Here is a 129,351-nt window from a genome sequence, read left to right on the forward strand (position 1 = left end):
CTTTATCTCTTTGTTAAATATTATCTTGACCCATTTGATTCAAAGATCTCTTTAGATTTTCTAAATATGAACTTTCGGTTTTAGTATATATTGTAAAAAAGCACAGTAGTGATCGATGTAATATTTTCTCTAAACATCCTCCTCCTTCTTCTTCTTCCTATTTCAGATCTCTTTCATTGTATTTATTGTTTTGTTTTGTTCTGTTGGGTCTGGAATCCGAGGAAGAAAATACCCAAAAAGCTTCAACAGAAATTTCTTACCGGTGAAGAATGAACATCTGGAATCCTTATTTTCCCACGATGTTTGCACCGGCTTCCTTCGTCCATTTCGGCTTTCCCCAACAATACACAGAACCCCCTGTTCGTATACCAATTGAGCGACGACATTGGTAGCGGTGGTAGTTTCACCGCACCACTGGTTGATAAGCCTCGAGTACCAACCAAAGGGGAAAAAGTCATGTGACAAGTCTTTTAGTTGAGGGCAATTTTACCCCCAGAAAATTAAAAATCTTTTCTATTCACCATTTTTGACATTATTTTAAAAATATAACTGATTTTGTCAAATGACTAAACCTAGTCATTTGTTTTGTGTGCTACACTTATTAATCATATATTAGTTACTTGAATTAACATTAGAATTCTAACTTAAATATATTACTATTATTTAAGTGAGTTCTATTTTTGTATTAACTAATTTTAAAATTTTAATATAAACACTTCTTTAATGCATCTAACCAAGCATCTAATACATCTACCAAAACATTACCTGTACTGTCTCACCGACTAATCCAAAATTACAATTGTAATAAATCTAATCAAACCTGATCAGTTATATATTTCAAGTAAAACGGCATATATTCACCGAAACCTAAACCAATTTAAGGTATAACCATAAATTACAAATGATTGACATTTAAATATTTGTGAATTGGTTCAAAACCGGCTATTGATTGAATATGATCAAATTAAACTAGCAGAAGATTTTAATCCAATTTAAAAAATTCTATTTTAAACCAGAAAATAACATGGAGCATACCAAATGAAAAGCTAGATTGACAACTCGACGCATGTGTTTGCAAATGATTATTGTAATTGATACACAAATAGGAAGCAGACGCATAGGTGGCTGGACTAGTTGAATGTGAGAATGGGGTGGGGCCCTTGTTTTGAAGTCTGAGAAATTGAAATAATTGTTGTAATTAAGTAGGAATGACAATGGGTGGGTTTAGGGCAAGGATCATATTCTCTATTTTCAACTATGAACTCTGTTGAGATAAAAGTTATCTTTCATTCCTGATCCTCGATAGAAACGGGTTCCCCAGAAAGACCCGAATCTCTAAAATTTTTTAATTAACAGTATTGTTTAAAAAATAAATTTACTTAAAATAAAAAATAAAGAAATATAATTAATATTTTAAATATATCTTGATATATATAATAAGGCTTGGGGTGGGGCGGGGACTTCATTCCCCATTCCCCCCAAACCCCAATCGGGGATCTCTATCTCTATTAAGCCCCATCTCAGTCCCCACCCCGCTAAAGTAATCTCTATCAAACTTGATCTATGCAAAACCGAAATAAAAACAAAAAAAAAACAAAAAAAAAAAGAAAACAAAATCAATGAAGGAACGTTAAATGATAGGTTGAGAATGAGAATGGGGCAGGGTCCCTGTTTCAACGTATAAAATGAAGAAGCAAATAGTGATTGTACTTGAGCTCAATCTCTGTTACAAAACCATGATTGAGTCTATTGTGAAACTTGTTCTCTGGAAAACCTAAATTTAAAAATCACTGAATTGGTTGAGAGAATGGGGCAGAGCCCCTATTTTGATGTTCAAAACAAAAACTTCAAACACTAATAGAAGGAAAGAAGACAAAACCCATGTTGAGAGCGATAGGAGGAAAATATAAGAGGGAGGAATAGAGGTTTCCATAATGAACTGATTTTTTTTGAATAGTTTCCATCTCTATTATGATTGCGAATCGTCATAGAGCCTTATTGTAGGTTGAGTTGGGATTGCAGAAGGGAGGCGAAAAGCTCTGTTGAGGTAGTAAGTTGAGAGAGCTAGAAATGGTATAAGGAGGAAAGAGAGGTAGGCATTAGGGTGTCCACGGTTCGGTTAATCGAACCATGGCCCCTTTTTGTAAACCGAATCGATAGTATCGATTTTTTCATTTTGTCAAACCGAAATCAAACCAGTACCACTGGTTAATCGGTTCATCGATTTCGGTTTTTGACTGGTTCGATTCTTCGGTTTTTCGGTTTTTTATATTTATAATAAATATATGTATAATATTATATTATAAATGATAAATTATATATTATATTATAAATATTTTAAAAATATATAATATATTTATAAATAGATCATTATAAATATAATATAAGTATATATTTATATATAATGAATATATATTTATATAAAATGCATAGAAAATATGTGACATATATTAAAGATATTTATAAAATATACATATAAATATATATATTGGTTGGTTCGGTTAACCGTCAGTTTTTTTATAGGTTAACCGAAAACCGAACTGGTCTTTCGGTTTTTCAAAAATTCCAAACCGAAACCAAACTGACCAATTCGGTTAACTGCATTTCGCAGTTCGGTTTTTTGGTTTTTCATGGACACCCCTATAGGCAACAAAGGAAAAATCTATGATACGGGAAAGACATGGTATCGAAAGAGTTTTGACAATCAAAATCCATCCATACATTTTGATAAATAACACTTAATTGACTACCACATTTATCTTTCTAGTTGATTGTTCAAACATTTTTCGGATATCATAATTTTTCTATATCATAGAACCCTTAACATCATATGATGTTAATGATTTTTTTTAACAGCAACATAAAAATTATTAAAAGAAAATGAAGACAAAGAGAAAAGAAGGTTACAAACAGGCCCAGCCCAACATCACTGGCCCAAGATTAGATCAACGTCCCACAGCCAACGACTTACAAAAAGTAGTTGATTAAATATTTTAATTTTTAAAATCAATGACTTAATGCATTTAAAGAAGTGCAATAAAAAAATCAAAATTTAAATGTCTCTAAATCTCTTTATCTTTTTACCCTTTTATTTTTACTTGCACATATACATGGAAACGTGCCCTTCCATCAATATTTATTAATTCATTGCCTTGGGCGGCTCCATTTGTTTGCATTGCGGATTTTATTTGCACTAATATAAATGTAGGGGAGTGCAAATTCTGATAATTTTGCACCAGCTAGAAGTGCAAATGATAGTAAAACTGAAATAAGTGCCAAATTTGTTTGTTTCTCCGAATGTAAAATCTTTTTCATACTGAAATACTTTAACTATTGTTTTCCACAATTTTTAAATGGAAAAATATACAGATAAATATTTCAGTCTGGAAACCCTTACTTCCATTTTATGTTGAAACAAACACAGCCTTAAGACAAAAGCTATTCGATTTTCTCATCCGTCAATAATCGCATTATGACAATAAAACAAGCTGCTCTTTAGAGGCTGCTTGCTGCACCTCCACGTTGTCAAATTCACAATTGGTTAAAATTTCTTTTGTACCTTTTGATCATTTACTTAATATTCCATAAGTGACAACAGTATGACATCAGAGAACAAGAGAAAACAAAACTACTTACTGCTATTCTCTTTAACTTTGTGAATGATCACCAAAATTCCCCCATTACTTCCTACATTTTAATATTTCTAATATGATTGAGAAAATTAAGTAATTTTTAACTTGAATTCGTATTTCATACTAGCACAGTGTCTCAATTGTTTGAGAGAAATATGTGTGAAAATAGTGGTAGACACAATAAGAAAAATAGTATACCCAAAACTAGGGGCACGAATCCAAAAGGCCCATAGACAAGAGGATGAGCCTATGATTTTTTTATTGTAACAATTGATATGAATATTTCAAAACAACAAACTTGACAACTGGACTATGGGGATTTAGAAGTTAGAACCAAACCTTGGTTCTAGTTGCTCTGATAATTGAGCTAAGCATTACAAAAATCACTGTAAACCGCATCATTTGTTAGAAAACTGTGGGACCATATGTTGATTGTGAAAGAAAATTAAATGATTTTTTCTTTCTTTCATTTACTTTTTCATCATCATCATCATGCAAGCCTTATCCCAAATATATGGGCCGCGCGGTTGCATGATTTTATAACATTTTCATACTTTGTTTTTATATTTTACGCATTCTGAAAAAAAAAAAAACAAGTTAACAAGGAAAGAATTTTGTGTATCATCTCATATATTAAAACAATAAAACAACTTAGGTGGAGGGAAATGGAAATTTAGGTTAAGAGAGGAGGATGTGACAGGGAGGACAAGCTGTGTCACTACATATCCATAATTTTCTTCTTCTCTTTGTTAATTTATCTCCCCTCTTTTTCTTGTAAATATTTTTTCTACTGAGATGAACACAATTAATACCCTTTCTTCACGTGGGAGTTCGTTTTTGAACCCCATTAATAGCATATATTGGCTCTTCAGGGGATCGGAATGGTGATATTGGATATATGCCAGTCGATCACATTGGAGTAATTGCCACTTTCATGAACAAAAACAAAGTAACGATATATGTGTGTAGGTAATAGTTGGGCTCAGTTTGAAAGAGTACGAATATAAATATGTACAGTATAAATGCATATAAAATAAGACAAAATATAAGATTTTATGTTTTATATAATTATTTGTGTACTTCTTCCAATACAAATACAAATATGTATAGTATAAAACTTGTATTTTGTATGTATTTGCATTGTTGTATTTGAATTAGGCTCAGTTTGGAAGGAGTACAAATACAAATATGGTACAGTACCAATATATAAAAAATAATACAAAATACAAGGTTTTGCTCTCTCTATATATTTACATTTGTATTCCTTCCAAACTGAGCTTTAGGCTGTATTTGATTGCAATGCAAATAAATTTGTGCTGATACAAAACTATGACAGTGCAAATGATTCAAGTGTAAATTCTGACCTATTTTTGTTTCAAAATTTAGTTTATTTTGTTTGATTGCAATATAAATAAAATAAATTAAGACAAGAATCAGAATAAAGTAAAATCCAAAACAAAATTAAAAAAGAGTTTGCATTTTTTACATTTGTACTCCCATGCATTTATACTAATACAAATAAAATTGCACTTCAACCAAACACAGCGACCTTACTTGCAAATATGCATAATACCTGCTCCTGCACTAGTAATCTTAAGGATACTAAGAAAAAGAAAGACAACAACAATAACAATAATGAAATGATCAAAATAAAAGAATATAGTTAATACAGAACTCAAGTGTAAATATGATTAAATGAATTTTGTCTTAAAAAGGTAAGATATGGAATTAATTTGGATAAAGGTCCATACTTCTATATGGGCACAAATTTTATGGTATTAGATTTATATCCTCGGAATCAAGACATTTTTTTTGCTGAGCTTGGAAATTTAACAAGATACAATTATCACCTCATAATTATGTTCATTTCTATCAAGCTCGTATATTAATATAGGCACCAAATTGACATTTCAGTAGAAATATCAATGGTACTAATCATTATAGCCACAATTGGTACATCATATCTGCAACAAGTTAAAGTATACGAAAGATGTGTCATTAATATGACTACTGATCCTTTGGCTCAGTTTTTCTGCAAAACAAATTTTATTTGCATTGGTGTAAATGCATGCGATGCGATGCAAATAGATTGAATGTAAATTTGGATTTACTTTTGCTTTATATTTGACTTTATCTTTATTAATTAATTTGTTTATGAGGAGTAAAATAATGTAATCTTCACTTTATATGAAAGAAAATAAAAGTAACTAGGAAGAGGATTATTTACTTGAAAGTGAGGTAAGAAGCAAAATGATGTAAGAAGGTGAAATAAATTTTGCATCAGTTTTTAAGAGCAAATGAAACAAAAAGTACAAATTTTATATTAAATAAAAATGTAAATCATAATTACAAATAAACAGATGTACAATTAAACCGCATGCAAAACTTTCATGAAGGCAATTTGATTGCCATGAAGAATAGAAAGCAACAACAATAAATCCTGCATAGCCCTAATGACCAGAAACTTTTTTTTTTTTCTGAGCAAATCATCAGAAAGCAACCGTAAAGTAGTTCAAACAGAGAATATTAAATGTGGGAGTATGTTCTTGTTCATCCACAAAATCCATAGTTCCATACAAAACCTAAACAAATTTTTATCAGAACCTCCTGTAAAAGTACAAGTTCGTTCAATTTATGTGTGCAGGATGGACCCGTAGAAGGCACTTCCAAAAAAAAAGAAAGGCGCACTCTTTTCTTTGAGTGGAGAATGGGAGCTAGACATCACAACGGCAAAGAATCAAATTTTAAAAAGGTGACGACTCAGTAAAGGGACATTTCCATGGTTGAAATTATTATTTAATGGAATAGAAATCTATTATGGGGTTAACTTTTTCTCTTGTTCCATGTATCCAGTCGCACGATTTGGGGATGCAATGACACTTAGTTGGAGACATGAACCCGTTTGTATTTTAATCCAATACCTTGAAATGGGGTTTCTTCTTGGTAACTCTAGCGCCAAAGGTGCAACTGGGGTCGTGCCAATCGGCACCCAATCCAAGAAAAAAATATAAGATTTGTGGTTAAGGATTGGAAATTTTCCAATCACATAAAGGGCTTAGGTTGGACTAGGCTTAATGGTTTGAAATTGGATTTAGTCTTCACAAGACCATGTTACAGTCTCTTACAATTTTGCATTAGAAATATTTTTTTATGAAAAAAGTATACAATTATACAGATGTTCTTAATGCAGTAAATGAATACAAGGACGGTGGAAACACGGTCCTGAGAAGACTGAATTCCATCTCTGATGGTTTAGCAATTTGACCCAACCCTAACCTGATGTATTACGTATTTTAATATGTATTGACTTTATGTACATAAATATGTATTTGAGAGGGAGAGGAGAGGGGATGACAAATGATGTTTTTTAGTAAATTATTATTATAATATGATGTTTATATTATTTTATTTATAATATTTGTATTTCAAATCAAACCCAAATTTCCTACAAACAAAAACTCTGTTCACGTAACATCTACTGTATATTGAGAATATCTTTTGTATATATGTATATTAAGTTCATGACGTGGACACACTGATGATTGTTAGTTAAATTGAAAAGAAGATTATTCAGTATCTTAAGTTTAAAACCATCAGCCTTGTTTTATTGGAGGGTCACAAGAAAATGTTAGTCTGGGGTTGCAGCAGCAGTAGTGTATATCCGATCCAACCATTCCAGTTTCGTGCCAGTTTGAGTGTGCTGAAGATCAACGATTTCTGGCTTTTTGAGGTAAGCCCCACATAGATAGTCTATAAGTTTCATTTAGGCTCAGTTTGGAAGAAGTATAAATGTATTTATGTAGAGTGTAAAATCTTGTATTTTATCTTAATTTGTATGTATTTAGACTGTATATATTTGTATATATACTCTTAAACTGAGTCTTAAACTATATTTGATTTGAAGGAAAAAATAGGTAAAGGAAGGGAAAGATAAAGAAACCTTTACAAATCTTGTATAGATTTCTTTACCTTTTTCTTTTCCTTTCCTTGCCATTTCCTTCAAACCAAACATAGCCTTAGTGAAAATTCTCAACAGCCTAAATCAACTGTCGATCAACATTTGAAGGGCTATTCATTTCAGTATTTTTAACTAACTTATTATTAGGAGCGCTTCAAAGCAACCAGTTGAGCTGAATCCATTCATGACTTGGGCTGGAGTATGGTCAAGAATAGAATAATAAATAATGATGATCAAGTATTGAGTTAGGGTCAGGGTTTTAATAGATTGGATTGAATTTAGGGTTGATCTGCCCGAGCCAGTCCTGCCCGAGTAGTGTTTGTTGATTTTCAGGTTAAAAGATCGTTGAACGAATCTATTCACGTGGCTTTGGCCAATGGAAACCCGAGCTTACAAACAGTCACCAAAACCCATGCAAAGATACCGGTGTCTACCAAAACACAAAGTTTCCAAAGTTTAAGGCAAATTCACAGGGAACGCTTGATAAAATAATCCACTGTTCCCCAAGTGATAAGAGAAAACAATGCCCAGATGTTTAGATATAGTAATCGGTGCCTTCGAGGTGGCTTACTCCTTTTGGCCATTGTAAGACTGACACGCTTTGGTTCACTATTCGTACGGCTGCTTCTTCCCTTTAGCAGAGGTTGATGAATGAGCGCCATTTTTATGCCCTCGATTGGCGGATGATGTTGGTATCTTCACATGCGTGTCGGGCGTCTGAGTATCGCAACGTTCCCTTTAGATTCGCACGCGAAAAGGGCAAATGCTCTCCGGAGTTTGAATTCAATTCCATGTCAAAGGCTCCAAACGAGTAACTTCTAGTCGATATTTATCGAAGCGGAAAAGGGAGAAGTTTCAGAGGTTCAATTGAGGTTAAATTTGAGATCCAACCGGCATATATATATATATTATGGGTTTTATTAATATTATATATAATATATTTTATAACTTATATGTTATTTAAATATGATGGATGGATAGTAAATTTTGATCATTGTTCAAGTCTCCTAATTCATATTTTCATTAAAATACGTATTTAATAAAATAATTTATTTAATAATTAAAGAATCAATAATGAACATAAATAAAAAAGTGGATTACTGATAATTAAGTAATACTTGAAAATAAGAGGTCATGGGTTTAAGTCTTATTACATATGTTTTCAAATTTTAATAAAGAGACTGTTTTCACAAGATTTTTAACAATTCTAATTCTTGGGGTGTGACCAAACTAAAGCTACTCATTCAACCAGATTATCAAAAATCCATATGTAAGACTCCAATTTGCAGGTTGAATCCATCTCTAACGCCCATAATTAGGGGTGACCACGAGCCGAGCCCTTCACGAGCTATTCGAGCTCGGTTCATGAAAAACTTGATTTGGCTCGGTTTCAGACTAGCTTCGAGCTGAGCTTGAACCTAATTTATAGGCTCGTTTATTAATGGAGTCGAGCTCTAGTCTAATAAAACTCGACTCATGAGACTCACGGGCTAACTCAAATAGTTACATACATACATACATAAATATATAATAATAATAATAATAATAATAACAACAATAATAAAAAAATTATAGAAAATAATATATAATATTTTTATTTTTATATATATATAATAACTAATTATTTCTTAGTTTTTTAAATATCAAGTAAAAAGTATTATATATATATATATATATATATATATATATATTTTTATAAAATATTTTTTTTTTCAAATCGAACTCAAACTCGAGCCTTGTACTATCTTGACGAGCCCTCGAATCCACCCCTACCCATAATATATAGGCCATTAGGTCCTATTGGTGACGCCTTTTGCATTTGCACTTGGGGCAAGTTGTGTTGAGTTAAATATGGTGGTTGAGTACCTATGTTCCAGATAAACTACCTAGAGTAGTTTTATATTATAGTTGTATTTTTTGCCTCTAAAATGCCAATATTGACTTTTTTGATTTTCACTAAACACAACTTCTTCAATTTTTGTATGAAGCCCAACTTAGAAAGTCAAAAATGGCATTTTGAAAGTCCTCCCAAATGGCCACATATTTTGGAATTGAATGATTGATACTTAAGCCATATGGTAACAACTGAAGATACTGAACTAAAAAACTTACTTCTTTTATCCTTTAGTGAATATGATATTAAGTTGTGTGCTTCTCAATGGCTGGAAGTGAAATTGGGTAGAGCACTACTCTCTTGAAAATTTTATTATTTAATAATTATTTTAACAACTTAAAACAATAAATTGTTTATGGTCAGTCGTACTTTATCATTTCCCATGCTGAATCAGAAAAGTACAAATGCTTACACACAAAACAATAACAACTCATCTATCCAAGGTTGATGATTCCCGTTTCCATCTTCTTGGGTTTACTTAAAATGGAAGGATAAATAACAATCTATGTGAGAAACGTCTGGCGAGTGGAACTGGTGGTGTTCCAGTTTCAACTCTAATTGACGTTTGACCTACTGTGGGCGATTCCTTCATCAAATTATAAGTTACGTCGTTTAGGAAGTAAAGCCCTAATTAAAATTAATAGTTAATGCTTTTATTACTTTATTTGAATAGTAATTTCGTGACAGATTCACTAAATAATTGCTCAAGTTCATCACCTTAATTGTTCTTGTAATAATCGTCTACTAACTATTGCACTATTTTATAATTTAGTCAATATAGGGTTGTTGGGCCATATAAATAATTAATTTCTTATCATGGATAGAATACTATAATATAATATATAATCCATTGAATTACCTAAACCTAATTTGATAATAAGTTAATAGTATAGCTTTGTTAAGTGGGTGTACTTTGTTTTAGTTATTCCAGGTCCTAGGTTAGAAATGCAGAAAATCTTTGACATAAAAGACCAAATCTCCCAAATTCATGAAAGGGCTTTTCAGACTTGTACCCAAGAGAATCAAAAGAATAATCTGTGTTTAACAAGGGGGTGAGAGAGAGAGATATGTATGACCCATGAACTGTTCCTACCTTAAGTGTGCAAGGGGTTATTTTCTTCAATGTTTTATTGATTAATTAGGCATTTGAAGTGGACAACTTGTCAATATTTTACTGGTTTGAATTGAATCTTCTTTGTAGAGCTTATTAGATAGCATTTGTTGACCTAGAAAGTCATCAAGCCCTTCAGTTCTTGAAGTTTAATAACCAACACAGGAATTTCATAACTTGTCTTTAAAATGGGGCAAAATTATTTCCTGCTTTGAGTGGAATACCCATTTTAGTTTTGATTGCTTGTCTATGAGTGTACCACACCTAAGCCATGTTATTGTTATTTGTAAAAACACATAGTAACAATAAAAGCATCTTATTTATCTGATGTATTAATTAAATGATTTTCCTCGCAAGTTTGTTTTACAATTTAAGTTACCCTCAAAATAAATATGACATTGAAATTCTTAAACCCACCCTTCTTTACGGCTTAATTTGTTAATGCTTTATTTTATGAATTTCTATTAAAAAAATGATAAGATTTGATCTTTTACGAGTTATGAAAATCATTTTCAAATTTTATAAATCTAGAATTGCAAATAAGGGGATGTTTGGAACCATGGCCATTTTTCTGAAAAATGGTGCCACGTTGGATCCACATAGGCGTTTCAACAAACACCCACATATATGACTGTTCGGTTCACTCGTTTTTTGAAAAAATGCTTGAACAATGGGCATGCCTCGTAAATTGGGACCCCATCGATGCATAAAACGTTAAATTTGGCATTTCATGCATCATTGAACCGTTGCCCCCAATGGTTGACTGATTGGCGATTACATGTATCCTATGCGATGCTTACCTGTCAGCACATACATAAAAAACAGAGATGAAAATCACCTTACCAAACAGCATAATATTGTTCACTGTCTACCTACGTGACAGAAATACTTCCAAACAAAATCAATACATTTTTTTTTAATAAAAAACAGGTCTTGAAAGCGTTTTTTCTTAAAAATCAGTCCCAAAAAACACACAGTTAAAAATGATAATGATCAAATGGATTCATAGACTTAATTTTAATCCATCCAGCCCTCTTCCTCTTACCGATTCATATGGTAATAAGATAAAATATAGAACCCTATTATATAAATAATATAATGTATCTGAAGTCCAACTCAAATTGTACCCACCTTCCACGGCATAAGTTATGGGTCTCAGGATGACTCCAGCAGGTGGTGGGCCCCGGTTCAGTTCGATCTTGGGCAAAAGGTATCAAGGAGCATGGTTGGATTTTACAATATTGCCAGGGAAATCCAAAGAGGATACAATTTTGTGACTCTTGTCTAACTAGTTGTGCAAACAATGTCCAAAAGAGAGATTACTTTACTCTTAGCATGTAACTTTTATGTAGTTGCATCTGTATGCTTTCAAAAGAGAGTTCCTTGATAATGGAAATCTACCAAATTAAGTATAGATTATTTGGGCCTCTCTTTTTGGATATTATATTATTTGGCTTGGTGGAATGGATATTTGAGGTAATGCTTCCAAAGTCTTGTTGGCCCCCTTTTCAAAACTTTATTCTTTTCATGATCAAAGGAACTAAAAAAGGAATAGTTAAATAAAATCATCATCAAAGTTAACCATGGTTTATGGATTAACCCTTGGTTTCTAATTTTTCAATTTGTCTTGAACATGAACAGCTCAATTCGGCAGAAGTTTATGCGAGTCAGCTAGCTTTCCGGTCCTTTATAACTGGTTTGACTCAATACTGAGCGATTCAACTCAACTAAAGGTTCGTTTGATAATAGCTGAAAATGTTGAACTGAAAAATTTATTGTTTTGTCTTTTAATAATTGAGTTTTTAAGAGAGTTATGTTTCTTTAACAGCTAAAACTGAAGTTGGATAGATCACCATACCCTTAAGAAATTCATTATTTAATTATTTTAACAATTAAAAGATAAAGCAATTAGTCATTCAACTCAGCCACTTCATCCGTTATCAAATGGCTCCTTATTCTGATACAAAGATCAATAAGGTGATCACAGATCTGAATTTAAAATTACTAGGACTATTTTTCGAGTTTGATAAATATAAAAAATAAATATGTGGGTCGAAAAAGAAAAAAAACAGTGAGCGACCAGGTAGACAATTTGTCAATTTCTTTCGTGGTAATTAAAAATATTATATATGGACAACTGCATATTCTTATTATGGTGGAAAAAATCTAGTTTATGGAATCCTATTATTGTTCAAAAGTATGATGACACCGATTGCACCAAATGTTTGTTGATGATAATATAAAAAGAAGCAGAAAGAATTAAAGGCACAAGAAAGAGAAATTTGGAAAAATAAACAAAGCCCACTTGTATATATCTTATAGCTAGAAATTTTCTTTCTATTTTTGATGCCGAATTGTCAGCTCCAAGAAGAGTGGATGATGATATTTAATAAGAATCTCATCTAAGAGTAGAAATACTTGAGAGGGGAGGAACCGGAGAGGAAGTCAATACAGGAATTTTTACATGGGTTGATGAGGGTTGGCAGTTTCGAGCAACTTGTTAGAAGCGAGAAAAAAACGGGGATGACCTTTTGCGTTCGGATTTGCATGCAGGATCGACTCTTGCCTTATTTGGAAAACCTCAAAGGTTGAGGTTGGTCTCTCAGCTGTTAGAAATAGAAACGGGATCGGTGGTTCTCTTCCTTTTCTTTGGTGTCACTATTCTCTCTCTCTCTCTCACTGTTTTATTAAACCTCGTTTTCTAATGACAAGTGGCACATTCCTTATTGTTTTGACGTGTACTCGCCCCCGCGAACCCGTGCCTTCGGTCTCTCAGCGAGTTAACGAACCCGAAAACCTGGGAACACACGAAAAGCCAAGCCAAGGCTGCCCTTCCCCTCATATTCACTGCCGATCCTACCCTCACTCTTTTGTATGAATTACCACCATATCCCCAGTTTTATAAGATATAAGATCTAATCAGCATAAAAGGTATTATATCAGAAAATTTTGAACCAATCACAACCCTTTATGAATTTGATACTAACCGATTGGTGACCACTTTTATGATTGGTAGATTGGATTTTATTATGGAATTATCAAAAAATATGAAAATTCATGATCATTTATTTGCCAAAATGGCATCATTGATCTACAATGGCATGTAAAAGTTTCTCATATTGTGATCCATTCACCATGCCAACTATTTGTAGAAAGAGTTGCATGGTGATTCAATATTTTTTTTAAATTGAATAAGAGATAGTCGATGTATTTATTAGCTTTAACATTTAATTAAATTGAATTGATTTTTTTTTGTCTTAAAATTATTTTATGTGTGAATTTAATAATGGTTTGATAGAAAATTAAAGAGAAAAAGAAAGCTAAGGGGAAGTTTTTTAAGAATTTACGAATTGATAGTGCCTCATTTGATAAGTTAAAGCCAATAATTGACTGTAGTGAAGACGGGTTCAAATCTCAAATTCCAATGCTACCAAGTATAAATACAAATATGTTTAATGCAAAACCTTATATTTGTATACTTGTAAATCCTATATTGTATTTGCATTCCTTCCAAACAAGATCGTACGAATTTTTCTTAATTTATGGCAAACCAAACACAGCCTAATATTCTTTTTTCCTTTTTTTTTAACACAGCCTAATAGTCTGAATGACCAGCGATTGCGTGCCCAATTAATAAATAGGTGAAACATTTAACAATTAATTCCCGGTAGATAATGTACAATAGAAGAAAAATGTTTGAGGTACAGCCGTTAGGGACACGATCGCCATTTTGCAAAGATTTAAGGATAACTTTATCCCGAAACAAGCGGTACGGCGAAGGTGACTTTTTCACACGTGTCGGTGATCGCAAATGTAGACGGCGCATAAAAAAAAGTACAGAAATATAAAATTCCCGCAGCCCCTGATTCGGCCTCGAACCAAGTGCACTTTTGTTGCCTTCCTTTTGAGGTTTGAACAGTAAAAACCACTAGTTGTTTCAGAGCACAAAACCATCTGATTTTTCCTAGAAAAGTGGTTTCAATTTTCTAAAACCGCTTTTTGATTGCAGCGTCCCCTTATATAGCAGTACATTACAGACATCTCACATCCATTTCAGTTCTCCTCTCGTGTAAAGTCGCTTGTGGTGTCCGCCGTCAGAAGCTCACTAACTAAAGGTTTTCTTCAAATCTTCTCTTTTTCTTCTTCCGATCTCTCACTTCTGATCTTCGTAGATTCAAATATTCCTCCATTCTTCGTTCATATGGTTCGATTTCTTTGTTTTTTTCTTCTTTTTTAACATACCTCAGATCTCAAAACTTTGAGCTCTAGTTCTCTTCTCTATCTCACTTTCTTTCTGTCTTCCGCAAATTTAGAAGAGAAGCCAGAGGAGAAACCCTGACATCTGAAACAGTAAGAATGGGGAGAGGCAAGATCGTGATCCGAAGGATCGACAATTCGACCAGCAGGCAAGTCACTTTCTCAAAACGAAGAAACGGATTACTGAAGAAGGCGAGGGAGTTGGCGATCCTGTGCGACGCAGAAGTAGGTTTGATTATCTTCTCCAGCACCGGGAAGCTCTATGATTTTGCAAGTACCAGGTTGGACAAAATTCCTTTCTTATATTCTCACTCTATTTCTCTATTTTAGTACTTCTGTATGTATTACCTATAAAAAAATCTGAGTAGCTGGAGCTTATATTCTCAGTAATCGTAGCTTTAATTTGTAGCTTAGAATCTTTATCTGGAGTTATGTTGTTTAATATAGTTCTATTACATTTTCTCTTTGCTTCCCCTAAAATACGATATTGTCGTTCATGAAATATGACAAACTGAGTGTTGTATGACTGTGTACTAATTGCTAAAAGTTTAGAACGACTTCAAGGCTTACTATGAAATCGATTAACGCACATTGCATGAGCTGACATAGGCTACACTTTCTTCAACTTTGATACGACCTTATTTCCCTTCACTCTGTGTTCATAGCTTGCTCTTTGATCGTTCATCTACTTATCTGCTTGTGATTTCATCCCTATTGATAATACTCTTGAAGTGTTTGAAGCTTCCACCTGTAGGATACGGAATTGATGTACAACTGTTTGCTTGGTTTGAATTGAAGGCATGCTTAAGGTGTTCGATAGTCTTGATTTTTTTTTTTTTTTGGGGTTTGAAAGGTGTCGATAATCGATAGTCTTGATTCTAGAGATGTACAGGTCGCAGTGTTAGGTTCCTCCGTGAAAAATAATAGCACACTCTTCAAAAATGAATTTATTTGGCTTTAGGATATGTTAGAAGATTAACGCTGAGTCTTCAATAAGAATTCGAGAATAGAGTACGTATGTATTTAATAGTACACATCTCCTTTTGTATTAAAGTTTCTTTTTCTTCCTGATATGCCTTTTACCAATTCGTAGTACCATAGATTTCCATTACAGACTTGGAGAAGCTCTGAGCGTCAAGGTCTTGAGCTTGCTTTCCTCCTAGGATACTTAGATGAGAGATCCAACTTTTCATGATCTAGAGAGAGAGAGAGAACCGTTTTAGAATTACATTTCATGTAGATAAATCAGAAATACTGCAAAGGCCAAACATATAGATTGAGTCGCGCTGGAGAAAGAAGGCTTTATGCTCCAAGTAAGAGTACGTGCATAGCAATGCCGTATCTCGTAAGCGTGAGCTGAGTATGTGCACAGTCGTAAGATTATTTAGTTTTCCATTTCTAAGTGAGATGGAAGTAAATGGCACGAAAACCATGACCTGAAGAACGTTGATGATGTTGAGTGTAATTTGAGAAAGCTACCCTTCGTTAAGAGCTCAATTCTGTGTTGAGATATTATCAAACTTGGAATGATGAATTTCATTGGGGTAAATTATTGTCACATGGAAATAGATAATCAAGCTAACGGAGCCGGAAGCTGTTTGCTCCGAGTACAGATTGGATAAATGGAAAGTACAGTTGTGTCCTTACTTGCCAGAGAGGATGTATGGTCATCATGATACAAGTGCACGTGCACATACGATGCAAAATTGGGAATCGGGTACTAACCGTTATTGTCGGTGACAAAAGAGAGATGCTGTGGCGACCTCAGGCAAAATGTGCAAATTGAATGCTAGGCCAAGCTGAAGATGTTGGGCTTGGATTCACAATTCACATTAGGGAATACTCTCTTTTTTGAACACAGAAGATAGTGGGTGTTCGCCAATATTTATGATTTTGTTTTCAAAAATAAAAGCGACTGCTACATCAGCAAAAAAAAACATTTATTTATTTTTTTTCTGTTATGGCGGCTATATATTTTGGTTTTGAAAAGAAAATCGGGCATATTGGCAATCACCCCATAATTTTATGCTCGGTCAACATATCGTACTCTAAATGTTATCCAGTTTGGTTTTCTGTGGTTTCTATATAACAAATTAAATGAAAATGGAAAGATCACTTGACCTCTCTCAGCTTAGATGAAGAAAATGGCCACTTCAATAAGAAAATGAGAAAATTATCTATCAAAAATTGTGATGATAGCTTCAATATAATAGATATTGAGGCATCCCCTCAACCCTCTTACTGTAATAAATGCTAGGATGTTTGAACATTCTGCTGAAGAGGTGATACATGCCAATATAATACGTGCATATGGGTTGGCATGGGATTAGATGGAACCTTTAACCTGCCGGTTGTCTGCAGCTTTCTCCATGTGCGGCAATAACAAAAGGGGTTGATGGATGGCTCAAATACAAGCAATGATTCCTGAATCTTACCCAATTTAATTTTTCCTTCAAAATTATAGAATTGAAGTGGATGTGCTGAGCCAGCACTTTCAATATAGTGGTGCGCCCTGCATGTTCCTCCTATCCTATGCTATAGACTATTGGTTGGGATTGACACAAGACAACTTTACCTTTAGTTTATACAAGAAAACTACTCTAAATTATTTGTAGAAGAAATGGCTTCGGAAGTGAACTGGATTACTGTAAGTTGACTGATAACTCCATATGCTGAAATGCAATCAATTGAGATCATATTGGTTTATCGGTTTTCTTTTTCTTTTCTTTTTTTTTTTAAAGTGGCTGCATTGATTTCCAGCAGGCTCTTGTTTGATATGCCAGTTGATATGCTATCACACAAAGCTTGCTATTATCATTAATAGTCAGTTTCAATTTTTATAGGAGCGGGCCAATAATTAATTAATTATTTACTTTATCCTAGTTTTATTTTTAATTTGTTGAAAATGTAATCAGGTAACTTTTCTTCGTGATCTAATCACAGTTATTATACCAAGAAATCTATTTTAGCACACTATAACAAAGTTAAGATTCAGGTGCAATTTTTATAATGCCATTTCTTTAATAAAAATGATTAACGTGACACAACGATAATAAAAGTGTAAGACGCAGCAAGTTCAACAAAATAAGTTTAAAACAAACTATATATAATTGCCTTACACGAAAGTAGTTCAACCCAGATATTTGGAGAACAATTCTGAGTACCCAAAATAGTAGAGTCATTATTAGGTTTCCTCATCAATTTTGCCTTTTAAGTAAAGGGTACATTAGATGCTAATTTACTAGTATAATAATTATATGTTTTATATACCTAAAACATAGTTGTTGTTCTTCTCAGCATCCCCTCTCCCTCATCCTTTTTAGATCTTTTTTTTTTTTTTAAATGCCAACCTTGATTTTAAAGGATGTTTCTATGTGGGCTCCTCTCCCCTTTCTATTTATTCAGTTTTCTATGAATAAGTTCTATGTCATTTGGTCATAATAGCTTAATTAATTTAGTAAAATAATAACTTAAAATCAACTTTATTAATTTTAAATTAATTTTTATTAATTTAGATCCAATTTTAAAATAAAAATGAATCTTTAACTTAAATTTCAACTAAAAACAATAAAAATGCAAATTTCTTTAGCAATAACTAATAAAAATTAAGTTATCAATGAAGTTAACAAGTGATAATAATTAGTTAATTAAAAATCCACTTAAGTTTTGTCTAAAATAATATAGAATATTAAAAAAAATAATAGAAAGCTATTATTTTTAAATTCCATTTTTAGCATCCACTAAAAAGTAATAAAATTTTATCATTTTAAAAAATAATATTTCATTTAAAATCCATGTAAAAATGTAAATTTATCTAAAATACACAACCCAAAATATAATACTTGGGTTCAATTTGGATTGACTCTCCCCAAATTCAAATGTCTTTCCTTCTACTTTATCTCTACTTAAAACAAAAATCACACATTTTAATAAATATTTAACAAAAACAAAATTATTAATAAAAATTAAAATCCATTTAAATTTAATTTAAAAATAATAATAATTAATACCAATTTATCAGACAATACGTAAACCCAAAAATAATGCTTAGGGTGGACTCATTCTCACTTGGTCCAATTAGGAATGTCTTAATACTCCTTTTGGCTTCTGCCTTAATTTCATTTAACAAAGTCCCTGCATTGCACATCTCCCAACTAATTAATTCTTAAGATAAATTCATTTTCACTCTCAAAGTCAATAGTATATTAAAAGTTAATAAATTGAATATTTTTCTCACCTTTCATCTCTTACAATTTTTTTACGTATTTCAAATGAACCTATCATTTAAATCACAAATTTTCAAAAAAAATAATAAATAAATAAATGAAAAGATTACAAGGCCCTGCACATGAAGGGCTCAATTAATGCTTGATAAAATAAGTAGAGATAGACAATTATATGCATCCTGATCTCTATAAGTCAGTTTTGCTCATAACAATCGGTAGTATCTTGCTTGGTCGTGATCTTAAATTAAACAGTTTTGTCCTCTGCATAAATAGTGGATTAAATACCTTACAATCATACTTATTAATATTGTAATTAACTTCAAGTTATGCTACCATTCCGTTCATGGTATTTGTAACCGGTTCACTCGCTGCATTTTGTTTTATAACCTTGCGCTCAAAATAAATTGCATATTTAATAGCTTTGTAAATAATGTTTTTCCATCTCCTATTTCTTCACAATTGGTTAGTCCACTTTTTCATTACTGGATGACTTTGATTAGGTGAACAATTTCTCCACAAAAATAGATAATGAGGCCTTCCATGCTTCTATGTGGGAGGGCTAATTATATTACTAAGAAAAATGGCAACAATAATACTTTAATGCATCACACCTCAAGTAATTGCAAAATGAGCTAGAACAGAAATTTTTTAGCTCAAGAACCAAATGTAGGTTAATGCATATAAAATAGGATCAGGATCATCCATTCGGTGGATCCGAGGTAAGAAATTCCTTGTGCCAAAAACTGTCATCCTTAAATTGTTTTTGATCATCTGATTTGTGACTCTCTTACAGATCTAGTACGTTTTTTTTTTTTTCATTATCTAAAGGAATTCTTACAATCATTTGATTATGTTTTATTTTACCATTGTTATTTGAGGGTAGTTGGACTGGTGACTTGGTCAAAAACCTAGCTTGGATCATCCTCTAACCTGCCATATTATAAAAAAAAAACCGTTGATCCAATCAATGATCCACCTACCTAGACGGTTGTACAATTGATCCATCTGATTCATTCAACATGTTACTGGGTTTTTATTTTTTTTCTTTTTAATTTTTTATATTGGTTGGCCCATTAACCCAGATGATTCAACCGCCGATCCATTGACACGGAGAGAAAACAAGCTCAACTTCTGGGCCAGATTTTAGAACACTGATCCCATTACTCATATTTATATTAATCTATGGTTTAAGACTAAAGTTCACTCATCTTTTCTCAGGTTTTTTGCAATATCACCCTAACATTATCAATATAAGGATTATCTTCATATCAAAACTATTTACAAATTTTAGTTAAGAATTCTAAAATTGAAAACGATGAATCATTTATAGTTGCATACAAATAATACATAAAAATATATCTTACAACCACAACAAACTCCATAATTTTACAATCTTTTCAATAATTTAAGATGCAGAATTTTATTAACAAAATCTAATAAATCAATGACATTATTAAAATATATCATTAAAATATGATTCACAATTTATTGAAATATTAGTAGTTTTAAATATTTAGACCATAATTAATGTCCAAGGAACCAATGCAAATCGAAGCTAGGCGAATGAAGTGGAGACTTGTTTCTTGATGTATTGTAGGAAGGTATTTTGCATGATTGAAATAATATGAGCCATATTTCATGTGGAACAAAATGTCGGATGGTTGAGGCATGGGTGACTGTATAATGAATGTAGCCGTGGCCCGTGGAGAGTTGAATCAACATGACGCTCTAATAATGTGTAATGTAAATTGATAATTGCTCTATGCAAGTTGGAGGCATAAAAGAATCTTCTTAACTTTAAATCATTTAACAAGATGAAACAAATAGTCAAGATAAGAGTAAAATGCCCCTTCGAAGCCAACGAAAAAATAAAGATATTGGTTTCCCCATTTTTTGAGCGTAAAGGAAGATGCATAAAAGAACAAGAATGTATTGACAACATTTGAAATAGACCATATGAATCTCTTCAATTTTCACTCATAAATTCCTCATTTGGTTCCTTTACTCCCAGTATAGGTATTGGGCCAACCCTATGACCCAAACATGTGTGACAGCTAAGAAAGATCAACATGTGTATTCCAGTGACTTCTGGAAAATTACTTGAATTGAGTAATTGCTTCAAGTCATTCCTTCCACTCTTACCAGTGATTAGACAGAGGATTCATACTTTAAATAACAACCACCAATAGAAATAAAAACAGAGTAATTGCTTCTAGTCATTCCTTTTCACACTGGGCTGGGTATCTATCATGAGTGAACACTGAACACAGGCGTGTTCACTCATGATATGTAGCCCAGCCCGGTCTGCAGGATTTTGTTTCCAGCCAATCCGATCTCCTATTATAAAGCCCTAAAGCTCCATCTCTTCTCTTAAATCCATCATTCAGAGCGGAGAGAAAGCAAGACAGGATTAAATGATAAAATTTTTATGTCAAAAGGTATTTATCCCAAATGTTTAATAACGAAGGAAAATAAATAAAACAAATAAAAATAAAAATTGATAAAACAAATCATTTTTTTTAGGAGTGTGTACTCCAATGTTTAATTGTTTTTCTTGTTTCCAGTTCCAAAAACAAATCAAAACCATCTAGTCAGAAACAGACTGTTTTATATAACAAAAGCATGGAAAGCTTTGTTAATTGTCTATGTATTTTTTATTGTTTTCAAAAGTTTGAAGAGAAAATTTGTTTGCATTTTAAATAACATGATTTTTATAGTTTAAGAAAAAATTATGAAAAAACAACATAGGTTGTGTCTAGTACCATTGCCACTTCTTGCAACATTATAGGTTGGTCAATACAAATTTTATGAGAACATATATATATATATATATATATATATATATATATATATATATATATATATTATTTTACCACAAATGCTTTGAGTTATCAATACAATATTTGGTACCATTGCTAGAAACATCAGTCTTTCTACTATAAATGCCAACACCCAATCCAATACCTATATTTTTTTAGTGGAAGTGCCAAAGTGGTTATCTAGTGTGATGTGATAAAACAATTTATCAAAATTTCACATTGACCAACCTAAAATGTTGCAAGTGACAATGGTGCCAATCACAACCATAATTAGAGAACATGCTTTTGTTTTTTTACTGATATAGCAATTCTAAAAACAAATGAAAACAAAAATATGGATAATAAACAAAGATTTTATTGATATTTGGGTGCCATACACATTTTAAGATCTATACTATTATAAAGTAGATATTATTACCTAGATTTTGGTACAAGTCATAAAAGTTAAATTAAAATTTATAATCAACTTGTATCTCCACCCTTTACTTGCACCTAAACCTGTTCATGGGCCGGGTAGTCCGATGGCCTGGCTCGGCCCGGCCCGCACCCCGGTCAGGTTTGGTCATGTAATTAGGCCCGCGAGCTGAAACTCAAACCTAACACAGTAAGCCCGACTGTGTTACGGACCGGGCTCGGGATTTGTCAAAAAAACCCAACCCGACCCAACTCAGCATTATATATTTTATAAAATACATAAATATGTATTTTATATATTATATAAAATATATAAATAATATAATATTTATTGAAATATATATTTATAATTTAATATATACATTTTTTTATATTTTTTTCCTTTATAATCTCTCTCTCTCTCTCTATCTATTCAGCCACTTCAGCAGTAGGCCCGATGGTCGGGCCCAAGTTTTAAGTCCGATAGTCAGGCCGGGCTCAGGCTCGGGCCTTAGAAAAATCTATTAATACAGAGTGAAAGCCCGGCCTGGCCCATGAACAGGTGCAAGTTGCACCTGTCCTTACACTAGTATTAATAATGAAAAAAAGCTACACGTATCTACCTTTGCTTCAATATTAAATTATTAATAGTTCCATAACACTCGCCTTTGTATTTACAAAGGTAAATATCCCCTTTATAACTTTTGAGTTCATAAACCGGAAAAATATGCCTTGACAACATCGAAAGCTAATTTGCTTGCTCTTGAGAACAACATAATCTATTATATTGCCAGACATGATCTCTGATTTTCTTACAGCTAGTTTGTACTCATGCCAACGTGTCCAAACTTGTAATTTTGTAAAAGCGTATCTTTGTGTATACCTCGCCATTTAATGGTATGATATTTGGTGCCCAAGAAACATGGTTATGTAAGTTAGGTTATTTGATGTGGAAGAAACATATCATGTTGTAGGATTTCCTTCCACAGAATCATAGAAAATTATATATTGAAACCTTCATTTGGTTCAACTGCTGCACTTAGAAGTTTGAACCACCTTCCACCATCACAAAATCCATGCCCTCGTTGAACTATAACGTGTTAGTTACCAAAAGAGCCTTAAGATGGAGGCTTACAACAAACAAAGAGAGCAACAAGCTTCAACGAATTCTTTGCTCAAAGTGAAAATTTAATGATACTTGGGTACAAGTGTACAACAATTGTAATGAATTCCAATAAAAACCCAATTGGATTTTTTTTTATTCAAAGGTTGCATTTGCTTGCACATAACACAAAATCAATTCACCTTCCTAATTATGCCGGCGTTTGTGTTAATTTGGAAAAAAGTTGAATGGTGGAGAAATATGTGGATGTTTTTGAATAGATGGGGCCAATTCTTCATTGCAAAGCTGATTGAAATTTTGGAGAAATGTCATTTTAATAAAACAACTACTCACTTTAGGAAAATATTTGTTTGCATGTTGATTCTTTTCTTGGTATAATGAGAAACAATTTTAACAGTCTGAATCTGAACCTCCAGGTAAAAATTTCATCCCCCTATCCACTTTGATTCAATTTTCCGGTCTTGTTTTCTTGTACGGCTTCCCATGTTGATTAGGTGTTGTTTGGCAAAACTGAATTCTTATATCTGAAAAGCAAAAAAGATCTGAAACCTCTCAGCTTCTCTGTATCTCTAAATGTAATTGATCTGAGAAAAAATTTATGCTGCCAGAAAGACATGATACTAGGATAAATTTGACCAATCAACTCCACCGCCCATGAATTATGATAAATAAGACCTGATTGGTTACAACTTTTTATGATACCGTTTGATTGCTACGAAACCTTTCCGGTATCATAGTCAAACCTATTTGAATATCTGAATGACATAACATCTAAAGTTACCCTTCAGCCTTCTAAAATTAAAGAAGAGAAAAGGGTAATTAGTTCACACTACTTTGTATGATGTTGTCATTAGCTCTCCAAATGCAAGGAGAAAGTTGCTGAAAAGAGAAAGGTTTTGGGTTTTATATAGGCAGACAAAAACAGTTGCATTTTTTTCTCAGAGGTTGCACCAAACAAATGAGAATTGAGCAACTCTGATGACCATAAACAAGCCAGCTGTTTGATATTCCGATGCTATGAGAAAAGACTTGATTCCATCTTAAAAATTCAGGATTGCATATTTGTGGTCAAGCTACATCAAACTGCGGGAAGATGTTGGCGATTTTGCATTTAAATGTAACATACCTTCATATTAGAACAGAAGAATGACCCATAACCAAAGATAACCAATAGAAGACCCTTGGTAGATCAGAAGAAATTAGATAGTGCCATCAAAAGAAGGATAACTTTAGTACTACCAAACCTTGAGTGAAATAACTATAATTTCCATTAACAATCTGTTGATAAGCCCAAACAGCCCATGAGGAAGTTAGCTCGAGTTCAGTAGCTGGTGCAGGCCACCCTCCCATCACTCATCACTTCACTAGAAGACGAAGGGGCTAGCATGCCACGTCTGCAGATCCTCTATCAGAGTTAGTTACAATGCCACGTGAAGATATTCTCTCCATGATTGTATTGGAAGGCCAGCTATATAAGGCCCCAATTGTGTAAGTGGAATGAGTGAATGACTACCTTTCTCCCTCCTCTTATCTTCTTCCTCACCCCTGCTCTTCCATCACCTAACCATTTCAGGAGGTTAAGCCGCCCTCTAAGGGGCTTCTGCGGTGAGCGGTTCTCTCATCAGAATCTATATTCATTTTTAAATCTGACATTTGTAAGACATCTGAAAATACAATTTAGAAGACCAGTATAAAGGATTCAGTTTGGTAAGCATCACATCCTCAGAGTTTGCATGACAAAATGGCACATAGAAATTAGAACGTGTGAAGGGTTTAGGATTATACAATGGACAGATTCACACCATGAAGGTTGAGATTCATCCATTCACCAAGAAACCATACTACACAGAAGTCCAATAGTATCTTAGTTCAGAGCTGCATAAGACAGGTGACTCTGAACTAAGTCCAATAGTATTGAAAAAATGTCACCTATATTACTCTTGGGCAGATGACAACATTTGGTCAGAGATTAAGACAGACAAATTCCTAAAGGTTTGACAGCACCAAAAGGGAAAGGGAGTTTTCCAACCAATGCTTGCTAAGATGCAACTCAGGCAATAACTTTATCCAATCAGATGTCGAAGTGAACCACTTTTGGCATGTGACAGAGACAGTTCAATAGACAGTTTGATGGTTGCATCAGGGAGTTTGGATGTCCACAGTTTCCCATGAAGACAGTCTTACATACATTAGCAATGTCTAAAAGTTTCAAGAGGGACCAACCATTGATATATTCTGGAAAAGTGCAAGTAATTGAATGGTAACTACCCTGTTGTACCATGTAAAGGAGCTCAATGAACAGTTTGATAATTCAATTAGATGGTTATCTTGGCCAGCTCCCCAAGATTCAGTTTGACTCTTAGATGTTTGCAATTCAACACATTTAGAATATGTTCCAGAATAGTATGTTTCAGAGAATAAAAACCGACTTGGAGACCTCACCTAACAGCTTAAGCTTATAGGTTGGACTGTTTCATGAGAGCATGAAAGTTGGCTAAGGCTACAGTGTAGCCGTGTAATAAAAGACTTTTACAGGAATATAAAAAGTTTCAGTGTGTCAATGTGATTAATAGCATTTTGGTCCATATACCTTGATGTAGGACTAACTGCTCAAATGCCAAATGATGTAGGATGAGCATGACTCAGGGTTATGGTAAAGGGAAAACTAAGTCTAGGAATGGAATCTAAAGCTGAAACTAAAGTCCAGAGAAAACTAAGGCTGCGCTTGGTAGAAGTGTTTACCCCGGTTCAATTTTGCAAGCATTTGGTAAACATGTAATTTTACACCAAAAATCGGTGTAAAATTACATGTTACCGTTGAATTACATCGATAATCGATGTAATAAATACATCAAAATTTTCAATGTATTTATTACATCTCTCTCTCTCTCTCTCTCTCTCTCTCTCTCTCTCTCTCTTCTCCTTCTCTTTTCTTCTTCTTCTTCTCCTCTCTCCCTGTTCTTCTTCCTCCTGGTTTCATTCTCGTCTATTTGTACCTACCATCGGTCTTCAACTTTCCCCCTTCTCCCCTTCTCTGATCAGTCTTCAACCTCGGTGCTCTGCTCAGCCTCCATGCCTCAAGTTTCTTCACTAGCGTAAGAATCGGTGTTGCAGATTTGTATCTCCTTCACCCAGGTTGGTACCAAACAACAACGAATCAGAGGGATTTGAGGTGTTGCAGATCTACTCAGCCTCCATCGCTCGCTCCTTCATCCAGAGCAACACGTAGGTGCTGCTTGGAAAACTTTCCAGTACATCATCATGTTCTCGTCCAGGAAAGGAAGGAATCCGGCAAGCAACACGTAGAGAATGACCCCACAAGACCAGAGATCCACTTTCGATCCGTTGTACCCTTTTTTCCTTAGAATCTCGGGGGCCACATAGGCCGACGTCCCACAGTGTGTGTGTAGGAGTCCGTCGTTGAGGAGCTGCTTTGGTAGAGCAAATAACCCGAAATCAAAGATTTTGAGATTTCCATTCTCATCAAAGAGGAGATTCTCGGGTTTCAGATCATGGTGAGAGATGCCCCTACTGCAGCAGAAATCAACAGCGCTGATCAATTGCTGGAAATACTTTCGAGCAACGTCCTCCTTGAGCTTCCCTCTGTAGACCTTAGCGAAGAGATCACCACCTCCAACGTACTCCATAATAAAGAAGATCTTCGATTTTGTCGCCATGACTTCCTTGAGCTCAACAACGTTGGGATGGTGGACCAGACGCATGACGGAGATCTCCCGCGCGATCTGCTCCATTAATTCTTCCTTCTTGACCTGGTCCTTGCTGATCACTTTGATGGAAACGCTCTCGCCCGTATTGAGTTCCTACCATCGAGACCCAGTTTGAAAATTTACACCATAGGAAACCAAATGTGACCAATGTAAATTTTCAAAATCATCCGGTCCTAATTTCCATCCATCACTAAACCGGTACACATTTTTCCCTGGTGTAAAATTTGAATTTACACCTCAAACAAATGCAGCCTAAGGTATTTAGAACAACACTGTAAAGGGAAAATTTATTGTGAAGAGTTTTTTTTATAAGATTCAGAACAAAAGAACAAAAAATATGTTGTAAAAAAATAGGGATAAATTTTGGTAACTAGGTTTAAGCTTGTCAGGAACTGTTTCCCAGGCTTTTTTTTAATTGTTAACAGTAAATATTAATTAAATGTTAAAATAATTATGTACAACATTTTGTATCCATGCACATCAATAAATAGCCCTGACTCAGCTGCCTGTGTCTGTCAATAATTTTCAAACTAATCGAGTTCTATCAAGTATGAACCCTTAATGCGTTCATGTGGTCCACAAGCCAATACTTTCACCCCTTACTTCCTTAGCCAACCCACCACCACCCTTGTATCCCCTTCTACCAATAAATTCCTAAATTCACAGATTGTGGCCACATTTAGGCCTTAAACGCTGCTAACACTTCTGCTCTAGTGAATTCCCCCATCCTGTAGGGCCTGATTCATGCATGAATATACCAAGCTGTCCTTAAATACTCCTCCAAATCCAGACATTCCAGGGTTACACTGGTGAAAATACAGGTTGCAGAAGGTGATGCCACCCGCTGCTGACCCATTAGTACATAATCTGTTGAGAAGGGAGCAAACTCCTCTCATATTTTGACCCAGCGTACCACTTTAATTGAAATATTCACTATGATCTCTTCTTCGTTCCACGTAGGGATGGAAAGTCTGACCGAACTCATTTTACCCACCCATTTGAACAGAGGATCATGGGTTGAGTAACCGATTTGGGTCAGGGGAAAAGGGTCAGGGTCAGTTGGGTCAAGGGTAGCCATTGGGTCATAACATGTTCATTTCTAACTTCACCACACCACTACTGGATCTGAAACTGAAACGGGAACCAGTCGCTGCCGCTACCTTTCATTTTTTATCTCTCTCACATTCACCTATCTTCTACCATTCGAGCCCTAATAGAATCCACAGTTCTGGTTATTTGAGCAGAGACAGAAACAGAGGTCATTGTTAGTCTGAAACATGAGCTGGGTTTGATTGAACGGGAAAACCCAGGACAGATGAAGCACAGCTGGGGTGACTGAATGCAGAAGAGATGACCCACAGCTGAAGCTGGGAGTAGACTGGGTGATGATTTGACTAGCATTGCAAGGAGCTACCTGCTCTATCAGCCTAACTACGTACTTAACTTTGTAGATCTAGAATACAAAGATTGGATGGAAAGAGTCAGTCATTGCCCATAAGAGTTTTGATGATCACATTCAAGAGGATACCAGTCTGCAACTTTCAAAATCTTTGGCTACTTGACTGATTCGTGTGCAGTGGACAAGGGGAGAAATAGGTTGGAGATCGGAGTAGTGGAGAGAATAGGAATAGAATAAGGAGAAAAATAATATAAAGGGGAGAAAGAGAGAGAGGGGATGGGATAGAGGATGGTCTGCACAGGTTCAGTAGAAATGGTGGAAAGGAGAATGGAGGAGAGGAATGAAGAAGAGAAGAGAAAGGAAGGACAATAAGAAAAAGAAGAAAGAGAAAGATAGAGAGAGAGAGAGAGAGGAGGTGGGATGGAGGAATTCCACCACTGTGAGTTCAGTCTTTGAATTAAGAAAACAATGAACAGTGCCTGGAATTAAGTTAAATTAGAAAGCTTATGGATTATATATACGAAGAGCAATTTTGTAAATATATAGTAAGTTTAGTGGGTCATATGGGTGGATTAGGGTGGGTCAGGGTCAAGGTGGGCTGTGACCCACTAACCTACTTAAATATGGGCGGCAAATACATTATGGGTAAATATGGGTGGGTTGGTACTCAACCCGCACCCAATCCAACCCAACCCACCCATTTGCCACTCTTAGTTCCATGTATTGCCATGAAAGCTCCTTGCAAAACTGTTTCCAAGGCTTGTTGATGTGGCTAAAAGATGGCAGACAGATGGACTAGGTTAAGTTTTCAGTGAAACTATAAGTGACAATGAAAGAAAAGAGTTCCCCTCAGTAGAAAAATTAGTGAATGGCTAAGGGTTTGAACATTTAACTACAAGAACTGATCTGCATTGATTCATGCACTTAAAATTTCTGATTGAACATGTTTGCTCTAGAAATTGATGATTCATGGTGGTTGCAAAGGATATTAGAGAGGAGAAAAAGATCGATGAGAAAGAAAACCTGGAATAGCACGATGAGCCCTAGACTGACACTAGGTCACAGGAATCACTCACTAACTTGAATGGGTTACTATCTGATTCCTCCATAATGGCATAATCTTATATAGACCACATAGGCCAACTAAACTCCTAAAAAACTAATAATTCAGAAAACAGAAACTCCTTAGGTCAGTTCCATGGATTTATAACAACTATGAATCTGAAGGCTAAATTCTAGGTCAGTTCCCTGGACTTGTATATCAAACAACATGCATATAAATTGAAGAAACAATAATGGTTTTTACTATCACACTGAATTTCATTCCAATACATGGAAAATCATCATATCTAAAAGAAATCTTTTTTAAATATGCAATGAAATTCATTTATTCATTAGAACTAGACATAATTTACAAAGGAAAAAAGAAATAAGCATTTTAAATCTATTACTTTCAGTAATTAGAACACAATATTATATATAATTGGTATTTAAAAGAAAAGTTGCAGGTCAAAATATCATTAGCAGCTAAGGCTCAGTGTGGAAAGAGTGCAAATACAAATATGTAGAGTGCAAAACCTTGTATTTTGTATTATTTTTTACATTTTTGTATTTGTACTCTCTCCAAACTGAACCTAAGGCTCAGTTTGGAAGGAGTACAAATACAAATATGTAGAGTACAAAACCTTGTATTTTGTATGCATTTGCCCTGTACATATTTCTATTTGTACTCCTTCTAAACTGAGCCTAAAGAACAAAATAATTTATATTGATAAAATATTCAAGAGAAAGATTAATTTCAGTAAAAATAAGAAAATTATTTTCCCCTTTCTCAAAACCCTTAAATCAGGAAACAATGTGTTCAAAAAATGAATGTATTAAGAGGACTTGGGAACAGCTCCAATTATTGACAAGATAAGGGAGAGAAACCAAAATTGTTTCTGTCCAGTGTATTGATGATCAATGACTGCATCATTGAAGAATCAATTGGCCAAGTAAAGGACCTAAAAGAGCAAGGGAAAAATCGAACTTTGTTTGAAGTGGTAGAAAATGACCTGAAAACTTATAATTTGACAGAAAACTGGCTCTTGGTAGAGAATAATGAGGAGACAGAATTAATGTAGCCAACCCCAAATAATTTGGGTTAAGGTTCATTTGATTTGAGTAAAGCCTTAAAATAAAATATAAGCAATATATGATAAGATAAACAAATACACATACTAATAAGGTGCAGCCAATATTGATAATATTACAATGAGCCATTCATTTTCGTTTTTTTTTTTTTTTTTTTTTTTTTGTTGCCTAGGTAGGCATCTAGTTGCCTAGACAGCACCTTTCTGATTCAAATCATGGCATTCAGCCTAGGCACCTTGTCACCTAGGTGACACATTTACTACCACAGCTGGACCTAAAAGAAGTTATGTAAAAGGACAAAAAATTCCCTACTGTCTAAAAAAACATAAAATTAAAAGGAAAAACATATCTAAGCACTTGGCTCCAACATCATTCCTTGAAGAAATACCCCCATACAAAAGCATAAATCCAAGACCCAAGCCACTCACTAGATTGATTACATAGAAAACAACAAAAGAAATATATACAGGGAACTCATAGCTTACATAGAAACACATATGGTTAAATCAGAAAAAAATGACAATGTGGAGAGCTTTATCCACATTTTTAAGGCCTATAATGCATTTGGAGATCAATCTTGAGGATATGGAACAGATATTGCGTTCAAGTTCAGCAGCAATTTCAAAAAAATATTAAATCATCAAAGATCCATGAGAATATTGAAATGTAAGACATACATGGACCATTAAAACATGATTTCAACAATCATATAGGCTTTACTACTAGCAATTAATTGTGTCATAAAACAACACGCTGTACCTGTAGAAATGCCTCATTACCCCCCCACCCCCCCAATACCAAAATTGAAAGAAATCAACTCAATAAAGAAGAAATCCCAAGATGATTTTATCAGGCAATTCTTAAGTGCTATTACTTTATGGAATCTGCCTCTTTGGCAAATTCATTTGCACTAATATAAGTTCTATTACATTCATACTAGGAGTCTTAGTTAATTAGGAGGAAGTTATGAATCTATAAATATTCATTAGTCCATTAATATAAGAACGGAGTTTATTATTACAAGTTAATGTGTATGTTTTATGTGCTGTTACTCTCTTGAGAGCGGACAACAAGGGTTTTTTTCTGAAATTTGTTCTTCAAACCATTTAATTGATTATTACAGAAAAAAAAAATAGTGTCATCACAAAGACCTGTGATTCTGATGGGTGAACTTTTCCTATTTTACACAATCTCCAAGACTCCAACCCTAAAGTGATCCTGTGAAACCTCTAATTTATGTCAATCAAGTACTGTTTTATTTAAGTATCAGCACATCCTGCATAGAGAACTTATGCTGTAATGTTTGAATGGAAAATAATTAAAGTTATTTGAAGTTAAAGGAAATAGCTATGATTTACCTTTCTTTATCAAGAAAGGTAATTGTCCCCTTGCATGAAGAAACATGTATCATGAAACTAATTTTGTAGACCAGTGTTCCTCAGATGGGAGTTGAAAAAAATAAATTAATTAAGTGTAGAATATTTGAATAGAAAGAACTTAACAAAGGTATTACATTACCATGGTTTAATATCTTTTCTTTACATTTGTCTTCTTCATTGCGATGTCATTACCTGTTATCATAAATCATTAAGCTCATGGAGTTGTTACCTCCACTGTTATCAGCATGAAATCAGTGATTGAACGATACAACAAAACAAAGGAGGAGCATCATCAACTACTGAATCCAACCTCAGAAATCAAGGTACTCATTCAACAATCATTTTCCATTTTCTGTTCTTCTGGCAGTTCCTGCAATGATAGAAGTATACAAAAGAAATGACTTTACCCAATTGGAGGACTAAAAGGTTGCCAATGGACCTGTAAAATGGGCAATTCTAAAATCCAGGCATATGAACCATAACTATGAGCTTAGGATTGGAGATTATATGAAATGCAAATTTAATAATAATAGGAGTGAAAATGAGGATACACTTTGGATTGGAGATCAAGAGAACGTAATGTGACCTTTTCTGGTACCTTGGTTCTTTACCATGTATAATTTAGATCATCATCATCATCATCTAAGCCTTCTCCCAACTATATGGGATCAGCCACATGCATCCTGTTTCTCCATTCTGTTCTGTTAAGTGCCATATCCGTCATCAAATTATGGGTGCTTAAATTCTTTCTTATTACTTCCACTGAAGTCCTTTTTGGTCTGCCCCTCACTCTTCTAGCCCTCTTCAACTGTAACATATCACTTTTCCTAACATGATAAATAACATATTTCATGTATAATTTAGATCCTGAACTATTTTTCTTCTTGAGCTTTTTTACCTTTAAATTTTTGGACAGGTAATCCTAACTTTAGTTGGGTCGTTTACTCAAATTTTAAATTTCTTGTCTAGCAAGGCTTGACACCAGATTTTTAACAGTTAAAATTCCAAAAACCTAGCTGCCATCATTCAGCAACTAGCAACTTGATAACAAAATATGACATTAAAACATTGGATGCTATCCTTTAGTTCCTAGAATTGCTGCATTCCCTGCACAACTGAAGTGAAATATGCCACACTAAGAGAGAAAACCTCTTACGCATCCCCCCCATCATAATTACAAGTGAATGCTCTGGTATTTGCTAGGAGTACTTGTCCGTGTTATATTATTGTGCTTCAATTACAGATAGAAAGCTATATAGATGGGCTTACATATTCAACCTATCCTACCCAATTCCCTAGTCCCAACAACTATCAATAGCAGTGTTATTAATACGGTAAAGCAATGAGTAGTTGTTTAGGCCTCTCTAGCTGATGCAATGACTAACAGGTGCCTAGGCGCTGACCAATGTTTTAATAAGTTTCCTAGATTGACCCGTTGAGATAGTTAACCCTATTTCTCAGATACTTGACAAACTAGAAAAATGACACTTAAAAGTTCAAATTGACCAGCAATGAAAACACTCAAAGATTAAAAGAAAATGCCATTGGTGTAGGTATCAGAAAGAAAAATGGTTTCTTTATCCATGGGTTCTTTCCTTGTTTCCTTGTTTGTATTGAAGGCAACCCAGAAAATATTTCTTGTTACTGACCTTATTATGGAGAATATGCTAGTAGGAAGATCCCTCTCTTTTACGCAAAAGACCAGGCATGCAACAGATTACTACTAAGACGGTATCAGTTATTAACCAAACTATCAAAGAGGACTGGCAAGTAGATACTGGTAGAGTGAGATCAGGCCAGTACTTGATAAGACCCAAGTCCAAAGCCAAAAAAAAATGTAATTTATAAGTATTTTGGATCATTTCTGGTTATTCTTGCCCTTAACAGGCATAATTTAGAGCATGGAGTCTGCCAAACAAACTGCAATTGAGCCATCTAGCTGAGCTGCATTTAGGCAATGTAATGTCACTTCAGTGAAGTTGCAGCAACAAAGATGTAGTTCCTTAGACAATCTAATGTTCTAGGCTGAAAAGTAGATTAGAAGAAAGGAGAAGCCTTTCAATGTCAGGACTCCAGCATTGCTCAGTTAAAAAGAAAAAAGAAAAAAAACCCAGCAGGAAAGTAGACAATCACCATTTATTTCTCCAAGCCAGATATAGAAGACTAATGCAAGTAATGTAATGGCAGATCTTTGTTAAGAGCTCAGTTCTGATGATAACGGTCATATGAGTTCAACACAACTGGCAACAATTAAGGGCCATCTAGGGGCAACAGGATTTATGGAAGCCTGGTTCTTGAAAGAACTTATTTATAAGATCCAGAAGAACAATATAACTTGACAAGACATATGGCTCTTTTTCTCACAATCCTCATCCTCAACCAATATTGATGTAATAATTGGGAAAATCTAACAAGATCACCTAGTATACAATGACAGATTCAGACACACTCATCCCAATGACCCAGTGGTTGGGATGGTCACTTGGCATCCCTCCTAAAGTGGAGGCCCTGGATCAAACCCACATAACTGCAGGCTCTCCATGGTGAGATCAGTGGACCTCCTGTGCACCCTGCTCTGCCCCTACCCCATGAGTCCCCCAGTAATGTGCTATGTGATACCAAAATGTAAAAATGGAACACACTCTTCTTCACTACAAGTTTAACTCTGGTATGAAGTCATCGTATGTTTCAGTAACAGATATAACACAACCTCCGAACTGTCCAACAAACTTGTCATACCTTTCACTTACAAGATGGTTCTTGACTCTGTTCTGCAGGTTTCTTCCACCAATGGATTGAGAATTGCTAGTTATCCTTGGATCATTGATCTAGATTCGAAGCTTTCATCGTCAGTTCTTGAATTTAAATTTAACAGCCACAACCTCCTGCTACCTAGACACTTCACTCAACCACGTTGTCCTTCAATTAGGTTTGTGGTGTGTCTTGGTGACACTAGCAAGTGCACTAGCCGCTCAAGTAATAGAGTAGTGAGTAGAGTATCGTTCCCACAAGGAATTAGGAAACAATTACTAATACTAATTTGGTCAATTCTTATCTGATCAACAACAAATCAAAACTTTATTCAAAAGCTAAAGATCATAAACTAAAATCTATCTAAATTATTGGCCCAATTGCCTTCAATTCAGATTAGAAGGGTAAGCAATTAAAATCAATCTTCAGATTCAGCAATCAATCAAATTGAATCATTCGAATAGATCATGATTGAGCCTTGGTTTGGTGAAACCCCAAGGTCATGAACAACCTCTTTCAAGTGCATGTTCATCCTATGCATGATTGATGATCCCCACATCTCTATCAATGATCTAATCATTCATGCATGCATTTCTTCAAACACTTCTAAGGTATCAATTCAAATCCGAATTGATCACCAACTGAATTGTGCAAGTTATCTCTAACCTTGCATCCAATTCAGTTCTTGAATAGTAGATCTGAATTCCTGGAGTCTTTCTCAACACTCTAAGAATTCCAAGCTTTAGATCAAATCGGCCAATCTGAAAATTGCGGATCTGAATTCTCTTTCAAGCAATTCAGATCTTGCAATCTCAGATCTGAGAATTCAGATCTGAGTTTTGAAAGATTAATTGGCTGATCTGATCTACAATTAACCTCTATTCAATAAACTTCAAGAAAAATCACATCCATTCGAATGAACAAAAAGAAATTGATTGCTTGATCTGAAATTTTACAAACTTAAGTACATCAAGAAAGAATGGAAGAGGGAGAGAGAGAAATTTACATCAAAGGAAGCTGAATTCGAATCAAAGAAAAATTGAAACTAAAAAAGAATTAATTACATTAGATCTCTGAATCAAAATCCCCAATTTCGAACTCACATTCTCTTCTTGCTAGCTTGAACTCCTTCAGCCCTTCTCCTTCTCCTTCTTGCGCCTAGCCCTTCTCCTTCTCCTCTTCTCTTCAAGATGTTCGAACCCCAAGGAGTGGGAGAGCCTTGATCTCAAGCAATTGAACACCTCTCCCCCCTCTAGAGGCCTCCTTATATAGATTTTCAAGGGAGTTCTTGCCCCTTCTTGAAGCCTCTAGAATGGGGTGTATTACACCCCCCTCTTGAACTTTCTAGAGTGCTCTCTTAAGAGCCTTCTAAGGGTTGCCACCCCTAGCTCTTTGGGCTGCTATTTGGGCTGCAATTAGGCTCCCTCTTAGAACATGTTAGCTACACTCTAGGCTGCACTTTTGGGCTGAGAATGGGCCTCCTCTTGCTGGGCCGAAATTTACTCCTTGCTAGGCTTCTTCTCTTGGGTTTTTTTTCAAAGAATTAACTTGTACTTCTTGGGCCGAAGTGTGCTCTCTTGCTTCCATAACTGGGCTGGGCTGAATTTGGTCCTTTTTGGTCCATCTTTTCTTACCTTTTGCCTTCTTTTTCTTGGATTGATTACCCCTGAAATCTTTTCTTAGTATTAAGCTAAATTAGAGCAAAATTAAATAAAAACGGCATAAGAATCCATGCAAAGACCTCATAAATTATAGATAAATTGTATGTTCATCAGTTTGTGTCTCCTCACTTGTGGCTTCTTTAAACCTTCACAAGAAAATCCTTTCTTCTACTCATCCCTTAATCAAAGCATTGACCCTCTAGGTAGTGCCCATAATATCTTCTGAAAAAGCTACGAATGAAGCAAGATGAAATTTTCTCATATATATCCTTATTAACAAAACAAGGAATATGCATTGACTGCTAGAAATGATCAAGGAGAGGAGGTGGGGCAGTTCAATTGACTCAATTCAACTGATTTATTTGATAGAATGACATCAATTAGCAGGCTAAGTACTATTTTCAAGGCCTAGAGGAAACATCAATTAGCAAAAGACCTCAACCCTGAAATAAATTGATTGATGGATCCTCAAACTTAGTACTATTTTCTTAAGCAAATGGGACTTTGATCCTATCCTGGCATTTTGTTCTATCAAGATCCAATTTTTATCAAATCATACAATGCAATCACACTTTTCGATAAAAGTATATTCTGTCAAATTACAAGTCCTTAAATCAACTTTTACTACTTTAGACCATATTTCCTATAGGCTTCCTCTTGCTCTTCTAGAGCCTTCTTGGACTGAGTAACTCTTTATTGGGACGACCGTTGGTCTTCTAGTGCATAACCAGACCATCTCAATCAACTTTACATCATCTTGTCATTAATTACAACTACTCCTAACTCCTTAATAATGTTCTCAAGTCTAATTCAGTCCTTTCTAGTTTTGCCACTCATTCATCTCAACTATGCTCATTTTTTGAACATGTTTCTTGATTGCTCAACACTTTGTGTCATATAGCAATGCTAGCACTATAATTGTCTTTTATAGAATTTTCCATTTAGCCTTATTGGTATATTTTAGTCACACCACACACCAGATGCACTTCTCCTCTTTAACTACCTTACTCTAATTCTATGGGCAATTGGGCACATCATCTTTAATTACTTCCTCATTATGAACAATTGATCCAAGGTACTAGACCCATATTTTCACAAACATAACAAGATAACCATCTTCCATATCCTGAAAAAATTATCTGAACAGAAACGTTCTAAGTGGTTAACTCTTGTAATGGAAACTAATATCACCAGGGGAAAGGAGGAAAACTAATACAGAAAATCCAGGATTGATTGAAGATGTAAGAATATTTCTTGATCAAATGCCTATTGTAGTGTTAAAATTTTATACAAAGTTCAATAAATACTAGATGCCAAAGAGGCTATATATCTCAAAACATAGTTGGCAGGGTAAAGGCTTTAATGAACTTATTATCATCCTCCATTTCTATTTTAATGAATGTTTTTTAATTATAAAAGAGGGAATTCCTTATCAAGCAATTAATATGAGCAAGAAAGTTTTTTAAAAAATAAGAAGCACATACCCCTTGTACATAAAACACATAATAAACTAAGACTTTATTAAGGAATACCCTAAAATATTCCAGAGCAAGGAGCCAAGTGAACAAGAAGTTAGAAGCCACTGATAAGGACTCCCTTGATTCAATGATTAAATCTCCAAGTGGTGGATCACCTAGTGGTTTTTTTAAAGGTAATGGATCGCCTGGTGGTATCACCTCTTTTTAAGTTAACTAATTTGATGGAATGTAATATATCCATTTATGTTATTCTAGAAACCCAGGTATTTGTAAGATGGTGTCTAATGAGTGCTAAGAAAGGCTTTAATCCTATTTGTAGGCGGTCCAAGGTCTATTTTTATTCTCTCTTTTGTATAAATCAAGCTTCATTATACCAAAAAAATATGTAAATGTAATATTTGGCTCATTGACTGTGGTCTGTGGATGAAGTATTGATGCAGTTGGCCACATAATTGAAACACAAATTAAAAACCTTGAAATTCACCCGCGAAAGTGGAGCCCTGAAAAATAATTAGATCGATTTCAAGATACTTAAACATCCTGCAAGGACAAAAATATGCATAAAATGATAGCATCAAATTAAGAAAACCAACACAACTCATTAGAGATGATCATAGACAATAAACATACACGAAAAAAATATGTGATGTCATAAGTTAACAAATATAGATAATCTAATACATGTTCTATCCAAGGTTCAAAATTTTGACATGATACACCCCATATCAGGAGGTGTATCATATCATCGGCAGGTGACTGATACATCTTTTTTAAGGCTCTTCCCAAGACTGTTGGTTTTAAACATTAAATAACGTTTAAACCTACCCCCTGCCCTCTTTTTGAGGAAAGAAAAAAGCAATACACTCCTTCTGCCATATTGGGGTGTATCAAATATCAATACTTTGAACCTTGGTTCTATCATCTATTTGTTATTGCATTGAGTAGCTTTAGGATAAGGATGCTAAATGGGTAAACTCATTCTTGCATCAACAAAAAACACAAAAGAATTGCCAGTTTCTGAAGATTTTTACATAATTCTTAACATACAATTTTTTACCATAGTCTTTTAATGGTATCTAGTGTCACATATGTTCATGGAATGTCTAGATTAATAACTATTTTTTTCTCTATTTGACCATGGTGAATATATCTTAAGTTTCATAGACATGATGTTTTCTTTTTGATATGTTAGTTCTGGCAAAGGGAGGCAGCAACCTTGAGGCAACAACTGCAAAACTTGCAAGAAAGCCATCGGTACAATCATTTCCCTCAAACTTTGAATTGAATGCATTTCAACTATGCAAAATATATCCCTAAGTAGTTAGTTGATAAACACAAAATATAGAAATAAGATTTTGCATTCAATTTATGTCCACAAGTAATCCCCAAAAAAAATGTCAGCAAAACATCTATCAAATATAAGAATGTATAATAAACAATAGAAAAATAGATAAAAAAGTAAGAAAACATTGTGAAATTTTAGGAAACATTGGAAAAGTTATGAAAACAACATGAATATAGAAAAGCTAAAATAAACATGAAAATGCGGTGATAATATGTGAAAATGGAAAGACAAGCACCAAAATGATTTTGTGTATTCCCACATGAAAATGATGCTACCAGAGGCTTCTAGAGATGAGGTAAAAGCAAAACTCTATCTTTTGTTGTCAAAATTATACAAGTAAACATAATTTGACCAACAAACAAATGTTAAAAAATATGATTGATTACAAGGACACATCACCTTATTATTTTTTGTTTGATAACAAATGTTATATTGTTTTTACATATAATATAATATAATACAATACAATACATGTTCACCAACTGTGAGTTTATTGCAATGACCCTATCACCAATTGTAAATCTCCTTCAAAAATCATTTTGTTCACATTCATACCCCCTTCTCTTTGCACATCCTCCATTGCAGCCATTATCTCAACCTTCAACGAATATCCAAAACCAATTAAATCCAAGAATAATGAAACAATTGACCTGCCTCATTCCTAAGAATACCTCCCATTGCTAGGAGCCCCAAATGATGACAAAGTGATAAAAGAAACTTGGTGGAATGAAGATCTTCAAAATATAATCAAAGTAAAATGACCATGCTATCATGATTGGATAAAAACTAAAAATGTAGAAAATTTATAAAAATAAAACCATAAGTGAAGAAGTTAAAAAGAAAATGAGTAAAATTAAATTTAAGACATATGATGAGCTATATCATAAATTAGGTACTAAAGAGGGAAACAATAGAATTTATAAACTGAGAAAAATGAAAGAAAAGTAAAGATTTAAAACAAGTTAGATGCATTAAAGAGGAAGATCAAAAGGCTTGATAAAAAATCAGAAAGTTAATGAACGATGGAAAATTTATTAAATGAAAAACATGTAGAATGGTGTTAGTGGGGGGATTAATAACTCCAATAATATTAAAAGCAACATATACCTTTATAAAATTATAAATACTAAAGTGAAGGAGACATTAAACAAAATGAAGAGGGAAAAGGCATTGGGACCTGATGGTATCCAAATAAAAGTGTAAAAAGGAGACATTAAACAAAATGAGAGGTAGGCTTATTATTGATAGCTAAACTATTTAATAAGATAATGAAAACAGAAAAAAAAAATGTCAAATGAATGGAAAAAGAGCATCATATGAGCTGACGTACAAAGTTGTAATAATTATAGTGAATTAAGCTCATGAGGTTGTCTTAGACTGCTGGTCCCAAGCCCAAATAAAGGAGAGGGGTTGCATCAGATTGGCAGCCAACACTAAAACTTTTTCCGGGCCTTCATAAATACAGATCCCGATTTGTCTTTTCATGCTCAAGCTAGGTCGTTGTCCAAAATTGATGCACTACACCTTAACCCAAGTGTAGTGTTAAGTGGAAAAAAATTTGCTAGGATGACCCCCGTAAGTGACCCACCACAGCAACACTCAGTTGTGGTGTCAAGTAGGCAAAGGGCTCCCACATCCTTCTAGATAGGGGTGGGTAAAGCTAGTCCAAGAAACAAGACTCCGTCCACTTGGAAGGAACATTAACAAGAAAAACTATGGAATTAGTAAAGATTATGAAGAGAAGGCTTAATATTGCACACCTACAAGAAACTAAATAGAAGGGTTAAAAGGCTAATGAAATTGATGGCTACAAATTATGGCATACAACAAAGGTAAATAATAGAAAATGTGTAGTGGTAATAGTAGATAAGGATTTAAAAAGTGAAATTGGAAATGCTAAAAAAAATTGGGATAGAATAATTTTAATTAGACTTGTTTTAGATAAGGAAATCATTAATATAATTAGTGTTTATGCACCTAAAGTGGATTTAAAATAAAACTTTAAAAGACAATTTTGGAAAAACTTAGAAAGATCAAATCCAAGAGATTACAAACATAAAAGACAATTATGAACCTACTTAAGGATATGTGCAAGGAGGCAACAACCAATATTAGAAGAGCAGTTGGAGAGACTTTAGATTTTACAATCATGAGGGGTTTTCACCAAGGTTCAGCACTTAGCCCTTATCTATTTGCACTGATCATAAATGAATTGACTAAACTTGTGTAGGAGGAAGTTCCATTGTGCATGTTGTTTGTGGATGACATTGTTTTAACTGATGAAACTAATGAAGGATTAAATGCAAAATTAAGATTACGGACAAGTTCCTTAGAAACAAGAGGTTTAAAATATGTAGATATAAAATAGAGTATATGAAAAGTAAATTCAATAATAATAGGAGTCTAAATGAGGATACACTTAGGATTGCAGACAAGATAGCTCAATGTAATCATTTTCGATACATTGGTTCAATAATTCATAATAAGGCAGAGATCAAGGAAGATGTCACCCAAAGAATTAAGTGGCTAACCCTGGCATGGAAGTGAGATTGTAGTGGGTCAAAAGGAGGTGCACTAACTCCTGTGGCCTTGGGCCCATGTGGGGGAAGTTGGGTTGGTTCCCCAGAGACATCTCCAAATTGGTCTAGAAGTCCCTATAGAGCCTCTTGGTGGGTTGGGTTAAACGAGGCTATGCTTGGGTTATCAAGGATTGGGGAGGTGGGCTGCAAGCCTAGGTACATAAATATAGGTTGGACCGAGGACTTCGGGGCCCAAACTAGGGTGTGTAAAGGTCTCATTGCACCCCCAGTATAACATCAACTCTAGAAAATTCCAAGGGGTGTAGTCTACCCAAAATTTATTGCCTAGTATTGTTATGTATTTCTTTTTGCACACATTGTCACGTCATTTTATGTCCATTTGCTACATGAAATGAAAATGGAGAAGTTTGTTGAAGTGGCATACCAAGTTTTTTGGCCAAGATGCAAGTAATAAAATTCAATGTCAACCCACAACCAATGAGAATGGCTATGGGTCTTCCCAGCAACTTTCCCTTGACTCACATAGTTTGCCATAGTTGTCAAGGTATCACCTAGGTGACATGGTGCCTTGCCCAAACGCCTTGACTTTTAGCAACTAGGTGACAAGGCGCCCGCCTAGGCAACAAAAAAGACAAGGTAGGCACCTTTTATAATGTCATTTATATTGTTGTATTTAATGTATGTGTTAAAAGATCTTATAATATGCTATATATATATATATAATTATTCTTTGTTTTAATGTTTTACTATTGAAATTTAAAAGATCAAAGGGTTCTGAGAAGAGAAAAAGAAAGAAATCTCCTGGTGATGTGACTGGGGATTCAACCTCCTGATTCTTATGATGTGACTGGGGATTCAATCTCCTGGTGGCCCCTTTTTAGACGAAATCTTTTTGATTGGGAGATGAACCAGCTGATGGAGTGGAGATGGTGTTTTTACTATTAAATTTTTGGCTTCAAAGTTGAGTATAGCAAATAATTCTGATTTTCCAAGCAAGCAGGTGTGGAATTTTGTCAGTCCACCTAAGCATAATTTTTTGGTTTGGGCGATGACTCTAAATAAGTGCCTGTTGAGAGCTAACTTGGTTAGGAGAGGGGCTCAGCTTTCAGACCTTAGCTGTGGCTTATGTGGACTCTTGCCAGAGACAGCTGATCGCCTTGGTATCCACTGTCCGATCTCTATAAGAGTTTGGGAGCACTTTCTTAAAGCAGCTAGGGTCTGCTGGGTTATGCCTGGTTCAATTAAGGATCTCTTATGCTGCTGGAATTTACCGGGCCTGAAGAAAAAGGGTAATCTGATTTGGAGAACCATTCCTGTGGCTATTTTAGAAACTTTATGGACTGAAAGAAAAACAGGATTTTTTGCAACAAAGTGAGTAGTCTGGAGGAATTATGTTATGAGCACCCGCACCACACGGCAGCAGTTGAGGCAGCAGCGCGCACACGACCGGCACCGCACGGCAGCGGCACCATGAGCCGCGCGCGCGCCGCGCAAACGCACTGCGCGGCAGCGGCACCGCACGCACACATGGCGCGGTAGCAGCACCGCGCGGCGGCAGCACCATGAGCCGCGTGTACGCACCCGGCAGCAGCAGCAGAGCGGGGCCCATGCGACAGTTCATAGGGTAGGCCCACCCTTATCTAGACACGTCAAGAGAACGCGCCTTATCCCTTACCCCATTCTCCCTTATCTTGTCCCCTATTCTTAGAAGGAATTGTAGTACCATTAAAAGTAAGTAGTCTAATTAGAAGTAGGAGTTTGAATCCGTTTAGGACTAACCTAGCCGAATCCAACAAGGAACCCTCCTCTTGTAATCTCCTATTTAAGGAGACGCCATTATTGAATGAATATATCGAATATTTAGTCAAGAAAGAGAGTAAAGGAGAGTTAGGTGATCTCTTGGACAAATCACCCGCGAGTTAGTCAAAATAGGGCCTGTACGCAAGGCCAAGGGCAAGAAAAGGTCTGAGGTTCCTGCGGTGGAGCGACCCGTGACGCGATCCTACGCTCGGGCCCATAACATCTTGGTATCAGAGCCTACCGTCATGGGGGAACAGGAGCCGTTGTCTTTCAGAGTCCATGAACTGGAGCATAGGCTCGCAAAGACCAGTATGGAGGTCCGAGAAGTCAAAGATGACGTTCAGGAGTTGCGTCGCCTGCTAGAAGTGTTCCTCTCCAACAAAGAAAAGAATTCTGAGGGATTAGCCTCTACCAGCAATCGCCGCACGGACGGGACAGAATCAGCCAACGAACATCAAGCCACTGCACCGACGACTACAATTGTCCCCAAGTACAGCCGGCTTGAATTTCCATCTTACGACGGCACCGGAGACCCATTAGGTTGGTTGTACCGCTGCAAGCAGTTCTTCCGCAACCAGCGCACGGATGACAGAGACAAGGTCAATCTGGTAGCCTTCCACCTTACGGAAGAGGCACAGCTCTGGTTCTATCGCGTGGAGCAAGAAGAACCCGGGCTCAGTTGGGAGCAGTTCAGGTCCTATTGCCTCCTCAGGTTTGGACCCCCGAGGACGAGCAACCCGCTGGGTGAACTAATCAATCTCAAGCAAACGGGAACCGTGGCTGAATATCAACGCCAATTCCAAACCTTGCTTGCCAGAGCGGCCACGGTTAGGCCAGATCAGCAAGTGGACATGTTCACAGCAAGGCTGATAGAACTCTTAAGGGTAGACGTAGAGATGCAGCACCCCCCAAATCTGGTTACGACATTGAACCTCGCCCGCGCCTTTGAACGAAAGATGCAGCTTACTCACGGACCCTTCAGCATTGGACGGCCAGCCACGACTTGGGCACCGTCAAGGCCAGCGGGAGTGTCTACCTCTGCTCCCTGTGCAGAAGACCCACACTGGTAACCCCTCCAGATCAGTATCACAGACAGGGAGCAGCAGGGTGTCACCCCCCATCCGGCGTCTGTCCCAAGCCGAGATGGCAGAACGGCGCGCAAAGGGGCAGTGCTTCAATTGCGATGATCTATACTCCGCAGGGCATAGATGCAAGAAACTATTTTGCCTTCTAGTAGACGAGACTGAAGAGGATGAGGAAGAGCCATCACCAACTGAACCCGAGATCTCACTCCACGCAATCACAGGGATCAGAACCTCCCAGACAATGCAACTAAGGGCGCTAGTGACGGGGAAACCCGTGCGCATCCTGGTAGACTCCGGAAGCACCCACAATTTCATCAGCAATCAGGCGGCCCGCAAGTTGGAGTTGCCCATGGAAGTCAGGCCACAACTACAGGTAGCCGTGGCAAATGGGGAAAGAGTTCACAGCCTCGGTATCTGCAAGAACACCAGAATTCAGGTTGAAAAAGAATCCTTCCGAGCAGATTTATTTGTACTATCCTTGGACGAATTTGACATCATCCTAGGCGTCAAATGGCTGATCACGCTAGGCCCAATCCTGTGGGATTTCGCTGCCCTAACCATGACCTTCCACTTAGATGGCAAACCGGTTACTTGGCAGGGAACCCGGACAAGGACCAAGACACAACTACATGCACTCCAGGGGGAGAATTCACGCACAACTAATGTGGAGAGGCTTCTCACCGATTACTCAACCGTTTTCCAAGAACCCAAGGGCCTCCCACCTCCTAGAGCCTGCGACCACCGGATCCCTCTAATAGTAGGGTCAGACCCGGTCGTGGTTCGGCCCTATCGCTACCCCCACCGACAGAAAGATGAGTTAGAGAAGCAATGCGCAGATATGCTACAGCAGGGGATCATTCGGCCCAGCCACTCCCCTTTTTCCTCCCCAGTTCTGTTGGTACCCAAATAGGATGGGACTTGGAGATTCTGTGTGGACTACAGGGAACTCAATAGCCGAACCGTCAAAGATAAATTCCCGATCCCCATCGTAGACGAATTATTGGACAAACTCCATGGCGCACAATTCTTCTCCAAATTAGACCTCAGGTCAGGCTATTTCCATGTCAGGATGTCTTCCGCAGATGTAGAAAAGACAGCCTTCAGGACGCATCACGGCCATTTCGAGTTCCTAGTTATGCCATTCGGCCTCTGCAACGCCCCTTCCACATTCCAAGCCCTGATGAATGAAGTCTTCCACTCCCACCTCCGTAAATATGTACTGGTCTTCTTCGAAGACATCTTGGTCTATAGCAAGACGTGGGTGGAACACATTCAGCATCTGCAGGTCGTGCTCGAGCTCCTAAAGCAGCACCGACTCTTCCTTAAAAGATCCAAGTGTTCCTTTGGGAAACACCAAGTCCTTTACCTTGGACATGTAATCAGCGGGCAAGGTGTAACTGTGGACAGCTCCAAAATTCAGGCCATCAAGGACTGGCCCCGGCCACAGACCGCCAAGGCCCTCCGTGGGTTCCTTGGGCTAACAGGGTACTACCAAAAGTTTGTACAGAATTACGGCCTGTTAGCAGCCCTGCTTACCAACCTGCTCAAGAAAAATGCCTTCCACTGGGATAGCACAGCCGATGCAGCCTTCGTAAGCCTAAGGGAAGCCCTCTCTTCCACACCAGTCCTCCAGCTACCGAACTTTGATCTCGAGTTCACAGTCGAGTGTGATGCTTCCGGCACAGGCATAGGGGCCATCCTTCAGCAGCAAGGGCACCCGATAGCCTTCTTCAGCTGCAAGCTAGCTGACCGCCATGTCAAACTACCCGCCTATGAACGCGAGCTCATTGGCCTAGCCAAGGCAGTACAACACTGGAGGCCATACTTGTGGAGCAGACCCTCCGTCGTCAAAACAGACCACTACAGCCTCAAATACTTGCTGGAACAACGACTGACCACCTCCCCACAGCAACATTGGGTCAGCAAGCTTCTAGGTTTCGATTTCCGGGTGGACTACAAGGCAGGGTCCCTGAACTGTGCAGCAGATGCCCTGTCCCGACGAGAAGAAGATAGTATGCTCCTCCATGCGATCTCCCAACCATGAGCCACCCTGCTAGAAGACATTCGGAACACACTGCCACAGTCATCAGAATGGAACGACCTGGTCCAACAAATACAGTTTGGGTCTGCTAACCCGAACTGGTCTCTCCACGATGGGCTGGTGCTCTACAAAAAGAAGATCTACCTTCCCGCCGATTGCCCCCTAATCCCCTCCATCATCGCCAGCATACACCACTCGACACACGAGGGTATCCAAAAAACGCTGCATCATATTCACACTGACTTCCACTGGCAAGCTATGAGGGCCTCGGTGCGGGACTTTATCCAGAACTGCGCAGTTTGCCAACAACAAAAATGGGAAAATCTGCACCCCGCAGGCCTGCTCCAACCTCTCTCCCTCCCAACGCAGATCTGGGCCGATATTGCCATGGATTTCATCGAAGGGCTGCCCAAAGTCGGGGGGAAGTCAGTCTTGTTCGTGGTAGTGGACCAGTTCTCCAAATATGCTCACTTCCTCTCTTTATCTCATCCTTACACCGCAGTCTCGGTCGCCCATACCTTCTTCACCCACATTTTTCGCCTACATGGACTCCCCGAGTCCATCGTCAGTGACCGGGACCCGATCTTCACAAGCACATTCTGGAAGGAACTCTTTAGATTACAGGGCACGGCCCTCGCCTTCTCCTCAGCCTACCATCCACAGTCAGACGACCAAACAGAGGTGGTGAACCGGACAATTGAGATGTACCTTCGCTGCTTCGTGGGTGACCAGCCACGGCACTGGGTGGAGTACCTCCCATGGGCTGAATATTGCTACAGTACATCTTATCACTCCTCCCTTGGAATGACTCCCTTCAAAGTGGTGTACGGTCGAGATCCTCCACGCCTTCTGTCCTACGAGCCGGGCTCAACGCGGTTGGAAGAAGTGGACCACAGCCTCCAAGCTCGCGATGCCCTCCTGGCCGAAGTCTCCTTGCGCTTACAGCAGGCGCAGGCGCGTATGAAACACGCTTACGATCAGCAGCACTGCGAAGTCACCTTCGAACCGGGGCAGTACATTTGGCTGAAACTCCAACCATACAGGCAGTTGTCTCTCAAGCGCCGGGGGCCCCCTAAGCTGGCCCCTAAATTCTACGGGCCCTTCAAGATTCTAAGGAAGATAGGAAAGGTAGCTTATCAACTCGAGCTCCCGAAGCACAGCAGGATCCACGACACCTTCCATGTGTCCCTCTTAAAGCTTTATGTTGGCACTCCTCCCGACCATGTGCCTCCCCTACCCCCTTTGCAGGACGGCAGACCTATCCTCCAGCCCCGCGCCCTCATCCGGTCCCGCATCCATCAAGGCACCTTCGAGGTTTTAGTCGAATGGGAGGGACTACCCCCAGCAGAGGCCACCTGGATCCCCTGGACCGATCTCCACAACGCCTATCCAGACCTCGAGCTTGAGGACAAGCTCGTAGTCCAGGAGGGGAGTGATGTTATGAGCACCTGCACCACACGGCAGCGGCACCTTGAGCCGCGCGCGCGCCGCACAGACGCACTGCACGGCAGCAGCACCGCACGCACGCACGGCGCAGCAGCAGCACCGCGTGCACGCACCGCACGACAGTGGCACCGCGCGCACACCGCACGGCGGCAGCACCATGAGCCACGCGCACACACCTAGCAGCAGTAGCAAAGCGGGGCCCACACGACAGCTCATAGGGTAGGCCCACCCTTATCTGGACACGTCAAGAGAACGCACCTTATCCCTTACCCCATTCTCCCTTATCTTGTCCCCTATTCTTAGAAGGAATTGTAGTACCATTAAAAGTAAGTAGTCTAATTAGAAGTAGGAGTTTGAGTCCATTTAGGACTAACCTAGCCGAATCCAACAAGGAACCCTCCTCTTGTAATCTCCTATTTAAGGAGACGCCATTATTGAATGAAGATATCGAATATTCAGTCAAGAAAGAGAGTAAAGGAGAGTTAGGTGATCTCTTGGACAAATCACCCGCAAGTTAGTCAAAATAGGGCCTGTATGCAAGGCCAAGGGCAAGGAAAGGTCTGAGGTTCCTGCGGTGGAGCGACCCGTGACGCGATCCTACGCTCGGGCCCATAACAAATTAACTCAGGCTGCAGTATCTAAGCTTGCTTCATGGCTGTCAGTTAACTCAGGCTGCAGTGTCTAAGCTTTCTGGGTGTGAGATGCCCGGAAGTTGTTGTATCTTTTTCATCCTTCTTCAATAAAATTTTTACCTTCTCAAAAAAACAAAAAAATTCTCTATCTAATTAAATAAAACAGAAGCTTCATCTTAGGTTCCCTAGCGTCGCCCAAAATTGCCTAGACACCTTGAAAACCATGTAGTCTACATAGAATCTAGGCCCATTAAAGCATGGAGGGAGATCTCGGCATCTTCATGGTCCAGTCTGCCAGCTTCGTCCTCAGAAGGTAGGGATGGGTCCATGTTAGCTACCTTGTCATCCAATTGAAGAAGGTAACCCTGTTGGGCCTTGCACTTGTGACCCGGCCCAAACTTGTCTACACAATTTTTTTTTTTTTTTGATAAATGATTGATACTTTATTCATAGTACTTGTCTACACAATTATACCATAATACTTTTTCACACCAAGCCTACATCTCAGCCAAAGATGGGCATTTAAAAGGAACTATTGGTCAGGTTTAGGATTGGGCTGAGGGAGCGGTTGGTCCGCCACAGGTGGTCTAGCCGTTCTTTCAATCTGGCTATACCCACCGCTGCCATGACCATAGCAAGTTGTAATGCCTTGACCTCCAAGCATATATCATTCCTCAAACCACCTATGAAACAGCCCATCAAGGCTTTTTCTAGCCATCCAAAAACTTGGGAGAACAGCTGCTTGAACTCAAGTCTGGTGGGACACTCTCTGACTATTTCTAGCCACCGCCGCACACTTCCTGACTATTTCAACCTGGAGAGCTGCTCATCATAGTCTTCAAATCTGGTGGGACCAAATCTGATGCATAGGGCCTCTGTGAATTCCAACCAAGTCACCTTATGGGTGTGAGCAGCGACATCACTGAAACTAGAGGATTGCATTGTCGTCCAAGTGGATGGATGCAACGGACACTCACTGGTGAGATGGAGTCTCATGGTATTCAAAAATACCACTTGGCTTTGAAGATCCAAGGAATGGAATCACTACCGGAGTAATTTGGGAAATTGATCATGGTTACTCGCTACTTTACCGACATAGGGTGTGTCGGTCCTTCCACCACTGTAGATAGAGCCTTCCATTTCACCATCTCTACGGCTGAACTCCCCAGACTGCTACTAGGAGGCAATGGCAGACACAATGGCCCTGAGTTCCTTCAGTTCTGTGACCACCTGGTGAAGACCTATTTCAATCTGATTGACCTTGCCAATCATAGCCAACTGCGTTTGAGGCATTGCAAGAAGGGATGATGCTTTGATACCAACTGGTAGGAACCGCCTACCTCAGTAGCCTCTTTGAGGAAACTCACCTCCTGAAATGGAATAACAAAGAAAGAAGAATAGAGGGGAAGAAGAAGGAATCAATTCACTACATCTTTATTACATAATCAGGAGCCATATATATTGGGCTCGTCATGAGGATCAGATATTTTCATGTATGCTTGTAACTAACTTTGGTGTCAGATCTGTTGTCATGGCCACTGGTCCATTTTGCCTCCTAACAAATAGCTCTGCTATGGGGGGCCTCTCAATCTGCCTTGAGTGGACTCTTGGGCTTGGGCCCGAGCTAGTGTGGGTTAGAGTTATCACAACAGGTTATGACTCAACTAATTCATTGCGCCAACTAGTCAACCCACTCAAAGAAAAATGCAAAATAAAAGTTCAAAAAATACTAAAAGCTTATAACTGATGTTTTACACCTATCTTATGTGAACACGACTATGTGACAATAAGTACATGTCAAAAGTTTGCAGATGCAGAACTTTTTAACCATTAGATTTGTTATTCATGAAGGTTTAACCATGCCAAAAGTTTGCAGAATAATCATTTCAAACCTCAACTTTGGGACAGGATTTCAAATCAACAGGTCCTATCACCTGGTTCAATCTTAAAAAGCTTTATTCCTACTAAAAATACCAAAGATGTATTCCTTAACTTCCTATGAAACCATGTAACATAAAAAAACCAAAAGAAGATTTAGTTATCAAAGAATCGACCTTCAATGCTTCATAGACACAATTTTATTAAATGTTATCCATGTAAAAAAATATACCAAAAGCATAGATGGTGCATCCTAGATTTCCGTTGTCATAAGTGCAGGCAATTGATGGGAGAAGAACTTTCTGGATTGACTGTCAAAGATCTACAAAATTTGGAGAACCAATTGGAAATGAGTTTGCGTTGTGTCCGTATGAGAAAGGTCAACTAGCCCTAAACTTCATCCAATGCTTACCCTATGATCCTTTTATATCCCCACTTGAAGCGCATGAATGAAAAGTAACACGGATTTTGTCTTCCACAGGACCAGATTTTAACTGATGAGATACAAGAACTAAACCGAAAGGTCTTCCTATAAACACCATGTATCAGATTTTTTATCTTATGGATTGTTTCACTTCAAGTAACTAACTTCATTGAACTCATTGTAGGGGAACCTCATTCACCAAGAAAACATGGAACTTTACAAGAAGGTAAACCTCATTCGTCAAGAAAACATAGAATTGTATAAGAAGGTATGTGTTCAAATAACTTCAAATAAACCTAAGAAAGTACAGATATACATACCAAAACTTTTGATTTTTATATTTTTTTCTACCATTAAATCCTATGGTAGAAAGTAAATTTTGTAACTAGTTGTGCCTAAGAATTTGGATATCAGGTGTATGGAACAAGGGATATCAATGGAGCAGAAAAAAATGCCATTATTCCAAGTGGTTTTAGAATTGGAGAGGACCTGCATGTGCCCATCCATCTCCAGCTAAGCCAGCCACAGCAACAAAACTATGAGACATTGGCAAAACCTACAAAATTGGGGTAAGCTCTTCTCTTTGTTACTCTTGCAATAACTTTAATTTTCATCTTGATCCCAATTACATTTCTCAAATGTTGCAGCAGATTAGAACTGCATTAGAGAAGTGGAATGATGAACTCTGGAATGGTGTCAGAGCAATTCCCATCAATTGAATGCCTTACAATTACAAAGTCATGCTTCTTGCAGAGAAATGTGGTACATGAGCTAGAAAATATATATGTTTGCAAGGAAAATTTTCAGATCTGGCGTGACATTATCAAATAACCAACTTGGTATTTAGTTTGACATGATCAAAAAAAAACATCTGTAAAGTTACATATTAATAAAAATTCCTTGTGTGTGTTTGGTGTTTTTCATTGTTATCTTCATGTTCTTAACTATACATAAAATGGATTGTTTTCAATAGCGTATACTTGCATTTCGTATGAGAAATACAAAATATATATTAAATGGTTATTATACTCACATGAACCATAACAACCAACAATCCAGCAGAGATAAAGCTAACAGAGTACAATCCACCACAAAATGTGTAAAACACCATACCAAAGTACATATTCAGATGTCATCAATTAAAACCTGCCTACAAAAAGAGTGAAAACCCACATCAAGGTTTTCAGTTTATTAATAAGAAAAATAAGAATGCACGTTATTCTGATATAAAGTACACCCTAAAAGAAATTCAACTAACATATTAAAATAATTATAAACATAATATCTACCTTAATATCCTACCTAGTTCTTCATTCATTCATGTTCAACATAATGTCTCGATGTGAACAATCATGTAGACAGCATCATTTCACAGCCTTTCTGTTATAAATAAATGAAACAAAAGTTGTATCAAAAACTATAGTTAATGAATGGAAGACTTTATTTAAAAAGAAGCCACTTGTGTGCTTTTTTGATAAAATTTATATAGTTCGTATACCTTATGAATGTAATACTTTAATAGATTCCATAGGTAAAAAGATGACCATGCCTTGTGTTGTAAGTTGTATAATGCAGATCCCGATTAAAGAATAAAATGGTTTCACATCTGGCAATCGTTTAAACACCAAGACTATTGACCAAGGGCACAGGTTGCCCCAAATTAGAAATCATGCATACGAAATAATTCAAACATTTCCTAGCCACTTACATATAACATAAAAATGGCTTCAGTTAGAAGCACCAAGAGTTCATAAGGCAAATGGTACATAGTGCTTGCCACCAAAACCGGGAAAGGTGGACAACTATCAAGAATTCATAGAGATATACAAAGTTTGTCTGCAGTTGAAGTGGACTTGTATTAGCAACATGAGTTTAAAGGGTGCTATAGTGGTATCTACTATGGGGGGGGGGGGTGAGCATAATCAACCAATGTTTCCTCATATATATCAGCATGAGCGAACACAACTTAAAAAAGGCCCGATTATTCATGGCATCAAAAGTGTTGACACCAGAACTCTTGTTTGTAATAGTTTATAGCTATAGTCCCAAAATTTTCATTTACAGCAACATCGACATATTATAATCAATAATCAAGATGTAGTGGGGAAAATCCTGTACAACATGTATCTGAAGAACGATAATTAGTCAAGCAAATTTAAAGACAGAAAAATAAAGTATTAGGCATCAATAAACTACAATAATTTTACATGTGGAATGGCATCATAAGGTTTTCTGTAAGTATAACTAACGCACTTAGCCTATAAGCAAGCCACAACACCATAAAGGGTTGGATTATTCAATGGCTCAACAGTCATTATTAATTGCATATTGAAGTCCAACTTTCCTGCTAGGTTGTGCTCGGAGCATGGATAGAGGTTATGTGCATTAGTTACATATAGCCTTGGCAGTTCCAAATTTACATAAGTTCCTGTAAGTTCTGCATATCAGTCTATTAGCAACGATGACACAATAACCTGTGGAAAAATATAACAGAGAACTCCATCTTCAGACATCACAGGTCAACCACCACCAGTAACAAGCATAGCTGGTGAATAGCACCAAAAATTTGTTATTAGAAAGTGAAAAGGATAAAGTTTTTAACAGCACCTAGGTAGCCTTTTTTTTTCAGAAAATGAAAACAGAAGATATAGAAAGCTGGTGTGCAATGATGAAGCCAGACGTTCTGTGATTCAGGACCAAAATTAGGGCAGAGAAATGTTTTGCTGCTATGCTAAAACTAAAGCATTTTTAAGTACTCTTCCCAAAATATCATGTGATACACATACCACAAAACAACTTCTATACCACTTGATTTCATAACCATTGATATGCATTTTTTGGTTGTTTGACAATGCAATCAAGCAGCTACAACCATTAGAACAAAGATAAACACAAAAACACATCCAAGCCTATCCCTTAAAACAACTTTGACACCAAAAAAATATCAATTACATTATGTCAAGGATGATTTTCAACACTATATTACTGGAGATACAGGAGTAAACAACTCCCCATGCATTAAGAAAATTGGAGGAAGAAAGGAATAGATATTCCAATCACCAATAATTTAAGAATCTTTTAGGCAAAATGCTAACCAAAACAAAAGTTAGTCAAAGAAAAGAATTTTGCACAGGATCTTTCAGAAGATGCTAAAAATTCTCAGAAGAGCACAAAGACTAAAGATAAATCTCCACTCGCTAAGTTGAAAATAATATTGCAATTTTCTGATAAAAATAATTTGTAGGCAAGGGTAAAAATTTTGATACAACACACCCGTATCGGGTGTATCATATTGTATCGGGAGCTGCCCAAAACCCCAAATAAGGGGTGTTTCAGACTTTGACTATTTTAAGGGGGTAGGCATGCTTAAAACTGACCCCCTTGAAGCAATTTTGGAAAAAACTTAAAATAACGAAGTTATAAAGTAGCGAAAAGACCCGATACACCTGTTTGTGCATATCGGGTGTACGATACTTTAAACCATATTTGTAGGAGAAATAAAAACCCTACTACACAATCCAACCTAAGGGTGAACAAACTTGGTCCCAGCTCTTAACTGCCAACCTAAAAGCATAAAATTACTATTCAGTATCACCAGCATAAGCCAACATCATGTCACCACTACAGCATGCAAACTTCTATCTCATTTGAAGGCTCAAAACAATACCTCCTGCCAAATGATAGTTTTGTAAATTCTGAAAAATAAAAATCCTCGTGCTTATGGCATTTCTTGATTTGTCAATTGAGTGAAACACTAGGCACTTTCAAAGCTTAGTGCTTTGTACAAGCTGCAGAATATCTAAGTGAACAATATGCTTTTCTATGTATTGCATTGTCATTCTCCAATGCACCCCATTAATCATCAGTTCATGAATCCAGTAACGATATGAGATGAGGATAATATCACCTCAAAGAATCAATTAAGGGTAAGTTTATAAGTACCAAGGTCCTCAGTTGAAGGATATCCTGAAGAAACAGCAACAAGGTAACCAGTTGAAATGTTAGCCTTCCTGGCAATGACGGTATATGTTGGATCTTCCTAGCAAATCATTAGATGATAAAAATACCATCATCATCCAAACCTTTTTCCCAACTGTTAGAATGTTAGAGTGATGTTCAGCTGATAAGAGTTCTTATTAGCCCATTCTTATGTCTAACTTATCTTGTAACTGGGCTTGTGTTAATGGGCCTAATCCTGTTTAATGATTTAAGTCATCTGGGTGTCCCATCACTAATCAGGGGCATCCCAGTAATTTCTTGTACCTTGTACTATATTCATCTATAAATAAAGGACTGGTCGACTGGCTAGTACAGTTCGACATTCTCTTCAGTTCTGTGGTTCTCTTCTCTTACTTGCTACTTCGAGTATAGCTCTTCAGATTACATGGTATCAGAGCATTAGCTCCTTCCTGGTTTCAGCAGGCGCACTCTCTTCTCTTGCTGTCTTTTCATCTTCTCTCTTCCTTTTCTGGGTTGCTGCAGTGAAGACCTAGGAGTGTAAGAGAGTAAAGCAAGTTCGAACCTAGGGTTTCTCTTGGTTGTAGGATTCAAGGGAAGTAAGACCCAGAAGTAGATGTCCTACTAGATTATCTCCAGCAAATAGTAGCTATTGGGCTACTAAGAGAGGTCTGTATAGGACAGACCTAGTTGAGGACTGATTTCAGCAGTCCTAGCACTAGCCGAAAGGGGGAGAGCTTCCTCTACAGTTGCAGCTTCGTGCTCCAGCAAGACTTGCGCAGAACAAGTGGTAAAGACTTAGCCTTCTCTACAGTTGCAGCTTCGTGCCCCAGCAAGACTTGGGCAGAACTGTGGTAACTTCAGTTACAGATTTTCTTCAGGTCGGTTATCAGTCCTACTTTGTGAACTTCAGTTACTGCACTGCATAGTTACTTCAGGTTGCAGAACAAGCCCTAACTGAAGTAACTTCAGTTACTAGCACTGTGAACTGGTTCAGTTACAGCCCTGCACTTGCTACTTCGGCCAGTCCTAAACAGCACTGCACAGTACCCGAACTGTGAACACTTCTACCAGCACTGTGAACACTGTGACCACTTCGGCCAGTCCTAAACAGAACCACCTACAGCATTGTGAACAACTCTTGGACTGAAGTCAGGATGTCCTCACTATCCGGTGAAGTTTCTTCTAGAGATAACAGACCTGTTACAAGGTCCTCAAACCTGGAAAACCCTAATCTGCACAGCTTGCAGATTACAAGTGTGCTGCTAGATGAGTATAACTTCAGAGAGTGGTCTGTCTCAGTAATGCTGTTCATTACCTCTTGTGAGCTCACAGGCTATTTGGATGGAGACAAGAAACAACCAGAAATTGGCAGTCCTGAATACACCGTGTGGCGCAAGGAAAATGCCACAGTCATGTCTTGGTTGCTGGCCTCTATGACTCCTAGGGTGGCCAGAACTGTTCATCACTTCCGCACAGCTACTAAAATTTGGGAGAAAGTATCTAAGACGTATGGCCAGAAAAAGAACAATGCTAGAATCTACAGGCTGAACCAAGACATTGCAGCCCTAAGGCAAGGAGACATGTCCGTGGCAACCTACTTTGCAACACTGGAAGGCCTCTGGGAAGAGCTTGACCACCATTTGATTTTGGATTGGGAAAATGCTAATGATAAGGGGAGGCATGATAAGCAGATTGAGGAGGGCAGAGCCTTCAAGTTTCTAGCGGGTCTTGACCCTGTATATGAAAGTATAAGGTCACAGATTCTAGGGAGAGATGAATTACCTGAGCTTCACCATGTCTACTACCTGGTGAGGAATGAAGAAGTAAGGAGAAAGGAGATGCAAGTTGACTCCCAGACACAGTCAACAGAACTACCTGGAGAACATTCAGCCTTAGTCTCCACTAAGGGGAATAGATTTTCAGACAAGAAGTCCCTCAAGTGTACGCATTGTGGTGGTGAGAAACACAAAGGAGAAATGTTGGGTCTTGTACCCTCATCTGAAGCCATCTGCTCTGAGAAAGGACAAAAGGCAACATAAGGGCCACACAGCAAGTGGGAATCTTGCCACCAACAACAGTGGTGACAACTCATAGAGTATTCAGACAGTGTCATCTTCCACCGCAAGGCAGGCTGCTGACTCCTCTAGACCAAGTACTTTGGGCTTCACAGCTAGTGAGGTAGAGGTTCTCAGTCGGGCATTAGCCCGTCTGAAGAACAATTCTTTCGCTTCCACCTCTCTTGCCAAATCAGGTAGAGCCCCTGCATTTAGTGCATCTAGTTCCATTAATTCTACCTCTTGGGTGATTGATTCCGGAGCCACTGACCATATGACACATATGTCCTCCTTATTCTCCACATATCATTTGTTGTCTGGCCAGGATAAGATGAGAGTAGCTGATGGGTCCCTCTCCACCATCTCTAGAAAGGGGGTGGTTGACCTAAGCAAGGATCTCTCTCTTAAATCAGTCCTACATGTTCCTAGTCTTACCTCAAATCTGTTGTCTGTTTCAAAGCTTACGAAAAACTTGAACTGTAGTATAACTTTCTTTCCTTCTCATTGTGTCTTCCAGGACAGATTGACGAGGAGAACGATTGGGAGTGGTCATGAGTATGGGGGCCTCTACTATTTTGATGAAGATGTCAGCTCAACCTTGCAAGCTTCTACTACTAGTCCGGAAAGTGTGGAGTCAATAGCTAGGCTACACTTGTGGCATGCTAGGCTAGGTCATTTGTCCTTTTCTTCCTTAGCAATGTTGTTTCCCGAATTATGTAAGGGCATTCCGAGTCAGAGTTTAATTTGTGATGTGTGTCAAATGTCAAAACAATGTAGATCAATGTATCCAATTTCTAGTAATGAAATTCAAGTCCCTTTTGATTTGGTTCATTCTGATGTTTGAGGTCCTTCACCCATTGTTTCCATTGATGGCTTCCGTCACTTTATCAGTTTTATTGACCATTATTCTCGGTGCACTTGGATTTATCTGTTGAAAGGACGTGAAGAAGTTCCCCGGATAACTATGATGTTTTGCAAGATGGTTGAAACACAATTTGATAAAAAGATCAAGCAATTCCGTTCAGACAATGCAGCTGAATACTTTGAAAGATCCCTGAACTCATTCATGGAAGATGCAGGCATGTTACATCAATCATCATGTGCTTACACCCCTCAGCAAAATGGGGTCGTTGAGCACAAGAACAGGCATCTATTGGAGACAGCTCGAGCCCTTCTTTTCCAGCACAATGTGCCCAAGCAATATTGGTCTCAAGCTGTTCTCACTGCATCATACCTGATAAATCGGATGCCATCTAAGGTCCTAGGTATGAAGACCCCTTTCTCTGTTTTGTGTCCCACTCTTCCAGAATTTCCTCTTCCCCCGCGGGTTTTTGGTTGTACATGCTTCATACATGTGAAAGATCCAAAGAAGACCAAATTGAATCCTAAGGCTACAAAGGGAATATTTTTGGGGTACTCTCCTACGCAGAAGGGGTATAAGTGTTATGATCTTGTCTCCAAGAAAAAATATGTCACCAGGGATGTAGTCTTTTTTGAGTCTCAACCCTATTTCCAGTCTTCTCAGAATCCTCTTCAGGGGAGAGTAGTGGGTTGGAAGAGGATTCTCATTCTCCCTTCTTTTTTGTTCCCATTTCATCACCTTCCACTACTACTAGCTGTAACATTCCGGGTCAACCTAGTGAGACTTCCACTGTGCCAGTTGCTTCTCCAGATTCGGTTGATGCTTCTGAAGGTTCCAGTAAAAAAGAGAAAGAGATACTTACATACAGTAGAAGGAAGAAGGCCCCTCAACTTCATGATTGCAACCAGTTGAACTCAGATCAATCTGTCTCTGCAATCCAAGGTAATTCTGATTCACTCAATTCAGATTTGGATCTTCCTATTGCTCTTCGTAAGCCTGTTCGTTCTTGTACCACTCGGCATCCCATAGCCGATTATGTTTCTTACTCACACTTATCCTCTGCCTATCATTCCTTTGTGTCTGCTCTTTCCTCTGTATGTGTCCCTTCCAAGTATTCAGAGGCGGCATCTGATCCAAGGTGGAAAGAAGCCATGAATGAGGAGATGAAAGCCCTAATGAAAGCAAGGACATGGGAATTGGTGGACCTGCTAGAAGGGAAAGGCACTGTTGGATGCAAGTGGGTATTCACAGTAAAGCACAGGGAAGATGGGTCAATTGAGAGATACAAGGCCAGACTTGTGGCAAAGGGATTTACACAAAAGGAAGGAATTGACTACAAGGAAACCTTTGCCCCAGTAGCAAAGCTCAACACAATCAGGGTTCTACTGTCACTAGCAGCAAAATTCTCTTGGGAACTTCATCAGCTGGATGTGAAGAATGCCTTCCTAAATGGTGATCTTCATGAAGAGGTATTCATGGAACCCCCACCTAGATATGATGTTGGAAAAAAGGTATGTAAACTAAGGAAAGCATTATATGGTTTGAAGCAATCTCCCCGGGCATGGTTTGAGAGACTTTGTTTGGCCATGAAGAAAGTAGGGTACACTCAGAGCAGTGCAGATCATACATTGTTTACAAGGAGACAGGATGACAAACTTACAGCACTCATTGTATATGTGGATGATATGGTGATTATTGGAAATGATGTGAAAGAGATGAAGAGGCTGAAGGAGTTCTTAGCTTCAGAATTTGAGATTAAAGACCTGGGAAATCTGAGATACTTTCTTGGAATTGAAGTTGCTAGATCAAGAGAAGGAATCTACATATGTCAAAGAAAGTATGTGCTAGATCTCCTAGAGGAAACAGGCATGATGGGGTGCAGGCCAGCAGACACTCCAATAAAACCAAGCCATGGATTACAAGAATCAATGGGTGAGGAATACTGTGATAAGGAAAGGTACCAAAAGTTGGTAGGAAAACTGATATACTTATCTCTTACTCGGCCAGACATTGCCTATGCAGTGCATGTTGTCAGTCAATTCATGCACTCACCAAAGACCCCTCATATGAGAGCAGTGGAAAGAATCCTCAGATACTTGAAGACTTGCCCAGGGAAAGAAATTCTATTCAGAAAAAACAGCAGACTTGAAATTGAAGCCTACACTGATGCTAATTGGGCTGGGTCTGTTGGAGACAGAAAATCAACATCAGGTTACTGTACATTCTTGGGAGGAAACCTAGTCACATGGCGTAGTAAGAAGCAGAATGTTGTGGCTAGATCAAGTGCAGAAGCAGAATACCGGGCTATGGCACACAGGGTTGCTGAACTCTTATGGCTCAGGACTCTCCTTAATGAGCTTGGTATCAAGACTGAGGGTCCTCTCAAGTTGTATTGTGATAATAAAGCTGCTATCAACATTGCCAACAATCCTGTGCAGCATGACAGGACAAAACATATTGAAATTGATCGACACTTTGTCAGAGAGAGAATTATTTCAGGAGAACTCTGTGTGCCTTATACTCCACCAGAGATGCAGATTGCAAATGTATTAACTAAAGGGCTGGCATCAACGAAGTTCAGGGACATACTTGGCAAGCTAAACATGATTGATATCCATGCTTAGCTTGAGGGGGTGTTAGAATGTTAGAGTGATGTTCGACTGATAAGAGTTCTTATTAGCCCATTCTTATGTTTAACTTATCTTGTAACTGGGGTTGTGTTAATGAGCCTAATCCTGTTTAATGATTTAAGTCATCTGGGTGTCCCATCACTAATCAGGGGCATCCCAGTAATTTCTTGTACCTTGTACTATATTCATCTATAAATAAAGGACTGGTCGACTGGCTAGTACAGTTCGACATTCTCTTCAGTTATGTGGTTCTCTTCTCTTCCTTGCTACTTCGAGTATAGCTCTTCAGATTACACCAACTATATGGGATCGGCAACATGCATGTATTAGATTACATAACCACTTCGATTTTTGTATACATCATGCATGTCATGGGCCTAAACAACCGCATTATGTATTCCTTCCTATTCCCAGTGCCCTGTGCAAGGGGATAATAATACATTTAAGTTATCTATAAAAATAGATTTTCCCACAATGGTCATTCAGGACCATACATTTGCACATCAATCATCATAAGTAAAAAAAAAATGGCATTTCACAAAATAACACAATATTTGGTAAGTATGAGTCAAAGTTGGCCATTATGGTCCACATTTAATCTTGCCAAAGAACCAGAATCAAAGAACAAAGAGAGACGAGTAATGCATATGCAGACCCTACGTTAGAATACTTTAAAATAAAAAGTGTTAGGTTGAAGGGTTTTATGTATTGATGGTTCAGCTGCTAAGTGTCCTTATTAATCTGTATTTGTGTTTTAGTTGTTATGTACTGGGCCTGTGTTAATGGGCCTAAGTTTATTTGTTGTTTTAAGTAGTCTGGGTGTCTCATCACTAATCAGGGGCATTCCAGACATTTCCTGTAACATTGTATTGTAATGTACTATAAATAACAGTACTGTCGACTGGGTAGTTTAGTTCAACATTCTCAACATCTCTTGCTCTTCTTCTCTCTTCTGCTACTTCGGCTACAGCATTTCAGCTTTCATGGTATCAGAGCATTGAGCATCTTCCTGGTTACAGCCGACGCCATCTCCTCTCTCTTGCTGTCTTTCTTCTTTTTTTTATCTGGGTTGCTGTTGTGAAACCCTAGGGTTGCAGGAGAACAACACAAGGTTCGAACCTAGGGTTTCCCTTGGTAGTAGGGCGCAAGGGAAGTAAGACCCAGAAGCTGATGTCCTACTAGACTGTTTCTAGTAGTTAGCAGCTATTCAGCTGCTAAGAGAGGTCTGTATAGGACACACCTAGTTGAGGACTGATTTCAGCAGTCCCAGTATTGGCCGTAAGGAGGGGAACTTCTTTACAGTCGTAGTACTCGAAGCTCAAGTGGAGTTTGCATAGCACAGTAGTGGAAAACCCTCAGTTTCAGGTCGGTTACCAGCCCAGAACACCTCATTTGCTGTTGTAACTGAACTGCTTCAGAACTGTGACAGTCTTGGCAAGTCTGAAACTGTGTTGCAAGCTGTCAGAACCTGCTGTGATCACTTCGGCTAGTCAGAACCTACTTCAGAACCTGCTGTGATCACTTCGGCTAGTCAGAACCTGCTTCAAAACTGCTTCAGAACTGCTTCGGCTAGTCTTAATCAGTGTCATCAACACAGAGGCTGCAATCAAGATGTCTTCAATATCCGGAGAGGTTTCTTCTAGGGATAACAGACCTGCTGCAAGGTCTTCAAATCTGGAAAACCCTAATCTGCACAGCTTGCAGATTATAAGTGTGCTGCTGGATGAATATAACTTCAGGGAGTGGTCCGTCTCCGCAATGCTTTTTATTACTTCCCATGATCTCACAGGCTACCTAGATGGGAGCAAGAAGGAACCTGACGTTGGCAGTGCAGAGTATGCTGTGTGGCGCAAGGAGAATGCCACAGTTATGTCCTGGTTGCTTGCCTCTACGACTCCTCGGGTTGCCAGGACTGTTCATCACTTTCCTACAGCAACCAAGATTTGGGAAAAGGTGTCTAAGACCTATGGACAGAAGAAAAACAATGCTAGAATCTACAGATTGAATCAAGACATTGCTGCCTTAAGGCAAGGTGATATGACAGTTGCAACATACTTTGCAACTCTTGAAGGTCTTTGGGAAGAACTTGACCATCACTTGATATTGGATTGGGAAAATGCCAGGGACAAGGAGAGACATGATAAGCAGATTGAAGAGAGCAGAGCCTTCAAGTTCTTGGCTGGTCTGAACCCAGTGTATGAGGGTATAAGGTCTCAAATTCTGGGGAGAGATGAATTGCCCAAGTGACACCATGTTCATTATCTGGTGAGGAATGAAGAAGTCAAGAGAAAGGAGATGCAAGTTGACTCTAAGACTCAACCAACTGAACAATTTGGAGAACATTCAGCCCTAGTTTCTACTAAGGGAAACAGACATCCAGACAAGAAGCACCTCAAGTGTACTCATTGTGGTGGTGAGAAACATGTAAAAGAAAAGTGTTGGGTCCTGTATCCTCACCTGAAGCCAGCTGCATTGAGAAAGGACAAGAAACAACAGAAGGGTCATGCGGCAAGTGGGAATCTTGTCACCAGAAACAATGGTGACAACTCACAGAATATACCAACAGTGTCTTCTTCTCCTATGGGGCAGGTTGCAGATTCCTCTGGAGCCGGTGCCTTGGGCTTCATTGCTAGTGAGGTAGAGGTCCTTAGCTGGGCTTTAGCCCGTCTAAGGAGTAATTCTTTTGCTTCTTCCTCCCTTGCCAGATCAGGTACAGTCTCTGCCTTTAGTGCAACTAGTTCTATTGACTCTACTTCTTGGGTTATTGATTCTGGTGCAACTGACCACATGACACATATGTCCTCCTTATTCTCTTCATATCAACTGTTGTCTGGTCAGGATAAGATGAGAGTTACCGACGGGTCTTTCTCCACCATCTCTGGAAAAGGGGTGGTTGACCTAAGCAAGGACCTCTCTCTTAAATCAGTCCTACATGTTCCCAGTCTCACCTCAAATCTTTTGTCTGTTTCAAAACTTACCAAAAATTTGAACTGTAGTATAACATTTTTTCCTACTCATTGTGTCTTTCAGGCCAGATTGACGAGGAGAACGATTGGGAGCGGTCATGAGTATGGGGGTCTCTACTATTTTGATGCAGACATCCGTTCAGCCTTACAAGCATCTGTTGCTTGTAGTCCGGAGAGTGTGGAGTCAATAGCTAGGTTGCATCTGTGGCATGCTAGGCTAGGTCATTTGCCTTTCTCTTCATTAGAAATGTTGTTTCCATAATTGTTTAAGGGAATTTCAAGTCAGAGTTTAGTCTGTGAAGTATGTCAAATGTCAAAACAATGTAGAAATGTTTATCCAATTTCCAGTAATGAAATTCGAGCTCCTTTTGATTTGGTTCATTCTGATGTTTGGGGCCCTTCACCTATTGTTTCTATTGATGGCTTTCGTTACTTTATCAGTTTTATTGACCACTATTCTCGATGCACATGAATCTACCTGTTAAAAGGGCGAGATGAAGTGCCACGGATAACTATAGCATTTTGCAAAATGATTGAGACACAATTTGATGAGAAGATTAAGCAATTCCGGTCAGATAATGCTGCTGAGTATTTTGAAAAATCCTTGAACTCATTCATGGAAGATGCTGGCATGTTACATCAATCATCCTGTGCTAATACCCCTCAGCAGAATGGGGCTGCTGAGCGCAAGAATAGGCATCTATTGGAGACAGCTCGAGCCCTACTATTCCAGCACAAGGTTCCCAAGCAATACTGGTCTCAAACTGTTCTTACTGCATCATATCTGTGTCCTACTCTTCCAGACTTCCCTCTTCCTCCATGGGTCTTTGGTTGTATATGTTTCATACATGTGAAGGATCCAAAGAAGGCCAAGCTGGATCCTCGGGCTACAAAAGGAATATTTTTGGGGTATTCTCCTACACAAAAGGGCTACAAGTGTTATGATCCTGTATCCAAGAGAAAGTATGTCACCAGAGATGTGGTCTTCTTTGAGTCTCAACCCTACTTTCAGTCTTCTCAGAATCCTCTTCAGGGGGAGACTAGTAGGATGGAAGAGGATTCTCATTCTCCCTCCTTTTTTGTTCCCCTATCTGCTCCTAGTTGTGGCATACCGAGTCAACCTAGTGAGGCTGAGGCTCCCACTGTGCCGGTTACTTCTCCTGATACTGCAAATGTCCCTGAAGGCTCTAGTAGGCAATAGAAAGAGATACGACTCACCTACAACAGAAGGAAAAAGAGCCCTCAAACTCATGACGGCAACCAGTTGGATCCGGATCAATCTGTCTCTGCAATCCAAGGTAATTCCAACACTCATACTTCTGATTTGGATCTTCCTATTGCTCTCCATAATCCTATCCGTTCTTGTACCACTCTGCATCCCATTGCTGATTTTGTTTCTTACTCACATTTATCTCCAGCCTATCACTCTTTTGTGTCTGCTCTTTCCTTTGTACATGTTCCTTCTAGGTACTCAAAGGTTGTGTCTGATCCAAGGTGGAAAGAAACTATGAATGAAGAAATGAAAGCAAGAACTTGGGAATTAGTGGATCTACCAGAGGGGAAGAGCACTGTTGGGTGCAAATGGGTGTTTACTGTAAAGCATAGGGAGGACAGGTCCATTGAAAGGTACAAGGCCAAGCTTGTGGCAAAGGGGTTTACTCAGAAAGAAGGGAATGACTACAAAGAAACCTTTGCCCCAGTAGCAAAGCTCAACACAATCCGGGCTCTATTGTCATTGGCAGCAAATTTTTCATGGGAACTTCATCAGCTGGATGTGAAGAATGCCTTCCTAAATGGTGACCTTCATGAAGAAGTGTTTATGGAACCTCCACCAAGCTATGACTTCGATGGAAAGGTGTGCAAACTGAGGAAAGCTTTATATGGCTTGAAGCAGTCTCCTCATGCATGGTTTGAGAGGCTTTGTGGGGCCATGAAGAAAGTAGGGTACACTCAGAGTGGTGCAGACCATACCCTATTCATAAGGAGACAGGGTAGCAACCTTACAGCACTCATTGTTTATGTGGATGATATGGTGATTACCGGGAATGACTTGGATGAGATCAAAAGACTGAAGGAGTTTTTAGCTTCTGAATTTGAGATCAAAGACTTGGGCCATTTAAGATATTTTCTTGGGATTGAAGTTGCCAGGTCAAGAGAGGGGATCTACATATGTCAGCGGAAGTATGTTCTTGACCTCCTTGAGGAGACAGGCATTATAGGGTGTAGACCAGCAAATACTCCGATAGAACAGAATCATGGCCTACAGGAATCAGTGGGGGAGGACTACTGTGACAGGGAGAGATACCAAAAGTTGGTAGGGAAGCTGATATATTTATCTCTCACTCGACCAGATATTGCTTATGCTGTGCATGCTGTCAATCAGTTCATGAAGACTTGCCCAGGAAAGGGAATTCTATTCAAGAAAAACAATAAAATTGATATTGAAGCTTATACTGATGCAGATTGGGCTGGTTCTGTTGGGGATAGAAAATCAACCTCAGGATATTGTACATTTGTGGGAGGGAACCTGGTTACATGGCGGAGTAAGAAGCTGAATGTTGTTGCTAGATCAAGTGCGGAAGCTGAATATCGAGCTATGGCTCACGGGGTTGCTAAACTCCTATGGCTTATGACTAAATGAGCTTGGCATTAAAGCTGAGGGCCCTCTCAGATTGTATTGTGACAACAAGGTGGCCATCAACATTGCAAATAACCCTGTGCAACATGACAGGACAAAACATATTGAGATTGATCGACATTTTGTTAAGGAGAGAATAGTCTCGGGAGAACTCTGCATTCCTTATACTCCATCTGAGATGCAAATCGCAGATGTACTGACCAAAGGGCCGGCTACAGCAAAATTCAAGGACCTTCTTGGCAAGCTAAACATGATGGACATCCATGCTTAGCTTGAGGGGGAGTGTTAGGTTGAAGGGTTTTATGTATTGATGGTTCAGCTGCTAAGTGTCCTTATTAATCTGTATTTGTGTTTTAGTTGTTATGTACTGGGCCTGTGTTAATGGGCCTAAGTTTATTTGTTGTTTTAAGTAGTCTGGGTGTCCCATCACTAATCAGAGGCATTCCAGACATTTTCTATAACATTGTACTGTAATGTACTATAAATAACAGTACTGTCAACTGGGTAGTTTAGTTCGACATTCTCAGCATCTCTTGCTCTTCTTCTCTCTTCTGCTACTTCGGCTACAGCATTTCAGCTTTCAAAAAGAATACTTAACCAAGCTCAAGTCAATTAAACATTGTCCCAATCAATGTCTAGAAAAATGGACTAGACAAGCCAATTGAACTGGTTAAACCGTGACCGGGCCCGGACCAGTTCAGTGATACCCTAAAAACTGGTCAAAGCCATCTGACCAGGTTGTTTAACTGGAGAATCAGTGAACCGATCCTGGTTTCGTAAAACTTCCCGGGTAACTAAATGAATGGAAATTTCAAAATGCTAATGGCAAGATTTGAACCCATGACGTTTTATTTATGTGTATTGTTTTGTTACCACTAATCAATTTCTTCATTTGTGTTTATTTACGCCTCTTTAATGCATGTATTGCTTTAAAAATTAAGAAACTAGCCACCTATCCACCACATTCAAGTGTGATATCATTTGTAAAATATATTATATATAGTATTTATGTGACCTGCAGTATATATGTATATGTTATGTTATCACAATTTGACCTCCAGTTTGACAGCGATTGAAACTCTAACCCATGAACCTTCCCTTTTCCAGTTCTATTCCCAGCCTGCTCCACCATTCTACTCTGTTCAATATTGTATTCATTGTTAAATTATGGGCCCTCAAATAAAAGCCATACTATACCCCTCCATTTTACCCATTCCACACTGATTATACAAGCAAAATCCTAGCCAAGGTAAGAAACAGGTGACTTAGAGGTTTGGCCTCCAACTCTAATTATACCCTCACTCTAACTTCTAAAGACGTTATTACCCAAGTTGACCCCAGATATCTAGGGTCTTGGCAGGGGTGGGCAGGATACAGACCTGACCTTTGGTTTTCCTTTTTTGCACAAAATTGCTACTCTCGGACTCAAACTTGTGTTCACATGCCTGCCATCTCAAGATTTAACTTTATTTTGCACAAAAAGGATGCATTCTCAGACCCAAACCCTGTTTCTAACTTCTATTATTATTAAATTTACATTGCATTAATTCTGTTTCAGCCCACTGTCTTAAAATCTCATGTTTCTAGAGCATCTATCAGTAATACCATGTCATCAGCAAATCTGCTCCTAAAGAATGAAGTATATACAAGAAATAAGATACTCTTTTATGGGGGAACTCCTTTAATTTTCAAAGCCAACCATCTTATCTTTCTACATACTCTATCATATTCATTCTCCAGATCAGTGAATACCATATGGAGATCTCTCTTTTCTCCCAAAATTTTCCTATCAATTGCCTCAACAAAATGATAACTTACATGGTTGATCTCTGTAGCATATAATCAAACTAGTTTTTTAATATATTTGCTTCATGCTGTCACAACTCAATCCCCAATTTCATAATATGTCTAATAAGTTTAACCCCATGATAATTACTGAAACTTTGTATATCACCTTTTTCTTAAAGGAACCATGGTGTTCTTTCACTACTCTGATGATTATTTTATTAAATAAATAAATAATTTAGTCAATCATAATAAGATCTGACCAGAATGTCTTTATCGCCCATCCAAGAAACATTGAACTTAATGGATCCTAGGTTCCAAAAAAGCAACCTTCAAAGTTTTATAATAGTCAATTATGGAGATAAATCCTGCACAACCACAACTACAAGAACCAAGATCTTGACATGACCTGCCACTCTAACAACATACTCCAAAGCTTCATAGTCAAGATCCAATGAGCAACCATAATATGATTAGGTCATTAGCAGCCAATTCTCCATTTACAAGCACAGAATACACACATGCCGTGAAATCTTCGGTCTTTCCTCTCTCTAAGCATATCTTCAGTGTTGCCCTTCTTGTAAGAAACCTCCCAACAGAAAGCTATAATCTTATGGGGTACAACATTCTTCCAATAGAACCTCATAGCAAACCTCAAAAAGAGTATTCCTAATGATACCAAGGACTTGAAGGAACAAGAATAGGTGGCATTATAATTAAGAATCTACCCACAACCACCTTGACCATTAGAGGCAAAAAGAAATGTCCTTAAGGGCATCCAAAAGTGACACCACAAGCACCTTATGGAGTTCGAAATCTCTTAAAGTTTAAACCATTTTACTTATTTACAGTCCTTAAATACAAAATGTACATGTGCAAGAACAAAGCAAACATTTTGTAATTCTTTTACAAGTGAGTCAGTGGGACATAACCAAATGCAGAATTCAGAAACTAATCCATGTAAGATGTGGACATAACATACTATTTATCTAGGGTTTGTTTATTTATGCTATGTGTAATTTGGAGACCTAAAGAGCCAAGAATCAAATCATGACTACATCAATAAAAATAAAGTAGTCTGTAAGTTTATGTCAGCAAAAAAAAAAAGTAATTGGATACCAATCAAAAGGAAAAGAATGCAAATAGAGTAGTTTTCCATAACCATGTATACACACATACACATACACATGCACATGCACATGCACATGCACACACACACAAGGAGTAACCATCAAATATATTAGGTTTTCCTCACCTACATATACATGCACTAGGGGTGGCTATTGGGTGGGTTGGACTGGGTTGGATACTTGGATATGGGTTGAAGAGCAACCCATTCACTAACCACCCACACCCCATTAGTCACCCATCTAGGAAGATACATATATGGTCTCACCCAACCTAACCCTCTCCTATTTTCCCTACCTAGCCACTAGAGGTTATCATTTCTAGCCCAGCCAGGCCAGGCCCGGAAATTTTCCGGACACATAATATAAATTATACAAAATGTTTTATATTATATGAAATATAACACAAATTCTATACATATATTATATGTTATATTATATATATATATATACTGTTTTATATTTAGAAATGTAGGCCCAAAGTCCAGCCCTGGGGTTCAAGCCAAGCCTGCTCCAAGCTCAGCCTATAGCTCTCTTATCATAGATGCTAAGCCCAACCCAGCCAATGATCACCCCAAAGCTCAACCGTTATTAGAGGGATAAGACCATGTATTATGGGTCCACAAGTGTTTGTAATTTGTATATTGGCCGTCCATTCCCACTTGCCTCTTCATGTGGACTTGCACCATTCATACACTTGGCTAGATCTATATAATTAATCAAATAGTATTTGATATCACTTAACAAAAGCACAAAGTAATTCTCTTATCAAGAGCAGGGAACCAGAAAAAATTCAAGCTAATAATGGGACTACAGAATTTTTGTACAAATCTTAGATAATAGATCCTGACCATCCATGACTGGGCCCAAGGAGAAAGAGAATTAGAACAGTACTGTAGTTTTAGGAAGTAAGATCTCATGTTACAATACATCTTCACACTCCATATGTATCAAGAACAAGAAAAAAAACAAAAAAGGAAAAGGAATGATAAAGTAAAGCCCAAGGAATGTGATGAAGTGGTTGGTTGGTTTTAACAGTTGATGGACCCCACTACCACTGTCAAAAGCACATGGCTAATGACACTTCCAAACTGACAATACATTCTCTCTTTCTCAAGTTGCAGTGCAATTTTCAAACAGCATGATGGTAAGACAACCAAAACTCACAGTGCAGATTTTGAAAACCTGAAACATATAAACTCGTGTATTCAACCCAATGGGTGCCCTTGATCCAACCCAGCCAATTTTATTATTAATGGTTACCTCAACACAAGTTCAACCTGCAATACGGATGGATGTGTTTGGCCCACACACACACACAATACGGATTACTGTTAGTAATCCATAGAGGAATACTTATATCAGGCGTTGTATGGATCCCACTAAAATGGATCATTACATCAGAAAGCTCCTCATTAATACTCTTGTTAGGGGGATGGGATAGGATGTCTCATAATCTATTGAGGTTACTCTGGTGATGTAGTTGTCTGTACTTCTTCATTCTGTTGTGTAATTGCATGTGTGATATCTGCAGCCAGATCCCCATGGTTTTGGATTTCCAGCCTTATTGTATTCTGTCATTGCCTTTTACTGCATTCTTGTTTGGTATTTATTGCCTTTTACTGCTTACTGCAACTCTTTTTTGTTGTCAGACTAAAAAAAAAAAAATCACTTCTCCAAAACTAATCTCAAATGTTGCCTTCATTGGATCTCTTTTAACTCTTTTGACATGGATAGAGCATAAAGACCACTAAGTCAAGCATAGATAATCTATTTCATCATAACTTTAATAAATCAAGCATTGAGTCTACTGGCTACACTAAGATTATTTGAAAATGCTTGAAGGATTAAACAAACAAAGGAGATATACTCTTTCAAGTTGCAACATGGATGGAGCACAAACCCTTCCAAGCTAGCTTAAAGATGAGATGAGGTGAAGTAGAACCAATTGTTTAGATCCAAGGGGATAAGGTAATTAAATTTGGAAGAGTCAAAGTGATGAAGAAAGCATTGTTGGAGAAGTAGCAATTTTAATTCATAGGGAAGACGGACTCCTAGGAGAAGGGTGGTTAGTGGCAAATACAATGTTATGCAATTCAGGTGGGAGTCTATAGCCACCCTTCACCCTATGGAACATGTGTTTGCAAGGGTTTAATGGAATTCCATTATGAGTTTGTCTTTAAGGTTCTTGGACCTTGGTCACTAATAGGTAAAAGATGAGATTTTAAAGATCCACATTGTCTGTATCAACAAATACCATGTAAAGATCTATTGTTCTTTATCAAACTTATCTATTACTTGCCCAAGTACAATACCATCCATGTTGATCTCTCTGGCTTAGAGACCAAATTGTTCTTTGTTACATTTTTTTCATACCATACAATTTACTCAAGCACTTGTCTTAATTCTTAAAGTTTCAAACATCTTATTATCCATGATTTTTTGTCACAATAGAGCCATTATCCTAAGTTAAATCTCCCATAATGTTCCCTATTAATAGCATTTCAAAACAGTTCCTCCACCTTTCATTTATTTTATTTTTAATCAAAACCCACCATTACTCTTGATGCATAAAATACAACTTAAATCTCTACGTTTTTTTCTAACACCTGTTTCTGTAAGCTAGTATACATTGTTTTCTCATTCTCTTGTACCTAGCTCATGGTAGAGATTATGAAAATGAAATAGTTCACCTACTATTTGCAAGAGAAACTTCTTGGCTCTATTTAATGAAATATTGTCAAGAAATCTACTTTATTAAGTTGAAACATGGATTTTAAAAAGGTATAGGCCATACAAGTTTTTAACCAAAAAAAATCAAGTTCAGATGCCCCATATAATTGAGTTGCATTTTTCAAGGGACTCAAACTCCATGACCTTTTTTGTCAAATAACCTGATCAAACAAGATAATAGAGAACTCTCTTATTCATTCCTTTTCTGCTTCATTATAACCCTCGGACTAGAGAGCTTCTCTCTCAAAAAGTGTCATCTTATTTTCTTAGGAAAGAGCATCTCAAAAGTGGTTATTCCTTCCTCAAACATGTTTCTACCACTCAAATGGCAGTTACTTCCCCTCAAAAAAGTTAGTGGTAATTACCTCCACTAAAAAGTATAGGAACAAACCAAAACCCAATCAAATGATATAGGACCCATAAAGTAGGGTATTATTTAGAAATAAAACTTAATTTAATCTCTTAAATTAAATAACAAATCTATACATAAAAAATCAAATAAAATAGTAACCTAAACCTACAAAATAAAAATTGGGTATCAAACAAAGTTTATTAGAATACACAAATCAAAATAAAGGCATAATATTGGCCCCGTACTTAGTATGGGGGTCACTCTCTAGTACATAAACATAACTAAGCCAAGTAGCCAACCCAGGCAGACATTATCAGCAATACCAAAGGTAAAGTGTGTAAAATCAGATACTTGATTTGAAGAATTTCAACAACACAGGGCCTAGGCCTTGCACAGGACCCCTTTAAAATTTTACATATGCTCAACAAAATCCAAACCAAGCTATGCCACTACCCCAAAGACACTAAGGCCTTTGACAAGGCCAGAAATTACCCAACCAAGCATTGCATTTTTTTCTTTCTGTGTGTGTGTTAGGAAATGGGCTGTAAACAGGGGGTAGGTAATCCCCTATACACTCCAACCCTAATGAAGGCAGGATTTGATCCAAGGTCTCCAATATAACCAACAAAGACTTTACCAGCAAGCCTAGGCATCCATAACAAACTAAACAAAGCACCTAAGCCTCAGGATGACTTACTAAGCCGCCTAATGGTAATCATAGCATGACCTACCACACCACTCCAGCTTATAACCAATTCTTATACTGATTGGGCAGATTGCCCCAATATCCATCTTGGTACTACCGGTTGGTGTGTTTTCTAGGTTAATTATTTCCAGGGACTGGAGTGCAAGAAACAGCAGACATTTTAGAGATCTTGGAGTCTTATTTTCTTCTCCTATGCTACATTATACTGATAAGTGATAACACATGAGCACCATTTGTTTTACACCCATTCTGGTGTTTCATAAATTTACTAAAAACATATAGAGGTGGCTTATCTGAGATCATTTTCTGCTTGCATTGTTACTTTTCCTCTTATAGCTACAAACTTACTTGTAGATATATTTATAAAGACTGGATCACACTGATTTTTTAGTAAACTTATTTTGTTAACGTATCATTTCGAAGGGATGGAGAAAGATATGAATGCATGCAATAATGGTGTAAGGTAGAAAACAATTTCTTTTCTCTTTCTTGTAATTGTCCCCACTTTGTTGGGGCAACTGTTGTCTTTTTTCATATTTCATAATGACATATATGGACCTTTAGGTGAAAGATTGATGATTAAACCAGCCACTAACTTTTTATGTTATTTGGTTCTTAAATGATTCGTCATAGAACCATTATCGATGAGGTGAAGTAACAAAGACTTGAGCATGCACATTCTCCCAAAACCAAAGTTTTAAATTTCAGTTTTCAGATGGTTTACAACCTCCTCCAAAATGAAAAACTTTTTTGGAACTTCAATGAGAATTTTCATTGAAATAGAAGGAAAAATTCTCTGTATTAAAATAAAACTTGGTTTACTCCCCTCCTTTCTCTTGTACTTTCTAGCCTTTCTCTTCTTGCATGTATCTATGTCCTATTTCTGCCTCTTATCAAAAATTGTATAAACATTACTATTTTATCTAAACCTTTGGATATACCAATTCCAAAATTTTCAACAAAAGGTAAAACCTTTTCCCAAAACCACTATCCACTTGGTCCTAGAAGCATTTAATGTTTCATCTATGAAATGGTAATCAATTAGCATTTCTAATAAAATGAATTACCATTATACATTATTTTTTTTCTAAAAATCATTCACCAAGCTCCTGCAAAAAAAAATTATTCCATCTAAATGATATTTCTAGATTTTTCGCTATTAATTTATGTCCTAGTGGCTACTAGGATTTAACTTAAACTCCATATGACCATCACATGTAAGGTGAGTAGATGACAAGATGGATTTAATTATGCAAGTAACAACCCATTTTGTAACTGCAATGCGTACCCCAATTTATCAAGCTAACAAGCAGAATTTGAAATAAAGAAAAATAGGCAGTGATAAATTACTCCTAAAGAATAGAAGGAATCAAAAGGGCCATTACTGGAACCTCTTCAAGATTCAATACAACAAACAACTATATCCTACACCAATACTTGTTCAAAATATACTACAAGCAACAACTCCTTTCAGGACCATTAGCCACCACAAGCTCCAGAAGTATTCACTTAAATACAGCTAACGCAGGTGAATCCAAAAGCCACATAAAAAAAAAGGAGAAAAAAAGTTCAGGATCCTCTAACCATAGACAATAACGATTTTTTTGGTAATAGTGTTAATAACGTAGCATTTCCAATATTTCAAAATTTAATCATGAAATATAAAGTGGAATTGTTGAATACATTGGCTAATGCTACCTCGGCCATCTGAAATTAAACATCTTCAGTAAATCAATCAACATTCAACTAGCTTAATTGGAAGATATATACGGTTTTGTCCATATTGTCTGTGCACGTTGCTAGATTAGCTAAGCAACTTTTGGTTTTCCGGCAGAAACAATGAATTAATCATCCATTAAAACAAAGACTACCAGACTATCAGTTCCTTGCGTATTGACTGCTGACACTGCCATGTCCATGAGAAGCACAAGTCACAAGGTATAGACATGCATGATTCACTTAAGGACATGTTAGTTTTGAGCAACATGTAAAAGAATATGGGGAGGGGGTGTGGTTAGGCATAAAAACAAGCGAAAAAAGAATAATGACAAACTAAATACGGCACAATTGCATACAAAGAGCTGACTACACCAAATAATGAAAAACAATTGGAACAAAAAGTATGCAAGACCCAGTGAGGTAAAGCCACATCACAAGTTAAAGTTGTGGAAGCAGCGAAACCATTGAATGGAAATTGGCCACTGCATAAAGAACCAAAGAAGAAAAACGAGAGCGAGCGAGCGAGCGAGCAAGCGAGAGAGAGAGAGAGATCACCTGGGACTTGCAACCCGTCCACAAAGTATTCCTTGATCTGTAAAGGATCCCAAAATCGAATTAAAATAACCACATGGAAGCAAAAAAAAAGGCTGATGAGTTTATTGTAAAACATATTCCACTGTTCTTAAAATTTCATATGAAATGAAATCTCAGCAACGCCTATGGTCGCAACATGGAAACTGGCTGAAACCAAATATTTTCACGACAATCATCGAAAAGAAAACTATCTGAAATTTGAAAAGCCAAATGAAATGTTAAGGTACGCAGTAAAGATCGCAACGATCTGAATTTGGAGTAATCGCGACAGAAATAAGTTTGTCAGGGTTGCGAAACTCATATGAAGTTTGGAGAAATTTACCGAACTATACGGAAAATAGTGGGAAGACAAAAGAGAACAGCAGCAGATCCCATTGTTCTATGGATGGGAGAAAATCGTAACAGGATGGCGAAGCTCAGAGAGAAATGGAGGTAAGTGAGAAGAAAGGATCCGGAGAGCATCACCAATATAGGTATACCCTACTTGGTTTCCACGTATTCTCGGTCATTATCAACTTTTAACTCTCTAAAGTATGGCTCTTATTTATATATTTCTCAGGTTTCATCCGAAAGCTCGTTTTGCGCCTCAGGGGACATCTTACTTTGAATGGAGCCGCATGCTGAGTTCGGCGTCTATGAGACTCAACAGGATTTCGGCGCGAGTTGACATCTTGAGATCTTCTCCCAACGAAATATGTTCCCACTCTCTATGAAATTAGGACCCACCATAAAATTGGGACTCGCTATATACGAGATGTGTGGTGTGGGATTATTGTTGTTAGAGTGTTAGAACGTGTATTGTTGGCAAGTGATCCACAGTCTTTCGACACACCAACCGTTGGGTACCGTTAAAAAGGGTGGAGACATGCATGCATTATTTTTAGAGCTTTTTAATCATATTAGATTGAAGCAAAAGGGCTACTAAGGATTGGAGATTGGCTATCCCTATTGTGTAGCCCAATAAAAATTTTGATAGTGTATTTATAGTTTTTAAGGTTATTTGGCATAACAGTCCACACCTTTAAGTGTAATAATATTTATGTGGACCAATTGTTTGTGTTAATTATAAAGTAAAGGTTTTTTTTACAAATTAAAATTTTATTTAATTTTAGTCTAGTATAAAAATATATAACATATATATATATATATATAATTTGTTATTTAAATGTTATATTATAATATTTACCATGCATGCATATAACTTCCAAGTTAAGCTTATTAGAGTTGGGCCCTATCCGCTAGGGCCATCATTGAACTTCGAGAGTTCGATACCCAATTAGATTTTGAATCCGATTAACCCATATTTAAATGTTAGAATTTATATTTGGTTAATAATTCGATTAGATGTGTATTTAACCCCATCCATTCAATTATATGTATTTATATTATGTGTGGGTTTGGTGTAAATCTGGTCGGGTTAGGCTAAGTTATAAACAATTTGTTACTTTTTATCATTAATTTTGGTTATCATATCAATACTAATTTTTATTAACTTCTTATTTTTTAATACTTGCTAGATAAAAGATGCTAAAATTTAACTTTTTAATTTCATAATTTATAGCCTTATTGCGTGCATTATGCGTGGGCACAGTGTAAATCTAAGTCATAACTAGCTTAGCAGAAAATATTTGTTTAAGGCCAAGATTGGGCTAAGTTATAAATGGTCATCCCTAAGTAGGAGTCTTATGCCGCTATTTTAATTAATTTTTATATTTTTTATATGGATTGTAAATGGTTTATTTTATTATTTTACATATTTTTTACTTGTTATTATTAATTTTAATTATCCTATTAATATTAATTATATTTAAATAGAATTAAATTGTATATTAGTTTTTAATTTATGTATTAATATTTTTTATTAATTTCTTAACTTCTAATAATTACTAGATAAAAACTTGCAACTTTAGTAATTTTTATTAATTTATAGTTATTAGTTTTCAAATTATAGTTATTAATTTATTAACTTTAGTAATTTTTATTAATTATAGTTATTAGGTTTCAAATTATATATAGATTATTAATAATTATTATTATTTTTTTTTGTTGTTTTATATGTCATATTATCACATGTTAAATTCTTAATTTTCTCTCGTTTTAATAATATAATATTTCATTTTTTCTCATTTTCTTTAATAACATAATATATTGATAATAGTGTAAAGTAATGATTATTTTTTTATTTTTAAAATAAAAAATGAAAAATAAATAAATAAATAGATGCGGCTTAGATTTCTTATTTGACGCAGTTAACCGAATGCCCCATGTATCTCAACTGTGGGATATGCAAACTAACGGCCAGTATTAGTTTGAAAGAACTTTTCTGACTTTTGCCCCTTAAAATAAGTTATTTTGAGCCAATGGAAATCTACCACGAAGTGGATGTTCTCGCCACGTATATTCTACATTCTTTCGTCTTTTTTATTCATTTCAGCCCTCGAGGCAAGAGAGAAGGAAGCTTCAGTCTCACTTCACTACCTGTCAAGGATGAGATTAACGGTTTTTTAACTGGTTTAATCCCTAACTAATCCTGCAGACAATTATTAAAAAACCCCGTAGACATGAATAAAAATATAATATATTTTTTGGAAAGATATTTTTATTGCCTCCGTGAAAGGGTTGTTTTCGTTAATTTATTTTTGGGTAAAATATAAAAATTTCCCCTGCATTGTCTCACTATCTTATAAACTTCCCCCTGTCTTTTTGAACCTAATAAAAACCTCCTGTAACCTTTTCAAAGAATGTATAAACATTTATTTTGCTTTGTTGGCATTTGCATGGTACATAATTGTATTTGTATAAATATAAATATAAATATAAATATGTAGAGTGCAAAACCTTATATTTTATATTATTTTGTATGTATTTATGTTATACATGTTTATATTTATAGTCCTTCCAAGCTAAGCCTTTCCAACGGAATACTCTGTTTGAAAAGAATACAGATATAAATATATACTTTATAAATACATATAAAATATAAGGTTTTGCACTTATATTTTTATTCCTTTCCAATTGAGCATTTTTTGGGTATTAGGTGTCATGCACCATTAATAACTTTCCCCTAAAACCTTTTTCCCCTAAACTATTGGTTGTGAGATTAAATTCTATATCAACACTAGAACAAACTAGCTAATACACCAACAAATCAGTCCTTGATTGGTCCCAATTGAGCATTAATTGATAATATTGACGTAATGCATCAACTTTTTTTAGATATCAAATATATTCCAATTTCCAAATGAGGGTTTTGTAAAACAGAGATACAAAGAGCATTGGTGCCATTTTTTAATCAAATGGCAATAACATGTGAGTGCAATAACATGTCATATTGTCATTAGAGCGGTAAAGCGAGCCATGTTATTGCCCACATATATAAATATGATATGTATATATACATATAATTGATCAAATTAATTGTATACATTAAATTATGAAATAAAATTTTTAAAATGTTCTTTTTAATTTATTGTCCAATTTGTTAAGTGTTTGTATTTTTTTCATTATTTTTTATTTATTATTTTTTTGTTATTTATTATTTGGTAGCAAACATAAAAAGATAAGCCCATAAACTGACATGACATGGCCTGTTAAGGTGGAGACTGGAACTGCTCCTCACATAGGGTGCCTCACTCGCGCCACACATGAACATCATACCATGCATTGGGAACATCTCCCTCACTTATAAGTTATTATTCACGGGAGATGTTCCCAATACATGGTGAATGTACATGTGAGGCGCCCTCTGTGAGGAGCAGATCCCGTTCCCTTAAGGTGCGGGTGGCAGACAAAAGTGAGTCGTGCTGACCGACCCACATTACAGGCTTACAAGTTACAGCTCTACCTCATATGTTGGGCCTAGTTTTGTCTTGTAGATCAGTGGTTGGTGGACGATCAAGTCCGTAAAGGTTATCGGCTATTCTGTAAAATAGGGAGCTCTGGGGCCTCTCCTTCTGGTTCAATGACAAGAAAATTGAACCCATATTGTTTGTAATCTTTGTAATCATAGCATACTGGCCTATTTTGATAAGAAATGGATGACAAAACAAAAGGAATGCACATATAGGAAATGATGCATGCCTTGAAGGAATAACTTGTGAATCTTGTAAGATTCGGATCTAATGTCTATAAGAACTCTGCCCACATCTACTCACAATACATTATCTCTTTGCATTGAAAACATTTATCTGTGCATAATATTATATAGGAGGATGAGATATACCCCATGTATGGTTGCAATGTTATGTGGATAGATGTGGACAGAGTTCTTATAGGCAAGAGATTCAGTCTCATCTTGTAAATGCGCACAGGGGAATCGTGTGCTCTATGATAGAATGTATAACAACTCCTCAAGTTCGATGTAAGACATGTATGCAATCATCCCTACAACAATCACACTGTGGAGAGGCAACATGCACATACAATTGCCTTTAGGTCTTCTCTACCTGCTGCATGTGGGACATTTTGAACTTGTCGGTGCCATGGAAGAAGGAGACGGGAAAGAAGCAGAAGAAAAGGAAAAAAAGCGGATGAAGAAAAAAGAAAAAAAGATAATTTGATGTAAGAAAGGTATTTTGATAATTTGAATTTTGAACATCCCACTCTCAACACCAAAAAAAAAAAAAGAAAAAAATAATAATTTCAACATCTCTAATGAGGGGTAATTTGGCCCGACCCATTAATACACGAACATGTGGAGCGACTTGATAATTAGATGACAATTCAGCATTTCCGAACACCTCAGCAGGCCAGGTGAGTTCGGGCACCTTGGCTGAGACCGAGGTCCAAGAAGCTTGTAATGTCCCGACCTACCAAAGTGTCACGTAGCCATCTCCTAGAAGCTAGCCATCTGTCTTCGATCTCTCCGGGATCACGCCGCACGTCAACGAGCCTTATCCTTATCCCACCCGGATTGAATGGACTCGATAAGTCTTATTAGCTCACACAAAGTCCATCTCTGGGTGCGAAATGGACTCCTCGTTACAAGGGTTGGAGATCTCGGATATGTTTCGTGAGGCCTACGGCAGCTTGCCTATATAAGGGCATCACCTCCAGCCTTATAAGGTACGCGCGATTTAGCTCTCTTGCTCTCTTATTCACAAGCAAATCAATTCTCTACAAACACTCTTCGCTAACTTAAGCATCGGAGTGCCCACACCAAGTAAAGCACTCCAACACCTCTCATACTGTGTTTCTTGCAGTTCGACCTGCCACGTGTTAGTCCAACGTCTGAACCACCTTCCAACTAGGAGCAAACGAAATCTAATGTGTAGCTTTTTTCAAAAGATTAGGCTCAGTTTTAGAAAGGAATACAAATATAAAAATATATAGCAAACAAAATAATATAAAATACAGTTTTTTGTCAAAAACATAAAGGAGGTTTATAAGATTATTAGAAAATAAGAGAGGATTTTAATATTTTACCATTTATTTTAAGTGTAACATGTCATATTTTTAATTAAACACTAGGATATTTTTTGGGTATCAAACACATTATGGATAGATGGCTCATTATTAGAGGTGTAAATTGGGTCACACACGGGCCATGCAAGGCCTGGCACGATGGTCCAGGTCGTGCTGCACCTGGGGTTCTATGTCCACGAGCTGGCATGACATGCGTCATAGCCCATGGGCCCGTAATGGGCCACACTTGGCCCACTCGATGAACTAGTCATTGGGGACCTATAGCTATAAACAACTATATAGGGGGTATTTATGTATTTTGTTTTTAATGCCCCCGACATTTGAAGTTTTAATAATAAGAATGCTTGCTCAACAACTCACGTATCTCAATCTAGCAATTTGGTTGGACTCTTGGAGTTGAAAGGCTTCAACCGTTGAAATTAAGTTGGGATTCCAAACTGGCAATATGGGTAAGTGCAATTAAATTAATTTTTTTTAATAAAAAACTGATTGGCTCCTCTTGAAACCAATTCCCCAATATGTTCAATGTCGATGATATTCAGTTGCAGCATGGTAGTATTAGCATCGATATGGATGCTACTGATATTGAAGGAACTTCCACCCCTACTACTGATACTAGGGGAAAGAAAAAAAGGCCACTAAGTTGATTAGCCCGATTTGAAAAATATTTAAAGTAGAGGAGGCTTAAAGGAAGGGAAAAGAGTTGTTTGCCAAAAATGTAAGAAAGACTTTAGTTATTGTAACAAGGGTGGTACTGGCCATTTGAGCATACATTTGCTCACCCATGAAAAAGAAGAAAAAGAAGTTGAAGAAGAAGAATAAGAAGAAGAGAGAGAAACAACACAAATACAAATTGGGGTGGGGGTTTTGGTATTTTTAAATATTCTCAATAAAAAATGATGTAAGAATTAGCAAAATAAATTGTACAAGCTGAACAACCATTTTTGTTAGTTGAAGATACTAAACTTGAAAAATGGTTACATAATTCTGTAAATCCACAATATAAAAAATTTTTTAGGAATACTATTAGATCAAATGCTTTAAAATTTTTTTATTCATATAAACAATTTAATTTACATGTTATCAACTCTTAATTCTAAAGTTGCAATTACTTCTGATATTTGAACTTCTAAATTTAGCGTAAGTTATATTTGTGTAACTAATCATTTTATTGATGAAAATTGGCTTTTAAATAAAAGATTTTTAAGTTTTATTAGGCTTGAATGGCCACATACTGGCCTAGCTATTGTTGCAAGTATTTTAAATACTTTACATGCTATGGAATTGACAATAAATTATTTTTTATTAGTTTTAATAATGATAGTAATGATGATTCAGCAATAAATATTTTAAAATTTTAATTAAAACCATGTTTAAATGGTAAATTATTTCATATCAGATGTGCATGTCACATCTTAAATTTATGTATTCATGATGCTTTAAATATTATTTCTAAAATCAGAAATTGTACTATATATATTAAAAGTTTTAGAGCAAGAAAACAATGATTTAAATATTTATGTCAAAATTATGGTTTAAAATATAAAAATTTTATATTAGATGTTAAACATAGATGGAATTCTACCTATACAGTGTTGGAAAGTTGTATTTCTCACAAAGAAATTTTTATTGACTTTTATAATGCAAAAATGCCTATTGAAATTATATTTGATAAAGACTGGGAAATGGCAATGTGTATAAGCGATTTTTAAAATATTTTTATAATGCAACTAATGAATTATCGGGTATTTATTATCCAACTAGTTGTAATTTAGCTTAGCAATTAATGATTATTAGTGCTTGTTTTTCAAAATATAGAAAGAATCAATAATTTAAAATTATTATTGAAATAATGGAAAATAAATTTAAAAAATATTGGGAGAACATTTATCTTCTTTATTGCTTATCTACAATATTAGATCTTAGGATTAGGAAAGATAGTTCAAATATTTTACTTGAAACATATTGTGAAAATATGAATATTGAAATTGGAAATAAAAAAGAAGTTAGTAGTTTATTATTTGAAACGTATAGTTTATATGAATCTTAAGTAAGAGGGGATAATAAAAATTCTACAACTTGTACAACTAGATCTTCCACTTTTGAACTTGAGTCCAGTAGTGGAAGAGAAAAACTTTTTTTATTTAATAAAAATTCTACTTTAGGCGATTTTTCATTCACCTCAGAGGGAACAAATAATTTTGATATTTTAGCATGGTGGAGTGAATATGTAAAAAATTATCCAGTTTTCATCGCCATGGCATGTGATCTATTAACATCTCTAGTGTTTACAATTCCATCAGAGCCTTGTTTTAGTGTAGGTACTAGGGTGTTGGACGACAAGAGAAGTTGTATGAATGATGGAAGTCTATAGATGTGCATTTGTTTTAAAGACTGGCTGGATGCTAAAGATAGGGGTGTCAATTGAACTGGATTTGGTCCAATCTAATCCAGTCCAATGTGAGTCCATTATAAATGGACCAGGTCCAATCCAATCCGATGAATGTTTTGGACCAATTTGGACTGGTCCAGTTCAATGTCTGGACCGCCCAATCTGTTCAAATTCATTTTGATTTAGATTAGTTTCAAGTTTCAACCCAAACCCGGTCCATTGACACATATATTCTTATCTTATATCAATGGACCAGATATTGGCTTAATCCAATCCAATCCAATATAAATTTGTTACAAACGGACCAGGTCCAATCCAATCTAATAAATATTTTGAACCGGATTGGTCCAATCCAATATATCTTGTTGGTCCATCCAAATTGATTTTGGACTGGATGGGGTCCAATCTAAAACCAGTCCATTGACATCCTTAGCTGAAGATAGATTACAAGACAAAGGAGGGCATGACACTACACCTGATGTTTCACCTAAAGCAGATGGTCAAAGTTAAGAACAATGGGAGAAAATGATGAAGTCAATATTTTTTGTATACTCAATAGTTGTAAAGATTTTTTTTTTCAAATTATTGTAAATTTTATTTAATTTATTTGATTTTTTAATAACATAATTTTTTATTTCAATTGTAACTATATTGTATTTTTTTATATTTTATTAATTTATTTCATTTTCCAATTTTCATATTTCATTCATCCAACCATTGCATGCTTTGTATCATTCAAATTTAAATGAAATAAAATTCCTATGTTTTTTTCTGATTTGTTATTCACTTTGAGTCTTTGTCTTTTTGACTTCTTATTTGGTTAAGCATTTTTCTTTTGTTTCTTTGTTAGATTCTTATTTTTTTTAAATAGTTCCTAATGGAAAGTTAAATATTTTAGTTTTACTGAGCAAAGAAATAAAAAAATAAAAATTGTCAAAAAAAACCCAGTTTGGTCCATGCCCAAGGCCTGACTTGTGGCCTAGCTTGGCATTGCCTGGGCCCACGACATGTCTTACAACCCACCCGACCTAGGCCTGCGACACGGCATGGCACGGGGCCTGCATGGGCTTGGGCCATGGGTCATGCCGGGCCGACCCCCCAAATTATCCCTGGGGAGGGCGGCACGGCCCAGGACAGCCCACGGGCTGTAGGCGGGCACGTGTCGTGCCAACCCGCACTTTGTGTTTTACACCTCTACTCATTAGGGTGCACCTGGGCCCACTATGAGATTGCTGTTACGTGGGTGCCTCCTCCTTGGAGACGCCGATTGACCATGTGAGGTAGCAGGTCATCGGAACATTAAGACTAATGAAGGGAATAAAAAAGAAAATAGTTGAAAAATATTTGTATTTTTTTTATTTTTCTTGATATGTTATATTTTTTTAAGTTTTTCAAAAATTAATTTGGATTGCATCATATTCCAACATCATTAATACATTTGGATTCAAATCAATGTCTATGAGATCCCATTGGATCTACTATTTATACTGTTGGATCATATTCGAATATACCCTAATGTAATCCATTTGCATTCCCAATTTGAATTATCTAAATTTGATTCTATTAAGCCAAATATCAACTATAAATTATAATTCCTGAATACCGTTTACTAATAGGTTTAACAAAGTATTTAGGTTAGAATAGGCTGTCAATTACGTAGATGTAAGATTCATATTAATATTTCTTATTTAATTTTTTATAAAAGGCCATTATAAAAACTTAGTCAATCATAAATTAAAGGGTAAATTACAAAGATCCCCTGTATGGGGTTTGTGACAAAGACCCCCAATACTTTATTTTGTGACAAAGATCCCCTGTATTATGACCATGAGACAAAGACCCCTTCTTTTAGTCTTCCGTCGAAAAAGGTCATTGCAATATTTTTTAATCCCCCTACTACCCTTGTAATAACTATCCCGAGGAAAAAATAATGTTCATCTTCCCCAACCTCACGATACACTAACAGCAGCGACAGTAATCCCCTCTACTTCAGATTCTTTCACATTTCTCTCTTTTCCCTTTGACAACATTAGGAACTCCCGCCAAGACTTTAATCTACGGTAACTTCAGCCCCATATGTGCAGGATTACCAAAGAGGTAACACCCATCTTCTAGACTTTATTTTTGCATTTTCGACACTGCAACTCATTTGAATTCATTGAATCTTGATCTATTTGTTTGTTTGTTCGGTCTACCGTCGAAACAATGAAAAAAATTGGGATTTTTACTCAGTTTTTTCGAACAACTTCAAGAAACTCAGGCTTCCATCAAATAAACTCCAAGGAGAGCCAATAGATTGGAAGATTAGTCACATAGATAGATGGGGAGTGGGAGGCATAAGTGGTTCTCCTTCCATTGGTCTTCTTCGGGTGCCTTGAAGCCCGAAGCGAAGCAACCCCCAAAGGAATTTGTGTGTCCAATTTTTTGGTCTTTAATGGCGGATCCTGTAATTGTTGCTTCCGGTTAGACATTCGAGCGGAACTACGTTCATGCTTGTAAGAAATTGGGTTTTACACCAATCCTCTTCAACGACTCCAAGCCTGATTTCTCTACGGTAATTCCCAACATCACCTTCAAATCGACTATTCTCAACTGGTACGATTCTGGCGTCGAATGTCCTAAATCCAGGGAGTATGCCTCCGCAGAGAAGCTTGTTCATGCATTAATGAACGCGGTTCACCTCGAATCTCTAGTGGTTAGTTTGTTCATGCAAGGAGTCGAAATACTGTACCCGCATAGCTGAAGGTTCCCGCTAAAAGAGCTGGGATTGAATTTTTCCGATAGGAGAGAGGGAACGGAACCAAAGAGGTTGTTATAAAACACGTTGAAGGAACTTAGGTTCGGTAGATTGGCAAGTGAAATTGGGATATTTCCACTAAACCCATTTTGGGATAAATCTAGTTGAGTCAAGCTGGAGATTTTGCCCAGAGCATCCGAGATATTTCCTTTGAATCGATTTCTCTTCAGGTCAAGGATAGAGAGATTTTTTAGTCTGTCTATGGCATCCGGAATATGATCCTCAAGGTGATTTCCCTCAAGATTCAAGAGAACAAGGGAGGAAAGGTTGCAAAGACTAGCGGGAAAGCTTCCACTGATGGCATTGTTAGATAAATCTAATGTTTGAAGCCTAGAAAGATTTCCAATTTCGTCGGGTATGGTTCCGTTGATCTGGTTATGACTCAGAGATATCTCTTCAAGCTTATCCAGTTTGCTTAGAGAGACAGGAACCCTTCCAGAAATGAAGTTGTGATCAAGGGTCAAGAACTGGAGATGATAGCTCTCTGTTCCACCCTAGGTATCAAGATTAGAAACATAGAGGTTATTGCACTGAACAACAAAGAGGTGAGAGAAGGGGAGCGGGTAAGACTTACAGGAATCGAACCTGACAAGGCGTTGAAGCTGAGGTTAAGCCTATAAAGCCTCGTAGAGTTCCCGAGATTAGCGGGGATTGTTCCAGTGAGCGAGTTGTTGCTAACGTCAAGAGTCTGGAGCAATGGACAATAATCGATCAAAGGAGGAATTGAACCTGAAAGTCAGTTGTTTAAGAGATAAACACCTCTCAGATTGGGGAGGAACCCAAGAGAGGTAGGAATCATGCCTATGATAACGTTGTCGTGCAGGCTAAGCTTTCTAAGAGCTTGAAGTTGGGCGATCTTCTTGGTGATATGGCCGCCCAATCCCTTCCATGGGAGGTGGATTGCTATGGCCTGGCCTTTAACACACTTGATCCCTGCCCATCCTCCTGAACAAGCTCCGAAGCCACTGTAATTCCAACTTCGTAAGATTCTCAGAGGATCCACTAATTCGCATTTGAAGGCTTGAAGAGCTTGAAAACCAGTTTGAGTGACGATTATCCCATCCCACGGCTGGCTCGATACCGAATGGCAGGTGAAAAACAGTAGTTGAAGGAGCAAGAACAAGTGGTTACAGAGGAAGAACTTGTTATGAAATGCAACATGCCGAAATGGCAGGTGAAATGCAACGATCCTCTTCTCCTTCACCTCTCACTCGTTCAATGCAATCACACCAAATTCGTGAAAATGGGTTCAATCCAAATGCTATTAAGGGGAAGGGGAAGAAGAGAGATCGGGGGAGAGATAAAGAGAGGAGAGAGGAGAGCGAGGGAAAGTGAGAGAGAGAAATGTGAAGGAATCTAAGGTAGAGGGGATTATCGCCCTGCTGTTGTTCGTGTGTATCACGAGGTCAGGGAGGATAAATAGTATTTTTTTCCTTGGAATAGTTATTACAAGTGTAGTACGGGGATTAAAAATATTGCAACGACCTTTTTGGACGAAGGGGGTCTTTGTAATTTACCCTAAATTAAACCCGATTTATTTATTTTCAACTAAATAAGAAATTAAAATTAGATATATCTAATAAATAGTGAACCTCAAATAAAACGACATATGTGTAGTTTTTTCGTTTGATAATTAGATATTTAGCCGTAGTTGCTTGTACTCGAGTCATTCTCTAATTAAAATTTAGTCAGTTTGCAAATGGCTAAAGCGAAACTAATCTAACCCATTCGGGTTAGGAAATTGAAATTGTTGAATCAAAGCCGACTAGAAATAATAGAAATTGGGTTGGTCAGTTTCATTAGTTTGATTAGGGATGACAACGGGGTGGGTGGGGACGAGGAGCCTCTCCCCATCCCTGTCTCGATGGGGATCCCCACTCCCCGTGATTCTTTATAATGTCAACCATTATGTATTTTATTTAAAAATAAAAATAAAATAATTAAAATTTATAATCCTATTAGAAAAGATTCAAACATATTCAACCATATTTTTAAAAATATTAACATATATATATATATATATAGCAGGAATCCCATGAGATAGGGATCAGGGTCCCCACGGGGCAGGGAGTGTTCTCCCCGTCTCCGTGCCATCCCCGCCAATGGGGATGAAAATGTCCCCAACTCCGTCCCTGTGGGGGGAAAATCATCCCCATCCTTACCCCATTCGGGGCAGATCCCCACAGGGATTGGGGAAATGGGGAAAATTGCCATCCCAAGTATGATAAACAATCTTATCTAAAATTAATTATTGTTATTTTTGTATTGTAAAAAAATATTAAAAGTAGTATATAAAATATAATTGATTATTAATTTTTATATAAAACAATTGTATACTCTTACACGTTTCTATTAATTATCTTTAACTTAACAAATCCCGTGCACCGCACGGGTCCCCGTTAGTGAAAGAAATAAACTAAAGCATATAGGAGGTATATTACTAGTGGGACTTGGATCAAATCCCATTATCACCAGGATTAGGGTGGACATGGGGTAACCCCATGAAAAAAAACCCTAAGACTGATAGTATAATACTTGCCAAGTGTTCTCCTGTTTTCCTTTTCTTTTGTAGAGGTAAAGCGATGATAATTTATGTGCAAATATTTGTTTCCCTTAAACATGCTTTGTTGTTTTTTGAATCTAAACATACTACAACATAACTAGGTATGTGTTTAATTGGTAGAGCTTTCATTTATTAACTAAATGTTTGTATTTGATTTATCTTCAAAATTGAGAAAAATAATAATGTCAACCATTTATGACAAATAGGCACCACTAGGTGCCATTAGGTGTCACCTCAGTAGAACAGTGAATAAATGCCTAACTGTTGAAGGAAGCGTTAAAATGAAGGTTCCCCCAACGGTAGGCACACACATAAATCAATGCCAACTTTGTGAGTATATGTGCATATGTATTATCATGATGGGCTAAGTGCTGATTTGACAATAACATAACAATGTTTTGATTAACGTCTATCACAAAATGCTCAAAAAATATAATGCATGCCTAGATTGACCAAATGACGTAAAAAAAAAAAAGACTAGATTGTCCAAATGCTTTAATAATTAGTAATCATGTATTTCTAGCTCCATAACCATTCAATTTTTTGTGACAAACAATAAAAATATGCTATCTTTTTGTGAAAACATGGACTAGCTCGTTGTGGAAGTAGAGATTTAAATAAGTTAGATCGAATCTGAATTCAATCCAGTAAGAGCCAAATTTAGATGCCTCTCTTTATCCTAATAAATTCGATCAGAAAAACCGATCCATTTAGTTAATAGATCGAATTCGGATATATCTCAATCCAATCCGCCATGATTGAATCCAATAAATTATTATTTATGAAATATTATATATTATAATAATCAAGGTTTTTATTATTCTAATCTATCAGATATTCTATAAAAGATTCAAATTCGAATTCATATTATATTCATGAAATGAATTCTTATTGGATTCAAATCAGTCAGATATCAGATTGAATCAGATAATATCCTTTACCCAATCAGATCAGACCCGATCCATTTACAGTCCTATACGAAAGAAGCGTGTCATAAAAATCAATGTCCCAAGGGGTGATTTGGTTTGTGATAAAGGGTGATTTGGCACGACTTAATAAGAAGGGGTCACATGAACGTAATCTACTTGAGAGGTGACAATTTAGTGAAAGGAATCCAGTTCGCAACATTCGGAATTCGGATATCCAGTCACCTCGGCCCAAAAAACCACATCGGCGTAGAGACACCTCGACACTCAATCTAGTTCGTGACTAAAGAATCAAAGTACTAGTTCGGAGCTAAAAAGTCGAAACGCCACGTAATCGACTCCAAAGGCCTCCTCAACGGACTCCGAATTTCTCAGAATCACGACGAGACTCAATCTAGCTCCGCCTGAATCGGAGGAAACTGATAAACCTTATCAACTAACGTATTGCTCTCATTCAAAGTTGGAACAGATCTTATCCGCACAGCCCAAAGATCCTGGAGCTCTTTCGTAAAGCCCATGACTATTCCATTATATAAGGATATCAAACCCCAAGGCAAATGTACGCGTGATTATTTACTTACTAGCACTTAAGCATCCAAGTATTCAGCTCGCATCCACAATATAGAACTGACTTAAGCATCAGAGTGACCCCGCTGGGCTAGTCATCACGGATTCTCTGATATATTATTTTGCAGCTTGATCTAGCTCGCCGCACAACTGGAGTTCGGATCATCTTCCTTCTAGGAGTATCTAAATCACGCACCTTCAGTTTGAAATCAGATTGCTTCTTAAAATAAAAACATAACATCTTCTTGGTTGTGTATGTATTTTTTTTTTCAAAACTGAAACCAAAAACATGTTATTGAATCTGGTTTTAAAAACATGTTTTCATTTGATTATTCAACATCATAATCCATAAATTATATAATTTCTATACTAGAGAATTTTATTTTTATTTTAAAAACATGTATTATTTTTTAAAACAAAATCAATTTATTTTTCTCTTTGATATTATATAATTTCTATACTAAAAATTTTATTTTTATTTTAAAAACACGCATTATTTTTTAAAACAAAATCAATTTATTTTTCTCTTTGGAAATAAAAACAGAATTCAATATTATGTTTTTATTTTTTTCTGACATAACAATTAAAAAAAACAAATAAAAAACAAAAACATTCATGAACACCCTTAATGATTTCCGGGAAATTAAGAAAAAAAAGAAGCCTTATGTCATATACTGGCCAAGAAAAATATGATCCACGAAGACATTCAATTTCGATCAGAAAACTTCTCGTTTGTATTCAACATATTATTAAAATTGACGCTTTTCTTTGTAACAATGTCATGATCGTTGAATGAAATTAGCATATTAGCTTTCGGGAAAAAAAAAAGGTAAAATTATCTTTCATTATTTGAAAATGGAATGGTACAGGGGGGATTCCATCTCGCATATACTTGGTCGGCACCGCCCACACAATTAGACATCGATTATTGTCGAAGGAAATAAAAAATGAAAAAGGTTAGAGGTATTTGATATTGCCACGGTGCCGCCCACGTTATATTAATGAAATCCAAAAATTTTATTCATTGTAATTTCACAATCGTAATGTGCTCCTTTTACGTTTTTTTTTTGCTACATATAGGGGTTAGAGGTGTAAATCGGACTGTGCCGCCTGCGGCCCGGCATGAATTTGGACCTGGCACGATGCTTTGTGGGTCGTGCCCAGCCCGGCATGACACAATATGACCGAGCGGGCCGTGCTGCCCATGGCCCACGGGCTAGCACGGCCCATATATATATTATATATTATAATTATATATATAATATATTAATAAAATAAATATTTTTTAAATTTTATTATACTAATTTATTTAATTATTGCATATAGAAGCAATTTTATACAAAAAATTCATATAAAATTTAAATTTTAAGTTTTTTTGTCAATTTTTTTAAATAAATAGCTTTGGCCTGAACACGACCCGACCTGTCCTAAGGCTCGGCCCACGAGCCCACATGGCCCGGGCCGTGGGCCATGCCAAACCGACTCCCAAAATTTTCACCGAAAAGGGCAGCACAGCCCACTTTACACCTCTAATAGGGGTAGCCTTTCCCTATCGTCGACAGTCAATGAGAAACATGAATGTCAATAAGTTAATTGGGCAATGCTAGAGTTGTCAACCCGACCCGACAGGCCGAATCGATTGGATAGGTTCTGATTCCAAGAGCTGGATTGATGGATTGGTTTTGGGTCTTCATATAGTGTTCCGATAATTATCGATTTGGAACAGGTTCCACTCAATCCCAAATCTATTTAAACCTGACCAGAGTTATATATATATATATATTTTTTTATAATTGGGTCTATTGGGTCAGTCTCGTTTATTCCGATAACTGATTGGTTCAACCAGTGTCTAAAAAATACAGATTCTATCGGGTCTGGTTTGGTTTCGAGTTCTCAATATTTCATGTCGGGTTGATTCCCGTTTTTGTTTGTCCCGAATCGATTCAAATTTAGACTTGATCATTTTATTATATATATATATATATATTATTTTTTTTTAATTTTTTATAATTTTGATCATATTTTATATTTTGAAATGGTATATTTGATAGATAATAAATAAGATAATATTATTTAAAAATGTTTAATTTATTAACATATAAATAATTTAGTTTTTTTTTGTATCATTTGTATTAAGGTCATATTATCAAATTTTAAATTTTAAGTTATTATTTAAATAAACAAATATAGTCTTCAGCATAATTGGGTACATGCTCAATAAACCCAACTATTAACCGGGACGGTTTTAAGTCGATGATTTTGTTCCGATTAATAATTGGTTCAGGACTGATTTTACTCAGACCCGACCTGTTGACAGCCCTAGTGTAGCTTTTGCTTGTTTACTTTTTAGCAAAAATCTATGCTGCCGGAAAAACATAATACAAAAGGGTTTTGACTAATCAAAATCCCTCTAAATTTAATAAAATTGTGATACAGGTTGATTGATTACAAGTTTTCCAATATATCTTTTTTCATTTGTTATCATAGTCTGCAACCTATTTTTTGTTGATAAAATTTTTATACATTATTGCATCTCACTTCATCTTCCATCCATCTCAATTCATAACTCATGAAGTGGGCTGGATTCGAGTTGGATCACCTACCAACAAAATATGTTTCAACACTCTCCCTACATGATGTGACACTACGCATAAAAGTGACACTTGTTATATATGTATAAAAATTTTATCAACATATATGAAATGTGATCCATCATAAAATTTTATCAACATATATGAAATGTGATCCATCATAAAATTTTATCAACATATATGAAATGTGAAACTGTGATCCATGATAAAAGTGACACTTGTTATATATGAAATGTGCGGTGTCAGATCACGTGATATTAGAACATGTTTGGTTGACAGATGATCTAAATTCGGTGGATTCACGTTGGATTGAAATTCATGTTGGTTAAAAAAAAGAAAAGAAAAGAAAAAAATTATGTTAGTTTTTCTTTTGAACCTGAGCATAGGTACAAGTTGTATCGTTTTGTTCAATTTTGCATTCAAAATCGATCAGAAAGAAGATCTAAATTTGATCGTTTATAATTGATTCCTGCCACCCTAATCAAGTCCAAATGTACGATAGTTAAATTTAAGGTTTTTTTTATAGTTCAGTCCACTTATCCCTAAGTGTATAAAAAATTAATATGTATTTATTTGTTAAATGTGAAACTCTATGCTGTCGGATACCGGCCTGAACTCGGAAGGGCTTTGACCCTTCGAAGATTGCATACTACTTTTATGGTACTGGTTCATTCGTTGCAAGTTTTTTTAGAAGAGTTTGGGTCTCCTGCGAACAGAATACGTTTGGACGTTCCAACACCCCATCCCACACATCTCACCATGAGGCTGGGACCCATTATAAAAGTGGGATTTGCCATGTTTGAGATGCATAGTGTCAGATCATATTTGTAGGGTGTTGCAAATTTTTAAAGGTCATAGACACTTTGTCTCTCTATTTTTGTGGAAAAAAAATCCTTTTTAGTCTCAAATTATAATTTTTTATATTTTATAAATAAAAAATAAAAAATTAAATTAAAAAACATATATTAAATATAAAACAATACATATAATATATATAATATATTTATACATTATTTATTGCTCAAATATAGATATTTATACACACATACACACTTATATGTGGGAATATTTATTGGGAGTAAGGTTTAAAATTTCAATACGCTTCTATATATTGGTAAAGGTATATGGGAATTTAGAAACACATGAAAATATTTTTTTTTTCAAAATTTAGCTTTTAGGGAGTTAAAAACATGTTTTTTTATTGAAAAATAGTAGGGTCCTAAAACACCTAGAAATAGACATATTAGAATCCAAAAGATACGACACGATACACCTGATACGAGACGTATTATATCAAAATTTTGAACCTTGATTAAGAGCATACCTGAACTCTTTTTGACCACCCGAACAGCCATATGGTATGAAAACACTGATTACAAGAAGCACCCTGAATTTCCCAACTCCTATTCACAAACTGGATTAGAAGGGAGAAAAACCATTCAAGGATTCTTGACACCATAACAGGGGTGGACATGGACTTATGTATGCCTTCATAACTGTTTTGTTATGGGCCCGAGCGCAGGATTGCGTCACGGGTCGTTCCACGGCAGGAACCCCTGATCTTCCCTTGCCTTTGGCCTTGCGCACAGACCCTATTTTGCCTATCTAGTGGGTGATTTGTCCAAGAGACCACCCGAACTCTCATACGGGGTGGTTTGTCCAAGAGACCACCCGAACTCTCCTCACCCTTTTCTTGACTGCAAAAACTGACTCCTTTATTTCAATTCGTGGCTCCTTAAATAGGAGCTTACAAAAGGAAATTCCTAATTAAACTCAAACTCCTAATTACCTACTCCTATTGGTAACACACTCTTACTTAAGATAAGATAAAGGTGAGGATAAGATAAGATGAGGAGGTATAAGGGATAAGATTAAGCTGGCGGCGAGTTGGCATATTCAGATAAGGATGGGCCCACCCCTATGAGCTGTCGCGTGGGCCCTGCTCTGCTGCTGCTACCGGGTGCATGCGCGCGGCTCATGGTGCCCTGCCGCGCGTGCGGGCGCACAGTGCTGCTGCAGCGCAGTGCGTGCGCGCGGCTCATGGTGTCGCTGCCTTGCGGTGCCGGCGTGTGCGCGGTGCGTGCTGCCGTGCAGTGCGCGCTGCTGCCTGGCGGTGCGCCCTGTCGGGCGGTATGTGCCGCGTGCTGCCAGCCTGCTGTGCGGCGCTGCCGGGCGGTGCGTGCCGCTAGGCGGCCCGCTATGTGTGCTGCTGCCTATGGCTGTGCCGCCGTGAGTTACCGGGTGGTGTGTCCATAACATCACACCCCTCCCGGACTACGAGCTTGTCCCCAAGCTCGAATTGGGTGTCGAAACACCCTCAAGGGAATCCTGGGTGGCTTTGCCCTCCTGGATCGGGTTCCCATGGAGGGGGTTCATCCTCATCTTCCTCTTGTTTCACCAGGAGGCAGAAAAGTCTCTTGCACCTGTGCCCTGCCGAGTAGGGTTCATCGCAATTAAAACATTGCCCCCTCGCCCTGCGTTCTGCCATCTCAGCCCTTGACAAGTGCTTGATAGGAGGTGTATCGCCGTTGCTCCCCACACTGGATGTTGATCTGGAATTGGTGCTCGTCTGTGGCTTCCGTTCTGGGCTGGCTGCTGGATATGAGGCCATTCCGAGTGGTTCCCTGTTGTCTGCTAGTGAAGACCCTCCTCCAGTAGGCTTCGGGTTTGTCCAAGCCACTGTTGGGCATCCCCTGCTGAACGGCCCTCGACTGATCTGCAGTTTGCGTTCGAAGGCTCGGGCTAAATTCATTGCTGTGACCAGGTTAGGCGGGCTCTGCATCTCTACATCAACTCTCAGGGGTTCGGCAAGACCCGCTGTGAACATATCAACCCGCTGGTCCGGTCGTACTGAAGAGGCCCTGGCGAGAAGGGTCTGGAACTCCCGCTGATACTCTGCAACGGTACTGGTCTGCTTGAGATTAATGAGTTCCCCCAAGGGGTTGTTTGTTAGTGGGGGTCCGAACCGAAGGAGGCAGTATGACTTGAACTGTCCCCAACTAAGACCTGGTTCCTCCTGCTCCACTCGGTAGAACCAGAGCTGCGCTTCTTCGGTCAGATGGAACGCGGCCAAGCTGACCTTGTCTTTGTCATCAGTGCGCTGGTTGCGGAAGAACTGTTCGCAGCAGTGCAACCATCCCAGTGGGTCTCCCGCGCCGTTGTAGGATGGAAATTCCAGCCGGCTGTACTTTGGAATAACAGCGGCTGTTGGGGCAGCGATCTGCTGTTCGCTGGACGTCTCTGCCCTGTCCGGACGATGGCTGTTGGTGGTGGCGGTTCCCTCCGAGCTTCTTTCGTTGTTGGAGAGAAATTCTTCCAGAAGGCGTCGCAGCTCCCGGACATCATCCTTGACCTCACGAACTTCCAAGCAGGTTTCGGCGAGCCTATGCTCTAGCTCGTGGACCCTGGAAGTCAGCGGCTCCTGTTCCCCCATGACGGTAGGCTTTGATACCAATTTGTTATGGGCCCGAGCGTAGGATCGCGTCACGGGTCGTTCCACGGCAGGAACCCCTGATCTTCCCTTGCCTTTGGCCTTGCGCACAGACCCTATTTTGCCTATCTAGTGGGTGATTTGTCCAATAGACCACCCGAACTATCCTACGGGGTGGTTTGTCCAAGAGACCACCCGAACTCTCCTCACCCTTTTCTTGACTGCAAAAACTGACTCCTTTATTTCAATTCGTGGCTCCTTAAATAGGAGCTTACAGAAGGAAATTCCCAATTAAACTCAAACTCCAACTTGAACTCAAACTCCTAATTACCTACTCTTATTGGTAACACACTCTTACTTAAGATAAGATAAAGGTGAGGATAAGATAAGATGAGGAGGTATAAGGGATAAGATTAAGCTGGCGGCGAGTTGGCATATTCAGATAAGGATGGGCCCACCCCTATGAGCTGTCGCGTGGGCCCCGCTCTGCTGTTGCTACCGGGTGCATGCGCGCGGCTCATGGTGCCCTGTTGCACGTGCGGGCGCGCAGTGCGTGCGCGCGGCTCATGGTGTCGCTGCCTTGCGGTGCCGGCGTGTGCACGGTGTGTGCTGCCGTGCAGTGCGCGTTGCTGCCTGGCGGTGCGTGTCGCGCGCCATGGTGCCGCTGCCGTGTGGTGTCGGGCGTGTGCGTGCAGCGCCCTGTCAGGCGGTATGTGCCGCGTGCTGCCAGCCTGCTGTGCGGTGCTGCCGGGCGGTGCGTGCCGCTAGGCGGCCCGCTGTGTGTGCTGCTGCCTATGGCTGTGCCGCCGTGCGTTGTCGAGTGGTGTGTCCATAACATCACACCCCTCGCCAGGGCCTCTTCGGTTCGGACCCGTGACGCCTTCATAACTGTTTTGTTAATAGTCCATTCTGCTGATTTTGGAAGAGTAGAATTAGATTTTATTTCCTTGCAACTATTTTTTTATAATGAGCTATACAGAGGGATCTCTCCACCAAACCCCTAGACCGGCCTAATAAAGGTGGGATTCGATCCTAAGTGTCTGCTATAACCAATTAGAAATTTTACCAATAGGCAGTAGGCTAATTCGCATCTCATCCAAGTCTGATTTTGGAGAGAAGGTTAGTAATTCATTTATTCCATTCCACTGATTTTGTGTTAAGGGTGGCCATGAGTCGAGCCTTTTATGAGCTAATCGAGTTTGTCTTGGCTCGGTTTAAACTAAACTTTGAGCCGAATTTGAGCTCAATATATAGGCTTGTTTGTCCAATGAAGCTCGTCTCGTGAGGCTCATGAGCCTATTATTAAATAAATTGTTTTTATTATATATATACATACATATATATGTACAATAGTAAATATTTTTATAATTATAATCATTGTTATTATATATTTTTATTTTTTTATGTATAATAGTAAATAATTTTTTGTATATATAATATTAAATAGTTTTTATAATTCTTAATTTTTGTCTAAAAAATAAAAAATAATAATTTTATACATATAATTTTTATTTTTCAAAAAAAAAACTTGGCTTATATTTGACCTCAAGCCTAATACTATTCCTGTAAGCCAAGCTCGAATAGCCAAGTATTCGGCTCGGCTCGGCTCGAATCCACCCCTACTTGTGTTTAAATTTTGTATTTATGTCTTTACACCTATCTTAAGCCTAGAAAGTAGTTCCAAAGGCTAGCTTAGATCGATTAGTACATGATCACCTTTAGATCTATGCCTGAATCAAATTGTAAAAAATGGATGAGCCAATAGAGCATCCGAACCCAATCATACTATGATCAAGAATTAAATACATAATGTATATAATTGTTTTATATTTTAACTTTTTTAATAACCAATCAAATCAAACTCAACATGAGTTGGTTGGTTTTTAGTATTTTCAATCGGTTTTGGTTTAGCAATTTTTTAACCCGACCAAGTTAGGTTAGTTTCGGTTTGGCCATTTGTAAACCGACCCGATCATAAATATATATTAATGTTTTATATTTTAAATTTAATTTTTTTAATATGGGAAAGTAGGAAAGTTTCCATATTTCTTAGTCTAAAATATTTTATATCATAAATTTATTTATTTTAATATAAATTTTAATAATATCACTATAATTTATAAAATTTAAATTTAATTTTAAGTTAAAATCTTTTGAACAAACAAACCAAACCAAAAATAGACCCAAATCGATACAAACCAAGTTGGTGGGTTTTCTTAATGATCAATCGGTTTCGGGTGACAAACTCCCAACTTGACCAAGTTGATTTGGTTGGCGAAATGGCCTGCAACTAAACTGAAACAATCCTTGAACACTCTTAATTTAAGATAAATTTATAATCTAATCTCTAATAAATAACAATAGTTTAATCTCTAATAATTATTAAAAATTTATAGCAAAAGTACACAATTATTGAAAATACATTTATAATGAAAATATATTAGACATCTAATAAAAATACAATAATTACAAAAATATAATAAATACTAAAAATATACTAAATTAGTTAATAAATAGTGCAATATCAAATAATAGTTTAATTTATAATAAATTATAAAAAACATATAATTACTAAAAATAAATTTATAACAAAAAGACGATAAATTAAATTTCAAAAGTTAAATAATAGTTGTTTAATCTCAAATAATTATTGACAATTTTCTATTAAGTAACAAAACAAAAATAGATTTATAAATAATTATTGAAAACATATTTATCAAAAAATGCAATAAATAATTACTGAAAATAAAATAAATATTAATTTTAGTATATATAAATATATAATGAATATAGACTATTATTGTAAATGTAGTACTAATAAATGTAATTTTGTTGAAAGTTATTTTCTATAATTATTAATTGATATAAGTGAAATTAGTAATTTACAATATCATTTAGTTAAATGATATTATTTCAATAAATAAATAATATTGTAAATAACTAATTTCATTTATACCAATTAATAATTCTAGAAAATAACTTTCAAAAAAGTAATGTTTATTAATAATAATTTTAAAAACATAATCTTTATTTATTATATATTTATCTATATTAAAATTAATATTTATTGTATTCCAACAATTATTTATTGTTTTTTATGATAAATATATTTTCAACAATTTTGTACAAATCAATTTTTGTTCTGTTATTAATAGAAAAATTTCAATAATTATTGCAGTTTAAACTACTGTTATTTAGCTTTTTAAATTTAATTTATTATGTATTTTTGCTATATTTTTAATAGTTATTGGAGATTAAACTATTGTTCACGGGTTGGTTTAATTTAGTTGTAGGTTGTTTGGCCAACCAAATCAACCTAGTCAGGTTGGGGGGGGGGGTCACTTGGGTTATATCAGTTTAGGCCAATTTTCGGTTTGGTTGGTTGGTTCAAAAGTTTTAAACTTAATAAATTAAACTTAAAAATTAAGTTTGAATTTAAAAAAAATTACAATGGCTTTATTAAACAAATAAATTTAAAAATTAAATTTATGATACAAACTATTTTATTCTAAAAAATATTGGAATTTTCCCACTTTCCCTATTAAAAAAATATATTTAAAATATAAAATATTAATATATATCTATGGTCATGTCGTTCGATTTTAGTTAGTTTACAAATGGCCAAAGTGAAAATGATCCAACCCAGATGGATTGGGAAATTGTTGAACCAAAGTAGACTGGAAATACTAGAAATCGAGTTGGTCAATTTCATTAGTTTGATTTAGAATGGCAACGAGGCGGGGCGGGGACAAGGAGACGAGGAGCCTCTTCCCATCCCCGTCCCCGCAAAAATCTCCATCTCCATCCACGTCTCCGTTCCCATCCCTGCTAACGGGGACAAAGTTATCCCCATCCCCGCGAGGATCCCCACTTCCGTGATTCTTTATAATGTTAACCATTATGTTTTTGTTTTTTTTTATTTTATTTAAAAATAAAATAATTAAAATTCATAGTACTATTAGAAATGATTCAAACATATTCAACCATATTTTTAAAAATATTAACATATAGATGTATGTGCGCACATATACATATATAGACTTATGCGTATATATACATATATTTTAGTAGGGATCCCATGGGACGGGGATCGAGGTCCATGCGGGGCAGGGAGTGCTCTTCCCGTCCCTTCACCTTCCCCATCAATGGGGATGAAAATTTTCCCATCTCCGTCCCTGTAGGGGGAAAATCATCCCTACCCCCACCCCTCTCGGGGCAGATCCCCATGAGGATCGATGAAATGAGGAAAATTGCTATCCCTAAGATTGATAAACAACCCTATCTAAAATTAATTATGGTTATTTTTATATCATAAAAAAAATTATTAAAAGTAGTATAGAAAATATAAATAATTATTAATTATTATATAAAAAATTGTATACTCTTACATGTTTCTATTGTTTATTTTTAACTTAACAACTCCCATGCATCACACAGGTCCTCGCTAGTAACTAATAAAACATAAGAGAGAAGAAGTACATGAAGAAAGGGATTGGATTTATTAACCAATAAATAAACCTTAAGCCTTTTTTCGGTGGGTATCGATAAACATGTTTTGTTTGCTCCATCTAACGTAACACGTGGTGATAAATTAAACTAATGATCTATAGTGATGGCAATGGGTGGATTCAGGGAGGGTTTTCTATATTTTAGACTTTGTGTGTGTTTTGTTCCATGGGCGTTTCGTGATAGGCGTTTTGATAAACACCGCCATGTCATCGCTAAATCAACATTTTTCTCATCATATTCATCCATATGCATTGATATTCACAAAATTGGGTTTTGATTTATGTGCACACTGATGGGGGAAGCTTCATTTTAACACTTCCCCCATCGCTTATTCACTGTTCTGCTGATGTGGCGCCTAGTTGTTTATAAACAGTTTATCAAGTGCTTTTCTTGGTTTTGAAGACAAATCGAGTACAAACATTTATTTAATAAATGGAAGCTATACCAAACACATACTCCATCTATCTCTCTAACTTTCCAATCCATACTTTCTCTCAATGATTTCATGAGCTATTCGAACTTGGCTTGGCTCGGTTTAAACCGAGCTTCGAGGCAAATTCGAGCCCGATATATAGGCTCGTTTGCTAATCGAGCCGAGCTCGAGCCCAGTGAAGCTCGACTTGTGAGGCTCTCGAGCCTAGTATTAAATAAATAATTTTTATTATATATATACATACATACATACATACATACATACATACATACATACATACATACATACATACATACATACATACATACATACATACATACATACATACATACATACATACATACATACATACATACATACATACATACATACATATATAATAAATAATTTTATTATATATAATAATATTTTTATTTTTTATGTATAATAGTAAATAATTTTTACCTTTCTTATTTTCTTTTACGTAAAATAAAAATAACTTTTATAATTATTTTTGTATATATAATATTAAATAATTTTTATAATTCTTAATTTTTATCTAAAAAATAAAAAATAATTTTATACATAACTTTTATTTAAAAAAAAACTTGGCTTATAGTCAAGCTCGAGCCAAGCTAAGCTTGAACTTATGAACTATGAACTGAGCCGAGCTCGAACTCAAGTCTTTAACTCGAATCGAGCTCGAGCCTGATATTATTCCTACAAGCCAAGTATTCGGCTTGGCTCGGCCCGAATCCACCCCTACTTCTCTCAAACTTATAATGGATTGGATTTTCAGAATCCAAACCCTCCCTGTACATTAAAATGTAAAACCCTCATTGGCCCTATCTTTTTTTCTTTTGAGGGTGCATGGGGTGAATCGGGTAGCCAGATTGGGCCTAAAATTACATCTAACTTCCTAATATTTCTTGTTATATATAAGTAATAAACGAGTAACGAGTAAAATAACACAAACATCTCAATTAGTAGGATCTAACTTGTTGGAGTGGAGATTTGGGATCGTATCCTATCACTAGGGTTGGGGGGGGGGGTAAGGGGGAGGGAGGTGGGCCAATCCATCGTGTAACCCCAAAAGTTAAAAAAGCACAAAGAAACATAAAAATTTTTAATTATCTAATTAAAATATATAAAAAAAACACATAAACTATCAATTATCTTTTATATAAAATTTAAAATATTATTAAATCCAATATCTAATATATAAGTTCATATACTTCTCTATGAACTTATATGCCGAAGCCTGTCCTTGCATCAAAATCTGTTTTTCAAGCAAACAAAAATAAAGTTAATAACTACTGCCTCATGGAGGCAAATGGGAACGAATACCCATCAAGTAGGGTAAAAATTTCCACCCCTACTGATTTTGTGAACCCGAAATGAAATGGAAGCAGGCTAATAGTCAAGACATGATACCTGAAAAATTTATAACCAACCAACCAGGTTAACAAAGTGATAACCAATCATCTGGTGTTCATAAAAATTCAACGTGAAAGCCTCTGATCGTCAGTCAAAATTCTTCTGCTACCATACCTTTTCTTTTCTGCAATGTGATTTTGCGCATGTAAATTCAGGTAGAAAGGTGGATTCTTCACAATAATTGTGACTCGGGTTAAAGGTCTAATTAATCATTGCATTTTATTGTTACATTTATGTCTTGGAATGGGTAAAATTAAAGTAAATTGTATGGTTTATATGATGGTACCTTACTATTACTCATACCTCAATACCCCATCCTCCGTCTAGTGCAGTTGTTCAAAGGCATTCTTGAAGAGCCTGCAGTTCTGCGAAGATGATCTCGAAAAGCCTACTCATTACATGTCACCCAATTGGTCATTGCTTTTTTTTTTTAATTTTTTTTGATTAAAAGAATATTGATTTTATCGATGTTTATGATACCGTGTGATGTGTAGATTCTGTATATGTTCTGAAAGCAGCCAGAGTTTTCCCGCTGATCTCGCATCCCTGCTCTGAGCCATCTTAGCTATAGGGTCATTGTCCCAACGCCTTATCAGTGTTCATCTCCTTAGAAATTTGGATCAGAAGAAAAGGAGGTTGAGACCAAGATTTAGAAATCTCAACAGTACAAAAATGTTTTGCTAAAAGTGAGCACCAACATTACAATATCTGTGCACATGGAGGAGTGGCACGTGGGAGAAACCCCTTAAGAGACTTCTGCGATCAGCACAACATTTTTAGAGGCTTGGACTATAACATTGGTGGAAGAACATATTGATGAGTAATTAATTAGAAAATATATATATTAAGGCTGTGTTTAGAATCGGTGTAAAATTTTACATAGGTTCGATTTTGTTTACATTTGAAATGAGAGCGTAATTATGATCGACTTAAAACTCTATTCCAGTTCAATTTTGCATACATTTGGATGGAGTAGAGTTTTACGTTGATAATTGATATAAAACCTATCAAACGTAAAGTTTTATATCGATTATTAATGTAAATATCACATCAATGTAAAACTCTATACTCTTCGCTCATCATGTTTTTTAAAAAGCAACGGTCACTTTCACGGTTTGATAATCGGTGTAAAACCTGATTACAAACACAACCTAAGGATTCAATTATGATATCAAAAATCTTGTAACTAATTAAGTAGTGTCATAAAAGTGATAACCAAATCAGATGTGGTTATTTATCAAATTCATAGGTTCATTGATCAAAGCCCTTCCGGTATTATGTATTTCCAGTAACATAGTTTTTTTTTTATAATATTAACGATACTAATTGGGAATACTATAAAGAGGTAAGCAAAGATCATTGTCACATTTTAGTGTTTGGTTAATCATTGTCATCTAAGCCTTGTCCAAACTATATGGGGTCAGCCACATGAATCCTATTTTGCCATTTCAATGTCATATAGCCATCATTAAACTATGGATCCTCAAATAATTTTTTCTTACTTTTACCCAAGTCTTTTTTCATCATGCACCTCTAGCTCTTCTAGTTTAATTTATAATAGATAACTTTTTTCCTAAATTTGTAGATTATCTTCTACCCACATGATCAAAATATTTTAATCTACTTTCTCTCATTTTATCACCTATTATTCATAGGTTCTTTCGTATAACTTCTTTCTAACCATATATTTTGATCTAGCTTTACCATTCATCCATTTGACAATTAGCATTCCAGCGACACGTGTTTGATTATATACACAATTCTTATTAATTTTGACTTTGACAAATTGCACACCATCCAGATATTCTTTTTCAAATAAGTACATACTAGGCCAAAAGTACTTTCTAAAATTGCCATCAAAATGAGGCATTGTAAAATGCCGTGAATGTAGCCCAAGAAAGCAATATAAAATTACTAAACTTCTTTTGTTATGGGGTTTATATGGGCTACATGGATTTTGAGAGATGATAGAAATAAACCATGTCGGAGATAATGAATTCGCTTACTTACATTTTGTTTATATTTTCACATTTCATATGCCATTATTTGATAGATCTTTTGATAAGCTTGAAAATGAGCTCAAGGAGCATTGAAATCTGTTAAGACATGCGATATATACAAAAATTGAGTATAATACTCTTAAATTATATAGTATTAACCTTCAAGTGACCAGATGTTCTAATTTGTAGTATTTGGCATATGTTGGTGGATTTAAAAACCGATACATATCAATACAATATACACCGAAATGTACTTAAAGCCTTGGTTTCATGTTGAAAACTACGAACATTCTACTAGATCGGCCAGGTTACGTATTCTGTTTGCCAAGACTGACGATGACCCCAAAAATGAGAGAATACATTTCCTGCGACCCCTGATTAAGACAAGACCGACTGCCCGAGACCCCAGTGAGTTTTCAACACATCATGCAGTAATTTAATCCAGCACTGGTTTAACATGAATTTTTGTCTTTGGGAGAATGAAGGTTCAGTTCAGGGTCAGAATTTTTAGGCTTAAAGTACAGTTGGGGTGGGTATCAGTTCAAAATTAATGTCAATTTATGGATGGGTATTTGTGTATAGAGTGAGGATTGTTAATATTTTGAATGTTTATAGCTCTGCAGTGGAAATCAAAAATCTGCATTGAACCTATTGATACTTCTCCGTTTCTCTTTTTCACTGAACACTGACTTATTCAAAAATCACTAGACAGTCTCGGGTTTATCTGGGACGGGATCACAGGAAATGTGTTCTCTAAAAAAGTTGTCTAAATAAGCGATGTTTTCAATCTGAGGTGTTGAATGGCCAACGGGACTTCTTGATCCTTCATCAAGCCAGGCTTTTTGGTCTATTGAACTGTTTGACCGGAATAATGGGTCATAAGTCAAATGCTAATTTTCTTTTTTTTTTATTCATTTTCATCATCAAAAAAATAATTCTTATTTATAATAATTCATTTTTATAAAACTTTTATATTTTAATATTTTTTTATATTTATAGTGGATTGATCCATTTAACTTATTAAGAGAGTGTTCGATTAATACATCAGTTGTTTTTGTTTTTAGAAACAAAAGCATGTGAACACTCCCTAAATGGTTGAACCATGACCCGTCACCTGAACCAAAAGAATGGTTCACTTTTCGGGACAGCTTTAAAAACACTACTAGTACTAAGGGGTATCTCCGGTTGTCAGATTAAGCCATGTGCATTGTGGACAGTATTTGCAGGACAGTCAGTCATACGTTTTCTTCTCTTTGGAAAACACTTGATTGCACTCTTGATCTAAGGGTGTGCGTGGCCCAGTGAGTGCCATCCAGCCTGGGAGTAGTGAAGAAAACAAAACGAAACAAAACAAAATGTGTGTGAGATGGGAAAGCAGATACATGTTTTGCAATTCTAGTAAACTTCAAGGATGTTTTGAGTGTTTGAAAGGTTTACTTGAATAATCAACAAGCTTCAATAAGATATATTTGTATTTTTTTTTCAATTTAATAAATTTTATAGTCATATCTATCATGCCTCCAGTATCATAGTCGGATTCCATGTTTTTTTGACACGAGTAGTGTGTGGTAACTACTTGACTAAATTTTCCCTCAAAGAACCAAAAGAAGTGGATGTTAAGAACTTTTTTCTAAGAAAAAACTTTGTAGAATTCTCTAGGACTAGGATAGCTCCTGTATATATTTTATTTGAGGTCATCTAGCGAAAGAATATAAAGGACCCAGGAATTTTCCTTGTTGCCTGCAACTTGTTTTGGGACCCAAAACGGCCCCGTTTTCATCTCAACCCTCTCTATTGAACCTATTAAAACTTCAGACAACTTGTACGATGAAAAGTTCAAAAAAGAGAAAAAAAGAAGTGGAGTACAGGGCTCAAGTGGGCCGAAGGCAATGGCAGTAGTTAATCAAATAAGAGGCTCCCCGTCCAATGGACAGTTCAGATTAGGCACAAGATTCCTTCACATGTCCGAAATAGGTTGGATAGTTCCTGTAATTGTAGCAAAAGTGACTTGTACTACTAATTCTCTCTTGATAAAAGCTTGGCACAGTGTCCTACCTGTTTATAGCTTACTTCATTCAAAAGTGGTAGCAAACTTTGTTCATTGATGAGCAATTGGGGATGAAACAAAGATGCATTCAGAGCTCAGACTTCAGACTCTAATTAGCACCATTTCAGATTTGATGAAGCAAATTTATTTGCTAAAGACATATTCCACGTGTGTCCTGACGAGGAGTACATTTCTGTCAAAGCCATGTTGAGCTGAAAAATGGAGCCCTCATCAGGAAGCTCGTTGCATCCTAATTACTACTGTCAATCAACTCCAGTTTGATGATAATAGTTTCTTCTCCTTAGAGATCTCTCTCTGCCACCGAATGAACTCTAATTCTAATACATAATTGAACTGGCAGATCCAAGACATTTGAAAGGATCCATTAATTGAAACTTTGAAAGTATTCAAATAGGTCAGCTACATAAAACAACGAAAAATATCATTTCTGGATCTCAAAGTCTCATTTGTAAAAACCAGGCCCTAAGGCTATGTTTGGTTTGATGGAGAATAAGAGAAAGCAGAAAGGTGAAGTAAAGTCGATAAGGAAATTTTTGAACTTAAGAACTTTCCCTCGATTTTCTGTTTCTCTCTTATTTTCTTTCAAACCGAACACAGCTTAATTATTCACGATCAGAACATCCTACCTGCTTCTGGATTCATCGTTGCGAAAACCGTCGTCGAAGTTCTGAGAGTAGCTCACAGCGTCGTAATGAAATGTCAGAGGCTTGGAACGGTAGATGCTCTTGCTTTCTCTCACCAGTCTCCTGAGAAGATTTCTCCACTTCTGGCTTCTGCTGGTACTATAAATGGCAGGAACACGAGAGTATTCATTGTGAGAGTGGAGACATGATGGCGGTGTCATACAACCAGAGAAGTAGGACAACCGCCGGCGGTGGGTCAGGCTGGTCTCCATTTGTAAATCGGTGTGAGTTCTCCGGCTATCTCCCCCTTGCAACAGTAAGATATGAGAGATAAGAAATTTGTTTCTGCCTTTTATATATGTTATCTATGAGTATATGCGTGGTTTTATTGGCATGGTAGAGGGTAGAGCAATAGTACAATTCTATTTTATATTATCCTATAAAAACTACAAATTTGTCAAATCATGTTCAATATTTAAAGAAATAGTTGAAGAAAATGACATAAATTATATTGGTACCGTAACAGGTAAACCGTAAACTACAGCTTGGATGGCCTAATATGTACGGGTGTCAATTTTCACTGTTTTCAAAATCGGATGGGACCAGTTCCGTTTTTCCTCGTAACCGTTTTTTTTCCTTAAAACCGTTGATTTTGGTCAATAAATTGCTGACCTGGCTAGTTAATCGTTCAAATCGTTTGAACGATTTTGACCGTTTTTCAAAATTTTAAAATTTTTTATTGTTTTTGTCAGAACGGGCCGATCATTTGGGTTGAACGGTCAGACCATTCAAACCGGTACCGGTTCGTTTTTAAAAACCATGTCAATTATATTGGACTGGATTTGGTCCAATCCGATCCAGTCCAACATGAATTCATTACAGGTAGATCATGTTCAATTCAATCTGGTGAATACTTTGTTTAAATTAGTTTTAATTTAAATTGATTTCAACTCAAACCTGGTCCATTCTATTGATACCTGTATTCTTATATGCTATTAATGGAATGGGCGTTGGTTCAATCTGATCCAATCCAATAAATCCATTACGATGGATCAGATCCATTCCAATCTAATCCAATAAACGCTTTAGACCATTCGTTCTGGACTGGTCTAATTCAATGTCTTATTGACCCATCCAATCCTTCCAAATTGATTTTCATTTGGCTAGATCCCAAAACTAGTAGAAAAAAAGGTCTACATCCAGAACATGAACCAGATTCTCTTATTTTCCTTTGGATGTTATTGCCTCTCTTGGACTTGATTATTGTATTAAATAAGGAATGGTCATCTACATTTTGTACAACCATACTATATAAATGTAATGCAACTACCAAAAGCAATAGAATGTGATGTGAGTGGAGAGACAAGAAAGGAGCAATAAGGAACCAAAGAGGTCCATATCAAGAAGCTTAGCTGGGTAATCATCATTAAAGAAAAAAAACACTTACTTAAAAAGGCATCATTCTTCCAGAAAACAAGGGAAATTGGGACACAAAAAGAATAATTAGAATCATGAGAAACCATAAGGAATTAAAAACTCTAGGTTGCATCATACGTATTGTCTACTGTTTTTGTTCTCATACTGTGATGTAATGCAATCAGAGAAGGTTTAAATTATTTGGGTGCATGTGATTCTGGTACAACTGAACCCCCTAACAGCTACATCCACCTGCCTTTCGTGGGGACACCATCCTTTGTCATCTTTTCTCCTTGCCAAGAGAGACAAACCAAGTACTCTGTCATGCAAAGCTCATTTTCCATGATTTGTTGTCTGTTATTCACTCGTCTCTCCATTATCGTCACCTTCTTTTTATCTCCTTGGATTCCTTTCCTCGATTGTCGTCCAACAAGATGAGATGGCAAGATATGATATATTATTGGCATTTTAGTTTTATTAACGTAGTTATTGTGGTTAATTACTCTCAATCAACCCACTTGATGTAAGGTCGGCCGTTGATTGGGACTTGAGAGTATTTAGGGTCTATTTGGTTCGCAGTCAGAATGGAAATCAAAAGTTTTTTGAAATTGGAATCAGAATGATCTAATCTCATAGTCTGTTTGATTCAGACAATAATGGAGCAGGAATGAGATTTCATTCTCAAGAAAGAGGTAGGGAATAGCCATATTCCCTCAAATGGAAGAATGCCATTCCAGCAAAAATAGAAATAGGATTTCAATTCCATCCTACCAAACAGTTGGAATCAGAATAATCCATTCCAATTCTAATTACAAACCCTATTCCTATTAGCCAAATGGGGCTTTATTTATTTATATATATTTTTTTGTTTTTTGTTTTTTTTCGGGGGAGGGGGGTTGAACTTGAAAAAGTGATTTTAGCACAAGGCGCGGGGGTACAAGAGAAACAAGAAGCCCATTAAGAAAGAAAGAGGGCCTCATAAGAAAGACAAGAATGGCCCAATCCAACAGTGGGTAGGGTTTCCGTAAAGAACTTTGCCAAGCTTCTCTTGATATTGACTGCAACCGGAAGGATTATTCACTCCTACCTGGTTAAAGGAATTTTGATTTGGCTAAATATATTTTTTATTTAAAATTTAGAATTTAGGATTTAAAATTTAGGATTTCATATAAAATCAAAAGTATGATTTTCAAAATTAGACCAAAAAGCCCAGAAACTGGTCAGCTAATTAATTCTATTTCACCCTAAAATCACTTTTTGACAAAAAATCAATGATTTAGTTAATGACCCACTAACCGATAAAAAACGATGATCAAGAGGTGGTTGTACGAAAACGGTAGGAGCCGATTTGTGCTCCCGCAACCGAGTGAGCCAGGGAAATAAACTGTCGACTCCGATGAAAAAAAATGTGGATCTCGTGGTTAGACTGAGAAACTTTTTCAATATCCATGATAATGGTTGAAGAGGGTTAAAATGTGATTACTCACCTTGAGAGTTGAGACTACTCTTTTTTCTTTATTCTTTTTTCCCTCTTCATCATTTTTTACGACATGAATTATCACTATAGTCCACCTCCGAACTTGAAATCAATTTCTGAACCTACTATTTTTTTTTCCTCCTACCTCAAAATCGAGTCTGTTAGATACAAGGAGAGAAGGTGGTAACGACACCGGTTTGGAAGTAAATACATCAGTTGATGGTATATCTGGTAACTGTACAGAACACTAACATGTTTATATTGGTGCTTCCAGCCTGGTTTCGATTTGTTTTTATCAGACACAGAGTCCCCAAATTCACTCCTTGAAAATTATCTTCCTAATCGATCTCTAAATTCTCTTCAAAGGTTAAGGTTAAATCCGTCGGCTTCTCTTTCATATACAAAGCTAAACCTTCTCACAAAAATGGACAAAATGATCATATATGCTCTATATATCTAAAAACATATTTGATGATGCACAATCTGGCCGGTCTTAGCTGTTGATGATCTTGCCTCTAAAATGAGTAACAGGGATCTGAAATGGGAGAAGAGAAACTCCGGGGAGAACCCGGCGTAAGGGCTCCGAAGCTCAAGTTAGAATCTTTCAAAGGCAAGAATAACCAGATAGCGCGAGAGTTAGCATACCTCCTCCCTAGGGGGGGGGGGGTAGAATCCTTTTATAACCACCTCGCGTACTCACTTCCAGGCCTCCGTCAGGTCGGGCATGATTACTTCTGAACTCCTGCCAGTTCGGGTGTCACTTCCTCTGGTCGGGCAGAACCGCCACTGTTCCTTCTGTCGGAGCCGTCTCTGCAGCTAGTGACGACGGTTGTAGGTGGCGGTGGCAGGAAGCCGTTTGAAATGCGGCTGTCAGGCGTCAGATCCCAAATCAGTCAGGTACGCCGCCCTTGGATGGGGACGTCCTTGGCATCGGGTACGTCTGGCGGGCCTGGTGTTTTGGGAGCGTTGGAGTGGCGAGCGAGGTGCCTTGAGTTCGGTTTGGAATGTTTCGAGCTGCCACGAGTCAGCTCGGGTCAGCTTCGTGAGGCTTGGGGCTCAGTACAGTTCGCGCTCCTCGCAGGGAGCTCGGGTTCTCAGGAGGGAGCTCGCTCTTATCAGGGAGCTCGGGCTCCTAGTAGGGAGCTTGGACTTGGGAAGCTCAGGTTCTTTAGGGAGCTCGGGTTCTTTATGGAGCTCAGGTTCTTTAGCTCGGGTTCTTTAGGGAGCTCGGGTTTTTAGGGGGCTCGGGCTCCTGGTACCGAGCTAGGACTTAGGGAGCTTGGGTTTTAGGGAGCTGGGACCTTTAACAGGGAGTTCGCTCTTAACAAGGAGCTCGGACTAAACACAGCGATCTGGAGTTGGGGTTCGGTAGTGAGTTTGGACTTGCTTCCGATGTTCGCTTTGGGTGCTCTACTGTCCCGAGCCGCTTGCCTTTGCCACGCGTCGGGCGATCCCGAGCCGCTTCCCTTATGAAGTCTGCCGCGAGGAGCTTTTCGACTTCCTCGTCGACCGCTTTCCAGCGCTCCGGGGCTAAGTTCCGTTTCTTCTGTTTAACGGGTCTGACTAAAGGGTCAGTGTTAAGTTTGTGAGTTATAAGACTAGGGTCAATACCAGGCATTTCGGCTGCGGACCATGCAAAAATATCTAAATTTTGGAGTAAAAAACTTACCAGTTCGGCCCGTAGGGGTTCTTTGACAGAAGCACCAATCTGGAGTGCGCGAGATGGGTCCGTAGGTAAGGTCGGGATCGCGACTGTCTCTTCTGTCGGCGAGGCTCGTTCTTCGCCTTGCTCCATAGGCCGCTCCAGGTCGAGGTCGCAGGCCGGCTTGGACTTGCCCTTTAGGGCGGCGACGTAGCACTTGCGGGACTCGAGCTGGTCGCCCCGCACTACCCCCACACCGAAGTCCGTAGGGAACTTCATTGCCAAATAATAGGTAGAGACCACCGCCCGCAGGATATGCGTGATTGGCCGTCCTATTATGGCGTTGTATGGGGAGGGGGTCGCGACCACCAGAAAATCGTGGTTGAGTCTGACCGCACAAGGCCACGTGCCGACTTCCACGGGCACCGTTATTTTTCCAAGGGGCCTGACTTCCTCCCCGTTGAAGCCCACCAGGGGAGTGCTTGCAGGTTTTAGGTTGCTCCTTGGTAGCTGCAGCCAATCAAATGCCGACTTGAATAGGATGTCCGCCGAGCTGCCTGAATCTACGAGCACGCGCCTAACTTTGAAGTCGCTGATCCTGAGTTTAATGACGAGTGCGTCGTCGTGAGGGTAGCGAACTCCCCGCGCGTCGTCTTCTGTGAAGAGGATCGGCTCCTCGGTCTTCGGCCTCTTTGGGGGGTTCTGCTCCTCGAGGACCGCTTCGCGAACTGAGGTCCAAGCTGTCGCTGATGTGCACCCCGCCACCACTGATCCTCCCACAATTACATGGATGGTTCCCCGAACTGGCCTTTCTGCCGGAGGGTGTCGCTGCATTGGTTCGGCAGGCCTGCTGCTAGCCTCCGGGGCGTCTTTTAAGTGTTCGCCTGGCTGATCCGCTTTATTGCTATTATTGTTGTGCTGTACAAAGTTTCTTAAGTATCCGCGACGGATGAGCCCCTCTATCTCGTCTCGGAGGTTATTACATAGCTCGGTACTGTGACCGTGGTCCCTATGGAAACTACAATACAAATTCTTGTTTCTTTCGTTCGGATTCCCCTTTAGGCGAGGTGGCCACTTCACGAAGGGGGCGTCCTTGATCGTCATTAGGATCTCGGTCCGCCTTGTGTTCAGTGGCGTGTAATCCGTCCGAGCTGGGAGGGGAGTTCGGAATGACTGGTTCGGTTTCAGGTCCCGGGCCGGGTTTTTCCGGTTTGCCGAGCTAGAGGGCTCGCCGTCCCTCTTTCTTTTCTTGTTTCCGCCCTCGGTTCTTTGGTTGTCCGCGAGCTTGAGGAACTCGGCCACGGTTGCAGGCTGGTTAGCTACCATGTGCCACTTGAATTCCTTGTGCGTCACCCCTCTTTTTGCTGCGGCAAGCTGTACTGCGGGGTCTAACCGAGGTATCTGTAAGCATGCCTCATTGAATCGTTTGATGTAGCCCCGTATGGGTTCTTCTTCCCTTTGGACTACTCCGAAGATGCTCTCCTCTGCTTTGGGGCACCGTTTGCTGGTAACAAAGTGTGCAGTGAAGACCTGCACGAACTGAGCCCAACACTTTATCGATCCGGGGGCCAGGTTCCTGTACCAAGTGCAGGCTACCCCCTTGAGGGTGGTGGTGAAGGCCACGCACATGCATGATTCACTGGCCCTGGCGAGGTGCATTTGGGACTGGAAAGCGTCCACGTGATCGTTGGGGTCGAAGGATCTGTCGTACTTGTCTAGGGGCGGGAGCTTGAAATCTCTAGGCAAGGGGACTGCCAGGAGTTCTGAGGCGAGGGGGGAAGGAACTGAGAGAATCGGGGCAATTCCTACCTCGTCCGAGCTCGTCTCGCCTTTGCCTCTGAGCTCGGATAGGACGCGGGTGGCGGTTCGTCGACTTCGACGGCGTCTTCGCTGCTGAGTGGGCCTTGTGCTGGCGCTGCTGGCCTCCGTGTTGCCGAGCTCGATGGGCTCGGAATTCTGGTAGTCCGCTACTGCCAGTGCGCCGAATCGGTTTTCCACCAGTGGGGACTCCGGTTTTGAGACCCGAGGTGCTGACCTCGCGGGCGAGGTTCCTGATCCGCCTGCGAGCCGCGAGGTGGGGATGACTTTTCTTTCTCTCCGGCCTGGGGACGAGGCTTGGCTGTTTGGGGGATTCTGGGGCCTGGAGGCCTTTCCTTGGTGAAGGCGCCCATCCTGCGGAGAGGCCTTTACTGGCTTCGGGGCAGGGTGGCGAGGTGGAAGCGGTGGTTGGTTTGGTGTCAGTTGGGGAAACTGCTGCTGATAGTGGTATTGGGAGAGGTTGTGCAACACTTGGTGTTGGTGAAGCTGGTGTTGCTGGAACTGCTGGATCTGGGCTTGCATTGCCCGCATGCATTGCATTAAGTCGTCCAACCGATTCTGGTTAGCTGCCAGGGGGACGGCGGTCGGTTTAGTGAAGGTAGTCTCGATGGGAAGAGGGAAGGAGATGTTTGCGGAGGGCAGGCTTACAGGTGCCACTGCTTGCGGCGTAGTCAGATTGGGGATTCCATCCACCGTGAGGGGGATGGTGAACTGCCCCACACACACTACGGGGACTTGGGGCTGTTCCCCGGTGGTGTTTGTCTCTGTGCCGCATCCGGCGTTGCTGGATGAGGCCATAAGTAATGAGTTCTTTAGAGAAGGAAAGGGTGTGAAAATTTTGGAGGGAGGCTTTTTGAAGCGTTTCCCACAGACGGCGCCAATTGATGATGCACAATCTGGCCGGTCTTAGCTGTTGACGATCTTGCCTCTGAAATGAGTAACAGGGACCTGAAATGGGAGAAGAGAAACTCCGGGGAGAACCCGACGTAAGGGCTCTGAAGCTCAAGTTAGAATCTTTCAAAGGCAAGAATAACCAGATAGCGCGAGAGTTAGCATACCTCCTCCCTGGGGGGGGTAGAATCCTTTTATAACCACCTCGCGTACTCACTTCCAGGCCTCCGTCAGGTCGGGCATGATTACTTCTGAACTCCTGCCAGTTCGGGTGTCACTTCCTCTGGTCGGGCAGAACCGCCACTGTTCCTTCTGTCGGAGCCGTCTCTGCGGCTAGTGACGACGGTTGCAGGTGGCGGTGGCAGGAAGCCGTTTGAAATGCGGCTGTCAGGCGTCAGATCCCAAATCAGTCAGGTACGCCGCCCTTGGATGGGGACGTCCTTGGCATCGGGTACGTCTGGCGGGCCTGGTGTTTTGGGAGCGTTGGAGTGGCGAGCGAGGTGCCTTGAGTTCGGTTTGGAATGTTTCGAGCTGCCACGAGTCAGCTCGGGTCAGCTTCGTGAGGCTTGGGGCCCAGTACAGTTCGCGCTCCTTGCAGGGAGCTCGGGTTCTCAGGAGGGAGCTCGCTCTTATCAGGGAGCTCGGGCTCCTAGTAGGGAGCTTGGACTTGGGAAGCTCAGGTTCTTTAGGGAGCTCGGGTTCTTTATGGAGCTCGGGTTCTTTAGCTCGGGTTCTTTAGGGAGCTCGGGTTTTTAGGGGGCTCGGGCTCCTGGTACCGAGCTAGGACTTAGGGAGCTCGGGTTTTAGGGAGCTGGGACCTTTAACAGGGAGTTCGCTCTTAACAAGGAGCTCGGACTAAACACAGCGATCTGGAGTTGGGGTTCGGTAGTGAATTTGGACTTGCTTCCGATGTTCGCTTTGGGTGCTCTACTGTCCCGAGCCGCTTGCCTTTGCCACGCGTCGGGCGATCGCAAGGTCGGGCCAAATTTCCCTTCATCAATATTGTTTTCCTAATTCAAATTGGTAGCTTAGATAACCACAAATGAAATCTCCCAAATCAGACAAAAACCCCATCCTAATGGCTCAAGAAGATTACCCACGTTAATAGTGGGTCCCCTAATCTGGTTTCCGAGTCGAATAAAATAACCTAACCTCAACATTTAACCCAATTTACTTTCCAAACAAATTAAAAAATGGTTCGTAAAAAATAGGCCTTTTTAGAGTTCAGTTCAGCCCCCCTCAGAATTGTTTTATTCGTTTCCTAAATATATTTATACCCGCCCTCTATAAACACCATTCTCTAGTGAATTGGGAATTTTTTCCCCTTGTAGTGTCCCGAACTATACGATCCCATTAGGAATTTTGAGGGAGACTGAACTCAAATTATTTCAAAAAAAATCAACGCTTTGATCATGGTTTTTAAAAATGAATCGGTGATCAAATCGGTTAGGGGTTTGGTTATTGGTTCGAACGGTTTGACCGTTTGATCTGAACAATCGGTCCATTCTAACAAAAAAAATAAAAAAATTAGAAAAAGGTCAAAACCGTTCGAACAATTAACCAACCGGTTCAGCGATTTGCTGACCAAAATCAACGATTTTAGGGGAAAATGGTTTTGGAAAAAAACAAAACCGATCAGGTGATCGATTCCCGATTTTTCCGGTCCGATTTTAAAAACAGTGGCTTTAACTATGATAATGAAAAGGCATCATATCCTAAAAACTTATAATCAATCAACCAATATCATAAATATATTAATGAATCAGATGATATTTATCAAAATTCTCGATGAATTTTAATTGATCAAAACTCTTCTGATACTATCTTTCCGGCATCATAGATTTCTCAAAAAAGGCAAATCGTAGAATCTACCACCCCCAAGACTTTTTAACGCCACCCCAAGACTTTTCAACGCTTGCCATAAAAATAATGGATCTCAAATAAAACGCAGACATGGTTGCGTCGCCTTCTTAAGGAAAAAGTTTTGACAGGCTACCTTCCACAGCCACGGGACTCTCCCTGCGTGACATGTTATAGTCAAAATTTTCTCCCCTACGAACGCGGCCACCAACTAGTGGTACCTTAGCTTGGACCAAATAGTGGCCACATATGCTGTACAATCTACATTTAAACGTTCAAGTCATTAGATGGTTGAGGTAAGAAAATTCCTTTCCCTATCGTTTTGGGGAGCTTCACCCACCTCCATGAGAAAACGAAGTAAAACCACATTTGAGAATTGAACCAAATTCAAATTAAATGGACCTCATTGTCGGTGGTTGTCAGTGGAAGATTCAAGAAAATCGTGGGCCAAGGTTATCATCTTAATTGTCCCCCGAACCACAAAGTCCACAAATGCTACACGTTGTTGGCTAGACGTATGGCATCTGAAAGAATGGTAGGATCCATCTGATGGACGCCATAAAGGTTGCGGAATGGGTGGGGCGAATTTCAAAAATTTCCTACCTTCTCCCAACTGGGAATCATATTCCCTGAATTTAGAATACAATATTCAAGGATCTACTTGAACCCTAATCAAACCAGATCTGTACCAAAAGATAAATGGGAGGATTATACCTGATCCGGAGAAGCAGTATCTCCCAAAGTTGGTGTTCACGCCCAAAGAATGCTCCAAGATCTGTCCCTGCTGAAGATGACACAGCTGTGGATGGAACAGAACCAGCAGGGTGCGTCCTACACACTGGATCCTTCACAAGAATCCCCTGGATGTACTAAACACTGAATTCTTTCAGTCTTTCTTGCAAGACTGATGTCAAGAACTGGTTTCTTGACTTTCTTTTCTGCAAAGATCAAATCTTGCAATAATGCAGATGGCGGCGGCAGGAGGAGATTTCCAGAAACGAAAAGGCTGAACTGTTTTCTTTTCTGGAGAGTATGAGATCTAATCTCAAATTGCAGGAACCCTTCTTGCTTACCAAAACCCCTTGGATCGAAATCTGATTTCTCTCCCTCTTAGTACATTCGAAATCTCCTCATTTCTTCTTGATTAAGAAATCTCCTAATTAGGAGTTATCCCAATCCAAATCAGTATTTGGATAGGGGATAATCTTAATCCCTTTCCCAGATAGAGTTAGCTTACTCCTGTTCTTATTAGGAGGTTACCAGATTCAAATCTGATTTGAATTTGGTCTCTAAGAGTGGATAAGGCTAAGAGCCCAATCCTTTTTGCTAACTTCAATCTCAAATTCGCCCCATGGATGGGTGATCATATCAGCCCACCTCGAAATGGGCTTTTGGCCCATTAAGTATTCAGTGTTTAATTAGTTTCCAATCTGCTGCCCAGTTGGGCTTCTTTGTATGGCGTGGGACCCAAGCATTGATCTACACACCAGCCACATGGGTTCGGCCCAGCCTTTAATACAAGGCCCAGCCGAATTCACTGAAAATCTCAATGAACCCCTTGAGTCCATCGTATGAACCCTATGGGCCCAACACTTACATTAAGTGGTCCCTAGGCCAAGCCATCTTATAAAAACCCAGGGACTGTGGGCAGGTGCAAGATTAGCCCATTGAGTATTATCCTAAATGGTCTTACACTTAACCTCTCAGCCCTTAATGATCAAGCACTGCCCGACAAGAGAGGACCTCTCCCTCGGCTGCAAGGAACAGTGCTGCACTCTCCTCTCACATGGATCCCGGGAATTAAAACCATTTGCAAACATTTTGAAACCGTACATATATATGTAAATATATTAATTTTGCAAAAACAAAATTCCAACGATTGAAATCAACTGCCGGCAGTTTGGTTTCCATCAGAGAGAGTGCATTCCCGATCATTACCCTTTGTCCGACAAAGTGGCTGATTCTGTCACTATGACCACCCACTCAGATGAATTCTCAAACTGCCCCAACATACCCAGGTTTTGATCCCCACTAAGGATCTCACTGATTGGCATATCAAAGGCAGGCTGATCCAGCACCTAGTGAAGTGTCATAATCGAGTCTAGGGGTCAGGTGTAACTTTCCAGTTTTGCCCATCTATGTCAAAGGTCCAGGGCAAGACTGGAAATCTGGTCCGGTTCAAGGATTCAAGTAATCCCATGCTGTATGTGCCTCGGGTCTTACCCTGATGGCTGAGACAGGCCATCCCAACACTTGGTGGCACACCAGTATCAGCCTTGGCAGGATAAATCCTCCACAGACTTATCCAACGGCTGTGAACATTTAAAACTAACATGAGTCTCTACAAATGTCCAGTTTTAGGGTTTTACACAGAATTAAACCAAACAACATGAATCAAACATGCACTTTATTTATTTCCACTAAATAACAAAAGTACATCAAAATGATTGAAGCTAAGGGCATACAAAACTGTCTAACAGCATCTTGTCCAGCTGGAGCTGATGCCCCATCTGTTAACTGGGGAATTGCAATATAAGAACGAAGCCTCAGACAGTAAAAGGTTGGAGGTGACACATACACTGCTTGGTCAATGAACTCTACGGTCATTACCCCACGTCTGACGCTAGGGGCAGTCTGACAAATGTACATGGGCGGAACCCCATGAGATACAAGCAATGGATAATTATGGGCTTGAATCGGGTTCCTTGCTTAAAGAGATCAAAGAGTTAATGCCACACCATAAATATGTGGCTCCCGAATGCAGCCTAAATCAGAACTCATACGAACACGGGCCTAAAAACCCATTCATAAACCTAGGATAGATTTATGGGGCTATACAACGAGGGATAGCCCATCTCCCGTCCCCTTAACCCTCCTGTCACGGTGGTAATGAAATTTGATCCGGATCCGGATTTTATTTTTATAAAATTTGTCTTTTCACTCACTTCACAGTCATTGTAGTCGTGTGTTTGATTAGCTTTGGCCATTCAGTTAGCTTGTGTAGAAACAAGTCATTATAGAATCTGATTCTAGCAGACAATTTTGGTTCTAAACACTGCTGCATTTATCCCTTTTTCTCCTTTAAGGATATTGTGGTCTGATATTTTATCCCTAGTTTCAGGCATTAATGTTTATTTTGTTAATGTTAAGAGGTACTCCAAACTGAGCCTTGGTTTTTTTCTAATATATTTCTTATCACAAGAGGTATTCCAAACTAGGCAAGTGATCAACCACCATGGGGAGTTCTGTGGGGTAGGACCTGGGAGTTGAGAGTAATGAAGGGGTTGAGGTATCATATTGGTCATATTATAGAAATACCATAATCCAATCAATTTGATTAGGGCAAAGTATGAATAAATTTGACTGTATGGAAAAAAGCACCCTAGGCTGTTTTAAAAGCTTCATGTGCATGACACGTAGTATGGGTATGGTGTAAAAGAATAATTATAATTAATATATAGAGTGTAAATCTATGTATTTTGTATATATTTACACTGCACATATTTATATTTGTACTCCTTTCAAATTGAGTATGAAACTTCAAAATACATTTTTTTCAAAGTAGGATGAGGTCTTTCAGGATGCCCATTTTGGCCTTCTGAAACTGTGTTTGGCGAAAATCCAAAAGTTGATATAGACGTTTCAAATCGTGACTGTAATATGAATGCTCAACTAATATGGTTTAATTAACGCAGCCCCTCTTAAACCGAAATTGAACAAACGGTTTATTCGGTTTAAAATTGAACCAAATAAATAAAAATTTTAAATGAAAAATAAACCAAAACAAGATTTTTGGTTCAGTTTTTGTTTATTTCAGTTAGAACCAAATTTCAATACTACTATATATATTATATATTAAAAAATATATATTATACAATGTATGTAATAAATTATATATTTTAATACATAATATAATATATTTTATACATATTATATATGTATTATATATAAATATACAAGTGTAGCAGCTTTCTGAGGTGGGCTTCACGTGAACAGTCTAATAAGCTATTTTGGTGAAAGGTCAGGACTTAAGAGCCTACATCCATTGCCAATCAGTCAATTGAAGAGTTGATGGCTATTTTTTGGTTCAATTCTCATTGTTTCTCGTTTTTACCCTAGATGAAATTTTAAAATGGATATGATTGGATAAAAATAGATAGAATGAAAAAATATTGTTATAAATCAAATATTTTTTTTCTTAAAAATGAATTCTTTTCAAATTGACAAGTGCCCTATATTGCTCATTTTTTGGCATAGATGTTTACTAGTGGATGACCAACTATCCTCCAATAAACATTTATGGTGATAGTTTTGTAGACCTAGGGTAGTAGTTTGTTATTGCCAGTATAGAGTTTTTTTAAAGAATGAAAATGAGCAAGATGGACCATGACCATTTTTTCATGCTATAGGCTACCTCAAATTTTGTGCTATGGGCTGATTTTTCATTTTGAAAAAGAATGGGACCAATGGCAAAAAATTTGTAACCAAACACTAATGTTATTCATTCTTGCCCACAAATGAGCAAGAATTAAAAAATGAGGCCCAACACAGCAAACTAAACATGGCCTAGCCTCTTAATCTTCAACTCAACCCTCCCAAACTGGTCCAAACACGCAACAACTATGGACAACAGATAGGGGAAAGCCCATTAGGCAGAGTATCCCAACTATGATAAGTGAGTTCATCGAACCGAATACGCCTTAATCATCTAACCATGGATCATTTGCAAATTGCAAGTTCCATTTCGAAAATTTCAAAACTGTCAACTTCTATGGATTTGGGTCCATGTGATACTGGAGTTTTGGGTGGGGTGGATTCGAGCCGAGCTGAGCCGAATACTTGGCTATTCGAGCTCGGCTCGTAGGAATAGTATTAGGCTTGAGCTCGGGCTCAAGCTTGATTCGAATTAGAGACTTGAGCTCGAGTTTAGCTCGGTTCATAGCTCACAATTTCGAGTTCAGCTTGGCTTGAGATCGACTATAAGCCAAGTTTTTTTTGAAAAATAAAATTATATGTATAAAATTATTATTATTTTTTATGTTTTAGAACAAAAATAAAGAATTATAAAAATTATCTACTATTATAGATATGTATGTATGTACGTATCTAATGTATATATTAAAAATGATTTATTTAATACTAGGCTCGCGAGCCTCATGAGCCGAGATTTATTGAGCTCGAAGCTCAGTTTAAACCGAGCCGAGCTGAGTCGAGCTCAAATAGCTCATGAAAAGCTCGTCTCGTAGCCACCCCTAGTTTTGGGACATCATAAATGGGACCAGATCTAGTAAGCACAACTATCAACAGTTGTTTTTAATCTTTTTCAATGGACACTTAATAAACATTCTGACAATTGTCAAAAATTGTTTTTAATCTTTTTCAAGGGTAGGCTAGGAGTATTTTAAGGGACATGTGTCAAAAATTTTTCTAAGCGCTCATCGAACATGTTTACAATGCTGTGTCTACTTTATCCAAACTTGGGAAGTGTGATCCAACGCTACCCTATTCAACATGGGTGCATCACTTGTGGTCTGGCGCTCAAGTAGCTTGCCTTTTGTTGGATATTCATAAGATTGTGACCCATCATGGGATAGGTCCACAAGATTGGCTTCAGTGCTTACAAGACTGTCTCATGAATGGTGTGAACACAGTCTTGTGAGCACTGAAGCCGATCTCTAAGTCCACTTAATAGAAGAACTCGGATCTCTTGACCATAGCATATTGCTAGCTACACTCTCCAACCACATGTTGAGAATATCAGTGACCACAACACAATCAATGTTTCATTTATGGCTAGGTGATCGTAATCAGTAAGGGTGTCAATTGACCAGTTTTCAGACTGGACCTCATCTAGTCCAAAGTCAATTTATACAGATTAGACAAACCAACAAGACATATTGAATTGGACCTCATCTAGTCCAAAGTCAATTTATACAGATTAGACAAACCAACAAGACATATTGAATTAGACCAATCCGGTCTAAAATATTTATTAGATTGGATTGAACCTGATTGGTCCGTAATAAATTTTTACTACATTGGATTGAATTAAACCTGGTCCCAGGAATATAAGTGTCAATGGACCGGATTTGAATTGACACCAATATAAATTAAAACGAATTTGAAGATATTGAATTGGACCGATCCATTATTCATTGGACCTGGTCCATTTTGTAATATACTCACGTTAGACTGAATCGGATTGGACGAAATCCAATCGAATTGACTCAGCAATGTATTGTGGTTTCAATCACTCCCGTCACTTTGCGATTTTTTTAGGGACACATTTAAGAATGTTTTTTGATGAATGTAAGACATTTACGAAATGGAAAAACCTATGCTGCCGTAAAGACGTGATAAAGGTCAGTCCGGGTGAGCTGGAGACAAAAGTGTACGGGCTTTGCTATCTATTTGGTGGGTCCGTATCGTCTGATGTAGGACATTTGGTAAGTTGGCAAGTGCCATATTTACGTGTCCTCTGTTCTTGCCGTCAGATGTTATCGAACGGTCGGATACCAAGATGTGCGTTGAGCACCTTGTGCAAGATAGAAATCGGATAAGAGGCGCGGCAATGGCATAAAGAAACAGAGCATCCCTCAGCTTGCGGTTGCGGCCTCCGTGAACACGTTCTCTAACAGGGGTCAGAGCTTCTTTGCCATCCGAGAGCGCCGAGTACTTGTAGAGTAAGCTCTCATCATAAACCCTTTCGATTGTTTTCTTCTTTTCCATCTTTATATTTATCTCCGTTGTGTAGAACCCGCTAAAATCCTCTGATTCTGCCTCACTGTACAGTCGTTACTCTAGAAGCCTTCTTTTTTAATTTCTTCAATCTTTGGTTTTTTTTCACGAAGTCTGTAACGAACACTTCTGGGTTTTCCTTTACGAGTATTTGGGTTTAAGTTTTATGGGTAGCAATTGAACAAAAAGATGGACTTAACGGTACCTGCACAACAGCATTATGGAGGGTTTTCGTCTTCAAACTGTGTTCAGAAGGAGAACGCAAAGATAATTGGTTTTGGGTGTAGAGTTACGGTTAGTGTTCATTATGACTTCAGTTTAAGCAGAAGTGGTTCTCTGGTGAAGGGTTTTCCAGGGTACAAGACTTGTTGTTGTGCTTTATCTGCCGATAATGAGGTGAGAAAACCTGATAGGCATCGAAAGAAAAACAGGAATCGGGTTCTAGCGGTTTCAAAGGTGGAATCTATTAGTTCTAATGGTAGACTACCGAGCCTAACCAGAACCCCTAATGGACATCCGGGCAACGGGCACACCTCTATGGTGCCACTTCATTCTTCCTGCAGTTCTGAGGATTTTGAGAGCAACAATCAACTTCGTCGCTTTGTTAGAAATGGAGAACTGGAGGAAGGGTTCAAGTTTCTGGAGAACATGGTCTATCATGGTGATATTCCAGATATAATCCCGTGTACCAGTCTAATTCGTGGGTTCTGTCGTGCTTGTAAGACTAAGAAGGCAACTCGGGTTCTGGAGATTCTGGAAGAGTCTGGTGCTGTTCCGGATGTTATAACCTACAATGTCTTGATTAGTGGGTACTGCAAGTCAGGGGAGATTGAGAATGCTCTACAACTCTTGGATAGAATGAGTGTCGCTCCAGATGTTGTTACATATAACACAATCCTGCGTAGTTTATGTGATAGCGGAAAACTGAAACAAGCAATGGAAGTTCTCGATCTCCAGTTGCAGAAAGAGTGCTATCCTGATGTTATCACCTATACCATTCTGATAGAAGCAACTTGTAAGGAGTTTGGAGTTGGGCAGGCAATGAAGCTGTTGGATGAAATGAGGAGTAAGGGATGTAAGCCCGATGTGGTTACTTATAATGTTCTCATCAATGGAATTTGCAAGGAAGGAAGATTGGATGAAGCAATGAAGTTCCTGAATAATATACCATCATATGGTTGCCAGCCTAATGTGATTACACACAATATCATCCTGCGTAGCATGTGTAGCACAGGAAGGTGGATGGATGCTGAAAAACTCTTAGCTGACATGATTCGCAAAGGTTGTTCTCCTAGTGTTGTTACCTTCAATATCCTTATCAACTTCTTGTGTAGGAGGGGTTTATTGGGCCGAGCAATTGATATCTTGGAAAAGATGCCAAAACATGGCTGCATTCCCAATTCCCTAAGTTACAACCCGTTGCTTCATGGGTTCTGCAAAGAAAAGAAAATGGATCGGGCAATCGAGTACTTGGAAATAATGGTATCTCGAGGGTGTTATCCAGATATTGTAACCTACAACACACTGCTTACAGCTTTGTGCAAAGATGGGAAGGTTGACATTGCAGTTGAGCTACTTCACCAGCTAGGTAGTAAAGGTTGTTCTCCAGTGTTGATTACATACAATACAGTTATCGATGGGCTCTCAAAGATGGGAAGTACAGATCATGCTGTGAAGCTACTAGGTGAGATGCTGGCAAAGGGTCTTCGTCCTGATATAATCACCTACTCATCACTTGTGGGTGGTCTTAGTAGAGAAGGCAAGGTTGATGAGGCAATTAAGTTTTTCCATGAACTTGAGAGATTAGGGATCAGACCCAATGCCATTACTTACAATTCTGTCATCTTAGGCCTTTGTAAGTCTCGCCAAACTGACCGTGCTATAGACTTTCTGGCCTACATGGTGTCTAAGGGGTGTAAACCCACTGAAGCAACATACACCATCCTCATTGAAGGTATAGCTTATGAAGGTTTGGCAAAGGAGGCTTTGGAATTATTGAATGAGTTGTGTGCTAGAGGAGTTGTGAAGAAAAGCTCAGCACAACATGTAGCAGTCAAAATGTAGGGTTGAAGATGAGCTATTTTGAGTTCTATGATTTTTCATTCCCACAAGTCCTAGCTTGTGATTTGTTCAACTTTCCACCACAGTGACATGAAAAGCATCTGAAACATTGAATTTTTTTTGGCATCGAGCTTCTTTTTGCTTGTCATAACAACCGTAAATGAAATTCAAGTTTGATAGATATTTTATGTAAACACTGCCTTTAACTTACTAGTTGTACTTTACAGCTCAAAGAATGTTCAAGAAATTCATCTTTTCCTTTACAGAACACATGTAATGATTCAAGTATTCTTTGCTTTTTATTTTATCTAATGATGTGATGGTAATGCTTTTTTCTATGACAGTATGGTTGTGTGTTTGCATGGTTATTGTTGTCAAAACAGTGATTGCTTCTCAGAGAGTATGTTACCTTATAGAAGAGAATAATATCCTTCCCCTTCCTTTTTTTTTACCGTGGCAGTGAGTTCCTAATCAGTCTCCTTTTGGCTATTTTAGCCCATGTAACTTTGACATAGAGGGAGATGTGCTTTTTCACACATGACGAACTATAACAATCCAATATTGTAAGAAAGTAAAAGACATTAAACCAATATGTCTTGACAGTGGTAGGAGTAAACAGGGATGTTGTATAATCATTGAAATACCAAGTTTATCCAGCAACATAAACAAGGTAGTGGTGTGCAACTCATATGATGTTGTGGTGTATGTACTCTGATATTAACACCGTTTTCTCTTTTGTTATGTTCCGAACTTAACCTTCCCACATGTGGCGTATACACTCTGATCTGAAAACTGTTTCTCTTATGCCAAAATTCAAACTTAACCTTCCCATATAACATTCTTTAATTTTAAAATTAAACTAGTTGTTTGTATAGTGTGGCAGGAGTCAATTGAGCAAGGGTGTTGTAGAGTGGTTAAAAGAGTAAATCCATATTTTTCTAGTTTGTCATTCTATTGATTGGATCCTGCTCCACTCCATCATCTGGTCTGTGTGGATAATGTATAGAAATTCTACACCTGGTGTGTTGCTCAAACTGTTTACATAGAGGAGATTCTCAACAAGATATCAAAGATGAACTTGATCAGAAGCCTATCTACTCTATGTTTCTCAGCATAAATCCATATTTTTCTAGTTTGTCATTCTATTGATTGGATCCTGCTCCACTCCATCATCTGGTCTGTGTGGATAATGTATAGAAATTCTACACCTGGTGTGTTGCTCAAACTGTTTACATAGAGGAGATTCTCAACAAGATATCAAAGATGAACTTGATCAGAAGCCTATCTACTCTATGTTTCTCAGTATAGTAATCCTATAAATGGATATGGGCAAGCCTAATTATGGCAGGCAAGATTGGAAGGGCAACCTGGGCTGTGATCCCACTAGCAATTTTTTGGGTGATTTGGTCCGAAACGAGTTCTTGAAATTTTTATCAGAAAAAGTGTTCAGAAGAAACAGTCGTTGACTTTGCCTTGTGGTCTGATTAGGGACTGGCTATCGGCAAAATGTTTAATTAGCAGAGAGCACTGTCATACTTCATTGTCTATAGATTTTTTTGGTCATACTTGATGCCCTGTTGATGATTGTACAGAATCTCTTTGTACATTGGCGTTTATGGTGTTTTATGCTTAAGCAGCCACAGGAAAACCCTCCCAGCACTTATCATGGAGACAGTTGTAACCTTAAGCTTCAACCTCCAAGGTGCCCTTTTTTAAATGGCTATCCTTAACTAACAAGAAGTTAACAGAGGGCATGGGTTTAGGTAGTGAGGAAAGAGTTGAGAACTCATAATTTAACAGAGGATATGGCCCTTGACAAAGTGCAATATTGTAATTGGGTTTATTAACTAACTTCATATAGCTTTAGTTAAGGGTCTGAGGTGTTGAGCTTTTTATTGGAGCATTCTCCTAATTACACTTCACACTTGTAGGTCATTGAATTTAAATTTGGTTATAACATGTGGTTGTGAAAGCTTGATGGTCTCAAATCTGTTGATGCTTACGATGAACGAATCAAGAGGAGGTCAAATGTGCTAATGGGTGGTAGATTTGGAGCAAACCAGCATGGTTTTTAATGTTCATAAACTTCAAATACAGACCGACTGCCAGTGAATTTGTTCCTTCCATTTACTACTAAGATATTTATTTGTGTTATTTTTTACATGTTTATGAACATCCCTTCCATTTCATCTCCAATTCTGCTTTAGGCATTTATTTGGTTACATTACTATAATTGCTCATGGGAGGTTGAATTCATATATCTTATGGGGATTTAACTAGTTTTTATGTCAGTTGATATGCTTGTGGAAAGAGGACATGGATTTTAGCAATTAACACTTTATAATGGCCTGCCAAAATGCACTAATAGATCTCTAAGGGGTTTGCATTGGGCGAGTCTGGAGAAAGGACAGCAGGAACCAGATTGAAATTCGCATTAAGTTGGTTGGATTGCTCAATCGTAACTCAGAAAAGAACGAGTCCGGATCTGCTGACCGGGATACGTTGCTGGCCATGCTTATGTAAATCGGAAATATCGGTGATGTAAAGTACAACCAATGTTCCCGATGTGTAGCAGGATGTGCGTGGCCAGTAATGTATCATGGTCAGTAGATTCGAACTCGAAAATAACAGGCAAAATCGGTCTTATTAGGAAAGGTGGATCAAGCTGTTAAGGCTTTGGCTCAGAAATATCCAGCCAACCAAGCATCTTTCTGGGTTGGTTTAATAGAAAATAAGAGAGCAACAGAAAGTTAAAAGGAAGGTTCTAAGGTTCTTAAATCTTAACATCTACAAAAAAATGAAAGGTTCTTAATAAAATTTGTGAAATTCCTCAAAACTTCCCCTCAACCTTATGTTTCCCTTATTTTATTTCAAACCGAACATAGCTTAGTAAACGTCATCTCTGCAAGTATTCCTACCGACCACATGCTGATGCAGGTTAAAAGTGAAATAGATGGTGCTACCAATCGTATAAAATTAAAAGATGCTTCTCTAGACTTCCAAACGCTACCAACAAATACAGACGTCCCTTTCCCTCTCAAGACAGTGATTGTTATTCTTAATTTCTTGGGCGAGTATTCGAGTTGAATTTCCTTCAAGACCTGTAACAGAGTTGGTCATAAAGCCACAGTAGTACAGCAGTCCAGCGCAACGCAAAGCGTGCTCTCTACTCTGCAATGGCAACAGATATCTGGTCGGTACATAAGGTCTCTTTGTCATTGTATAATGACTAAAGAAATACTCAAAACACGTAGGCACGTAGCTGTAGCAAATTTTTCTACTTTGCGAATGCGACATCAAGATTCAAGAGTTCTAGAAAATTACTGTTCTTTGTAATGAGTGAAGAGGTACAAAGTGAGGACGTATTGCTAGTTCATACGCCAATTGTGGGGGACCATACTTATCGGTGGTCCTGTTTGAGGAGATTTCCCAATTGAAAGATCAGTGAAAATGAAGGGTCGTAGCAATTGATCCATAGGGAGGAGTTAACATTTTATAATCTTGGATTCTTAGTTTCTGTGCTCAGAAGGTTAGGTGCCTCTTGCTTGGATGAGCCCCGGCCTCTCCTGTCTTATCCCCGTTAATCCATATCTCCTTCTCTGTGACCCTTCATCCATGTCCTGTATTTGTGGTTAAAAACAATTGTTTGGCCTATAATATTTTAACAGTAATTCTATAAAAAAATGAGATACATGAGATTATTTTTTCTTTTCAAATGGCATGCCTGTTTGATTCTTGTGCAGTTCATGATCGATGTTACTGTTATTATCCCAACTTAGGTTGTATCTGATACCATTTTTGTATCGAAAACCTTTTGGGTTGATCGATACAAATTTGTAGGGCTGCAAGTTGGGTCAGGTTAGGTTGGGTTGAGGACAATCTTAGCCTAACTCTAAATTCTAAACCCCCAATCCTAACCCTAACCCAACTCGACCTATCCAACCCTAACCCTAACCCTAACTAAATTCCTTCAATCCTAACCCAACCCAAAACCAACTTCAGATTATGCTGGGCTCGGGTTAGGCCCAACCCAACCTTCTTCCCATCCTTTATAATCTCGCAGAATTTCTCAATCTCATATCTTAACTCAACTTTCACTATATATATTAATCCTAAGTTTTATTAGTATTTGTTTGTTGATGTTTCTATTGGTTCTATAAATACAAAATTCAGAAAAAAAAAGTGTTTGAAATGAGTATAATTTATTATGAGTTATGACTTATAATAGATCTTTTATGGACACCAAGTTATGGGTGGCAAACAATTGAGAGGACATAAAGATAAAATATTCAAAAAACATAAAATATGTTATTAAGGTTTTAGTATTTCCAATTAGGGTTAAGCGATATATCATATATATAATATATTTATATATGATATGTAATATAGAGTTGGATTTGGATTGCTCGAGGGGTCAACCCGAAGTAAAGTCGGGTTCATAAACTTCAAC

General features: G+C 37.8%; 2 protein-coding genes, 1 long non-coding RNA gene and 1 pseudogene across 12 annotated transcripts; 2 read left to right on the forward strand and 2 right to left on the reverse strand.

Annotated features, from left to right (window-relative positions):
• The first annotated feature begins 14,503 nt into the window (after window positions 1-14,503).
• On the forward strand, window positions 14,504-52,143 carry LOC104595549 (MADS-box transcription factor 23). 3 transcript variants are annotated; one of them, XM_010256313.3, is made up of 9 exons: window positions 14,504-14,710; window positions 14,909-15,133; window positions 32,297-32,375; window positions 39,135-39,196; window positions 50,989-51,088; window positions 51,191-51,232; window positions 51,318-51,401; window positions 51,548-51,702; window positions 51,781-52,143. In XM_010256313.3, exons 2-9 carry the CDS (start codon window positions 14,952-14,954, stop codon window positions 51,797-51,799), a joined length of 723 nt encoding a protein of 240 aa, XP_010254615.1. In that variant the 5' UTR covers window positions 14,504-14,710; window positions 14,909-14,951; the 3' UTR covers window positions 51,800-52,143. The 3 variants fall into 3 exon arrangements, with proteins under 3 accessions (XP_010254615.1, XP_010254617.1, XP_010254616.1); XM_010256315.3 differs by having other exon boundaries at window positions 51,318-51,359; XM_010256314.3 differs by having other exon boundaries at window positions 14,505-14,710; window positions 51,784-52,142.
• On the reverse strand, window positions 24,601-76,191 carry LOC148791265 (uncharacterized). Of its 8 annotated transcripts, none has more exons than XR_016076277.1 (5): window positions 75,582-76,191; window positions 75,221-75,257; window positions 52,423-52,513; window positions 52,167-52,283; window positions 24,601-32,422 (listed from the first exon to the last, which is right to left on the reverse strand). It is a non-coding gene; the product is annotated as an uncharacterized LOC148791265 (long non-coding RNA). The 8 variants fall into 8 exon arrangements; XR_016076281.1 differs by lacking the exon at window positions 52,167-52,283 and having other exon boundaries at window positions 24,601-24,807; window positions 24,927-32,422; window positions 52,436-52,513; window positions 75,582-76,190; XR_016076275.1 differs by lacking the exon at window positions 52,167-52,283 and adding an exon at window positions 35,907-38,442 and having other exon boundaries at window positions 52,436-52,513; window positions 75,582-76,187.
• An 8,639-nt stretch (window positions 76,192-84,830) lies between these two features.
• Window positions 84,831-95,952, reverse strand: LOC104595917 (uncharacterized; annotated as a pseudogene).
• A 26,741-nt stretch (window positions 95,953-122,693) lies between these two features.
• LOC104595550 (Pentatricopeptide repeat (PPR-like) superfamily protein) lies at window positions 122,694-125,213 on the forward strand. Its single transcript, XM_010256316.3, has one exon. The coding sequence runs from the start codon at window positions 123,030-123,032 to the stop codon at window positions 124,902-124,904; it is 1,875 nt and encodes a 624-aa protein (XP_010254618.1). The 5' UTR covers window positions 122,694-123,029; the 3' UTR covers window positions 124,905-125,213.
• Window positions 125,214-129,351: the final 4,138 nt, after the last annotated feature.

Source organism: Nelumbo nucifera, chromosome 5 (genome assembly GCF_055504915.1).
Source record: "Nelumbo nucifera cultivar China Antique chromosome 5, China Antique-T2T, whole genome shotgun sequence".
NCBI lineage: Eukaryota > Viridiplantae > Streptophyta > Magnoliopsida > Proteales > Nelumbonaceae > Nelumbo > Nelumbo nucifera.

Excerpts from the sequence above, each read along its gene's own strand:
- LOC104595549 (XM_010256313.3), top strand. The coding sequence starts at position 14,952 with ATGGGGAGAGGCAAGATCGTGATCCGAAGGATCGACAATTCGACCAGC. Across the intron at positions 32,376-39,134 it reads ATCCAACCTCAGAAATCAAG|TTCTGGCAAAGGGAGGCAGC; the intron begins GTACTCATTCAA and ends TTGATATGTTAG. Across the intron at positions 51,402-51,547 it reads ACATAGAATTGTATAAGAAG|GTGTATGGAACAAGGGATAT; the intron begins GTATGTGTTCAA and ends TTTGGATATCAG.
- LOC104595550 (XM_010256316.3), top strand. The coding sequence starts at position 123,030 with ATGGACTTAACGGTACCTGCACAACAGCATTATGGAGGGTTTTCGTCT.